At 41.8% G+C, this 144,179-nt stretch overlaps 1 protein-coding gene across 8 annotated transcripts; it reads right to left on the minus strand.

Annotated features, from left to right (window-relative positions):
• Nucleotides 1–738: 738 nt before the first annotated feature.
• Nucleotides 739–70,831, minus strand: IGF1 (insulin like growth factor 1). 8 transcript variants are annotated; one of them, XM_067009994.1, is made up of 5 exons: nt 70,478–70,773; nt 65,745–65,901; nt 16,606–16,787; nt 15,057–15,108; nt 739–967 (listed from the first exon to the last, which is right to left on the minus strand). In XM_067009994.1, exons 1-5 carry the CDS (start codon nt 70,538–70,540, stop codon nt 942–944), a joined length of 480 nt encoding a protein of 159 aa, XP_066866095.1. In that variant the 5' UTR covers nt 70,541–70,773; the 3' UTR covers nt 739–941. The 8 variants fall into 8 exon arrangements, with proteins under 8 accessions (XP_066866095.1, XP_066866092.1, XP_066866096.1 ...); XM_067009991.1 differs by having other exon boundaries at nt 14,944–15,108; XM_067009995.1 differs by lacking the exon at nt 70,478–70,773 and adding an exon at nt 68,673–68,771.
• Between the last annotated feature and the right edge of the window lie 73,348 nt (nt 70,832–144,179).

Genomic DNA, 144,179 nt, shown 5'->3' on the forward strand with positions numbered 1-144,179 from the left:
ACAAACTACAAAATAGCACCATTGTACTAAAAAACAGAGTTTTACATACTGTTTGATACATCCTGTATTATTGACATGCTAAATTTACATAGTGCTTTATATGGAAAAAATAAAAAGAGAGAAGTACTGATTAGGTTGCACACTAACTCATCATTTGAAGGAACCATTCAGAGTTCGAGACTTTCTATGCTTAAAACATATGCCTAAAATGATTGGCCTCAAAGTTGCAACTACTTGCATCATTTTTAGCAAGATGTGGAAATAATAAAGCTTTGTGTCTAAAGTAAATGCATCCAACTTATATTTGGTACAAATGCCACAGATGGAATCTTGTGGGTTAAAAATTGGTGTGCTATTTGACTGCTTGCTGCTGCTATTGAGGAGGCCAAATTTGGCAAATAAAAAGGTGATGAAGGGGAGAGGGGGATAGACGAACAAGATTACCAGACACTGTAAAACAAACAGCCTGTGTTGCGTAGAAAGAAGTGCAAATAAAAAAATTAATAAACCACTTAGATAAGGCTGCTGAATGAATGTCTCTAGCAGCCAAGATTCAGAGACAAATGTAGTGCAACTGGATCTATATAACACCCATGCATTTGTGGCTCTTGAGAGGCAGGGACTAAGATCTATATATATATTTTCTCTATAGAACATTATTGATAAAGGATCAACAGCAATCTACCAACTCCAGGACCATTTTTGCAAGGTGCAAAGCTTTTAACAATCACTCCTAAAGAAATTGTTGGAATGTTTACTTGCGTATTTCATTGGGGGGAATGCCCATCTTTTGAAATGTTATCCAACTTATTTTTTTGGTAGGTCTTCTGGTGTTTAACAGGTAACTCGTGCAGAGCAAAGGATCCTGCCAGTGGCGTGTCATTCTTCACTCTTCAGGAAGGTCTTCCTACATTCTGTAGTTCTTGTTTCCTGCACTCCCTCTACTTGTGTTCTTCAAATGTACTTCCTAAAAATAAGGGAGAAAAAGTGAGATTACTTTGATGAAGTTTTTTGTATCCTACCTATCTATTTCTCACATTGGGTCTCAACCTTTCATATCTATGCCTCACCACTCAATTTAACAGACAGCTTGGGCCAAGTTTTTCTGAGAAAGACATATAAGTAGATGGGCCTGTAGTTTTTAGTTTAGCCAAACCTCACTCAGGCTTCTATTTATCCTTGATGGCATGAGAGCCACAGATTGCTTTATAATTACACAAAAATGTGTTTTTATTCATCAGCTACTATCACAGATTCCTTGACAGGAAGGAGATCCTTTAAAATTCAGTCTTCTGGACTGGAACATCTTTTCCTAGTGAGGAAAAAAAATCACATTTTGGGACCATCCTCTGTTGTTTTATTGCATTTTGTTCTGTTTTAGCTTTTGGAAAAAGGAGCTATTTCTTTTTCATTTTTTCTTTATCTCCTTTGGTGAGAGGCAGAGCTTTAGAAGTAGAAGATTGGGAATTTTTGTAGTTGATTTAGAATCTATAAAGTCACAGACATTCTAAGCTGTGCTCAAATCCAGCTCTTCCATTTCCTAGCTATGTGAACTTGTGCAAGTGACAATCTCTTGTGTCTTAATTTCATCCATAAACTAGTATAATAATAGTTTCTACGTTGTAGGATTAAGGACTAAAGAATTAGAACATAAAAGCACTTATAATAGGCCTGGCACATGGTAAGCACTATGTAAGTATTACCAATTGTTATTTACTCTTATTATTATTATTTCATCTTTATTGGAAAGTAACCATTCTTGGATTAAGAATTCTGGATTCCTTGCTTTGGTGCTACCATTCACCTATCAACAAGCAATTCTGTTATCCAAGGAATATTGAGTTTTGCTTAGAAGCCCTATGATAGTAGGGACTTGTCTCTGTTCACTGTTACAACCCCATGTCTAGAGCAGTGCCCAGAACATTTCAGGTGCTCAATAAATAGCTACAGAATGAACTGAATGAATGAATGAATATAATGGACGCTCTGATAATGTGAAGAATCAAATCATTATACTTTTTCTGTAATTATTATTTTATCCTTGAATATACCTAAATAGCAACATTAATTTAGACAAATAAGATGTAAAATAAAATCTGGGAGGAAATAACATTTGCACGCATAAACATCAGGTGCTGCTTCTATTGATTTCACTTCTAGTCAGGAGGCCCTTAGAGAAGGATGTAATAGATAATTATTGGTACAGAGTGAGGTTCAAGGATTCAGTGTCCTTTCTCCTGGGAACATTTTCCGTCAAGACCAAAACTAAGAATTCTCACTATGGTGACTGGAATCTCCAAATTCTTCCTTCTGGCTAAGGAAATGATCAATCACCCAATCATTGTTAGAAGTTTAGAGATCATTGTAAGGGACCTTGGAGATCACTTAGCCCTGAGAACTGGAGGCGGTAAGAAGGTGGGGCAGTATCAACCAGTCTCTGGAAGTTGTACCTATTGACTAAGACCCATAGGGATTTGATAATTTTTCTTACACATGTTTTTCAGCTCTACCTGGAACATCAGAGTTATCATCAAGACCTTTATAAAAGCAAGTTAGCACTTTGTAAGTTGATGGTCAAAATATCTTGTACTTACTGAATAGAAGGAAGATTATTGTGTAAAAATGTTTATTAAAATATCTAGCTCAGTGGCCACTGAAAAAAACTTTGTGGGGAGAAATTGGGCACTTGTATAGGATAGCTTGAAATGCTATCATTTAAAATCCTGCCACTTTTCCCCCAAATATCGTACAACTTTTACCAAGTTCACTTGACACGCATTTGTTGCTCTGCTGTTAAGCTAACAGTAAAGTATCTGCTGTTAAGCTAACAGTAAAGTTTGTATTCCTTCCTAATCTCACCTTTTAATCTGCTTCCTTAAAGGAGTTCTCCAGAAAATGGAAGAAAGACATATGGGGCTACAGAGTAGAGACACTATTGTCCCAAACTCCTTGAAACATTCCTGTTCAGTTCTCAGTAGACCCTGCTGATTGTATATGGCTCATCAAAACCCCACAATCACTATTATTAAGGACACTATCAGTCTATCAAACTAGTAAGCAAATTGACCAACAGGTCTAAAAATACCCTAACTTGGGTTTTACCTCTTTTTCTGTTTAAGAGGCATGCCAGCTTAGAAAAAGAAGATTTTTAAGAATCTGGATAAAGCCCCAACTAGGAAAATGCTCCAGAATGAGATGGTAACAAGTAAAAAGAAAGCACATGAGGTATTTAATCTCCAGTCTTCCTCTAAATCCAAGTTAATCTCAGATTTCCAGAAGAAAAAATTCAGGTATCTTCTATGCTTCCCTCTTCAAATTCATGAGGGCTGTAGCAAAAAGGATTGGGGTTAGCTTGGCCAACCATATAGATCTTATTCTTTTCCCCAACAGAGAGATTCTTTTTCCCTCAAAGCAGAAGTGTAAAGTGTAAAGTCTGAGTGGAGGGATCTTCTGGCCTATTTCTTCTGGGTCTGTCTCGGCATCGCAGCAAAGTCATGGGCAGAAACTCACTTGATAAAGCTGACACTGCTCCAAGCAGCATGGTTCCCATGCACAAAGGCGTACGGTGGAGGCCATTCAAAACCAGCTGGGATGTCGTCTGGTTTGCATTTGGCTCTCTTCCCGGGCTCTCACATGTGACTTCTTTGTTACAGACAATGACAGTGACAAAACAAAAGCACTCAGGGATTTAGTCTCAGTTGCATCTGTTGCTTTGCTCATTGTCTTAATTTAATGACGCGGGCCACCTGACAATGGGTGGCAGGTGGAGGCATGTTAGAAGCAGCCGCCGGAGCTGGCACCCACCTTCAACGCACTTCTTGAAGGGGTTATGAAACTGTCCCACGTCCAGCCAAGCAAAAACGTTTCACTTCAACAGCTTGTCCAAGACAAACAAACCAGCTGAAACTGTTTCTAGTATGCAACTAGACAGATTTTTGAAAGGAAAACAGTAGTGAGTAAATACTGTTTCCTATTGACACCAGGGAAGGTAAGATTATTTACAAAAAAAATGCTGGTCCTTTTGCTCACTGGGGTTGGTTGAGGAAATTTACCCTCTGAAGGAGGGGTTAACCAATTCACGAGGAAATAGGTTTGATAGGGGTTAATTTGTGATATACTTTATTACACAGTGTATACCGCACACAGGTATTTAGGAAGCTGGAAAATGCCCTGAAGGGGTCCTTCATATTCCCCCGTTATCTCTTAGCACATCCTAGCTCTTGGTTTTTTCCAAAGGAAAGCTATCCACAAACTCTTGGATTAAGATTGCTGAGAGCTCTATTTACAATAGCCAGGACATGGAAGCAACCTAAGTGTCCATCAACAGATGAATGGATAAAGAAGATGTGGCACATATATACAATGGAATATTACTCAGCCATAAAAAGAAATGAAACTGAGTTATTTATAATGAGGTGGATGGACCTGGAGTCTGTCATACAGAGTGAAGTAAGTCAGAAGGAGAAAAACAAATACCGTATGCTAACACACATATATGGACTCTAAGGGAAAAAAATGTCATGAAGAGATTAGTGGTAGGACGGGAATAAAACACAGACTTACTAGAGCATGGACTTGAGGATATGGGGAGGGGGAAGGGTGGGCTGTGACAAAGTGAGAGAGTGGCAGGGACATATACACACTATCAAATGTAAATTAGATAGCTAGTGGGAAGCTGCTGCATAGCACAGGGAGATCACCTCTGTGCTTTGTGACCACCTAGAGGGGTGGGATAGGGAGGGTGGGAGAGAGGGTGATGCAAGAGGGAAGAGATATGGGAACATATGTATATGTATAACTGATTCAGTTTGTTGTAAAGGAAAAACTAACACACTATTGTAAAACAATTATACTCCAATAAAGATGTTAAAAAAAAAAAAAGATTGCTGAGAGCTAATGACAATGGCAATACTAGCAATCTTGATTAAAATTTGCACACACTTTACAGTTTACACAGTAGTCTCAGTGAACCCTCCCAACAACCTTGTGAGATGATGTTGTTTGCATCTGTCTCATTCACAATCTGAGGCTCGCTAAGATTTAGTGACTTGCTTGAGGTCACATAGGAACAAATCAATAGACCTAGAACTAATAGTAAAATAATTTATTATTTTAATAAAAGAATAACAGTTCTATCACTTGAACATTTTTAGGTGCCGGACACTGTATTATAAGGTGCTACTTGTATACATTCTCTTACTTAATTCTCATAGTTATCTTGGAGATGGGTACTAGTGCCTTGCCCATTTTACCTCTTTGGAATATGAAGCTTATAAAAGCTAAACAACTTCCCTAATGTCTTACAGTGAAGACGTGACCACGGTTGGAATTTGTATAAGTCCCTTCTGATTCTGGAGCTCACCAGTTAGCCACTCTGCCATACTGCCTCTCTAAGAGGTAAGACAATATCGGGTCCCTCAAAATCCAAATCTCTTTCCAGTAACAATAACTGATAATGTCATGATCCCAAATGGTGGTAGATGCTGGTTTGGAGGGTAAGGCAAGACTCTAGGGAAGTGGGTGCCCTCCCTTATCACAATGTGAGTTGAGTCCCATTTTTATGGTTAGTGATAGAGGTCTAGTAGCACAGCATTCATTTAAGAAAAGCTAACCCTGTGGATGTTATAAGCCCTTATTTTCTCCCTGCCTATTATCTTTATGAGATTTTGCCCAAGAGACAGAATCTAAAAGAAGGATGATAATAGGCCCTTTACATTTTAGGGAGGGAGCAGTGATATTTTCAATAGACTCTGTTTCCATCTCCACCCACTGCAAACAAGCATTATATGACATAAACTCTAAGAAAAGACTGGCACTCTATAAAAAATGCTAGGCAAATACTGTCCATCATGGAATGTTAGCAGCCTATTGTACAGCATAAAGTTCTAACTGAGCATTGACCTTCTCCTTAACAGGGCAAAATGGAAAAAAGAAAGAGCAGTGGGTGATTGAAGAGATGGCCCAGATGTCAGCTCTTTACCTGTTGAAAAGGATGTGCTCTAGCTATTTTTCTGGCTTGGCCTGGAGACACATGAAATTGTAGAGGATGATTTATATGTCTCAACATCAACTTTGATGTCTCGTTATTTTGGGGGATTACAAGTTCAAATTCCAGGAGAGTGAGGTCAGTCTTTCATCTCTGGGAGCCAAGCAGAGTGAGTGTCATTCAATCAATTCAGTGCTTTGGGATGTGACTTTTAAAAGCAAAGGACAAAGTGCACTTTTCAAGAGATGTATGCTCCTGGTGGAGTAACTGCCTCTTTAACAAAGTGAGAGATGTATAGTCTGGGCACAGTGTTGGTCTGCTCAGCCTCTTATTTACTTACTTTTTCTGGAGAGACCTCATCCTATCTTTTATGTGGTTATAGCGGGAATGCACATTTTTTCCAATATGATTGTCTCCTCTGGCCGTAGTGGATGGGCCTGGCACGCCCCTCCCATAGCTCAAGTAGAGTATGGTGGGGAAACCAAGGCAGACCCAATTTCTGGGAAACACAAGATTCTTTTACTGGCCAGCTTTGGCTCAAGGGCTCCTCAGTGGCTTTGCTGAACTTTGCTTAGACTGTTCAGCAGTCTAGGATGCTTCCACCCAACTGTCTCTCTTCCTCTGCTTCACTGGGGTCAGACTTGCATTGCATTCTGATGGCTTGTTCAGGCTTCCCTGATCCTCTCCTATTGCTTTTCACATGGGCATTTCCCCTAATGAAATCCTGGCTCCATAACCCATTTATGTTTCTCAGAGGTCCTGGGCTTACATACCTAGCTTGGATCCCAGCTCCCAGTACAGAATTGTGTGACCTTTGACAATCACTACATTCTTCTCTCCTTCTGTTTCCTGTTTTGTAAAATGAAAGGGTGGGGTAAGAGCACCCACCTCATAATGTTATGACTGCATGTGATCACCCTTACACATTTACCTGGCAGAGTTGTATGCAAGAGAGCCTACTGTTTCAAGGGCCCTTGGTTTAGATCTATTTTGTGAACTTGATGGCAACACCAGTCTGTTTTGGCTTCTGTGCTGTCAGAATACACTCTGGGTCTACCTTTGTTAGACCATTGATGTGCTGTGGGATAAATTATGTAAGTGTTCACTTCCCCACTAAAAAGTAAGCTCTTGAGGGCAGGTAGCATTATTCCTGCACCTCTGTCTCCCCCCGGATGCATGTTGCTTTGAGCAAAGTGGCAAACCAGGAAATGCTTGTTAAATTGATTTAAATTTCCTGCAGGAGTGGTGGAATAGAGTTCAGGTCATAGCAAGCCTTGCGTGGCTTCCTACTTTCTGCTGTTCACAGAACCCTCTCCGGTCTCAGAACTTACAACTGGCGGGTTGCAGTACAGTAAATATCAGTGAAGAAATGCAGAAGAGAGAGCACAATGCATGATTAACACGCTAGAGTCCGTCTTGAGTTTGGATTCTGGTCTGACCACTTGTTAGGGCAAGATCTTGGCAAGACATTTAGCTGCCCTTAGCCCAAGTTTTCTAATCTGTGCAATGTGGGTAATTATAGCATTTACCCTACAGGCTAACACTGAAGATTGAATGAGGTGGTTTGTGATAGCGCTTTACCACAGGGCATATGCCTAATAAATAACAGCTATTATGATTGCCTTTTAAAAAATAGTTACTGTTGTCAAAGCACACCCCATGCTTGGGTGCTGCCCTTTCTCTGGCTGGTGAAAGAGTAGTTATTTACTGGGTGCCCAGGGCTCCCTTGAGTTCTGGGGTAGCAGATGTCTAGCTCTTTTTTCTAGTGACTGGTACATCCCTAGGAATCCCCAGGTTTAGAGAGTGTATTTATCCCATAATTCTTCACAGATTATCCTGTCTTGGCAACTTTCTTACTTTTCAAAGGACACCACCTGACTCTGTTTCAAGTATTTCTATCTGTGATGTAAGAAATCACTACCAAAATGGTTTAAAAGCCTGAAAAAGAAAAAAAAAAAAGGAAAGGGAGGGACTTCCCTGGTGGCGCAGTGGTTAAGAATCTGCCTGCCAGTGCAGGGGACACGGGTTTGAGCCCTGGTCCGGGAAGATCCCACATGCCGCGGAGCAACTAAGCCCATGCGCCACAACTACAGAGCCTGCACTCTAGAGCCCACGAACCACAACTACTGAGCCCATGTGCCACAACTACCGAAGCCCGCACACCTAGTGCCCATGCTCTGCAGCAAGAGAAGCCACCGCAATGAGAAGCCTGCGCACTGCAATGAAGAGTAGCCCCCACTCGCCACACAGCCAAAAATAAATAAATAAATAAATAAATAAATAAATAAAAATTAAACCAAAAAAAAAAAAAAAAAGGAAAGGGAAAAAAAAAGCTGAAGGGTATTTTCCCTTGCTGGCAATAGTTATTGATGTTGCCTTTAAGAGTCTTGAAGGATGTTGTAAAATACTTCAGGGCTGCTTAGACTGTTGATTATACGGGCAGCCTGTTTAGTTAGCTGTTTGTGTTTGTGTTACATTTTTAAATTAAGAAAAAAACTTTAAGCACCATATCTTTCCCAGGGGGAGTTGATTTTGGAATTGCTGAAAGGTTCAAATGTTGTGGTATTTTAAAAAGTGGAACACCAGATTCTAGCAATTTCACTGTTATGTGCTAAAGATTCAGCACATTTTTACCTAAAAACTGGGTTTGATTATTCTTTTTCTCTTAAGCCTCCAAAATGGCATTGTTTCATCTGACATACAACATATGCTAGAGTACTTAAACTCGTGTATGTGGGGATTTATATTATAATATTCTGGGGAGATGCAAGGCTCAGGGTTGTTACCTTTTAGTGTCATTTCAACGCAATAGTGATGAGTTCAGAGGATTAGTAGGCAAGGGTGTTGTCCTCTTCCACTCATTCTTTGTGTGTGTGACAACTCTGGGCGGAACATTAAAATACTGTGTTCTGAATTTTCCTCCTCACTGAACTGAGAGAAATTTTGCAAGTTTGGAAGGCTCTTCTGAACTTTTAGGACGAACAAAATAACACAATGACAAGTTAAAGTGATTTGCATCTGTTTGAGGTTGGTGGGAGCCTTCAGCATGTAAGAGTAAACATGCATGGTGCCAGCCAGTGATTTTCCAAGACAGAAAATGGCACAAGAATAACTCATGTGTGTATACAGTTTTAAAAACATCAGAATCATTGCATTGTGCCAAAAGTACTTTTACTTCCATACAGGCGTTTTTTGAAGAAGGAAACAAATATCATTATTGACAGAGACAAACCAGAGCCATCCAATCGTGGCCTGGGTCAACCAATACTGACCAAATAATGCTATATATTTATTGATTCCTTTATACTTTTCATTTTTTTCTAGTCCTCCAATGCCTCATGAATGAGTCAAGCTTGCCACACTCATACCATGACATAAAGATCACATGTTCCCAAGTCTACAATCGTCAACTGATTAGGAATCTTTACCCAACCCTCAACCTGCCATGGTCTTACTTGTAATCATTTAGAATTTTTGTCTTTCCATAATTGTTACCTACAGCTGTGAAAATAGCTCATCATATTTACATGGATGGCAGAGCTGGTTGGTCTTTGATTACATGACCTCTTGGAGCTGTCCAGACAGAAAGCTCCATGTGAATGTTTATGTATTTTACACAGAATATTGTAAGAATTTTGGCATGTGAATCCCAGCACGCATGCACACACACACACACACACACGCACAGAGAAAAAGCAAAGAAGAGAATATAATCTCCTTCCCTTCAAAACTATTTGCTGTAGTTAACTACAGATTGTAAATTACCACCTAGGGTATTTAGAATTAAAATTAGTTGGATGGACTTTTAGCATTCTTATTTCTATCAAACCTCTACTTTTTCAAAAGAGTTAGTTTTCTGACCAATGGGTCTTAAAACTGTAACCACATTAGTGAATAAAATATAGACGGAAATTTTGGAAAATGTTTTCTAGCTCTAGTTACTTATCTAGCAATGGCCCATTGAGCTATGACTGAGTTCCTAGTGCGGTGAGAAGTTTCTGCTCTCTAGAAGTACCAGACATGGTAGACCCGTTGTCCCACATCTCTCATAATTTCCCTGCTGTTCTCAATTTCCATTTCTCTCTACTTGAGTTTAAATGTGAGTATATATTTCTAAGCCATCTCTTTTGGTTGCTGGATAAAAATGAGGTAGCACTAAGGCTGTTAAAGGAGTCCCATTAAAGAAGGAGCCCCAAATAGATGGGTATCAGGGAAAGGTAATCAGATTTCCATTAAGCCTCTGAGGATGGAGAAGCTGATTTTGACCTTGCAGGTCTGGAAGTTTAGTGGCCACTGAAGAACCTTTGCTAACCTTGCCTGTTCCTTCTTTAAAAGTGAACTTATCTTGCCTAGGTCAATACATATTGTCACTGATTTTCAAAGGATTCAGTAGCTGGGCTTTTAATCACTGAGGAATTCTGTAGTGGATGTGTCAAACCTCATAAACGGCATTCTGCTTCCTCTAAAATGATTTACCTTTTCCTTGCTACCAAAAGGCTTCCACTTTAATTCTAGACTATCAACTTTGCCCTTGGATTAAAAGTCAGCTTGCTGTTTTCTAGTAAATATTGCCAAAAGCCCTATTCCCTTCACATAGGCAAGCAAAGACAATAGACCTCATCTTCCCCCCATGGATGCAAGTGGACTTGAGAAATTGCAAAGTTTATTACTTAAGAAAACATTGTTTCCTGTTGGTGATTGGTGGGAGGGAGACAGTCAGGAGATGGAGGAGAGAGTAGAGGAGGGGCTCTTTGGGAGCTCATTTCTTTTCCACCCTTACATTCTAACAGCACGCACATTAGAAGCTATATGAGGTTTTGTTTGTTTTCAAGAGATGTTTGAAAGAAGATCAAATGTTTGTGAGAGGCACCAGATCGGCAGCCCTAGAAACTGAAATGTCCCGGAAGCTGTGTGAGCCCGGAAATATCCCACATTTTTATTTATTTTGGCAATTTTACTTTAAACTAGTAAGAGCTGGAGTTCATGCTACAATTAAATTTTCCTCAGGCACCATGAAATGAAAACACATATTACATTTGATTTTAACTGGTTGAGCAAAATGGTGGTTTTCTGAAAGTTCATTCTATGACCTCAAAATAAAAGTTAACGGTTCTTCACGTGGGACAGCCAAGCTTCCACTGAAGTTGGAATAATTCATAGACCTGGGCTTCTCTGGGTTGGAAGGATTCTTAGGTCATCGAGTTCTCTTTTCCTATCATATGCTCGAAACACACTACCATGTCACTAGAAAGTGTTGGTAAGCTTGAGCTTGAAGTTTTTGTTGATAGGAGCCTCGCTTCTACTTGAGGAGACCTGTTTCTTTTTCAGATGGCTCTAACTTTTAAGAACTAAGTAAAATAATATCAACTAAAAATTTAATAGTGCTTACTATATGCCAGGCACCATTTTAAACACTGTAATATATATTTGTACGCACACACACACACAATCTCAATAAATCCTCACAGCTCTATGAGGTAGATTCAATTATTACTCCCATTTGGCAGATGAGGAAACTGAGGCACAAGTAAATTACATGATTTTCCCAAGGCCATCCAGCTATTAAGTGAAATAGCCAGAATTTGAACCTAGGCAGTCTGGTTCTAGATTCTGTACCCTTAACCACTATGTTTTATTGTCTCTCCAATCTTTATAACTTTCCTTCCTGCCTTGTACAGAGGTTTGCTCATCATAGGTACTAAATAAAAATATTTTCAACAATTTAAGGATCATGATTCATTACATATTCCTGTTAGTTTTATACACAATCATCAATCTTCCCTAAAAGAAACATTTGAAACAGTGGACTTTTAAATGGTGATTAATACTCTGACCACTTTAAGAAAGCATCGAGGGGACGAATAGGAACATAACATAGGAATAGGAACATAACATAACATTAACATAAAGTACTCAACCAGTTGCCACCTTTAGCAGTAGGTTCTTGAATGATTTCAATTTTGGCTAGAGTAGGAAATTCCAAATATGCAAGACTTGTGCAAGCACAATTCCTCTGCCTTCCCTTTTTTACGCTGCACTTGCCTCACTGTCTTATGCAAGGACAAAAAGAATTATTTCATCTCAGCAGTGCTACTTACTTCTATGTCTCTAATACTATTCCCCTCCCTATATCACTCACTTGTCCATCCATCCTTTCATCCATCATTATATGCCATGTATCATTAGGTGCTTAGTACTGATTCTAGAAGGGGTAAGATGGAAAGACAACAATAGATTCCTCCTGTTTACTTAATTCATATTCTTGAGAAATCACATGTAGGCATTCAATATGACTGCTTTAGAGTTGATAAAACCCGTGGCAAAAAGCAGTGGGTTTTAACTAATAGTCTGGTAGTTAAAGCATTCTTTAACTAGAAAGTTCTATTCCTTTTTTTTTCTTTTAAAGTCCTTGCCTTACATTTTCTTTTTTTTTTTTTTTTTTTTTGCGGTAGGCGGGCCTCTCACTGTTGTGGCCTCTCCCGTTGCGGAGCACAGGCTCCGGACTCGCAGGCCCAGCGGCCATGGCTCACGGGCTCAGTTGCTCCGCGGCACGCGGGATCCTCCCGGACCAGGGCACGAACCCGCGTCCCCTGCATCGGCAGGCGGACCCCCAACCACTGCGCCACCAGGGAAGCCCCGCCTTACATTTTCTTGAATGAAGTTCATCATTGGGTATAACTATAGTTTACCCAAAGCCCTGTGTTATAACTGACATTGATTCAGTCATCAAGGAAAAAGGGAAGGGATAATCTTCTAAGAAATCTTTCCATAGGACATGAACTGTTAATTCTTCTACCAAACTGTGGTCCCTTGAAAAGCCATCGCTGTTTGCGGGGTTACTCTCAGGTGGTAGAAACAGTAGGTATTGGCTTATGCCCGAGGCTGGTTCCAAAGCATGTATGTATCAGCAGGAGAACTGGGCATCTCCTGGATAAGGTGGCTGGCCAGATGGGCTCAGGCAGCAGCCTGGCTTTTGTAGCTAGGACCTACTTTGCAACCATAACAGCAGTGTCTTGGCTCCCATGTGGCACTTTGACATGCTTGTGATCAGACCTTTTCCTCCTTCCTGGCTTGAGCCTTGGGCATATCCATATATTATATATCCTGGGTTTTCAGTGACCCATGGAGGAGGGATGATCTTGAAGTAGAAAGCATGGCTGGGGCATGAAGGACAGGTAGAATGAATGTTCCTTTATACCATGACATCTTCAAAGTAGGCTACTTCGAAGAAATGCTTCACTTACTGGTTGCCATCCTCTTACCCCAAGTGTCATCGTTTGCTTGGCTGAGCACTTTTCTCTTGCACCCTCTCTCACCTCTTATAATTCACAATTTGAATGATCTTGAGGCTTTTTGCTTTATTATCTGTGAAGACCCTAACCCTACTGTTTAAATCAAGGAAGCTGAAGGAGAAAATCTCTAAGACTCAAATTCTGTGATTCTATTTGACTTTTCTTTACCCTCAGGAAAATCTATGGCTCTTTCTCTCTTTCACCCCCTTCCTTCTGATGGAAAATATTAAATTAGTGGCAGACTTCATGTGGCCATTTCTGCCCTATCTTTTCCTTTTGGAATTCTTTCTTAGTCCCTGTTGATTGTGTGCTGTTCTCTGTTTGGCCAGAGGAGGGTGGCTTAGAACCCAAGCCTCTCTTTACCCATTTCTGGATCTCAGTATCGTTATCTTCAAAATGAAGGGATTGAAGCAAACGATTTGCAGCTCTAACATAACATGGCCTTAGTATTTCCATGGAGCAGAAACTCATAGGACTTCAGGTCTAAAAATCTAGATGTGTGTGTGTGTGTGTGTGTGTGTGTGTGTGTGTGTGTGTGTGTGTGTGTGCATGAGAGAGAGAGAGAGAGGGGGAGGGAGGGAGGGAGGGAGAGAATTTTATAGGTGATGGAATCACAAGGCAGTAGTCAAACATCAGAACTCTTTGGTTTGGGGCTGAATTGTGTCCCCCACCAAATTCATATCTTGAAGTCCTAACCCCTAGTACCTCAGAATGTGATTATATTTGGAGATAGGGTCTTTACACAGATATTTAAGTGAAAATAAGGTCATTATGATGGGTCCTACTCCAATATAACTGGTGTCCTTATGAGAAGAGGAAATCTGGGTACAGAGATTTGTATAGAGGGAAGATAATGTGCAAACACAGGGAAAAGAAGGCCAATTCCAAACCAAGGAAAGAGACTTGAAACAGATCCTTCCCTCCCAGGTCCCAGGAGGAACTGACCCTGCCAACACCTTGATCTTGGACTTCCAGCCTCCAGAAATGTGTGAAAATGAATTTCTGTTGTGTAAGCCACTTAGTCTGTGGCACTTTATTATGGCAGCCCTATCACACTAATACATCTTTTATTTATGATTCCAAAGTGCACACAAAAAAGTTCAGTGACCTCCTCTCATAGGTAAGCTCTCAGGCCTCATGGGCCTTTAGGCAAATACTGGGTGCCCTTTGGCCCGAGCTTGACTAAGAAATGCAGCCTCCAATGACACCGTAGGAAAGGAAATCTGGGAACTTTTGTGACACAATTCAGTCTTGCTGAGAATTTGGGGCTAATATTTAACTTGGAAATTCTTGTAAAATTCACACAAACATTTAAAATGCATATAAAAGCCTTGATTTTTATTTTAATTATTTTACTTGTTTTTTTTGGTGGGGAGGGGAATTGTTTTATTTGCCTCTTTCATAATTTTTGTTCTTTTTTCATTCTTGCCACTATCTTTCTTTGGACTTTCTTGGGCATGACATTTTCCTTTTCCATTTCTCCACGTTTATTAGTTTCTCCACATTTCTCCATTTCTCCTTCTGTCACATGATTTCTGTAGCTCCAGCGGGCCTACTTTTCTTCATTTCCTCTATAGCATCTCCCACTTTTTTCTCGCTGTCTGCTTTTCTCTCATCCTCCTTGCCTCTGTCTTAGTCCTTCTCTCCTCCGTTTTCCTTTCTTGCCTGTGTTCAGTTTCTAGCTCCAGTCTCCCTCTGCTCTTTCTTCTTTCCTTTCATCTGCTGACTTGCTTCCGTCCCCTCCTTCTGTTCCCCTCCTGGATGTTTCTTTGGCCCACCTTTCCTTCTCCTCTGAGACTTCATTTTCTTGGTGGTAGATGGGGTCTGATACTGTAAACATCACAAAAATAATTGCATTGAGAACAGGTGGTTCCCTTGGTGTCCTGGGAGACAGAGCCTTTGAGTCAGCCCAGAATGCCTGGGCTCCATAGATGCAGAAGACATCATTGGTGCTGGAGAGGTGTCTGGACCTCAGTCACTAGACCTGATATTCCAGAACTTTGGGACTCATCTCTGACACCACCCACCCCCTCCCCAAAACTAGAAATTGAGAGGCACTGTGTCGCCTGGAAAGAGAAAGAATTAACCTGCCTTCACCCCCTCAAGCACCCCTTCCAGCCACATTCACCTAAAAGTTATTTCTGTGGTGCTTGCCCCCTGACTCATCCTCTGGCTACCGTGTTCTCTGTGAACCAGGTTGTGCCTAGTCCCTTTGCATCACTCAAGGTGGCTCCCTGGGGTCACATCTCTGCTAAGCCCACTGTTCCAGCCTCAGCTGCAAATTAGGACCAGGAAGCAGCAAAGGTGTTATTATGTGCTTTTTGGTCTCTCATCTTGTGCCTTCTGCATGATGCTAGTTTTGACTCCAAAGATTAAAACCTCAAGTTGTTGTTTTCTTTTTTTGTCAACAGAGTCCCCAAGGAGACCTGAGAGCTTTTTACTTTCCTTATTCATCCTTCCTCATTTTCTTCACCTTCTCTTTAGTTCTCATTCTTTCTATTTAATCACTAAAATGTAGTCACTTATATTCATTTGTTCACTTGTTCATTCACTCATTCAACAAAAATGTATTAAGTTATCAATGTGCATCAGATGATTTACATACTTTTGATGGCATAGATGGTATCTCTAAGGCTTGTTTAAAGTCTAGCTGTTAGTAAGAGACACCTGCAGATTTTGATCATTAGAAATTTTTTGGTGTTCTTAGAGCCAAACAGAAGTTTCTGTTTGTTTTTATGTTCTTTCTATTTTGTTTTTATTTTCTTTTATGTTTGCCACTGGATGTGAATTTCTATTAGTTCCCATTTTAGAGTGTTTTTTTTTTTCTTTGCACCTTTGCAGAATACCAGGACTTGAAAGGTCACATACTTTATTCATGCAGTTACGACAGAAGTTAACACTTGTCCAACAGTTACTTTGTGCAGGCATGTGAAAAGCATTGCATGTGCATTAACGACCTGATGAGGTAGATAGTACCGTTATCCCAACTTTACTGATGAAACTAGGGCTTAAGAGGTTACATTATTTCGCCAAGGGCTCTCCGCTGGTGATTGGTGAACCTAGGATGTCAGTTTTGTCTGATACCAAAGCCCAAGTTTAATCACTCTTCTCCACCATCTTCTGGTGACAAGATGGTCCAGAGCAGTGGAAGGGAGAGTTTACAATGTGGAGTGATGTAAGGGATGGACCTCTCAGGTGAGAATGGAGCTTTTTTGACCTGTGAGCCAGGAGACTACGGGACCTAGTTACTGTTTGGCTCACCCACATGGATAGGATACAGATCTCACAGGGGTGGCCGACCCCCATCCCCACCCCAGGCTGGCTTACCTTCTGAGCCTTGGGCATGTCGGTGTGGCGCTGGGCACGGACAGAGCGGGCCGACTTGGCAGGCTTGAGAGGCGCGCAGTACATCTCCAGCCTCCTCAGATCGCAGCTCCGGAAGCAGCATTCATCCACGATTCCTGTCTGAGGCGCCCTCCGACTGCTCGAGCCATACCCCGTGGGCTTGTCTGTTCCAATCAAACGCAGAGAGGCCGGGCTTTAGAGTGGGATAATATGCTATCTTCACAGTTCCACACAGCCCCTGAAGACTCTCCTCTCCCCACACCTCGTCAACCCACACTTTTGTGAGTAAACCTCTTCTTGAAGCTCCTCCAACAATTCCTGACCCCCTAGATCTTTCTGGACTCCAGCATGTCTCCTGGAGTTGGTGCCACACTCGTTGGCACTACCTCACTCATCGTGCATTTATTTGTGTTAATTCTCCTCAAGTTCTTAGCCACCTGTGGTCAAGGATCTTGTCTATGCCCAATCCTCACCTTTCCTTATATGTTGACTTAATTGGGAGGCTGCTAGGAATATTAATTAAAAGAGCATGTTTTATGTTTTCTTAATCTTGTTAGCAAATCTGCATGGTTTTTGTTTGCAGGATGGCTCAGATGTTTGCTCTTTGGCTTAACTGCTTCTGTTATATCATCCGACTGAGAATTAAAGAGATTTTAAGTCTGGAAAGTTCTCCTCACTTAACTGATGCGGAAACCGAGACTTGGAAACCGAAACTGATGTGGAAACTGAAACTTAGAGTTGGGAATGACTTACTCAGTGTCATTCGTGAGGTAAGTGGTGGAGCCAGGATTCAAACTCACGTCTACTCCTGGCAAAGCCCAAGTGCCTCATAGAGCCTGGGAGACCTGTTGTATGACTCTGGACAAGTCATTTAAGCTTCCTGGGCCTCAGTTTACCCATTTGTAAAGTGGGGTTAATAAGATTTTCCTTGTACTGATTGCTTGAGGATTATATGACATACTGTATGAAAAGTACTTAGTGTATCCCCTGACACCTAGTAGGTCCTAAATAAATGTTGGTTTGTTTCCTCAGAACATTGCTTTCCAGGATCATATAGGGTCTGTGAAGAGACAGGCTCTCTATTGACTGCATCCAGAAGCTTTGGAACTTGGAACCGATGATAATACCAATGTGATAGGGCTCCTTCTCCTATCACCCTAGAGAGACCAGAACCATCATTTCTGTTTTCTTATAGAATAACCACTAGACTGAGACAGAATGAACTAAATGTCCATTTTTCATTCTGATTACCCAGAGGGAACACCAGGAATCAAATTTCTTTTGATATTTGCAAATCAATTAGGCCTCTTTACTTGGCAAGTAGGTTTTAGTTTGATTCTATTTTGTTTTGTTTTGATTTGGACACACTTTTCCTGGCTCTAGAAGTAAAAAGGAGGCAAAACAAGTTTACATGGAACTTAAAATGTACTTGAATTCTTTGTAAACTTTTTGTCATAGTAGAACTTTTGTTACACCAAATCTTGCTTATATACCCATATATAAAATAAACAAAAGTGAAATTGCTGTGGCTTGGGCAAGGGCAGGGGACTGGATCTTGGCTTTCTCTGTCTCCATTACCTCCCTTGGGAAGTGGAGGGCCTGAGTCTTCTCCACTGATGTCCAAGCTTCATGGAAGAAAATTTGTGAACTATTGAGCCAGAAGGATCCAATTAATCAATGTGACATATGTTCAATTTAAATTCCTGACACAGAAGACAGCATTATACATTAAATAAAAAGTCTTACATTCACATAATAGTGATACTGTACTTTAGGATGGAGTTTTGAAAGTCAAAATCTCCATGTATATTTTGAACTCACTAGTTGGGGGAGATCAGACCCATGGTCATGGCCTGCTACCAAACTAGTTTGGCTGCCTTGCGGCTCGAGGGGCCAGCTGTTCATGGCATCCTCTAAGAATCCAAATGTTTTCCTGATGCTTGGCACCGGAACCTGGGGATGCTTCCTCCCTGTAAGGCAGGTTTATTGTCATTCTTAGGGCAGCTGGGGGTAGAAACTTAGCAAGGGTTCAATTGTGGTCTCTTTGGGTGGGGTGTGCTACTTTCGTTCAGGGCGAACCCTGTGGGTTCCTCATGGTTGAGGGATTTGGAAGGGACCGGGCAGCTGGTCCCAGTTGGAGCCTCGATGGTGCTTTCACTTGCCATTGGAGGATCAACCAGTGCAGAAGACTGTCTGCTTCTGCTTGCCAGCTGGGCCCTGGCAAGCCAGGACTTATCTGGTCCCTTGGGCAATGTAAACAATATTTTTTGTTTTTTTGTTTTCATCATCTTTTCCTGGAACTATAAATTAGAATAAAGACACAAATAGGCTTACATGGTTCTCTGTAATCCACAAAGGACTTCTGCATACTTTTTGCTAAGTGGCTATTTCAAGAGGCTGAAGGGGTCAGCCAGTGGAGAGTGGCTGATACACTTTGGTTTTCTCTTGGGGTGGAGAGAGAGGGGAAGGTGACTCAGCCTACGTTGAGGTAAGTGTCCCTGTCATCCACCGCAGGTAATGATTGCTCTTTGCCAAAACGATGCATTTCTTAATGGGACATGATTGAGATTCATTTGTTGAATTTGGAATAGTAATTTGATGTTTGGAGGTAATGTGGCAGGAGTGGTTCCAGAAACCTTCACACTCGGCTAACTTAGAAACAACTAATTTCATCCTTATGGGTTGAAGATGGAGAGGGATAGGCTCTGTGATTCCAGGACCTATTTAGCACCTCTGTTTCAAGCATCTCTAAAGTAATCTTCCTTCTGAGACTCCATAGGCTCTGGAGCTTCTTGCTTTGCCACTGGAGAAAGACACTAACCTTCATCTCAGAACAGCATCAAACATTGTATGTATACATGTTCCCTTCTTGGTGACTGTCAACAGACATGAAACTCACCACAGGACTATTTCCTCTTGAGAGACAGAAAGTAATCATCAGCACAGCAAACAATAATAGCACACACCAGGCATCTGCTTTGTCACCTCTTAGATGAGCTCAGAGTTTGCCATGGTTCAGTCTATAAAATAGCTGTGCTTTTTTAGTCCATAGATCAATGACTTTAGGAACAGAGAAATTTAGGACTCTTCCATAATGCTCTAAAAAGAAAGTTTACCTTATGTCTATATCTGTTTTTTTAATGTTGTCAAAATATTACAGACTTGGATTTTGCCAAAAATGTAACTACCAGTTATTTCTAGCCACCACAATCCTAGAAAGATGTTTTTCTTTGTCTATTCATGATGTCTACAATGGACTAATTGTACTTCATTGAAAATATATGAACATAACAAGTATTTACCTTGCCTTTTAAAGTTTAATTGATCCTTTGAAGTGTCTTATAGACTTGACTTCTGGTTCTACATAAAGATATTTAACAACAAAAAAATCATTTCTCACCAGTTGAGAGGCCAGAGTTGAAGGTCAAAGTTTTTCCCTTTATCTTCAAATGCCTCATATTTCTTATTTTTCCAGAACCACAATAAAGATATTTGTTGCTATGGGCTAAAACTAGGAGCATGATGCAATGTGTTTTACCAGGAAAACAGTAAAATAATTTGCTACAGTATCAATCTTGAGAAAAATAGGGATTTTTAATGACCTCAGAATTGCAGCTATTGTCATTATGAGTAATTTTTAAATGAGATGGAGTGAACTGTTCCATCCTTGCCTTTAAAAACTCCTCATTAAGCACTAGGTAATTATGCTCCAGTGGGCAGAATCGGAGTTGGTAGGTGAAAAAGAAACAAATGTTGGACTAATATAAGAAAAAATTTCTAACAATTTGAACTTAAGAGTGTTAAAAATGGGACTGACTTCTTTTAAATGTAATGAACTTCCCATTGCTGGAAGCAGTTAAGTAAAGGCTATATGAACACCTGTCGGAGATCCTAAGACCATATTCCTGTATTGAACACAGTGTCTGACTGCTATGGTTCTTTCTATTCCAAATATTCTGCAATAAGTAAAGAAATGGAGGAGAAAACTCACCTAGGCCAACCAAATATTCACTATGGTTGGAAACCACTTTTACACTGTCTTCAAGAAAGAAAACCAAATATTTTCTAACTTAGAAGGTTAAAATTTGTTTTCTGTTTATCATTTGAGTTCCCCAAGATGCTCAAAACATTTTTCTGTACTCAATTCTATAACAAAAGACAGGTGACTGGGCTAGTCCTTTCTACAACTAGGTGTAGTCCCAGAGTTCTGTCATACCAATTATGAAGTGTCCATATACTCACTCAACTGTTAGGGTGCACAGGCATGTGTAGAATTTCACAGAATTTTCCTTGCTGACAAAGTCTTGATATTGGAAATTTATATATTTGTGTATTTATTTTTCAGTAGGTTTGCTCCAGAGCATGCAAACCAAAGATTGCTTAGCAGACAAGTTGGCTACCACCTAACCTAGGCCTTGAGTCCTCTATGAGCAGACACATAAAGTGTCATCACAGTGCATGGCTGTATCTTGTAAGTGGGCCAACAGACAGAATTCCAATGATTAAACAGCTGGCTTCTATAATAATAGCACTTCCCTTTAAATAATGCATGGTCAGTGGAGTAATTCAATAATGTTCAGGGCAAACTTGCTAGTTATAAGAGTTTGGGGCAGAATTTTGGCATCATCAAAACCATGCCAATTAGCTGGGTTTCACATTTTGTCATGGATGCAAGCAACTTGCTTCCCTCCATCTCTGAAGGAGAAGGCATAATAATGAGATTTAACTGGGGTCATCACTTCTAGAGCAAAGAGCTCTGGTCATTCATCATTGGTAAATATGTACTACCTTTATTGGTGCTACATAAGCTTGTGTTTCTTTATAGATTTCTGGGAATACAGTCGGGACATTGTACTCAACTTTAATTTCCTTTGAAACTTCCCCTCTTGCTTATTGAGAAAGCTTTCCTTTAATTATTTTAACTCTATTGTTGGAAAAAGGAGACATTGATTTGAAGAATCAGTATTTAAATAATAAAAAATGCTACCATTCTCCAAATAGGGAAATATCCAGTTCTGAAGATATACACTTGTTACTCTTTGCGTTCCAAGGACTAAAGGTTCTCTAGAAATTGCTAACGGGGGAGGTTCTAAAGTTGATCGTGTTTTGAAGGCAAGGAAAAAGAAGTAAGACAGTTCTAGTTGTATTTCCAGGGCTATTTCTAGAAAATTCACAATTATGTGTCTGGTAGAAAATGCAAATGGATTATTAACTAATAAAAAACGAAGTTGCATTTAACTTTGATTAACTTAAGATTGATCACACAATCAAATACCATGGTTAATATCTGTAGAAGCCAGTTAGGTTTCCTACACCAACTATCTATGCATAACTTCCAGACCTGTTGACAATTTAGAATAACTCAGAATGATTAGCTTCTTAGGCAGCAGTGCTCCATGGACCACCTTATCTAATAAAAATTCATTCATTTGACATAATTTTGCATGGGATACTAGTAGGAAAGTTGGGTTAAATGTGAGTAATCTTAAATTTGTGTCCATTTTAGTGAGAATCACTTGTCACTTTCCTTTTTTATGGCTTTATGTGGAAAACTGGACTCCTTTCATGAATTCCTAGTATAAGGAAAATTGTGATAGGACCATTACCTAGACCCCAAATGTAATACATTGAATGGTTATTTCCTGAATTCATAGGATTTGCATTAACTTAAAGCCTTTTGATGAATCGATATTTTACCTTTAAAAAATTCTATGGAAATCAACTTGAATTAAAACAAATATTGAGATATATGTGTTCATGTGCTTAGTAAAGATGTGGAAAGATGCCTTCACTACTGTAAGACCGTCCACATCACTATGCATTTAGAATAACGAGAGTATGTACACACACATACTCGAACACATATCAGGGAATGAAGTGCTTGACTGTCAGTATCAAAACTATTGTCAAAACATTTTAAAAACAGGACTGTTTTTGAGGAAATTTTTCAAAAATATATGCCTATTGCCTGCCTTATATGTTGCTAGTGGACTCTGCACATTTCTGCTTTTCTGCAGAAGATCTTTCCAAGTAGGACTGGCCTCTGGCATTTATAAAAGTGAACACAGAAAATGTCCTCTCTTCTATGAACGGCGTGTCATAAACTTTTCTTGAAAACCTATCAAGTTCGGTCATCAGTTTCACTTCAGCCTGTGTTAAATTTTAATTTCCAGTGTCTGCTGGTCCCACTACTTCGTTGAACAAGGTCATCTTTTCTAGGAATCGTGGCTCTGTTCGACCTGCCACCACCCCCATCACTCGGCAACTCGTTCTCAGCTTCTAAATCCCCATCACCCAAAGACCAAAGTCTTCCTGTTACCCAATCAAGTCAATGTTTGTGTATCTCTGGGCCTAAAAGGAATGAAGCAGCGATCTGTGGGGCTGCCCTTTTCTTCAAATCTGCCTTTTCTTTTTGGAAGTCCCAACTCAAGGGCAGGTGTGAAACTAGTGCTATTCAGTCTGCCTCTGTCCCAAAGGCCAGGGAGCTAAAGCGCAAGGCTTATGAGCAAGAAAACTAGAGATTCAGAGGAGAAACATTACCGTTTTAGGGCTCTTTGGAGAAATGGGCCGACAGAGTGGGAAGCAACGTGATGTATTACTTTAGCCTGATACAATGCCCTGGAGGGCGAGCGTCTTGCCAGGTCAGCACAATTTACTAGTTTAGGTTTGATTCCAGGCCTTGGAGAAGATAGATGTAGCCAACAAAATTATACTTTGGCAAGAGAAATGCTTTGCTGGACAGAAATGTTGTCCTGAGGGAATGGTTTGGTTTATCAACGTCTAAGGTAAAAGATAATCAAATGCCAGGAGGTCATTTTTATGTTTGAATTATTTCAGTTGAGCCTGCTATATAAGTTAGCTACCATTTTCCAGTTATATAGTTTCAATTATTTAGAACATACTGCAGGGTTTGAGTATGATCTGCCTGTGACATCTGTCATACCAGTGAAGGAGGCAATGTGTGGAGTGGCTAAAAGCACACGTTTTGGAGTCAGACAGGTCTGGATTCTGCCACTTATTCACTATTCACCGTGGGCAAAGCACCAACTTTTCTAAGACTCAGAACTTCTTATGTAAAATGGACATGAGAGTATCTCCCGAGACTGTTGTGAAGGTTAAGTGAGAATGTATGTAAAGTGTTTTGCACAATGTCCGGTATGCAATAAACTCTAAATAAATGTTAGCTCTTATAACTGTTATGGAGTTAGTTGGCCAGCAAGGCTAGCTGGGCAGGTCTCCTCCTCTTCCTCTCTCCCTCTTAAAAATGCATCCTTTCCAAAGTTTGGTGGAAAAGATGGCCTTTCTAGATCAAGGAGGACTGTTCTCTATGAAAATGAATGAATATGTGTTCCTTTGAAAGAATATCCAAACTTTATGTTGTGTAGACTGTCCTAAATAATTTTAATCTGGATTAGGAACTCTATGAGAACAGATCCTCCAATCAAGTCACACAAGTGATATGGGCTTATCTTGAACTCTTGTTACCTTTGATTTCTCCCAAATAATCCACTGGCAAAAGTAATTGGCTTTTCAGCATTAGTATCTGTTCACTTATTTCAAAACAATGCTGCAAGGCATGGGATGGGTGTGGGCAAAATACATGGTCAGAGTGGTTCCCCAATCACTTTCCACCAGCACATGTATTTCTCTCCTCTCTCTTTTCTCGTCTTCCCCTATATCTTCTTGTCTCCTGTTATTGACAGCCATTGACATTCTTTTTGCTGACTGATGCACTTTAGGGCAAAAGCTCATATTATGCAGAGTTCATGGTAGGCTAAGAATTAGAGTTTAGTTCCCTCTCTGGAATGACTGAAATCTAAGGCTCCCTTTCCTGCCAACCATGCTTTGGAAATAAACAGCCACCAAGTATACAATGTCACCAGGCCCACTAATCACTACTCCATCTTGGACCCATGCCTGAATGAGATGAAGACAGACAAAACAACAGAGAATAAGAAGGGATGTTGAGGAATCGCACATATGGACCTGAGTTATCTCATTTTTTTGAGAAAGGCTGTGACGGAAATTGTAAGATGAGTCCGGCTCCAATGTGGAGATTGTAGCCATGCCACCAGCATTATCTCCTATACTTACACTGTTACTGTCAGTTTACTCTTTCAGATGTGGGAAGAGAGGCCTTGTAGGCAAAGCATAAGGCATTCATGAATAGGGGGTAACGCCCCTCTTTCTGGTGCCACAGAAAGATGAATCAGCCAAAGGGGTATTAAAACACATTCTCTTTATTTTTAGTTTCACTCTCAAGTCTATCATTTCTCTTTTCTTTGAGACTTGGCACCTGCCCTGTGTTCTCAGGAGCCCCGCTCCCCATCAGTCTCCTCACTCAGGCCTCTGTGTTTTGCTCAGGGTGCATCTGGAGATTTTCCCAGGGGTGGGTGTGACACGGTCAGGATCCAGGTGAAGGGGTGACAGCTGCCAGGGCCGTCTGGCGTGTCTGAAGGGAGAGTATCGGGAGGTGTAGGCCCCATAAGGAGAGGCATCCGGCCCTGCATCAGGGAGTGAGGTGTTGGAGGGCAGCCTCCACAGCGGCAGAGACAGCCCTTGGCATTAGTGCAGAGAAGCAACAGCCAGAGTCAGCGACAGGTTGAACACAGGAGAGGAGGGAGGGAGGGAGAAGGGGGTTAGAGCGCTACATGATATAAATAACTGAAGAGTGTGCAAGTCAGTGCCAGTGGGTTGTGTGTGAGGTACCTTTCATGCTGGTGTGTCAACAGCGTTGTTCCTGAATTGAAAGGTCCTGGGGAGTGTTTCTATAGCACCTAGCACAGTGCCATATGCAGAGAGGAAGTAAAAAAGAAGGCAATATGGTATACTGAAAACAACATTGGATTCCAGCCCAGATCCTTTGTGCAAACTCACAAGTCACCCAAACTCTCTGAGATTCAGTTTTCTCACAGAGACAAAGTACTGGATAACATCAAGCGCTCCTTCTAACAACACGACTCTAAGCATTATCTAAATGGCTATGGGACCCACTTTTTAATCAACAATGCATATATGGCACATCAGTGCTTTTCCTCAATAATAGAGAAAGATACAGTGAAGAGAAGTTTGATGAGAGAACCAGGTCTTTCCTCTTTGTCAGATTTAATTTTATATGAAAACAAATTGATATATCAGATTGAATTTAAGCAAAGCAGGGATCAGCATTGGGTTTGATGGGGGGAAATGACCAGTATGGAGGTGGGTTTGAGTACAGGGAGGGGACAAGACCATTTGTGAGGACTGCAGAAGCCAGATCAAGGCGGGATACAGGTGTGAATTAGGAGGATAAGAAAGATAAGAGAGTCATTTGTTGGAGCTGTTGAAAGAGTAGAAAGAATCCAACTTCATTTTGGAAATGGAGGAAGTGGCCTCATTTGTGTGGGGACCCGGAAATGAGAATAAGTATGAGAAGAGTCTTTCTAGAAACTCCTGGGCATGGTCTTTTTTTTTTTGTTAACGTTTTTATTGGATGCCCCATACATCTCTGAAGCTCTGTTCATTTCTTCTCCATCCTTCTTTATGTTATTTGGATATTTGGATTGCATAATCACTATCAATCTTTAAGTTTGCTGATTCCCTCTTCTTCCAGTTCAAATTTACTACGGAGTCCCTCTGGTGACTTTTTTTTAAAACATCTTTATTGGAGTATAATTGCTTTACAATGGTGTGTTAGTTTCTGCTGTATAACAAAGTTAATCAGCTATACATATACGTATATCCCATATCCCCTCCCTCTTGCGTCTCCCTCCCACCCTCCCTATCCCACCCTCTAGGTGGTCACAAAGCACCAAGCTGATCTCCCTGTGCTATGCGGCTGCTTCCCACTAGCTATCTATTTTATATTTGGTAGTATATATAAGTCCATACTACTCTCTCACTTCGTCCCAGCTTACCCTTCCCCCTCCCCATATCCTCAAGTCCATTCTCTACGTCTGCGTCTTTATTCCTGTCCTGCCCCTAGGTTCTTCAGAACATTTTTTTAAGATTCCATATATATGTGTTAGCATACGGTTTTTGTTTTTCTCTTTCTGACTTACTTCACTCTGTATGACAGACTCTAGGTCCATCCACCTCACTACAAATAACTCAGTTTCGATTCTTTTTATGGTTGAGTAATATTCCATTGTATATATGTGCCACATCTTCTTTATCCATTCATCTGTTGACGGACACTTAGGTTACTTCCATGTCCTGGCTATTGTAAATACAGCTGCAGTGAACATTGTGGTACATGACTCTTTTTGAATTATCATTTTCTCAGGGTATATGCTCAGTAGTGGGATTGCTGGGTCGTATGGTAGTTCTATGTTTAGTTTTGTAAGGAACCTCCATACTGTTCTCCATAGTGGCTGTACCAATTTACATTCCCACCAACAGTGTATGAGGGTTCCCTTTTCTCCACACCCTCTCCAGCATTTATTGTTTGTAGAGTTTTTGATGATGGCCATTCTGGGGGCGTGGTCTTTTAACATTACTCTGCAAAGCCACATCTTTGAAAGATAAGTGACCAGTCCCAGGAGGGTTGTTAACCTTGTTGACCAGAATGCTGAATTTCCTAGTATTCAATGTGGGCAACATTTTATTTCACTAGCTTCCTAAGTGTCTGTCAGTGGTATCTGAATCCTCTGTGTGATATTCAGTTTCTTCCTGGGGGACTGGTACATAGTTTCCCCAGAAAATTCCATCTACAATTACATGTTATCCCATCTCTGATAACATGAATGGGCTTCCAGACAGGTCATCATCTCTACCGTTGGGACCCAACATCTGCCCAAAGGACAAACTTAGAAGACCATTATATACATGTTTTTTCAAATGCTACACCTTTTTTTTTTTGGTAAGATAAACTAATGTTAAGGTCATTAAAATTTTTAAATCTGTACAAGGAATTCTCAAGCAAGTGGTAGTATGATTCATCAAGATATTAAGCAGGTATGCAGACTGAGGCTAAATGGTTCATTTAGAGAGAGATTATATTATCTCAGGAACTTTCAGCTAAAATCTGGACTTGTCTAACCATCCTTTATCTCTTTTCTATAGAATTTTGCTACTATAATTTTCTCCCTTTCCCCTTAATATTTAATTGCTTAAACATGGCCAAGAGACTTTAAGGGCTTTCCTCAACTTATTAAATTTTAGAATTTCATAAAGCTTTGGACCTGAGAGCAAATTCAAGGTCAGCTAAGAAGTCTCTTAGTAATCTGGCAATCACCGAGCCTGTTAGTTTTAGCCACCCCACTCCTCCCACCCCCAAATATTATTTTTCTGAATTGAGCAAGTGAAGTATGAATAAGGAGAGAGAGGTGTGGCTGGGTTGCAGCTCGTCTCCAAGCTAAATTCTGTTTTCATCTTTATTTCATCTGGGACTGATATCATGTCTACATCTCCAAACCTCATTAAATGCTTTTAGCAAAATTATTATCAATCAAGAAAAATCTCAGATTCTTTTATTTATTTTACTAAAGGAAAATATTTTCAGCTTGTGATGTTGGCTGGAGAAATCAAACTCTTTTTTATTTTTATTTTTTGTCACATACTCAAACACTCTGTGAATGAGCACATTGCTCTGCTCTGGGACCCCACTCTGAGGCAATGGTTTCTTGGCCCTTTAGCCAATCACTCACTTCTGTGAATTTTCTTTCTGAGAATTGGAGACAGTTGCCCCAGAAGTTGTTTTCCAATTTATCACGAAACCTGTCCATGGTTTCAGAATTAGTTGGCCTCATTAGAAGCAAGCAACGTGAGGCCTGATGTGTCCTATAGCTGCGGAGGCTCCTTCGTGCAGGGACACTGGACCAGGATAACTGCTTGTGGGATATTTTATTTCTGTCAACACTTACCTTCTGTCTGCTCTCTTTGGCTCAGATCTGGGTTTGGGAAGCCTGCATGAAGGCACTGCTGATGTTAATACTTAGGCATAATTAGCTCTGTCCTAACTCTAGTAGGAAGTCAGGGCCCAAGTTCAGGGGCTAAATGCTCTCTTCTGATGCACAGTTGTTGAACAGGGAAGCCTCCATTCTCTCTTTCCAGCCTTCCAGCAAGTACCTGCTTCCTTGTAACCCCACACCTAGCCTGTCACACCCGCGAGAAAGGAGAATATAAAATCCATTGATCTCTTAATGGGTATGGTCTCCATAATCCCCACTATGTCAGTTAGATGCATATTTATATAAAAACTTCATGTATAAACCTTTAGGTTGATGAGAAGAAATGATTGTCAAGGTGTTGCAGCAGCTTCTGTATAATAGGGATAGGAGAAGTGAAGCTTTTTGACTCGAAGTAAGGGTTCTGATAAGAGAATGTGGAGAGAGCTACAAACATTCTCATTTCTGAGCTGTCAGTTCAAGTCATTGACCATGACTTTTACAAAGAATAGTGACAGGGAAAAGGGGGCTGTTGGTTTAGAAATATTTTAATCTACGTCTAACGACTTGCTAATTTATTTATTTTTCTCCTCAAGCAACTTCTTGTCCTCCTCGTCCTCCTCCTTTGCTTCCAGTTCAGGACGAAACTCTGGTAAAGGTACTTGTGACATCCTAGTCTTCCCATATCTTCTCATTGAACTAGTGCTCCCACGGTCCACTGAGATTTGCCCTCAGCAGGCATTTCCTGCAGTCAGACTATGACCCGTCATAAATTCCTTGCATTCTTCAGAACATCTGTGCCTTCTTTGGCCACATCTTTTTTCCTGGTACTCAACAGGCCACAAATCACCCTGGACTTCTCCTTCCAGGCTGTTGATATCTTAACACTCTCCTTTCAAACCAGATTCTTCTCTTGTCCTTGGCTCTGGCTCTTGGCTTGCCAACCTTCTTATCTCCCCCATCTGGGTTAGTCATCTGTGGCATCACCAACTGTGGCTCTTTCTCCTAGCCTTCTATCTGGCCTGAAATGATGCATTTCTTCAAGTGTCAGAGTTACTATGCAGACCATACTACCTGGTTTGATGCTTAGTTAAGCTCCCTTATGTTGATTTAAACACAATAGTGCAGACAACACCTTCATGCCTCAAGAACATTTGAGAAGACTCAAACCTAGAGGATATTGATTAGCTAGTGAGAAAGAAGGAACTATAATAAGACCTAAAGGTATAATCAAATGAGGTTTGAAACTTTTCCATTAAACACAAGTTTCTCTGGAGATTGAAAGGGGGCATTTCATTCTCCAGTTCATTTTATGTTTAAACTAATTTCTTTGACATTTAGAACAAATGCGTGCCTTTGCAGTAATATACTACCCATAGCTTTCCTTTGTTGAGTGCTTTCTATTAAGCTAGTATAGTAAATACTACTTCTCATGTCATCTCATTTACAGCAACTGCATGGAGTAGGCATTATTACTATATCCATTTTATATATGAGGAAACTGAGGTTTAGCAAGGTTAAGTAACTTGACCCAAATCATATAGCTAGTAGGTTGCCAAGTGAGTTCACTTCAACTGGGGACACCTTGAAAGTGGGAGAATTCTCAGGTGAGGAAAAATTCTGAAGTTGATACCATTACTGGGATTCTTAAAGGCACATAATGCTAAAATCCATGAAGGATATGGGGGAGGTTATCTAAGTCAGCCCACCAACCCCAGGTTTTGAGCGCATTCAGTAGACAGAGTTATAGCCTAGGTATTCCAGAGACTGCCAGAAGGAATGTCCTACATGGCTTTTGCCCTTGTGAGAAAAGTCTGCGCAATCCTGCAGTTTAAGGCATGGCTGGTGTTGGATGTTCACATATCACCCAGTACACTGTGATTCTTTCCATTTGCAAAAGGGTCAGTCAGCTCTGTGGTGCAGCCAGACCATCTCGTTTCCAATCCCTTTGAATTGCACAAAATTATGACAACTTTAGCAGAAATTGAAAAATGAAATTTTACCCATAATCTCGCTATCCCAACAAATCATAATATCGTCATTTTTCTATTTTGTTTCTAGTTCTCACCCAGATGCATGCATCATTTTGACACAGGTACAGTCATAGCCTAAATTTAAGGTAGTATTTTTGTGGGTTTTCACTTAACATTATATTGGGAGCATTTTCCATATTGCTCCATAATTTTTAGAATTATGATTTTAAAGCTGAAGAATATTTTATTGAGTAGATTTGCCACCATTTATTTTTTAAACCATTTTCCTGTTATTAAACGTTTAGTCTAGTTCCAGCTTTATCATTATTTTAACTAATGCACCAATAAGTGTCTTTGTGCACATAACTTTCTACTTCTAGATCATTTGTAAATTCCCAGGAATGGAATGACTGAGTCAAATAATATTATCAGACAATCCTATTTTGGTGAAAGCCTACAATTTTTCATAAGGACCAAAGCAGAGAATTATATCTAGATTTTCTCCCAGGATTAGGAAAGCGAGAGCCAAGGCAGAGCACAAACAGGAATCTTACCTGCATCCCATGAATTAGATAAAAGAACCAATTTCTGTTTTCAATTACTAGTGCAGTTTCCTCTGAAGGAAACATGGGATGTAACCGAGAATTGGACTTGGTGTCCAAAAGTTTACTAAGTAGAAGAAAAACCAGGAAAAATGAAATTGATGACAAGAGACCCTAGTTCTCAATTTTCAAAATCACCAAGTACCTACAAGTTTTCTTCTCCAGGGTGGGGAGATGGGAGCCCCAGGAACATAGCTGCCAACAGCATCACACCTCCTGCAGGGAGATGGGGAGTTTGTGTTCTAAATAGCAAAGGCTCTGCTTTCGTGCTCCTTCTGAACTCAGGACCTCTCTGGAATACCTGCCTCCTGCCCAACCTGGGCTCTCTCAACCTTCTTTCAGGGAGTGATATCCCTGACAACCTACCTCCCCACCTTACCCCAAATTTGGCCACGTCTGCCCTCCTTTTCCACGTTATTCCTTTCCGCTTATAATCATTCAATCACAGATGTTCATTGAGCACCTACTGTATTCTAGATACTGCTCTCAGTACTGAGAATAAGGTGTGAACAAAACAGACAAAAATGGGACAACAGGTCACCATGCCCTCCATGCCCCTGGTTCCTATGACAACCTTATAGGAAACTGTAGTGTGCTGAAATCAACGTTTCAATGACCATTGCCCAGAGAGATTGGAGTCTGAGTCCAGCAAAGGAATTTCCTTCAGGCCCCTGTGAGAATTCTTGTCTGAGGATTTCATTCCCACTAACCTCTCTGAAGGTGCAAAATGATTATCTTGTGCATCACAAACTATCACTTAATCTATATATTAGCCTTTTTTTTTCTGTTTTATGAGGACCAATCCATTTCCCCAACTTGATTTGAAGCATTTTAAGGGTGGAAATGGTGTCTCATATTTCTGTGTCTAGTAGCACAGGCAGTTTATAAATGATCACTGATTAGTGGATTGATGTCGAGTGCACCAACGGTATGCAGAGAGGCACAGTATGAAGAAATTTTTACAATGGAAAGAAGAAACCCCAAATCAGGGCCCATGTCTGTGTCTCTGTTTCCTTTCTTGTTAAAGTGAAATGATGTAGCAATGGTTACCTAACAGTTCCCTCTGTGGGGCTGTGGTGAGTTAAGGCACAGAGAGAGATTGGGACAGTGAGTGACATAGAACAAACATTCATGAAATGTCACCTCACATCACCGTCCTCAGCATCACCATTAATGAATTAATTGTGAGGCTGTACCGCGAACTAGTGAAAACAAAGGCTCCAGAGCCGATTTGCCTGAGTTCAGACGCTGGCTCCATTTCTAATTTTGTGCCTGTGGGTAAGTTGCTTAACCTCTCGGATCTCATCCAAAAGGGGGGTGTGTGAATAGTATCCACCTCACTGGGTACTTGTGACAACGGCACGAGTGAATACTTAGTTCCAAGATTTCAGCAAAGAGTCAGTGAATGGCCACTATGTACCTGGACTCGGGGTTCAGAATACAGATGAGGACAGAGGACATGCAGTCCCTTCCCCAGCCAGGAGACTGCAGTTCGCAATGCATGTTGGTGTTATTGATCCGTAGAGCTAACTCCAGAGCTCACTGCAGACAGCACCTGGCCGTTTCCACATCACTTTCACACACATTCTGTCCTTCAGCCATTTCAACAACCCTGTGAGACAGATGGAATTACCCTCATTTTATAGATGAGAAAACTGAGAGCTTAAGTGACTCACAAATCTGGAAGTTCCTTTGATTTCAAATGGTAAAACTTCTCCACCCACATACCTGCCTCCTAACCCCCATGAAAAGACAAACTTCAGGTTCATAAACCTGTGGGAGCTCCTGAAGCAGTCAGTGCCCAAGGTGACTCACACGTCATGCAGTGGGTGGTTACACAATGATAAGTATCAGTGCTTCTCAAACCTGAGCCTGTATCAGTGTCACCCAGAGGATTGGTTAAAACAACATCATTGGGTCCTGCCCTCAGTTTCTGTATTAGTAAGTCTGAGATGGTGCCTGATAATTTGCAATTCCAAGTTCTCAGATGATGCCCGTGTCTCTGGCCTCTGTGTGATATAGACATCCAACATTTGGATAGAATATATGACTAAGTGGTGGAACACTGGCCAGGAGGAAAGGGCCAATGAGGACAGGCATCCTGGGAAGGACCCCTTACACTTTAAAAACTCCAGAAAGAACTTCCTATCTCTTTTGATAATTGCCTAATAAAGGTAACCGTATGTCAGTCTAGTAGCAGAACCAGTTTTATTTCAAAAAGGAAAAAAAAGAATCATAACCCTCCAACGTAAGAAACTATGCTGAAACGAAAAACACATGTTGACCTTTTTCCCTTCCCTGCCTTTTTCATTTGCACATTCTGTGTGGTTCTGACTTGCAGCTAGCACCTGAAGACAGCAAGCCAGGTCACAGGGAGGGAAATTAGAGCCTCAACAAATTCCCCGGCCAAATGGAAAACTGGAAACACAGAGATGTCCTCTGATATTGAAAGCTGCCTTTTCTAAGTACCAGGTTCAATTTATTTTTAGGCTTTCAAAATTGTCAGGTGGGTATTCAAGCCAGTCTGCTCAGTTGTAAAACTTAGTTCTAGAAGACCGACTTCCCAAGGACCCAAATCTATCTCTTCTATGCCCTCACCCTTTATAACCTCCCAGGCTAACGCAGAGAAGCCAAACAGGCGGGGTGGGTTTGGGGCACACCCTCAGGACCACATCATCAAAACATCTTTTCACAGAGCATTCAAAACTCATGGCAAAGGAGAGTTAAAGGGAAATATGCCACTGATGATTGCTTATAGAACCAGGTGGTTATATAATCTAGAGGACATTCAGTTTTGCAAACAGGAAAATCATAATTTGTTATTTGTCAGTCAGGCTACACATAAGCATCAAAGTTTCTTGAGCAAGTGTCGGGATCAATCGTGCTGAGGAAACAGGGTTAATTAATCCAACTGCTTCCATCAGAAGTGGCAGGAAGAGGGCAAACGCTGTTCTATTTCTTTGCCGAGCCCTTCTCATGAGAAAGTCTGTGAGGCTCCCATAGCTTTAAATCAAATGGTGCCCCGCAGGCAGGAAATCCATATTGGGAGCAGGGGGAGGAAAGCAGGGGCCACTGCTGGCTTGGCAGTTATAACCGTCCTCCAGGTCCCTGTTTCCATTTCCCTTTAAAGAAGAAGTTGGATTTTTAATGATTCCCTTTCTAGTCACTTCCTTCCCGTTGCCTCACTAGGTCATTTCAGTGCACGCCTTCTTCACAGATCTATTTCTGGAAAACATCAGAGGGAAAATGACCTCATTCACTAATTGGGAAGCCAATTGGGTATCCCCAGGGTTGGCTGGCACTTCTGTGTTGAGGGGTCTCCCCACCCTCCCTAGCTGTTACTTATTAGCATCCTTTGTGTACTGAGCACTTCACCAAGGCTGAAGGAGCTTGGGAAGATGTAAAACACTTGGCCTGGTCCCAAGAAACCCATAAGTTAGTAAAAAACACGGACCAAGAGATCAACGTAACCTGAGAGCAGAAACTTAGTAGAACTTTAGCACTGAACAGATCCTTAGAGATCCTGTAGTCCATAGATGAGTTTCTGTAAGAGGCCTGTGACTCCTCTGTGTGGTGTGTAATTATGTGTGTTTGTGGATCAGACACCCAAAAGATTCTCAAAATGTTCCACTATCTGAGGAAAGTAGAGAAGTCCAGGCCCAGGCTTGCAGAGAAGCCAGTTTTGTTCCTATTTTACCTTGCACAAACATCCAGCTGGCCTGTACATCATATCCCAAATGCCACATCCAACGTCAAAAGACACCAAAGGATCCAAGATACCTCCTCAGCCCAGTGTTCAAAGAGTGTTTCTCAAGAGGTTCCATGCAAAAAACTTAGGAAACAGCTGTACATGTTATCCTATTTTAGAGAGTCTGAAAGTTCACCAGCTTATTCAAGTTTGTGAGAAGTTCTATAGTGAAGAAATCTATCTGATGGTACTGAAGTCCACTCTCCCTGTATTTAGTGGGCCACTGGACTCCTGTTACCCAGGAATGTCTATTAACTTCCTAAGGAACTAAGGCAACTGTATCCCGAAATTCCTTCCATTTATCACTTCTTTTGATTAAAGTACATGAAAGAGTCCTTTGGAAATGTCAATAATATACTAAAGAAGAGTGCATTGTTAGCCATCAACATCCCAGTAAAAGTGAAGTCTAGGTCTGGGAGAATAGACTATAAGGAAGTTGGTTCGCTAAAGGGGATTGGTTCAGAATAGCAAGCTGCTAAGCTGTAAGGTCTTCAGAGACCCCTCGTTGGGGAGGTTTCTCCACATCTAAGATAGCCACCATCCTGATACCTATCATTCCATTGTTTCTTTGAAAACATTTATCAAGATAGACTCGGTTCCGTTTATTTATTGGTTGACTTGTACCTTGTCTCCCTCCTCCCCACCCCCATTGGAACGTGAGATCCATGAGATCCTGTTCACTGCTCTAGCCCCAACACCAACCGCAGGTCTGCAAAGAGTAAGAGCTCAATGAATACCTTTTGTGGTCTACATTGTATGGACGTGCTACTGAATGGATAGAGAAATTGTGATTTGTTCACTGTTGTATCCCCAGTGCCTATCATTAGTGCTCAGAAAGATGCTTGTTGAATAAATGAATGGAGAGGGGTGGTCTGCATTGTTTTTCATGCTCAAACCATGCTTGTGGGTATTGGGAGAAATGAGTGGTATTCAGACTCTTATAGGATTGATATAAATTGAGATTCCTTTCTCAGGGACTGAGGTAATAGATTAGAATGTTTTTCAGATTGCAGTAAGGCAGGAAAAGATCTTCAAGCATTAGGAGGTAGGATGAGAATTTAAAGTGACCTTTAACAGTTTAGAAGGGGGTGGTCATTAAAAACAGGAAGATGTTTAAAATGGACAGAAATGGGCTCCAACTGGCAGAGACAAGTATTATAGCAAGATAGCTGTGGGCCCTAAGTGAGTGAGAAAGGGCTACAACAAAATTGTAATATGATGCGGCCGTATGTCGAGAATTATGAAATGAAAGCCTGGAGTACTAGTAATCTTTCCACAAAACTTGGCATTGCTGAGGTTTTAATTAGACTGGGAACTCAGATTTCATCCTCCTATTTTAAGACTCATTTGGAGAAGCTGGAATGGATCCAGATAGGACTAAAAAAATGATGAACTGGGTGGAAAATAGAGTGAAGATTTAGCCCAGAAAAGAAAAAACTAAGAGGTGGCTTAATCTTCACCGCCAGGTATAATAAGTGTTATTATTACGCAGAGTATTCATTCTCATCTCCACTGAGGACTAGACGAGGGTAAACAGACTTGGGCTACATTGAAAGTGTTTCCACTTAAGCCTCAGGAAGAATTCCTTGATTGTAAGGGGGAAACATGCTGACCCAGGGCGCTGTGGGAAGCTGCCCTGGAGATCTTTAAATGTAGGATGACAACCATCTGCCTTGGAAGGCTTAGACAGAGGCAGGGGACTGGACCTAAGGACCTCTTGGCTTTCCTTCCATCTTTGATGCTGTGTTCAGAATCCCGGCTGCTAAGCACCCCATTCTCCACTAATCCTCCGTTCCCGTCACAAGACAGACCCCACACTGTCAAAATCCGAAAGGCTTCCCCTGGGAGGAGCTCGATTGTTCTCTTCTGAATAGGAAGGAAACTGATAGTGTTGCTTCAGCTGCTTCCCTTCTCCAGCCCCCACAGAGAGAGGCCAGCTCTTGTCCTGATGGGCCTCCCCAAATACTGGGATGGGCCTGCTCTCCATCTTGTGTGGGATTGGAAGATGTGCATCCCGTTGGAGACAGTCGATACCTCCAAGAATCAAGGAACATCAGAGCTGCAAGGCATTTCAGAGCTGATCCAGATCAATCCCTTGCTGCTCAAATGAGGAAACTGAGACCTTGAAAGATTCAGTGACTGTCTTCAGGTCGCGCAGCCAGTTCTTTCTGCTTGGGACTAAAATCTATGCCTTCTGGCTCCTTATTCCGCAATGTCTCCTCACTACATGTGTCTGAACTTTAGTTGGAAGGAACATTTTAAATGCAGATAGAATGTCTAAGACCATACCTTCAGTAGCTAAACTGTAGGTGAAAAGATGTGCAAGGAAGAGCAGAAATTCCTCTGGCAGGTTATGGATACCTGGGAACATCATTCAACTTAAGTATGTACAGGTCACCTGTACTCTCTAGTAGGTCAGTTTCCCCTATGTCAGTGAGGCATTTGGACCAGGAACATTTTAAGGCTTATTACAACCACAGTGTGTTATGATTCTGTGATTTTAAATTTTTGTTACAAAAATGATAATGAATAGAAACTCAGTTGCTGGGCTAAAGGAATGAGATTATTTGGGATGTAATTGGATGGTGCTCAGTTTTCTTGAGACTCCAAAATGACAATTTTCTTTTCTTTCTTTTTATTTTAAAATATAACTTAAAGTTTTAATGTTGGAGCTCGGGAGGGTGTTGTACTTCAGCAGTCATCTGTACAAAGAAGCCTCCAAACCTATTGCTCTGGACTGCCCTCTCACAGAGCTTTGGACCACCACCATTCATGAGCCATGGGGGTTATCTTCTGAATGCTCCACTATTATTCAGTATCTCTAAAACCAAAAAGTCATTAGTTAATTAACTAATGCCATTAATTAAAGTCAACTAAAGTCAAATACGCTTCTGGTCTTGCCCATGTCTGCACCATCATCCTCTTGCTTATCTAGACTCAAAATCTTATAATCGTCTTTGACTACTTTCTCCTCCTTTTTCCTTTTATCCAGGCAGGCAACATTTTGTATCAAGTCTTCCTTTATCATAGCTGCCAGGTCTCCCTATTCCTGCCCATTCCCACTGCTCCTGCAAAATTCCAGGCACTCATGACTGTTCTGCTTCCAGCTTTTTCCTACCCTTATTTATCTCTCAAGTGAGCTAGAGCAAAGGAGGCAGGTGAGAGAGGAGAAAAGTTTCAGGAGTCACGAGTGACCACTGGGAGTGGGAAATAATTGGAAAACCGACTATGGAGTGAACTAACCTGGGAGAAGCATGGCACCCCAAATCTTCAGAGCTTTTGGAAAGTACATGGATTTCCCACGGAATGTGGAAAGGGGGTCACAAGACATTTTATATAGATATTGGATAAAACTGTGACCCAAGTGGATTGGAAAACTTGGGGACATCTGGTTTACACATACACTTTATCATTTAATTCTTAAGACAATTCAATGAGATGGACACTATTATCCCCGTCTTACCATTAAAAATATTGAGCATTAGAAAACTTAATTAATGTGCCTCAAGATCACTCACCTATTAAGTGGGCAAGCCAGGATTCAGACTCAGGTCTGCCCAAGCACTAAATCATTCTACCACAGTAATTCTCAACTTGAGTAGAAACTTCCTGCCTAGACAGAAGCCAATGGGAAGAGCTTAGTGCATCTTAGAGCATCTTCAAAGAGGAAGTGAGTATGAAACAATAGAAAATAAAGCCTAGTATACCTTAATCTATTTACTTGATATGGCATGGTAGACAGGACCAAAAGAGATCTATTTTTCTTTACCCTTTTCCAGAGTGACTTCTCACGTTAGTTTGCTTGGCCTGATAAATAAAGCGATGTGAAAATGAATGATCTTTGCACTCTGAAAAATTTACTTCCCCCCTCCATTATTTTGGGCTTCCTTTTTAAGTTCTGCTGATCCTAATTGTCATCTCTTAAGCTGCTGAGAAGTTTGTTAATTGCTTTTGTCTTTGTTTGACATCATCCAACAAAGACAGAAAGGAAAGGGCCACTGAGGATAAAGACATTCTTTTGGGCAGCCATTCATTTGCTCTAATGCAACTGGTTAGTGGAATAGGGTATGAAATTGCTCAAGAAACATGGCCACTGGGAATTTTGTTAATGTTTTTATGCCCACATTTGTCTACAGTCAGGAGCAGAGCCAGCCTCATATGCAGGCAGAATGATAAAAATAATAATAAATGTTAGCTGAGCATCTACTATGTGCCAGGCACTATGTTAGGCACTGCTGGTCATCTCACATCATCTTATAGGAACCAAAGAGGGAGGCACTATACCTGTTTTTGATAGCATCACACAGCTCATCAAGTAATGCTGCCAGGATTGGCATCTGGATCTGGCTGACACTAGATCAAACTTTGATTTTATAGTGCATAGATGAGCACCTAAGTGATATGACTTACATTCTGGGATGGTCCTTCTGGCAGGGATTCCTACTCATTGTTCAATATCCATTTTCCCTCTTTCTGTAATAACAGAAACACTGATTTTCAGCTAACCATGTTTCTCAGCCTCCCTTACAACTATGTGTGACCATTTGCTGAAATTCTAGACAGTGGAATACAAGTGAAAGTGTAACATGACAGCTTCTAGGATCCTTCCTTAAAAGACAACCAGCATACTTCCTTTACTTTTTAAAAATCTTCTTGCTGACTGGAATGTTGTTCCTCGATGCTCCAGCAGCTGTCTTGGGCCATACAGATGAGGGCCAAAATATAAGGATGATGAGGTAGAAAGCTAGAAGAAGCCTGGATCCCTGAGGACTTTGTGGAACAGAACTGATGTTGAGCAGCCCTGATCTATGTATCTTGGGATGTCTACATGAGAGAGAAATAAACTTCCATGTTGTTTAAGCCAATGTAAACCTAGAGCTCTGTTACTTGCAGACTATCTTAATGACAACCACGTCTTGAATGAACAAAGTTCATTGAAGTTTGGTGAATGGTTACTGGTGCCTTGAATGTCCCCATTATAGCTTTTTTCCATTGGATTAGGGTATACTTATACAGAGCTTCTGGGAAGGAAGTAACATAACACCCAGGGTGCGTGAATGGAGCAGGAAGAGGCATAAAGTAGGCAAGCTTAAGGGGCCTATTATTTTGTGGAAGGCCTTGGTAGCTGCTACTGTGGGAGTTGAGGGGCTGAGATGGAAGGGGCAGAGCAGAGTTAGCACCTTCCTCACTCTTGACAACATGGAAGAGGCCCAATTTGTGTTTTGTCTACTTAACAGTTTAGTTCAGGGGCTGTTCTCTTCTAGGAAATTCACCCAGATCTGTGATTACACAGAGCAAAAGTTCAGGTTACATCAATATTGGATAAGCAGTGATGATGACACCATTGTATCAGCAATACTAGACTGAAACAGGATAGTTATGTTCAGACAGTAAAACGTTCTTCCAATACGGCCTTAACTTCACAGGAAAAAAGGGAGAGCACCCTCTACAAGCAGTTGTTCATTGATGTATTCACTCATACATTCATGCAACGAACATATTTACTGGCTACTGTGGGGCAGGCATACTTTCTATGGATTAAATATAAGGAAATATTAAGGAAATTTAAATCTATGGTGACAAAATACTTTCTAATCTGAGTAGTCTTCTGCAGAGCAAAGCTGAAATCCAGTTTAAAAACAAATCACTTTAAAAAGCAAACAAAACTATTGATTACCTGCCATATTTAAGGCACTGTCCTGAGTGTTGTGGAGTATGTGAAAATGGTTGGGTAAGGCAAAGCTCTGGCCTTCAAGGAGTTTATGACCCAGCAGGGGGATGAGATAACCCATACATAACCATAATATAAAGCAGAGTGAGGTCACATGCCTTAGCAGGTACAGATACAATGAAGGTTCAGAGAAGGAACCCTGCTGAGTTACCAAGGGGTGACCTCCACTCATGAAAGAGATGACTATCTCATGGACTCGTATAATAACCCATTGCTATGGTCTTCTGCTTGCAGAATAGGGGAGGCAGTGGAGTTGTTCTACCACTGATGTCCTTATCGTTTGGGGGGATTCAGCAGAGGCCTTCTGTCAGGACATTGAAGAAAGGATTGCCTTATCAGCAGAGAGATTTTCGGAGTTTGAAGGTCTTTTCCAACCCTGTAAGTCCATGGTTCTTCTGTCTCCATTCTTAACAGAAACTCTCCCCTCTGGACTACCTAGGGTTTCTAAGTCTTGTCATATTATATGTACTTGGCAGAGCAAAGCACAAAATGGGTAGGCAGAGAGACCTCCAGGGGACCCTACCTCATGGCTTCTCCTTTTCATCTCTTCCAGCTGAGTAGATAGAGAGGTGTCCAAAAGAAAATGTTCAACCATGTTGAATGTGAGGTCATGAGATGAAGACTTAAAAAGCGTTTTGGTAAAGTGATGGACTCTTCAGAACTGAGAAAATCCATCCAGAGTATATCTGTTTTACAGGCATGGATTTTCACATAGTAGATTCTTTAAAGAGGAAGCACTCTTTTCCAGGGATTTTACATTATTCTCCTATCACTCTTTCCTTCTCTCTCTAAATTTCATGCTTTCCTTGCCCAATTCTCTCATTTGTTGCTCAAAGCTAAAAATCTCCTTGTTTTTACACAACTCTCATAGAAATTGCTCCATTACAAAGAGTAAGAGAGGAGCACAAAGAGCTAAGTGAACCATTTTGGCTGTGACAGGAACCTTATTTGCCTTTTGGCCCTGCTCTCTGACTTTCTTTGTGAAGTTTCCCTTGCTCTGATGGCCCCAGCAGCTTTCTGCCATGAACGGAAACACAGCCACCAGGCAATGCTCCATTTGGAGACAAATGGACTCCTGATAGCTCTAGGACTAAATTAGACCTGATAAAACACTGAGTTTTTTGGACTTCTCAATTTATTTTCACCCTTCATTTGAAGGTCAAGGGTATGCACCATCTAATTTGGAGACTATGGTTATTACTCTGTGTTGGCAAATACAGATAAAGGACACATTTGCTTTCTTTTAAACTCATTTGGTACCCTTAAATTCTCTTGCTATTTTAATTTTCATTTTCTCAAGATCTACGTGCTGTTTGTCAATACTATATTCTTCTATCTGTGGATCTAATTTTGATTCATTCTTTCCAATGAGAATAAGACTCCAATAATAAATTGGGTAGATTTTCAGGAGAAGAGTCTTGGGTCATTTCTCCTAAACCCCTGTTAATTGCAGGATTTGGGATCTAGGGATACAAAACCACAGTGGTTGAGCCATAAGAGAGGCTTCAGATGATCTTGTTATAGAAAGTTAATTTTCTAGCATCAGAGGAAAGCAAGGAAAAGGATTTTGGAAAATCAGAAAGGTTACTGGCAAGAAAATAAGCTAATGTCAAAATATACATTCTAATGCCATATCAAGTCACAGTTTCATATCTGGAATTTGATCAATGGTTCCCCACACATAGTCTAGCTTGTATATTCCCAGAACACTTCCAGGTAGACCAGTTGGCTCCTAGATAGTGGATTGAGTTCATCAACGAAGTTGTATCAAAACCTGTGACTTCCTTATGGATTCGATCTTCAAGGACCAGAGAGACCATCGCTTTCCCTTCTACAGAGCACTCGTGTATTTCTCAAGCAAGTAATCGGAGAACTGCCTTTTTTTTTTTTTTTTTTTTTTAACCATTTTCTATTTTGTTTGTTTACAGAGTGAGTAATAAATTTCTAGGAAGCTGGTGCTTCCAGGAGCTTGAGAGCAAAGTACCAAGATATGGACCCATAGATATTTTATGGTGTCTTTTTTTTTTTTTTTTTTAAACACTTCAGAAATTGTGGGCCTTCCCAAGACAAGAGAATCCGGTGTACCTGGAATTTCTCAATACGTGTAGGAAAACAGAGAGGACCAATGAGTCTGACTCCAGATGGAAACCAACAAGTCACACAATTCAAGTTGCCTCCCTTGGTTGGCTGGATTAAGAGGAAAGATTAAGAGCTCACACTGAACCTAATAGTGAGACTTCCTTGCCAGAAGGAATCTAAAACCAGTGACTCTAACAGTGGCTATGCAACAATGCATGCTGTAGAGAGAAATAAGAAGAAAAGGGGGAAAGAAGATGGGGGATGGCTTAGAAAGATATTCCCACAGTTGGGAAGGAAAGAAAATTGGATAATGTACTGTATAGTCTCCTCCCAGACAAGTCCAGGGCACAAGGGTCTCCCCAACCCTCGTTCTCTCTTAGCACTAGCTGTCTGTAGCTTTCTGGCAAAACACTAAGCACTTAAGGCAGAAGCCCTGTCAGTTTGGTTCAACACTGTATTCCCAGAACCTGCTACAGAGCCTGGTGTGTAATAGATACTCAGGAAATATATACGCACAGACTGATCACATTTTATTTTAGCACTCGAATTTGCAGAAATATAACGCTCAATCTGTGTAACGGTCTTGCCAATTAGAAAATTGTAGACCATTCCACATGCTTGTTTGACACCCTTCCAGAAGGCAGAGTGCTGTGCTTACTGTTGTTATTGACTATCTGAGTTTCAAGGTAACTAAAGACAAACATTAAAAATATACTTAAAAAAAAAAAAAAGAGGTAAGAATTCTCTTCCTATTGGCTAATCTTGCCTATGGGAGAAAGAAATCTTGCAGGCCAGAAAAGAGTTGGGTGAAGGAGGAAGAGCTTGGGCTGGAATCTGCCAGAGCAATTTGGCCCTCAGAGATATCTAAGCAGCAAAGCAATTTAAGGACATGGGCCCTAGAAAGAAAACAGCACCTGCCTTGCTGAACAGTCTAGTCTGGGAATTGCTGGGTTAGCAACACGTTGCACCCTGTGAAAACTTGTGAGTTCAATGTGAAAAAAAAGGAGGTTTTAATTAAATTGGGTGTTTTTGAGTCTCCTGCAGGGATTTGGGATTGGGAGGTCGAGAAGCTCAGAACTTTATTAGGATAGAAGGAGCCTTCTCAGAAATCCTGGAACCTCCAGCCCTTGGTGAGGGACTTCATCCACATGTGGCTGCGTTTTTGCCTTTAGAAGCCCTGTAACTATTAACCTTTTTTTTTTTTTTTTTTTTTTGCAGCCAAGCAGGACTGAACCTGGAATGGTGTTCTTGGTCTGTGGCCTGAGATTGTCCATGTTGTGCTTTTCCAAATGGTTTTTTAATGGGTTGTAGGTTTTCAGGAGTGGGAGAGTTCCCTGTCGGTTCTAAGATTTCTTTGTTTTTTTTTTCTTGTTGTTTTTGTTTTGTTTTCATTTGTTTTGAATTTGGAAAGATGATCTTAAAGAGGTGTAGTGGGATGATTAGGGGACATTCTGTGCCTCAACCAGTGGACTCTGGTATTCAGTTCAATTCAGGCAGTGTGAATTGAGCACTTGATACATGCAAAGCACTGTCCCAGGTTCTGAGGATACAAAAGAGAATACGATGTCAATTCTGGCCTGAAGAAGTTTGCAAATGAATACATAGTGAACTCTAACATAGGTAAGTTTGGAAAAGTTACTGTAGGTAAAATAGAGGAGCCAGGAATAGGGAAAGATAAATTCTTGCTGACAAAGCTAGAAGAGGTCTCACCAAGGAAGGAACATATGAACTTGTCCTTAGAGGTTAGACAGTACTTCCACAGCTAGGGAAAGAGGGAATGAGAAAAGAAAGCAAAGAATAAAGACATGCTGTGGGCAGGAGGCTGTCAGGACAGCCAGGGACCATGGGCACTGGAAATGGCTGCCTGGGTGAGAACCTCGGTTTTGTCCTACTCAAAAGTTCTGTGCCCTTGGGCATGTTATGTACTTCTCTGTGCCTCAGTGGCCTCACTTGTAAAGTGAGGATAATGACAGAACTCACTTCACAGGTTTGTTGTGAGGATTAAAATAGTTAAAACATACCAGTTCTTAGAACAGGACCATGCATGTAATTAGAGCTCAGACAGTGCTAGCTCTTATCACTCCTCAATATAAATGTCGCTCTAACCTATCTTTGGGGGCTTATCTTGCATGACTCTCCACTAGCCTGTGACCCCCAACAACTGGCTGGATGGTGTCTGCTCCTGCAAACATACTCTACATTCTGCTGTCTATGTACTTTTCCACTGAGTTGGTTTCTCTTCCTAGAATTTCTCCATCTATCAAAATCCCACCTATTCAAGGTCTATGTTAAACACTAGATATGACTTGCAGACAAATGGGAGTAGCCTCATTACACTTTACAGGCATTGTGGCCAATTTTTGGAAGCTCCCTTTATGAAACTTGCCATTAACCAAGGCTACTACTGACCCTCTGGAGAGATTCATGGGGTCTAGGGAATGTCAGAGTTTTCCCTCCCTTCTCCCTAGAGGGAATGCACGCGCCAGGGGTAAGGAAGGGTTCATTCTTCTACTATTCCTAGGTTTCCCTGAAAGGTGACAGCCTCACAGAAGGAACAAGATAAAGCTGGCCACCTGCATGTGCAAGGGTTTCACTTAATCCAATCTGAAGGCCATTGCCACCTTTGTGAATAAGCCAGGACTCAGAGCTCTTCATGAAGCTCCCAAGAAGGGAGCTTCTGGGCCAGCCTATTTTAGAATAGAAAAGAGTCTCACCTCCTCAATTTTGGAAATTGTTCCATCGGTTGAATCCAAGAAATAATCCAACTGGTTAAAAGAGTCCCCATCAAGGGGTCAACTGAATCAGAGGTCAACATTAGCTATAGAGTTGGGCTGTTGGACAGAACCCCAAATATTTGTTTGGGAATGCAAGGATACATGGGAAGAAGCCTTTTCTGTTTTCTGTTTACCTATCAGTCTGGGAACAAATTGATGTTCAGGCTCATGTTTCCACATCCCAGTGTGTCAGAGTCCAGCACGATGCAGTGCTCAGCAGAGAGGTTCAGGCCTGAGAGCTTCTTTCCTATTTAGTTCTCTCAAGCCTGAAGAATCTTGGCTGAGGGGGTGGGGGAAGGGAACGAGAGGAAGGGAGAACATGGCCCCAGCCACCCACCGCGCCATTCCTGGGTTTTGATTAAAGAAGAAACGATTGGCTCTGACATTCTTGATTTGCAGATCCAAATGTATTTTGACTTTTTAGAAGAACCGACGGCTCAGGTTTCACAGGAATGATCCTGCTCAGAACTTCTGCCTTAAAACCTAAAGCCGCTTGGCTTCTCAGTAGTGAACGCAGAGCAAGCGCCGTGAGCAAAGTAACATTGCGATGGCTGGGAGTTGCACAACAGCATATGATGTCAGCCTTCTGATGGGAGCTGGGCTGTTGAGCAATGCCACTTGGAAGAGGGCGGTCACACGCAGAAACCTGTCCAACGGTTCTAAGAATTGTATATCTTCAAAAATATTCAATATATTTCTTTACGTGTTGGGGACCAAGCTTTCAAAATCCCTGATTAGTGTTTTTCCAGAAATCTCCCCCTGAATCTTGGGTCAGGCAGTGAATTTCCAGTTGACAAGCTAAGTTCATTTTAAAATATCCCACAATGAAACCAGAATTGGGCATTGAAAGTAGGGGAGGGATTTCCCAGACCGGTCCCTACTGATTGCATCTGCCATTTCCTCCCAGTTACCTCTACCTACAGCCTCTTCCTTAATGCTGAGTCTGGCGTGGCTGAAATCGGGACCTTGCATGAGGCAAGGTGGGTGGACTCAGGTGAGATTTGCCATCGCCTCATCCGAGCAGGCGTGAGACACGCATTCTATTGCATTCCATGTGCCGGGTCCGGGACTGAGGCACCCTGCTGCTCCATCCACAAACCCTTGTCCCAGGATGAACCTAGCAGACAGCTTGGATGGGAAGCTGTCATTTCTCTCCCTGGCCCTGGGAAGAGATGAGTCCTGAACATAAGCAGAGGACAAGGAGTTGGCTAACCAGGCCGACAGAGCTGGGGTCCCCCTGGATAACGTTCCCTCCAGAATGAAAGGGAAAAGGCTGCATATCTGACCACGTGCTCAGTAACCGCAGCCTGTGGGATGTGGCCCTTCATTTACCGATCTTTTACTTTATCCCTTGGGTCACTACGTTCACTGCTAATATGTTAATTGCTAAGGATCTACATGTACATAGTAATTTGGTAAAGAATCACCTTCATGAAGAGGAGAACTGCTGTAATAGGTCATGGTGACCATCTTGGGAGCATCTGAGGGGAAAGTTTGGCCCTTTTTGAATCCCTAACACTGATAGTCAATTTTTCCATTTGAAAAGGGAGTGTGTGTGTTCCAATCTGGAGGGTAAGGAGAGATCTTGAGGAGCTGATAAAGTGTGAACGAATGTACTTCAAAGACTAACAACTAAATCCTAAACTCAAAGGAGAGGAGAGTCTTCATTTAGGGAAAATCAGAGAAAATACCGCAGGGAGGAAGAGATATCAAATTTAACTGTTAGCATGTCGTAATATTTTGTCAGGAGTTTTTCTCTCGTTTCTGTTCAACTACCGGCTTTCAGGTAGCATTAATCTTCTAATCAAAAGGGAACAAATCTATTTATAATTGACATAAATGATAGTCCTATTTATAGTTCTCTTTTGTGTTCCATGTTTCTCTGTGGGAGATTTTCCCTGAAACAAAAGCCTACTTTTTGAAGCAACTGTGTTCCAGGGACAGCCTTGATCATTTCTGTTGCCCAAGAGATGTATTTAATTAACCTCTTATCCTTACTCACGGGACAGTGGATTATGGGAAGCACTGACCAATAATACAGCTACTTCTGCTTTTGCCCTTGTAATTCCAGTCCACAGAAAGCATACACGACCCAAAAAGGAATGGCTCTGGAGGAAGATCTCAAGGAAGACGCAGGAATTGAGTACCATCTTGGCTAACCCACTTGCAACTTCAGAATGTACCCCGCCCTAGCACTCCCTCAATTCAAACAATGCCTCATTCAAATTATCTCTAGAAGTCTGTAGCTGGCCTTGATTCCCTGAGAATTTTGTGATGACTCCCTGCGTATTATCTCACCTGATACTTACAAAAAATCCTTCTGGGAAGCAGGGCAGGGCTGATTGTACCCATTTTACAAGCAAGAGAACTGCCCAAAGGTACCCAGCTTATAATCAACAAAGCCAAGTCCCCTCAGGGTGTTAGGTCTCCTCACCTCATATTCAGAGCTCCTTCTGATACCTAACATCTCTTTGGTAACAAAATAAATAGTTTTCAGATATACCCAGGCACTCATAGTTGGATTTTCGTTTAATTCAGAAAAGTCTCTGTTTTGAGGATTTCTTGTGCTGAAAGAAAAGAAACCAATGATGCCCATGTTCTTTGCATCAGATCCTGTCTGGGCTGGGGGTTACAGAGGATCAGGTGGGAGGGGGACCATGTGATTCCAGGTAGGATTTACATTGAACTTGAACTGGAATTGTCATTGGATTGTCATTGAACTTCAGTTGGAAAGATTGGCCTGGCAACTTCACAAAAGGAAGGATTCTTTCATGAGCTTTCCATCAACTCAAAGTCAAAGTACCTTGTTCATACAGTATTTCTGGCCTCTCTCTGGCAACAGAACCCATCCATACCTCTACCTAGTCAAGGACCCAGGCAAACAGAATGTACATGAAGGTGACAAATTCCACCTAACTTTTAAACATCAGTGGAAAACCTCACAAGATAGTAGATAGGGAGAGGAAAATGAAAATCCCTGGTCTTCATTTGTAAACATGTTTTGAGATCTGCCATGTCCCAGAGGAATAGGAAAAAAGAATGCCATATTTATATATTATCATCTATTTTGTTTCTGTCAGATTGCTTTGATGACAATTCCTACACATGGGTAAGTGTTTGCATTCTTAACCAGATGGAAGGCAACCTTAAGGCAGGTTTGATATCACACTCTGAGAATGTGGTAGGTGCCCATTAATACTAGCTGTCTCCACTGGCTTTCTTATTTCAGTTTTCTCTTGATTTCTAGCACTATTTCTAGCTCTTGATTTCTAGCACTATCCCAGGTACACAGTTGTCCATAAGACATTGCTGAATTAAATTACATTTAATAAGAGTGGCTTCCTTCTTTTTAGTCCATAGTTTACAACTGGTCATTTCGATCAAAATCTAATAAGTTGGATCCATTTCTGAAGTCACTGAGTCTTGGCTCCATAACCTTGTAACTTGTTGACAGCTCTTCAGCCAGGGCAAGAAGGAATGAGAGCTCCTTTCTGGGCATTCGGTAACTTTAGAAATAGACATTTCTGAAAGCAGTGTGCAGAGCTCTTTCTGTTTCATTTTTTTCTGGGGTATTTGTGCTCTACCTGGTGCTGGCTCAATTCAATATTTCAACTGGGCCCCCCGGAATGGACTGACTCCTGTAATTCTGACACAAGATGAGCATACTAAAGGGTTTGCTGATGCTTCTTGTGAGACGTGCGATAATGATTTAATCTGAAGATCACAGCCAGCTTCCAACAAAAAGGATCATGTTCTGTTTACCTAAATTCCCTCAGTAGTTTCCTTTAGATCCAGCATTTCTCACTCCCTACTTGAAAATGCCTGAAAGTCCACGGGAGCCTTCTGACTCAGCCATGTCTGCATTTCAGATGAGGTACTGCCTTCTTATGGGTACACACAACTAATCTAGGCCTGGAAGGCCAAAGGAAAATGGAGAACTTAATTAATTTCATACAAACAGACTGTACCATCTGTGTGCAAGGGAGTGTGTGGGACCTTACAGCCCTCACCTTTGAGGAGCTTCTAGTCAGCCAGATGGTATAAAGCAAGAACACTGAATAAAAAACCACAATATAGGTTAGATGATAAGTGTGATTAGAGGAATATTATTGCTACTCAGAGGAGAGAGAGTTAACATCTGGTAGAAGACTTTACAGAGGAGGTGACATTTGAGAGAAGAACAGAAGGAAAGGCCAGGAAAATAAAGCATGGGGTAGTAAGACATCTAGGTCAGATATTAGAATATGTAGGGGGCATATGAAAACTCGGATGCCTATCAGAGCCAAGCAAGTCATATAAAGGAGTAAAGTGGGCCAGAGTAAGGTAATAGAGAGTGGTGAGGATTTTGGTAAAGCAGAAAGCATGTGCCAATCTAGAGGGAAGGGTCATCTAGTAGATATTGACAAATAATTCGGAGTTTCATGAAAAACATTGTATTCACCAAACAAAATACTTCTGAAGATTGGATATCACTTACAGACTGCCAGTTTGTGAACACTGCTGTAGGGAAACATTAGTTAGACATTAGAAACAAAACATTACAAACAACAATACAGTTGGAAAGTTAGATAGAGGCCTTGTATAAAATGCTTTACTGTCAAATCGGGGAGTTTGGATTCAATTTACTTAGCCACGGATGGTCACTGGAAATTGTTTAGAAGAGGGATAAAGTGATTAGGACTGTGCTTTAGGAAGATTAATCTCATGGGTGGGATGGCTGGTGTCAAGCAGTATTGGACACAGAGCCATCATTGAGGAAGCTGTTGCAATAGTTTTGGTGAGTGATGAGGAGGACCTAAATAATGATGGGAATGGAAGGAGGGACACATGTGTAATCTTCCAGTGAATTGGTAACAGCTGTTCTGGATCTCGGTGCAAAACAAACTACAATGCTACAACTCGCTTTGTCTGAAGAGTTGGTTTGATGGTCTCCACTGTCCTAAACACTCAGAGTGATTGCATAACTTGTCCATTGCTCTGGCTGGGAACCTGGCCTTTCCTGCTTTACAAGGTCACTGGCCAAAATCTTCACTTGCTTTTGAAGAAATATCTCTTTGATAATCTCTAAATTATTGAATTCAGTTCAGTTTTTCAGATTTGGGCTTTTCCTTTACCAGGAGGACTTGGTTGCCTTTTAAATTCTACCTGAACTGTACTCTTGCTATGTTTGAGGAGAGCTGTGGAGTTCCTTAAAGGTAAGATTTGTGTCTTACTCATGTGCATTGGCAGTGGCTGGCCTAGTGCCTGGGTGATAGTACAAAGGCAATAAATGAGTGTTGAACTGAATAAAAGAGGAGGGTGTATGATTATATATCCAAAGAGATCTTGCATATCTGGGACATGAGTGGCCTAGATCAATGTATGCTGAGGCCATATGGGTACATAAATGAATAAAGAAAGCCTGTAAGTCACTGTGGTGAGCTGGAGGGGCACATAAAAGGCTTTAGCCAATAGCTGCCATTCAGGAATGCCAGCCAGCAATGTTAGATCACCCAACTTTTCAAGAGAAGCTGTTAATCTTTGTCTCTTGATTTTTTAAATTTCAAAATTTAAAAAACTCATTGAGTGGGTCATACAAAACATGTTTGTTGGCTAGATTCAGGCGGGGTAGGAGTATGGTCTGGTGCCATTTTGTGACATCTGCCCTAGAGTATTAACTCCATGAGGGTAGGGGCTGTGCTTTACTCATTCCTTTCATCATTAGTGTACTGCTAAGCAGAAGGCACTCAATGCATGGTGTGGACTGGAATAAAATGGAGGAGAATTATTCCTATCTGAGTCAAGCTTGGGGTTGTCTGATTGATATTTAATGTGTCCTTAATTACGATTATGAAACCTCTTTAAAGGCATGGCTACATCCTCCCTTGGGTATTGCTTAGCACAGAGCACATGACTAGCCGATGATGTTACAATTAAATTGGTTAGTCAGTGCTATAATTTTACTTCTGTATATTTTACTAAAGCACTGAACAAAAGTAATGAAAGAAAAATGCTAATAAAGAAACATACATTAAGCTCCACATCCAGTTATATTTCTTAAAGGATTTTAGAGATTTCCATGAAACAACAATAAATGTTAGCTCTGGAAAGGTGTTAGAAATTATCTTGTCAACATTCTATCAATGGGTAGAGTGCCAAAGAGTCAGGGATATTGTATTAAAATGCAGTGGATTAAGTCTAAACAAATTCAATATATAATTGTGAGCTAAGTCCAATACCACCTTATCTTTGAGTTGAATACAATTAAGAGGTGGCAAGTACTTAAAGTTTAAGAAAAATGTATGTGAAAAAAATATGAAAACTCCATCTATGGCTTATTCCCCTCCCCCACCCCTGGAAAATTGTGAAAACAGACCCCAATAATCCCATTTCAGAAGTGGAACATCTTAGTTCATCTTAATACCATTGTTCCAATGGAAACAGGTTTGGAGACCCATGAGACTAATCACCCAGTTTACCAAGTTATTTAGTAGAAGAGCTCTGAGTAAATCTGAGATTCCCTAACTCCCCAGTTCAAATCCCCCCCTTTTTTTTCTAGTGTTATTCAAAGAAGAGGAGTTACATACTGGCCTTCTCTCACTTCTACCTACCCTGCTATGGGATAATGTCTTTCTGAGGAAGACATAAAATCTTTCTGAGGAAGCTATGTCTTTCAGATGACCAGACCTTCTTTAATGGGTTCAGCCTGGGGAAATCACCCAGTTCCAGAGTGGGGTCTAGTGAAGGCTATCAACTGGGGAACCAGATGTCTCTGAAAAGCAGATTTAAAGTTTACCCTTCACATTCCAGTAGGTGACAGAAACCCACTTTTTCTTAGTTTAAAACCATTTCTCTTAAATCCCAATAGGAGTCCTAATGGAACTAATCAACTCAGAGTTATAAGAAATAATACTAGAACCTGGCTGAGGATGACAAAGGAAGCAATTTGATATGAGTAAAATGCTCATTTCTCCGCTCAGTGCAATTAGAAATATTTTTTTTTAAGGACTCTTGCTTGGCTGTTCTTGAAAAATGTAACTATTGAAAAAGAAACTGGCAAGATCTTAAGGCCTGGATCTCAGTTCCTGGCCCCAGTGATGGGTTTGGAAACTGCAGCCACAGCAATTAGGAGTTCCAATTTCCAGTTCACAGAAGGTCAGGCCATGGGGTTATGCTTGGAGCAGTTCTATACTTCCTCTGAGGAAAAACTCCACCAACTTGAGAGAATCAGGATTTGATACTGTCGAATCAGCATATATATTGTTATTGACCACAAGCAGGTTTGGCCCCAACACCATTTTTCAAATCTTTAGTGAAAGTTCAGCTCTGTTTTGTGTTCTCTCTGTTAACAGATGAGAGACACCGATCAGCAGGTACCTGCTATCTCCTGCGATTCCCTAGACCAGGTCTCCTCAAACCCTCATGTGCATACAAATCCCCTGGGTATCTGTTAAAATGCAGGTTTTGTTTTAATTAGTTGGGAGTAGGGCCCCTGATTCTGCATTTCTAACAAGCTCTCAGCTGGCTTTGAGTTACAGGGCTCTAGATCCATCTACACTCACCTGGATTTTTACTATGTGACATTGATGGGTGCCCCTTGTAACGTTTGTTAATCAAATCCAATTTTCTCATTATTAATAAGAGATTATTTCTTGCCACAAAACACTTTCCTGGCCTTCAGTAAAATCTGACTTCTTCTAAGAGATAGACTTCTCTGTTCTTTATTATTGCTATTTTTTTTATGGGGGAGCATTGAAATCATTTTTATTGATTGAAACCAATTACCCACTGAATGACCTTGAAGCTAAATGATCAGTGTCTACTTCAGAACCAGCCAGAAGTAAGTGCTTCTGTGTCTATAACTTACATATGATGGTGTTTTTGTGCAATGTTACTGAATCCTCTGATTTCTCTGGTAAGGGAGCTCTCCGTAATTGCATGCAAAGCACTTAGTAATCTACAGAAATGCCAGCCAGATTTGTGGCATTAATACCTTTTACAAGTCTTACGATTCTTATGTCTCAGGGCCCACAGGCTGTCTATCTTAAAGTAAACCTGAAACAGTGCCTACTGTAGGTGTATGTCATTGATCTTCTCAGGATCTATCCCCGAATATCTGTTCCATAGTGAGAGGCAAGGATCAGAGAAGAGGGAATCTTTGGAGAGCCAGAAACATCTCCTCTATACCAAATTGAGTGGAATTATAAGGTGAATGCAATTAGCTGGCAGTGGCGTCTATGCCGAAAACATAATCATCCCTTTAATAGGGAACATTTGCTGTGCTTGACAAACTCATAGTGAAATGGTTGGATCCATAGGAAAGAACATGCTGAAAATGGTTTCAATATGATCCTGCTTTTTCACTCAATAGCCATTGATTGAGGGTGTCCAGCCAAAAACAATGAGAAAATGAGCCAACAATAGTCTTACCCTTTGACCAAATTTGATATAGTTGCAGCTGAAATTTGTTACATGTTTCAGGAATAACAAAGCATCCATATGGAACAAATATTTGGCAGTATGGCAGCTGACGAAACTAGGAAAAATTAGACAAATTATCAATCGCTCGCTCCCAAATTACCCAAAAAAGAAATTAGATCCATTTTCAGTAGCTTTGCTTTCAAATTTCTTCATTCCATGAGTCACCACTACCTTCTGCCAAACTAAATATGTCTATGAACGGCTGGAAACTTTAATGGAAAGAAACATAAAACTCAAAATACGTAGGAAAATTTAAGCTTCTTCATGGAAGGCCTTCATGGAAGACTAGTAAGTCAGGAATGTTTAGAGACAGAAATAATGCATCGACAATATCTTTTGTTTTGGGTAGCTTCTTGAGTTAACAAAATGCATCAAGCAGTCAACCAGCTGACATGACTTTAAATTAAAATGGCCTCTAAAAGGAATTAGTCCTTTCCTTCTTCGTTTTAAGTCTCCAAACCATCAAACTACTAGAGTCTATGAAGATCCATAGTCCTGCAGTCAGGTTGGTCAGATTTGGGATAAAGAGACTTGATGAAATTATCCAATGGGTGATAAAAATTGGAAAAAGAGTTCTTCTGAACGGTTAAGGGCTTAAATTTTCAAAGACTATTCCAATGCATGACACCAGAAGAATATGACATAGCTGTTCACTTTGAGTTTATGGACTGTGGTTGCTATGCTACCTTCGTATGAGTTTATCAAGGTTAAGTTTAAAATGTCCTGCTATGCAAAGAGCCCTAGGCAGAGGGTGAGGCGACTGAATTACGGTCCTGGCTTTCCCATCAGCATGCTTTGTGACCTCATGCACATCATGTTTTTTTCTGGACTTCACTTCCCTCATCTGGGAAGTGAGAACACTGGATCAGATTGCTCTATATGGTTCTTTCTGGCTCTCCAATTCTTCCATTTTACTTTGGCAATTAGAAACTACTTGTGTTCTCTGAGGGCTGGTGCTCTGGTTGTTATACCTACCTTGGGGCTTATTTACCAGGGATGTACCATTTGTTATGTACCTTCCCTTGCCTACCACTTTTCCTTTTAGTGTGAATGCCTCAGATGAAATAAGAGAGAGGGATTGAGTGGAGGTTCTGTTCTCAAAACCATTTTCATAGGTGGAATCTATTGTGTGGGCTCCTGTAATAGCTCTTGAAGACTCCCTGTTGACTAGAATTAGCTTATTGTTGATCTAGGATAAGTTTTCACTGGGGCCACAGTGAAGGAGTCCCAAGGGATGACACCTCAAATAGACTTTTTTCTTCTATACCTTCAATCTCAGATCCACAACGGTGGCAGTAGCAAATGGATAGTCATGGGGTATACCCTGAGGACCAGTAGAAGGAAATAGCTTTTGGAGTGCCTTTTTTAACATCAAGTCAAGAAGTTTTATTAAGTGCCCAACACTGGATGCTGTGGAGGACAGAAAAAAAACTTTTAAAACTTAGTCTCTGTTTTTCTGAAAGAGCTCAAAAGAGAGAGGATGAAAATTCATGGTGGCAGTAACTGGTATTTGATTGTGGTTTCTATGTCAAATGTATCTCTGGGAGCCATCGGATGTGAAGCCTGTGGGATAGAAGAACCACATGGTCATGGGTCCATATGGTGATGAAACTCACAATTTTGATTTCATCAAGGCCATGCTCAAACAAAAAAATTCAATTCCCCTAAGTCAGGCTGTGATTAAGGAAGCAGTTTAGATGGGCAACCTGAGAGTACAAAGAGTCTTTTCTGATTAGTGAGTACATTCCCTCCGCTGCACTGCTTTTTTGAGGGTAAGCAAAAATCACCAATAGCTGACTTGGGAGAATGGAAATCTTTTGCTTATGTGTGATAACCTCAGTGACTATCTCACCACTGTGTGGAAACTAACTCTTTAAGCAAGCTCATTGTGGTAAAGGGATAGGTCCCATCTTTTTTCTGCTTCCTCCAATGAGGACATAAACAGTAATACTGAGTAAGCATTCTGCAGATCCATTAATAGACTCTTGGGTGGTCTAAATGCAAAATGATAGGGGAATAGAAGATACCAGCATGCTTTTATTTGTAATTAATAAGGTTCAGAAGATACACTGCCAAATTTGCTTTCCTAGATTAAAATTATTGCAGAACCATTGAACTAATGGTTCAATGTCACTAAAAGTTGAAGTCAAACCACTGAACTAATTTGTGGATGGTGATTAGAAGGACAAGGCAGAGTGAGTATTCAATTCAGTCCACTAATAGTAACACATTTGGTTGCCCTTTCAGTTTCCAAGCCCCTCTATAGTTGAGCCTTGACAAACCCTTGAGGTATAATATTTTTATTCCTACTTTACAAATGAGGAATGTAAGACCCAAGGAGATTAAGTGGCTTCTCCAAGGTCATAGAGCTGTTGAGGGAGCTGGGCGAGGCCCAAATGTGGAACCTCTGATTTCCAAACTAATACTTCATTGATCTTCTCTTTCTGCTTTCTGGTGGGGCTGTTTATAGACAATAAAATGACTGTGATGATACTCAGATAGGAAAGACACAAGAAGGGAAAAGAAAAACTGTGGCGCCTTCCTCTGAACCAGGCTTTTTCACTCTGAATTGAGAGCTTATTTATTATATGACCAAGAAGGGAACAGCCGCAAATACTGAGGTCAAAGAGAACCAGCATTTTTTTTGTTTTTTTGTTTTCATTTGTTCCAGGTGGTCACAATCAAACTTCTAAGCACACAGCTTTGCTCTACATCATTTCTGCCTTCCTTCCCTTACTGCTGTTACTAAAATAAATGAGCTCCATAGCTATCAGATGAAAGGCAGGGCCCACAAACACCTTTTTAGGAAGAGCTTTTTACTTTCATAGAGCAGCCTTCAAAACCCTAGTAACTCTTCTCATTGCTTTACTCTGGGCAATGGACCATAGACCCCATTAACCAGTGACTGATAATTAGTTTGTGTGTCACCTTCACTCATGGCTTTCCCATCTCTCTAGTTGCTTTTTGTCTAGAGTCCAGGAGTTCTCAATGAAGCGTGATTTTGCACCCTGCTCCCCAGGGGAATTTGGCAATGTCTGGAGACATTTTTGATTGTCACAGCTGGGAGGAGGGGACTACTGGCATCTAGAGGGTGGAAGCCAAATATTTTACAATGCACAGGAGAGTCCCTCTCCCCCAACAAAAAATTAGCTGGCCTAAAATGTCAGTAGTGCTGAGGTTGAGAAATCCCATCGCCAATGGCACTGCTGGGGGACATGAGGGGGGAATAGGAGAATAAAGTAGAATTTTAAAACATGCCACTTGGTCTCACAAAAGGGCTGGGGCTGGGGGCAGGGAGGAAGGAGGAATGAGGAGGCTGAAATGTACAGTGTCCCCAAATCAGCTGAACCCAGAGTTCCCACCCTTGGCGTTCCTTTCCCCAGTTTCACAGATAATCAGGAGCTGGCTGCATGTGGGTTGGCTCAGTACAGACTTTCTTCATCACTTGCCTCTGATGAAAGACCCATTTCATCAAGGTAAATGGCACAGAGGTAGGACCATCTTCCCAGAAATACTCACAGAATTGACTCCATGACTAACAAATTCTCAAAGGTTAAAAGCGCCTTCCAACAGCCTTTCTACTACCTCAAAAAGACCACAGGTGAAAGAGGAAAATCTGAGGAGATTCACAGAGTATTTGCTTGGAAATCTGCAAAAAAATCAGGTGTAAATTTCTTTTGGCTTAGGGCCGTCAGAGAAATCTCCAGTAAAAAAGCTGATCCAACGACTTCTCAGGCTGTTTCAGATTTTCCAGGAGCACAGCTTTGCTAAGTCATTCCAAAGCAGTTCTACCCAAGTTGACATTGGAGAGAGTGACCAAAGAGTCAGAATAATATAATATACAATAATAGTCTAAATCATGACCTGAAGTGGACTTGCAATGCCCAAAGCATATTGAAAGGCCTAGTGCATTGTATGGGAAGCAGACAGGGAATCCCCTTAGTTTGTACAAATTTCTACAGCAGGGGAACCACGGTGTCAGCTTCAGTCTCAGGTGACTTTGTCGGAATGAGAGCACCACGAAGATCTATGTTCATTTGGATGAGCTTGACTGGAGGCCTCTCTTGATCATTTAAATTTACCAGGTAACTTAGACATAGGCATGGTCCATTGAAGCTAAAGGTGGAACACCTTTAGGAAACAGAAAACAGGAAACAGAATCAAGAGTATCTCCTACTTCTGCCACTAATTAGAAGCATGGCCTTGGACATGTCCCTTCTCTCTGAGTTTCACTCTTGATGTTTGACTAGATTATTTTTCAAGGGCTTCCAAGCTTACAACAATCTTCAACTTTACTTCCTTTAAACAATTAGGTAGTTTTATTAGAGACATCTATACTTAATCAAGAATCAGCTTCTTGGGTGTCTTCCCAGGGGCTTCAGCTTGCCCATTTTTGTTGTTGGTATTGTTGCTGTTTTGGGGGGCATGGAAACTCATCCCCACAGAACGCCTGAGCATTTAATGCAAAAGGTTTTCATTTAAAAGACCGTGTGGTCTCTGCTGGTTGCACAACTTCTCTTTGTGTCCATGCTGTTGCTGATCAAATATTGCAAAGCCATTAATTACCTTAGGACAAATGCAGAGGGCCACGTGCAAAAGTTCTGGCCAATTGCATAAAGCAACATGCCAGATGTAAAGTAAGCGAACGGTTTTTCTTGGTATTTAAGGTTCAGTGAAAAAGTAAGAGGGGCAGCTATGCCAAGAATGAAAAGCCAGAGCTTGCCAAGTGCTTCTTTAAGTGGCTTTAGCCAATGTGAGACTAAACAATGCATTAAATAGGCATACGACTTACTGCAGTTAAGGAATCGCATGTCAAATAACAGCTCTTTGCTATGTTTTAAACATGATCTCGCATATAGATAAAGACAAGTGAAATGCTCTGTTGTCATCTCCTTAGTCTAACAGCTAATAAGGCCTGGGGATTTGAACTTTCCAGGCAACCAAAAGTAATTCTTTGTGATGTAAGAGCTTGCTGATGTTTCATGGAGAGGTGTAGGATGGAACTCTGCCAGGGCAACAGCTCAGTGCAGAAACAATTTTTTTGCTACTCTGGTTGTCAAAGACTCTGGCTGCATAAAAGAGGAAAGGCTTTGTAGCCCATTATTGAGAACAATGAGAAATCTCCTTGGGAGAGATCTCGTGCCTGTTGGCAGTGTGTCCAATTCTTTGGTATGGGCTGTGAAATCAGGAGAAAGTCTGCTAGAGGGATGAGGTCGGCTCTTTACAGAGGTCCTGAGGAATGCTGGCATGCTACATGATGTCTGGACTAGGTATATGGAGGCCCAGAGGGTTTGGAGAACACCAACGCTATCTTCTGGATCCAAAATGGAGATATGCACCTGCCAACCACTGAAGGTCTGAAAACTTCCGATACCGTTGGTCTTCAAGCAACTGGTTGAGGGGCACCCACACAGGTGGGAGCCTCCCATCCAACCCCCTGGCTGCTCCCACAGCTCCTTTCATGGCCAAGTTGGGGAAGACTCTTCCTGCCTGGCTCACTCTCAGGCCCGTGGTGCCTTGCGACCACCTCTCCTTTACCACCTCTCTTATAGCACCCAGAGAACGATCCTTGGTCCAATCAACAGCCTTTCTTCAGTAGGTCTTTGGGAAAAACCAGCAGAACTCATAGATGCTAGAAATAAAGCACTTGAGGTTTGCCGGCAGAGAAAGAAGAAAACTTGAAGTCGGCCAGAGGAGAGGGTCCCACAGCTCATAAACCATTTCCTCCTACTCGCAGGTGAGCTGCGGTGTTCTGTCTGAGGCCATTCCAGTCTGTGAAGGGTCTTGAACAGCAGCAGCCTCTAAGCAAAGAAGCTTTTCTTGTGCACCCTGAAGAAATTCTATTAGTATTTTCTAAGTTTTTCTAGAAGGTAAAATGTAGGGTCATTGCATGGATGTCTCCCTCAAGGCTCCTTTCAAAGAAGTGTTCAGAATTCACACTGAACTGAGGGGTTCCTGCTCTTGATCTCTTAGAGAAGCCTGGGATTTTGGGAAGCATCTTCCTATGCTATAACACTTTGGACCTTTAAACAATGTGCGTGGCCAGATGAACATGCTTCTTGGAGACAAGAGACCTTGACTTTGGTTCTGGATCCATCCAGTGAGGTAAGTCACAAAATCTCAGTGTCTCACATTTCTCATGTGTCCGATTAAGCAATAATTCTTGCCATCTAAGACTGGGGTAAAGACCAAGTGAGAGAGCTGATACAGCTGGATTTTGAAAAAGTGAATATACTAGTCAAACATAAGGCATCCTTTGTGTTACTGAAACTACTACGTAACTGCTACTACTAGCAACAGGTTTTATCAGCTGCCCCTGTAGAGAGAAATGAGTGTATAATGAATTGAGCTGCCCAGATACCTCTACCTCTGCAACAGACTCTGCAAATGATCCCAGAAGAGAGTAAATAAATATAATTGCTAATGTGTTTATGATGGTTACTATGTGCCAGGCAGAATTCTAATTTAATATGTTCTAATATATTAACCAGTTTTATGAGGTAGGCCCCGTGTTATAGATGGGCCAACTGAGGAAAAAAGAGGTTAAGTTACTTGCTTAGTGCCACCCACCAAGTATGTTTCAGAGCTGGGATTCAAACCCTGGATTCTTTGCAACAGAGACCATGCTTGGTCTTGAATCCCTCGGTCTCCTGCTTCTTGTAATTATCCATCAGGGAGAACATGGTCTCAAAGAGCATTACAATGTCAGGAAAATGCAAATTATTTTCTGAATTTGCACAGAAATCATCACTTTCTTAGCAGTCCCTTGGTTGCCCAGACTGGTCCCCTTGGGCATTTTTAAATAGTAGCAAGCCCTTAGGGTCAATAAAAAAACTCATTGTTTTTCTTTAAGAATATCTGTGGCCTATTAGCTTAGTGGTGCTAATGAGGCCAGGGCCAAGGTCAAATCCCACATGTTCCAGTTAGTTTCAAAGAGAAAAGCTTGACCAGCTGTCATACAAATGCACGGCTGGCTGTCTAAGGGGTGCCAAGCCAAGGAATGCAAATGGTACAGCTCAAATCCAGCCCCACTGACCGTAATGCTAATGGTGGGTGAGTGTGTCTTTGGGTGTCCCCAGTGGTGCGGTCTCCTTTAATGGAAAGGCAGTCTCAATAGGCTGGGAAAAGGCTTTTAGTCAAAGTTTAGAAGCCTATAGCTTCTAATTTGCCCCCTCTGATTTAATAAAGGGCAGCTAAAAAATGACCTACTTACCATCCTCACGTCCAGGAGAGTGAGAAAATAGAAAGATGAGAACTGTCAGCTCATCCTTCCTAGTAAGGAAAGATAGCAATCTGTTTTCATGAGGTGTGTGCTCCTTTGGCCAGATGACTTGCATGTATTTGGTCATGTCTGATCTTCTGTTTCATCCCTGAGGGGTTGGAACCCAGCTTAAAACAAAATAAGACAAAGAAGCTGGTTCCTCTTTCTTTAAGTAGGTGGGATCTCCTATCTTTGGGAAGGAAAAGAAACTATGTGGAGAAGATAAAGGAGTCTAAATGTTCTTCGGTCACTATTTCAATCCAAGGTTCTCCTTTCTTGAATAGCACCAAATGCTTGTTAATTACAACCTAGACTATGAGTCTGTTAAAGTTAGAAGAGGTCATTTACTTTAACAAAATCCCCTTGTTTTATAGACAAGGACATTTTGGCTCAGGAAGTTTAAATGCCTGCCAAAGTCATACAGCTAATGAATGACAGGTCTGGGAGTAGTTTTCTGAGCACTATATTTCAAATGAAAGAAGCTTGAGTTAATAATAATAACTTCGATCTAGGAAGGTTGTTGCAATCAATAACAATGAAATTCATTGCAAAGTTTTACTTAAACTCTTTATAAAACAGTATGTTCTAACACATGAAGAATGCCATTCATTTATGCAGACCTGTTCTTAATAACTATGCATTAGAGGTATGTTTTACAAAAGCTATAAATCTGGAATAGCCAAAAGGGCATCCAACTTTCCTTTCTAATTGATTTACTTCTCCTTTTTCCCAGACCACCGAGGTAAAGCATATACAGTTTATTTAAGGGACTGTTTATAGACTCTTAAAACTAAAAAGGACCTCAGAAACTCGCTTTCTTTTGGTTGCTCTTAATTGAAACCATCCAAGGTGGTTGGTTGTCCGTCAATTTTTAAAGTATCTTCAAGGAGAGAAATTCCACAAGCCTCTAAAGCGCATGTTAAAATGGTTAATCACCATGACTGTCAAAAATTATATCTATGGCAAGCTTAGCTTCTCCTATTTCACTTGAAGCTCTTTTCCTCTTGCTTTGTTCCATGCACAGCGAGGTTATAACAAGCTGCTCTCTATGAGGGTTCCATCAATCTGGTAAGATAATAGCTAGCTCTTTCCCAATGTGCCAGCTCCATTATGCCACCATTTTTCTCCCAAGACTATGAAAGTATGAAACTGGTTGATATGCTCTCTTACTATGATACATAGGGAAGAATCAGTAGTTAGCTCTTCTTTGCAAATTTCATTGCATAAAATGTCTGGGGAAGCTGCATTATTATAGAGGAACAATTTCACTTATGCTGGGAAGATGTTCACAAAACAGATAATCCAGAAGGTGACTTCCCCTGTGCTCTACTGGAACTTGGGCTTGTAGAGAAATAGGAACTCATTTACAACACTGGGTCAATCTATGCAAAATAAGCATTACAAAAAAGAATTATTCAGAACAGTTCTGTCTCTAATAGGGTTAAAAACTCTCCTTGTTAAATGTTCCAGCCCAATAAAAAAGATAGATATGGAGGCAATTTTCTTTTAGATGTTTGTGTTTTAAACTAAGATCAGAAACCCCCTTCCACTATGAAAAAATCCATACACTCAAAATGGATATGAAGTGGCTTAAAATGAAACACATAGCCTCAATAAAACTTTGAAAATAAGGGTAAAAAAAATAATAAGAGTCGATTGACAGAGGATAGAGGTATAGGGAAGACTGCTTTCCTCTAAAAAGTATTTCAAAGGCTATAAATGCTTAGAGCTGACTTCTCCACACACAGTAAATCTCAGGGGACAAAAAGGAAACTCAATAAAATTTGTTGACAACAGTTAATGCCTGTAAGAATAATTGGCTCAGACACAAAACAGACCATCAGCATAGCTCGGGGAGGACCAAAATGCCGCCTCTAAGTCATTGTTAGTATACACTGTATTCAGTTGAAAAAAGATAAAATTTTATCAAATAGGCGGGTAAATATGAGGTGAGAATTGTCCAAAGTACCCGACAAACCTAATTCTTGATGATTTTGAAGACTAAGATCCCAAACAAGTCATGCCATTCCATTCAGCTGGATTCTGTTCCATTCAGTCCTGCCAGTTCAACAATCAAATTAGAGCTGCAGCTATATCAGCCAGGCACTGAGCTAGATACTGGGATTCAATGGTAAATAAATATGGCCTTTGGTATCAAGGAGCCCATTGAGAGGGCAGATCCAGGTTAGGTGATTTCAAAAACTGGGGAAAAGTATTCAGGAAAAGCATAAAGGACTATGATCTATTCTTCCATGATTAATTTTCTCTATGACACTTGATAATATTGATACTTATTTTTTTTAACCTCCCAACTAGACCGTGAGTTCCTTGAAGGCAAAGTTAATCTCTCGTTCATTTCGAGGTATCTCACTCATGCCTCGTACTGTGTCTTACACATAGCAAATGCTCCATCAATGTTTTGAATTAAAGAATTTAAAGGGGTTAACTTCTCTTGGGCAAAAAGGCTAGTCCAGTTGACTAGAGAGTTAATAAGAATACTTTGGTGCATGAGGGTTTATGTCAGACAAATAATTTACATTAATTCATGGAGTTCTATAAGGCAGAACTTATGAAACCTAGACTCTCAATAATAATAAGACACAATTTATAAAACCACTTTCTATCCAAAGTCATACTCTAAACATTAAGAGTTGCCATGTAGAACCTTCCCCTTTCAAGTTACTAAAATGGAATTAAAACACATTTGCTAAACTTTGATCCTTGGAGTAACAGAATGCCTTTCAGTGCGTTGAAATCAGTTTCCATCACAGTTGTCCAATACTCTTAACTATCTGTGTGAACATATATAAGTATCATATGGTTACTTGGGGCCAAATTATTCTTTCCATTCTCATTTTCAATCATTTAATGCAAGCATCACAGTCATAGAAAGATCCAGTTTCCATGCACTGTGCATGGAAATCCTGGAGCATGTCACACTGAACATCACAATTCAACCTGGCACATAACACAAGACACTTGGGGGCTTGGCAATCACTTAGTGAACTGGGTAAAAGGAAATGGCACAAATGGATCATCAAGACAGAAAAATCCTCTTGGGCATAATAAGTGAGAAACACTTATCCATCTTTTAAAATGTGGATCAGTAGAGTAGCGAAGTAAAGAATAGTGACAACCCATCGCTGGGTGATGTTGATATGACACATTTGCCTTCCTCAAGATATTCTGAAGGTAAAACAAGCCTGCTATTTGAAAAGCACTCACCCAACGAAGGCTTTCATCTGCATAGCAACAGAGAATGGGATAGAATCGCTTTATTGCCAGAAAAATAAATGAATTCACTCAAAGCATTGGCTGGAAACAGAGAGTGGGAATTTGCCCATTCAAAGAGTAGAAAGCACTTCTCACGTTCTGTCACTAGTTGTTGAAAAGCTATTTGTCACCAAATCTACAATGAGTACAGACCATCAACACGCCTATCAGCCTCTTCCTTCCCGTGCTCCGTACTTAGCCCGGACTGCTACACACAGACCCCTCCTTCCAGTCTCACTCACACACACACGTGCACACACACACACACACACACACACACACACACACACACACACACACCCCTTCCTGGGAAGAAGATGAGAGAGACTTGAAGTTTGTGAGTCATCACAGGAGCTATTCAAAGTCTAGTGGGTAACTGAGGTAAGCTGTCTACACTTAAGTGATATGAACCTCTAAGAATGATTCATGGTCCTGAGGACCTGAGAGTCAGTTTCCTGAAACTCTCTAAACTTCCAGAGAGTTATACAGAATGAGCATCTGGCTTTCCATCAGTGTCCTGTAGTATACAATGAGACAGACGCCTCTGAGGTAGGTTCTTTAAATGATCTGTTCCCTCAAGTAGCCTGGACTCTTGTTTGTGTTTATTATTTATTTGCAAGCGTGGACTTGGCTGTCTACTTTTTATTGACTGTTGACTTTTTAATCACCTGAGACCTACTTATGGGATAAGTGACCTTGCACTTGTCAGAAACCCTTTTCCAGATGGAGACATCACTGGAGAGCCCCAGAGAAGAGCGATGTCAAAGGAAGGCAATAACAAAGACTCAAGGTCAGTTTGAATGGAGGGCAAATTAATTCAGCATTTCAGTTTGCATTGAGTGAGAGCCTGTGTATTTGCAAACGTGCCTTTCAGCAAGGTTCACCTTCTGTGTATTCCTGGTGATTTCATATCGCATGGAGACATCTGGGGAGAGCCCCTCCATTCTTTGCCCAAGTCCACCTTCCTAGTTTCCTCCAAATAACCTAGCACTTAAAACAGCCCTACACGTTCACATATGTTGCTACGTGCACTCACAGATCTCAAAAACCGAAACCTTAATCCTCCAGGGCCATTTTGTCACACCTTTTCACTGGAAGGAATGGAAGAGTGAGGGTAGAGCAGCATAGTTGCAGGAAAGCTCAGTGGGAAATCGTTAAAAGACAAACTGCTAAGGAGGAAAATTCCATCTGAAATCTGCAAAACGTGCCACAGCCCCACTGAAACACTAGGCTCGCTTTAAGGTGAGGAATCTCGGAGGCTGAGGACGGCTGCCAGCCGTGGGCAGTCATTCAGTTCTTCACACACTCCCTGCGGTTGTAAATCCACAGAGCAGTGAGAAGGAGGCTACTTACTGAAATAAAAGCCCCTGTCTCCGCACACGAACTGAAGGGCGTCCACCAACTCAGCCCCACAGAGGGTCTCAGGTCCAGCCGTGGCAGAGCTGGTGAAGGTGAGCAAGAACAGGGCCAAGTAGAAGAGATGCGAGGAGGACGTGATGTGCATCTTTACCTGCCGAAGAAGCAGAAGGAGGGTCATGCTTCCTCCTGGGTCCTTGCCAGGAGATGGGGGTGAGGCAGGGGTGCCTTTACCCTCAGCTCTCCATTCCTGTCATTAATCAAAACTACCCGCTCCAAAGTGCAACAAGGTGTGTGAGTGACCGCAGGGCAGCGAGGGCTGAGCAGGTCTTGGCACCAAGCAACCTGAGTTTAATCCTCTTGCTACTGTGGAACCTTGGGGAAGTCCTTCCTGAACCCCTTCTTTATGGGTTCCTATTACAATTCAGTGAGATAAAATATCTAGAAACATTTACTATGTGAACGTGAAAGATGCTATTTTTACAGTGGGGTCCCACACCGCTCAGAGATCCTGGTAAACCTTTGGAATCATCAAAGGTTAAACTGTGCTCAGTCCAGATTTGGGGCCAAATATGTTTTATTAATTTAACTTCTCTCAAGATTGGCCATCCACAGATAGCACGTGCATTCATTATCGACCAGAATATTAAATTAACCAGAACATCATTCCCCAGCTACTGATTAAAGAGAATTTACTGCAGCTGAAAAAGAACTTGTGAAAATACTATATATCATTACAGTTTTGTTTTTTTTTTTTTCACTTGAGAGAGAGACAGAGACCGAGACAGAGAGAAACACAGGCAGGGAAAGAGAGACTGGGATTTCTTACCTGGGGAAGATCAGCAGTTAATAACTACAAGTAGAAGTTAAAAATCAAGAACGGGAAAAATGTGAGGATTTAGGAATGAAATTGGTTTATGCTAAGTAGACCCTACGCCTTCTTCATTCTAAAGCCCCGCGTGTAAGCTCAATATCAGATCAACACACATGTGGACTGTGCCTTCCATGAACAGGGCACTGGGCTCAAAACCTGCAAAAGCCTTTTTTTTTTTTTTTTTTTTTTTTTTTTTTTAATTCACAGGAATTCTGACTTCATCTCTTGGAGGGACTTATGTGTCACTGTAACCATTTTATAGCAGGAGCCCCTGTTTGGCTTGACTTAGCAAATGATAGACATCCAAATGGCAGCCCTGCCAGAAGCGGGATTCCTGTGGCTCAAGTCTCCATCTCACTCTCAGCAGTAGAAACAATGCGAAGGTGATCATTAAGTTTTTCCATATTGCTACTTGTGGCACCAAGATGTGTCTTCTTCTAGGAAGCCTCCCAAGGTGAGTAGCTTCACCCACCTCAGATGCGTTCACTCTCAGCAGCATCAGCAGAGTCAGTGACTGGATGTTAAGCGAGGGACCCTATCAAAAGGTCATGTAGTTAAGCTGGAAGCTATCACTATGAAAAGAGGCTTTTCTGAACCTCCCAGTGGTGGCAGGTCCATTTAACCCCATCACTTTTGGAGAAACAGACTCAGTCATTTATTTTCCAACCACCTTCCTTGCCCTCCATGGACTCTTAACTTAATGGCTCTCTACATCAGTGGCAAAGTTTGCTCCATCATTGTAATTAAGATTTCCATTTTTGTGGCCAGACTTTCAGCTCAGCAATTGAGAAAAAAAAACCCTAAACCCCTGACTCTCGTTAACACAATGTAAATATTTAGTTAATGCTTGTAAAACTGTGGAAGATGAAAAGCCTCCTCTATTTGCAAATCCTCATAAATAATGGACATAAAATAGAAGAGGAGGTGAAAGCTTGATGGAACATTTCTTCCATTTTCTCCATAGGACCTGTTCATGGAAACCCTCCACCCCCATGTAGCCAAAGCCACGGGGACTGCTAGAAACAAGTCATCCAATCCTCATCTTTCTTAGTTATAAAATAATAATTGGTGGGAGTTTTCCCTTTCAATATTTCCAGTGGAAATCTCAGCCAGTCCAACCCAACTGGACTTCCTTGCCCTTTTCAAAAGAGAAAACTCATAATTGATCTCACTGAACATACCCCACACTCTGGCAACGGGCCAGTTCTAGAATGTATGTTATTTTGCCAATCCTATTTCTCCATCCCTCCTTCTCTGTTTTATTTAATAGTGATGCTTAAGGCCAAGCACCTGCAACTGTAGATGCCTTCAAGTTCTTCAGTTCTCATGAAATCCAGGGGAAAAGGTACTCAGCTTATAGCCTTAGTGAATTGAGAACTTCATTAGAGGTCAAAATTATATTTTAGTAATTATTTATTTTATATGACACATTTAAACCCAGTAATACATATAAATCTCTAGCAATTAAGAATTTAAGATTTATTTTTTTACAGATTTTTCCTTTCTTTTTCTTTCTTTCTTTCTTTTTCTTTTCTTTTTCTTTTTCTTTTTCTTTTTTTTTTTTTTTTTTTGCTGAGTTATGCTCTAAGATAAAGATCAGCACTTATAGTTCTAGGACAAGATAGAACCTCTAGTGCATTTGCCTTTAGTTCAGGGAACAGTCCAGTACACCCACAGAGAACCAGAGAATTTATCACATTATGTTCCCCGGAAGGAAAACAATAAGGAACTTGCTTAGGAGTTAAAAGTTCGAAACAAGTGGCCCCATATGTTCATCATTTCCTGGGCCTTTTATTTTTCCAAACACAAAAGAAATGAAGAGAGAGAAAGGAAAGATCTGAGAGAGAGAAAGGAAGGAAGAACGAGAAAGAGAAGAGAAAAAAGAAAATAATTGCAGAGCACTCTTTCTCAAAAATCATTCACAAATCCAAAATTTAAAAGACCTTTTTTTTTATCTTAAATAAATGGAATATCAATTGATTCCAGATGTTTGGGCTACAATAAAAATGCCCAGCAAAATTTGAGGGCAATAGTCATAAGAAAATACTCACTGTAGGTGTAACCATTTTTGTTTGTTCCAGATCTTTTACAGCAGGTCAGGGTGGGTATTATGAGACTGATGTGAATAAACTGAGGACTTAAAAGCATGTGCTGCTTTGTGGGTGGGGTTTGTGAAAGCATCTAGTTACATTTGGACACCCAGGCAGGTATGCTATGAGCCTGGGTAAACTGCCTTTTGTCCATTCAGACAATGAACAAATTGCACGGCTGGGATTCGAGTCAATCTTTTCCTCCAAATCAAGCCACCAATTTCCACTGTGTGCCTATAGTAGCCGCCCTGGACAGTGACCCAAGCTTCAGTCCTCTCCTGTGCCCTCTTCCTTCTGATTCAAACACTTGGAAATATCTTGAGACTCAGAGTACAATCAGCTTGCTAGTTCTGCCTGGCAGACACCTTTACTCATTGAATTACGTTTGAAAGACCACGTAGCTCCCTCAAACCACTTCCTGCTCCAAGTACAGGAAAAAGCAACAACTTACGGCTAGCTCTACTTCTGAATAGTTCAGCATACACAACATGGAAAGTTCATTTGGAGTTTTCCAAACTTGTAATTAATGTGGAGATAACACTCCACAGCCTCTTTTAAGATCATCTAAGCAGGGAGACAAAGCCCCCAGCTATCAGACCACATAGCATATGTGTATATTGACTTCATTTCTTTAAAAAGCAAGGTAGCCGGCATGCATCTTGGCATCTCAAGTACAGCAGAATCAGGTGCCTGACAAGGATGTATCCTTAACTCCTAAGCCACTTACTTGACTAAGAAAAGTCCTAGTGGTGGAGTATTTGAAAGCAGCAAATGATTACCGTACTTAGTGGTAGGGACGTTTTATGAATTGAGCCCTCAGGCAATTGCATCGGGGAGCCAGTGACAGCGGCTTAAAAGTGCTTGCAAATTGGAAAAACACAAGTCTTGAGAGATATAATTTTGCTGAGAATGGAAACTTGAACTAGGGCCAGTGATTGGAAACGAGAAGTCAGTGCATTGACAACGCCAGCCAAATTTACCTAAAGAGACTTTACAACACCGAGTATAAAATCAGAGTTTTACAACACAAAACCCCAAGTCCAAACTTCGCCCCTGAGAATCCTCTTCAAAAGAAAAAACTTGGAATAGCAGTTGCTAGAAAGTTTCCGCTTTCCATATACAGTATGCATTTGTTTAAATTATACGAATATGCAAGGTCAGCAAGAGTTCTTAAGGAGTTCTTTTTCAGAAGAGCAAAGTAAACTTCACTCTAACTTTGACTCTCTGGGCGTAAGTGCAGAGAGTTCCGGGACCTTCGCTCCAAAGATCACATTTAAAAGCTTTAATATCATTTAAAATGTAACTCTTTATATGTGGCATGCCTTGTAATAAAAGTCCTGACAAGTTACACACACACAGATACATACACACACAGTCCTACATACACACGAACATGGTCTTAAAAATAAAACATCTGCACCTGCAAAAAAAAATCCAAAAGTTCATATCCATGCTCTATAGCCCTTAACCATAGACAGGATTTAAAGGAATCTTCTATAATGACACCACTCAAGCCCTGCAGAAGTGGAGGATTTAGCATAAGTACCTTGCAATAGTTTTTGCTCATACAGATATCTGTGCAAAGGCATTTATCTCCCGGAGCTATTTTTTCAGATCCCACAGAATTGCATATTCAGCAATTTATAAATAACTCCCAGCGCCGAAACAATGAAAATTCTAAAGTGAAGAACATCTCTAAGCAGAAGCAAACAGTACACAGTTTAAAGAAAATTCCCCAATGACTTCAAAGAGTAAGAAATATTTACCTTCAAGAAATCACAAAAGCAGCACTTAAATAATTGGGTTGGAAGACTGCTGATTTTTCCCATTGCTTCTGAAGTGCAAAGTCTGGAAATGAATTGGTTAGCAGGAATAATGAGGCAAAAAGAAATCCAGGGAGATGGGAGATGTTGAGAGCAATGTCACATTTCAATTTTGAGGACTTTATTCCATTGCGCAGGCTCTATCTGCTCTGAATTTAGCAGTGACAGTGAGATTTAGCAAACAGAAGAGGGATTTAGAGAAAATCCTCACATTTATCTACAAAACACAGACACTGTAGACAGGAAACAGCTGGAGGAACGCTTGCCTTCTCTCTCTCTCCCTCTTCTGGCAAAGTTATCGAGTAAGGACTTTTTTGGGCATGGTGACAAATAACATCATACCTTTGCATTTTAAAACTAGAGCACAGAAGCATTTTTTTCCCTTAAAAGAATGCGTGTTAGTGACAGGGTGAGCAGACATTAAAATACCAATGCTATCCTCTGATTAACTTTCTACTGGTCAGGAAGACACACACATCTGCTAATACACCTTACCAGTATGAAAGGAATATACTTGGAGGATGGGCAAGCAATTTTATATTCCAGAGCCAATGCAAAATTAAAAAAAAAAAAAAGAAAAAAAAAAAAACCATCTCAAACATACCCTACAATTTTAACCCTCAAATGACTGGGGTAGTCTAGATTGGAAGACAGCGCTGGGATGACCCCTCGTCCTAGTTGCCAAGTGAGGGGAATGATCTCATTTCCTAGAACCTGGAAAGGGGCGGGCAGCTTTGCAGTTGGCTCCCTTTAGGACACTGTCTAATGCTTTTTGCCCACGACAGGGCAAAGATTTTGCTGAGCTGTAAAGCCAACTGAAATAATAAAACAATCTTTTTCTTCCTTCCTCTACTCTGCTGCTTATCACCCCCACCCTCACCCCAGGGGAAGGGCACCTGAGGGGAAAATGATTTTCCTGTCGTTCGTATTTTTCTGCATAACTTGAACCTGAGCGTGTGTGTGTGTGTGTGTGTGTGTGTGTGTGCGCGCACGCGCGCGTGCGCACGTGAGTGCGTTTTATTTCTCCAGTTTTTGTGTATTCTAAATAACACCAGCTGGCTAGCAATACCCTCTCAAGGGTTATGATGTCATTCAAATCTCTCCACTGGATGAGTGGCCGGGAACATAGTCCAAGCCAGCTGTTTTGCTATTTATAATGTATACTTGCCTTTGCCACTGAGAATCAAGTTCTGATCTTTTGTCGGTATAGTCTGCACCAATTTCTCTTCCGTTTTGTGAAGTAGGAGATAAGAAAGTAGATTATGAAATAAGGTTGCAAAAGCCCAGGTCGGACATCCCATTTTCCCTAGACGTCTGTCGGGGCATGGTTTCCCAGGGATGGTGGAAATAGTCTGGACCTTGCCTCTCTCTCTCTCGTGATTCTCAGGAGACCCAGTGATATTGACGCATCGACTCAAAACAGAGGTCTGCTGGAAACCCTTGTCTGGGTCTTTATGTTGTCCTGTGGCCAGGAAGTTGTTTGCAGAGGTGAGTGCCCTCGAAGGAAAACCCGATTGGTTTTGAAAGGGGGTTGAGTTTGCTCAAGGCTTCTCTGTGATTCATAACTTGTGGCAGTGTTTACCTTCGAGAAAGACAAGTTAGACGTTCGGAGTGATGCCGTTTTAATGGTGCAGTAATACTCAGCATCAGTTAGTGAGGGCCTACTATGTGCCCAATGAACATGCATCACAGTCAAGGCCGCACAGGGGCTGTCAGCTAAGTGGCAGAGACAGAGAGGAAAACACTGCTGTCATGTGGAGGGTATGTGCTCTTTTAAAAATACGAAAAGTGCACACTTTCTCTGGAAAGACAGGGAAGTGAAACCCTGTTGAGAATCCAGGATGGGGGAGGAGGGGTGTGTCATGAGAGGCTTTGAGGTGCAAAGTTGGAAAGTTTCAGGGGATGCGATTTGACCTAAAGAGTCTACAAATATGCATCATCAAGAGGTGGCCGGGGAGGCATCTGTAGGTGTGTGGGCAATTCCTATACTTCGAGAATAATCCAAGACTTCCTTTAATTATCTCCCCCTTCACACATTTAACTTAGGACCCGATTTACCGAAGATCAGTTTTTTTTTTCCCCTGCAGCTTTGGCAGATCACATCCTTCGTGGAAAAAAAAAAAAAAAAAAAGTGCAACTTCCTCTCATGGACGTTGATAATGTAGACTGTCTCACACATAGAAAGATCTGCCATTTCCACGTGTGCAGAGTCAGGTGCCCGCTGAGTCTTGGTGCTGGGTGCCTGGGTCCACCGCTGGGTACCTGCACAGGTAAAGGCCGTGACTTTCCCATTGCAGTTTTCCCTTGTTTTAATCGTTCCAAGATGTCCTAGGAGCTCACTGCCCTCTTCAAGACTGTACCCCAGTTTGATGGGCTCTTTTGGCATGCCGTGTGAACAGATCACCTTATCCCCAACCATTTCATGTAAAAGGCTGCTTTGGCAGACAGAATGCGTACTGTTCCATCCGACAGTGGGCTCCGCACTATCGACACTGATTCACAGTCTCTTGGTTTTATAACCCCAATTACCCTTAAAGGATAATTGGGTTTTAATTTATGTCCCAGTTTTTATGTCACAATCAAAGAAAACTGAAATTTCAGTGAGTCGTAATTATCATCAGCTGTGCTGTGGAAACATTCCGATGTGAGCTCTCAGTTTCCAACGGGGAAAGCAATTTCCTGAAGTGATTATTGTATACTTCAATGTGGAGAATGGTCTAGATTTCTGGGTAGGGTGAGCCAGCAACAGAGCAATAATTCCTAGGGAAATGACCATTTTCTTGGCTAATTCCAGGAGTCAACATGAAAGCCAAAGGGCAATAAATGTGCCACATGATGACTTCTTAATGACTGAATCCTGCACCTGTTTAGGAGAAAAAGAGACGGATGCACCTATTACTAGAGGGTCCAAGGTGGTAGTAAATCTAATCCCTAGGAAAAGTTCAGGTCAAGAAGCCCCATCGGAGAGAAACATACAGAGTCATTCTAAAATTACTGAATGATTATGTAGTCTCTTGCCTGGAACAACCTGACAGTTAGATATGGGAATTGTGTGCCACCAAAATAGCAAGGATGTGCTCATCATGAGAACATCCACTCCTGGAAATGCAGAGATTCACAGTTTCACCTTTTGCATGTGTAATGCCTGAGGGATATAAATAACTCTCCCCTAAAGCCTTCTTCTTGAGTAGCGTATTTGCATAAAGCTGCAGTCTCAGAAGACTTCTGATACCTTTCTTAAAAAAAAAAAAAAAAAGTCGTTCATCTCCTTAAAGAGCAGGCTGATTGAGATTCACAGAAAGGGGTGGGCAAGACCCTGTCCCCCACTCTTTCTGCTTGAGCCACATTCCCAGTCCTCCCCATGTCAACTGCAGAGTTGCTCATTCAAAAGGTCATCTCATATCCATGTGCAGTGGGGCAGACTTACAATTTATTTAATTAATGTCAGTGCTGACTCCTATGAAAAGCTTAGGATGGATATCTGGGGGTAAGAGGACTTTGGAACCAAATAACGGGTGAGGTTTAAGGCTTTGGGGCCACCCACCAGGCAAAGAACTTGGGGTAAACTACTGGGCCTGTCTCTTGGCTCACGGTTTGTGAGGAGGGTTGGTCTGGGAGTGTATTCTCCAATGTCTGAGATCAAGATCTGGTCAATTCAGAACGTAAAACTCAGAGGAAAAGGCTGGGCCTGAAAAATACAACAGGCTGCTTAACAAGGGGACCAATGTCAGCTCCAAAAGATCTGCTCAGAAGCAGCTCTGTTAGCCCTCAGAAAGATCTTTAGCTCAAAGGAACTGTTTTAAATCCTTAGAGGCGCTTTTTCCCCACAGCTAGGGAAAACAGTAATAGGGAGAAGAAATCCTCCCACTAAAGAAATCAATGCTTTCTTTTCAACATCAAACTCGGATCTTATTTCTTCTAAAATGTCAAAAGGGCAAATGCTGAGAACAGTCTGAAGCAAAACTTTTGTGGTTTGGGTAGCAAAAGAATTCTTCGTAATGGCAGATGAGGAGTCACTGCATGGGGCGAGGATGGCTTGGTGGAGTGAGAGAGCCTAAGGGCTCACCACAATTGCCCCAAGTTGAAAAGAAAGTGAGGAAAGGAGACACCAATTCCAAATTTCAGGGGCAAGTACCCAAAGAACGCTTTCTTTCGGAATCGAAAAATGTGCGCGCCCTCTAGTGGTCTGCAGGGAAACTGCCACCGCAATCTTCACCGTTGATGTGTGGAATTTGGGAGGCGTGGGGAGTTTTGCAAAGCTCGGGATTCAAATATAGTTTAAATTGCACTTTTCTTTTGATAAGCTAGGTATTTAATTCACTCTAGTTTTAAAAAAGGGAAGAGTGCTAAGGGGAGAAAGGAAGATGATAAACTTTACGAGAGCAAGGATGACGTCTCCATGGCTCTACTCGCAGTGCGTACTCTTGGTATGGGCTCCAAGCGTTTTGTCGGTTGAATCAAGGTCTGGAAAATAAATGATGATAAAGGTAAACTATTTCACATCAAAAAGATAATAAACTCCCTGAGAGTGAAATGACCAACTTCTTCATTTTATAAATAAGAAAAATGAGGGGTGGGGGAGTGGTGGATAGAAAAGTGACTTGTTTTAATGTAACAAATTCAGGTGCTTGCAAACCAAGCTCAAATCCAGCCCCCCTGTCCGTTCTACGCTCTTTCTTCCACATCAGTGTTCAAAATGTGGGCTTTAACACTGATGGTCAAAGACATGGCATTAAAGAGTCATGTAAGAGTGGAAGGGGTTCCATTTTTAATTCTCTTTAAAGCCAGTGAAGGCTATTCCAGGTAGAGGGAACAGCATGGACAAAATTATATGGGAATGAAGAGGTTCCCAGTGTTGTGGCGTGGGAGATAATGCTGCAGCCATGCTCTCAGACTCCTGCACTGTGGAGGCCCTTTAGTCTCTCCTTTCCCCGTCAGTAGCCTTCGCAGAGCTGTAAGACTGGAAAACAGTCTAATTCCCTCACGATTCTCTTGTAAACAAAGATTTGTATGTAACTGAATCTGTGATTAATTCTGGGAATGGCATAGTGCCTCAAGGTAAATATGCAACAGCAGACCTGGGTTACATTATAACATAGGCCAATCTGAGTAGTGCTGGGTAAGAAGAACGAAGGTGGAGATTGATCACACAATGATCTTGCCAGAGATTCCATTTTGAAAGATTTAATTGTAGTGTTGATACTTCATTAAGTAAATTTTAATGGAAACATGAAATGATTACACTTGATGAAGATTTTCCACAATAAGGGTTGAAGCAAAAAGATCTTCTTTCTGGTGAGCCCTGAACTTTCTGGAAAAACTGGTTCATCAGAACATCCCATGCTTCCTGTGGGTCAACTGAGGCAGTTTCATTGTGCTCTTTGAGAGCAGGGCACATAGCCTCCAGCCTCGATTCTTTACTTGAAGGTGGCGGCTAAGAAACAATTCAGACTGCTTCCTGTAAGGGTTCCCCGCATAAACAGAAGTTTGAGTAATCAATTGAGGAGGAGAAACAGAATCTAGGGGAACCCTTGGTAATGATCCATTTGGGAAGCATATATCCTTGGAGGCTGTACCCCATCCTATGCTCAACATAGTCCCTTGAGAGTGGAATGAAAGTGTGCCACGGAAACACACACTCTGCTCCTTTTTACACCACCTTGGTAAAGTCCTCAGCTTCTCCCAGAGCTCAGAATAAATATTTAAACTCAGTTGTATTAGAGTTCTCCAGAGCAATGGAACAAACAGTATCTATTGCCTATCTGTCTCCTCTCTCTCTTTTTTTTAAATTTAATTTTTATTTAAAAATTAAATAAAAATTTTTAATTTATATTGGAGCAGAGTTGATTTACAATGTTGTGTTAGTTTCAGGTGTACAGCAAAGTGATTCAGTTACACATATACATATATCCATTCTTTTTCAGATTCTTTTCCCATATAGGTTACTGCAGAATACTGAGTAGAGTTCCCTGTGCTATGCAGTAGGTCCTTGTTGATTATGTGTTTTATATATAGTAGTGGGTATACGTTAATCCCTCTCTTGATCAATATACTTTAAGGAGTTGGCCCATGTAATTGTGGAGGTTTAGCAAGTCCAAAATCTGCGGAGTAGGCCAGCAGGCTGGAGACTCAGGAAAGAACTGCACTTTGAGTCCAAAGATGGTCTGCTGGCGGAATTCCCTCTTCTTCCAGGGAGACCAGTCTTTTCCTGTTAAGTGACTCGGCTGACTGGATGAGGCCCACCTCCTTTATGGAGGGAGATCTGCTTTACTCAAAGTCTACTGATTTAAATGTTACTCTCATCTAAAAAATCCCTTCTCAGAAACATCTAGAAAGTTTGACCACATATCTGGGTACTGTGGCATAGCCAAGCTGACACATATAACCACATTAGTGGTTCTCAAAAGGTGCACTCACTGGTCCTCCCTCATGAAAAGAAAGCTTAAGTTAATGGATTACATTTCCCAATTCTAAGTTTTCCTCCCATACATTAAACTTTGGCTCCTGAACTTACTGTTCCTCGGTCGTTGCCAAACGGAAGTCAGAGCACACTTGCCCTGACAATATCATTAATATTTTATGGAAATTCTGTTCATTGGTGACAAGAAGGTAAACAGTGCTTCATTTTTGTTCCTTCCACTAAGGAGAACAAGTGTGCATATGACACACACACAGAGCCACACTCATACCACTCAAATGCACGCACACAATCACACATGTAAACGGCTGTGCTTAATTTCTCCAGATGATAAGTGTGTTCATTCCCTTATTTTAAAAATTGCAGTTTTCATCAATGGGAAGAAGTTTCAGGCATAAGGTAGTGTTCGGGGTAGGGTGATGTCCTGCCCTTTGGCAAAATGGAGAGAGAGATTTCCCATATGCTTCTGTCCCCAGAGACTGACTCTATGCCTGGATTAATGGGGGTCCTATGACCCTTTGGGTAGCAGGATGACAAGTGATTTTAACTTTCTTCTCAATACTTTTCTGCATTTTCTAGATATTATTATTATTATTTATTTTTAGCAGGTATTACTTTTTTTTTTTTTTTCTTCGGTACGCGGGCCTCTCACCGTTGCGGCCTCTCCCGTTGCGGAGCACAGGCTCCGGACGCGCAGGCTCAGTGACCATGGCTCACGGGGCCAGCCGCTCCACGGCATGTGGGATCTTCTCAGACCGGGGCGGGGGGGGGGACACGAACCCGTGTCTCCTGCATCGGCAGGCGGACTCTCAACCACTGCGCCACCAGGGAAGCTCAAGAGTGGTTTTTATTGTTGTTGTTGTCGTTTTTTGCGGTACGCGAGCCCCTCACTGCCGCGGCCCCTCCCGCCGCGGAGCACAGGCTCCGGACGCGCAGGCTCAGTGACCATGGCTCACGGGCCCAGCCTCTCCATGGCATGTGGGATCCTCCCGGACCGGGGCACGAACCCGTGTCTCCTGCATCGGCAGGCGGACTCTCAACCACTGCGCCACCAGGGAAGCCCAAGAGTGGTTTTTTGTTGTTGTTGTTGTTGTTGTTTTGTGGTACGCGAGCCCCTCACTGCTGCGGCCCCTCCCACCGCGGAGCACAGGCTCCGGACGCGCAGGCGCAGTGGCCATGGCTCACGGGCCCAGCCGCTCCGCGGCATGTGGGATCTTCCCGGACCGGGGCACGAACCCGTGTCTCCTGCATTGGCAGGCGGACTCTCAACCACTGCGCCACCAGGGAAGCCCAAGAGTGTTTTTTTTTTGTTGTTGTTGTTGTTTTTTGTGGTACGCGAGCCCCTCACTGCTGCGGCCCCTCCCACCGCGGAGCACAGGCTCCGGACGCGCAGGCTCAGCGGCCACGGCTCACGGGCCCAGCCGCTCCGCGGCACGTGGGTTCCTCTCAGACCGGGGCACGAGCCCGCGTCCCCCGCATCGGCAGGCGGACTCTCAACCACTGCGCCACCAGGGAAGCCCTAGCAGGTATTACTTTTATAGTTAACAGTTGTTAAAAACATCATTGAATAGTGTTATCTGTACTTAGTATTGACTGAAAATGTAGCCTATACATATATGTTTGTTTGGATGTGTATTAGTGACGTAGTTTACCTCTTTATTCTTCAAAGCTTGAGCCTGTATGCTTACTGTCTCAGTCTTGGCTTGTTTATGTGACATTTATATGCACTCACTCATCAAACCTCACCCTCATTTTCCCTTCCTTCCTTTATCATGTCTTTGAAGTTCAGTCTCTTCCTCTCAATTTGCTCAGCGTTGTTCTAGATTGGATTGATGAATTCCTGGATTATTGGATGGGCTTCTAACCAGTTTTCCCTCATGGCAATCTAGCCAACTCTGGTTGCTGGAATCATCTTCTTCAAACGCCATGTTCATGTTACACCTCCTGAGAGTTCCTTGGTCACATCTAAGTCCTCTCCTGTCCTTCAAAACACTCCCTCAGCAGTTTCCTCTCTTGCTAATGCCCATCATGGCTTCTTCATAGCCTGTTACTGGTAACCTGTCCATCCCTGGCCCCCGCCTAGTGCTTGGTTTTTAATAGGTTCTCAATAAATATTTGTTAATTAATAATGATAATAACCACTAACATTATTGAGTATATATTATAGTCAATTCTTTATTTCCTATTATTTTAATTATCTCACTTAATTCTCACATACCTTAATGAAATAGATACTTTACTTCCACTTTTGTTTCAAAGTGTCTGGTGCTGTTTTGGGAACATACCAGACTCTCAAAAATATTTGTTAGGTGAATGAAGAGAAAATCGAGCTAGGAAAAGTTAAATGATGTCCGATGGCTAGTAAATTACAGAGCCAGGATACAAATTCAGGTTGGTCTAATACACACCGCTACATGGTTTACACATCTTTGGTAGATGGATGATCTCTTGCAATATTTTGTTGTACTACCCCTACATTCCCCACAGTACAATGTTGCACTTTTACTGGTACTCAGTAAAGGGATAATTAATTGTAAACATGAGTTTAGAATCATTGTAATAGCCATTTCCAAAATAGCCAGTCTGAAAAGTTCAGAGATGAACACTTAGGGTGGAGTCTGGTTACAGCCATGTTTGGAGCATTTTAGGGGAAACTAACAATGAGAGATTCTGTTTCCTGGTCTTCATTCCCACCACTTCTAGCCTTAGCTACTGCCTCAGAATACACAGAGAGGAAATCAAGTCCCTGCAGATTTTTCTCTATATCATGTTGCTTCTAATAAAACAAAACAAGCAACCAAAGCGGCAGAGACAATTACTCTCCAGAAACAAGATGTACAAGCCAGAAGCTCAGGCAAAGCCTGCCTCGTACTGAAAGCCACTTATACTCTTCTAATTACAGTAAGAACAGAGGATAGATTTTCTGGGGTGTAGTCTTCCTGGAGCTTTCCATGTGGGCAACTGCAGTAAAGCAACTCATACTGGCAAACATTTGTCAACTGAATCCATTATGGAGAACAGTATGGAGATTCCTTAAAAAACTAAAAATAGCACTACCATATGATCCTGCAGTTCCACTCCTGGGCATGTATCCAGAGAAAACCATAAATCAAAAAGATACATGCACCCCGATGTTCATTGCAGCACTATTTACAATAGCCAAGACATGGAAGCAACCTAAGTGTCCACTGACAGATGAATGGGTAAAGAAGATGTAGCACATATATACAATGGAATATTACCCAGCCATAAAAAAGAATGAAATAATGTCATTTGCAGCAACATGAATGGACCTAGAGATTGTCATACTGAGTGAAGCAAGTCAGACAGAGAAAGACCAATATCATATGATATCGCTTATATGTGGAATCGAAAAAAATGGTACAAATTAACTTCTTTACAAAACAGAAATAGAGTCATAGGTGTAGAATACAAACTTATGGTTACCATGGGGGAAGGGAAGGATAAATTGGGAGATTGGGATTGACATATACACACTACTATATATAAAATAGAATAATGACCTACTGTGTAGCACAGGGAACTCTTCTCAGTACTCTGTAATGACCTTTATGGGAAAAGGATTTTTAAAAGAGTGGATATATGTATATGTATAGCTGATTCACTTTGCTGTACAGCAGAAACTAACACAGCATTTTAAGTCAACTATATTCCAATAAAAAATTTTAAAAATAAATAAACTGTTCTGTTGAGACATAAAGAGCTTAACATTTCCCACTCAATGACAATTTATGCTGTACTTCTTAGCGTCCTAGAGGCTAGTGCAAACTCAGTCTTTAGTGTCTATACTTCCTTAGATTAGGGAAGCATCTACAGATTGTTGTGGAATAGACGACATAGCAAGTCCCTCTCAACCTGCCTTAGAATTGGTGCAGCTTGCGGGTTCTCAGAAAGCTATTGCTTTTCCTGTCTGGCAATTCCCAAATGGAGCTTATGATGGATTAGGGACAGTTCCTAAAGTCTTACTGACTTCCCTGCAATTCAAGATAGGATGGTTTGACCAGATTGTAGTCTCACTGACTATATTTTAGCCTTTTGCTCCCAGTTATTCTTTGTGTCTGTGTCTGTGTCTGTGTCTGTGTGTGTGTGTGTGTGTGTGTGTGTGTGTGTGTGCCCCCTTCTTTCCCTGGCTATTGAATCTTAGCTGAACTATTTCCTTTTAATCAACTGCTCTCTGGCTTTACATCCCTGATTCTTCACAAGGAAAACAGTGACTTAAAATTTGGATCTTGTTGGGGCTAGAACACTGTCAATCCAACTGGCAGGCTCCTTCCTAGCTTGGGTTCCCATCAAGGTAGCAATCCCACATCCTGGACTGGCGAGCTTCTCTGCAAGTTTGTTAAACTCACTCCACTGCTTTGGAGAGCAAGAGACACCCAGAGGCAGTTGTAGCATTTGCGAAGTTTGGAGAGAGGTTGGGACTGCTAAGTAAGGACATCTGTTTTTCCCAAGGGGCTATCTAGGTCAAGTCTTCCAATATCTGGACTTTTCTGTCCCAGTAACTTTTGTGGATTTTGCAGATAAAGCAAAGGTTTTCAAACTACAGACAATTAGCCAGATGTTGCCCCTATGGACAGCCTCAGTGGGACAGGGGACTCTTGTGATCCAAACCCAACCAACTCTCAGGACCCAGACACAAAACAGACAAAACATAAACCCCGAAACCCTGGGGAATGAAAGGAATCTTTTCAGTGGGAGAGAAGAACCAAGAACAGACAATAAGTGCAGTCAGGAATAACCAGACAATAGCAATCATCAGCAGTTAGCATCAGTGGTGATAAATCTGCATTTTTACAGTTTATAAATAACAATTCCACAGGATCTTCATTGAGCCCTTTTGAAAAATTTCAGCAGCAACCATGTCCTGAGCATGCCAGACCGAGGGCTGTGTTATCCTACACAAGAGGGGTTTTCTCTGTGGAGGGAAACCATTTCCGAAACACATGGCGAAAAGATGTAACTCATCAGTTGGGGCAGTCCAAGTACCCACACTAAAGCTGGGGTCACCCCGAACCAGAAAAAACATCATTCTCTTGGAACTACTAAACTATGCTGCCTGGAAAGTAAGTTTACACAGCTCAGTGTCAAGCAATTTGGTTAAGTCCAGAAAATGGGCAGGAAATGCCAGGGCTGGGCTGACATGGGTGCCCTGAGCTGCAGCATCACTTTGAATGGGACTGTTATTTACTTTCTTAAGTAAATATCATGTGGCAAAATCATGCCTTATACAAACCAGCTGAAGTGTGTGATGTAACCATGTTAACACATTTTTATAGTCCTGGAAGAATGCGATGGGATTGGCTCTATCAGTAATCATGTAAAGAAGCCGAGTATACATTCCAGATGTTCATTATGTCCCAATCATTTGCTGGGAGCGAAGTGGAGGCTTTCTCCTTGCCCAGGAAGCCTGATTTTAGTAATTGAGACAGAGACACACTTGAAATCTGAAACACTTGGAATTATAATGCTAAATCCTACAGTTGCAGTTAGGTAAGTGTATGTGTGCAAAACAAAACAAACATGTAAAAACGAGTGGGAAGAAAGAAAGAGAAAAAGAAAAAGAGCAAGCCAAGGCAATACTATAGGACCTTTCCATCTGAGGTCTTTCGTTCCTTGTTTAAGCCTCACAGTGCTATGCTCATTTCTACTGTCAAACAGCGTTTGCCGGAAAGGTCTAGGGGCACAGAAAGTAAATGCAGCTGTATATATCAGCTCGAATGGATCAGTGAGTAACTGACCTTTGTAAAATCAGACCGTTCAATTTCCTGCACAATCAGAAAAAGATGCTTTTATTTGTCGACTTGCTTACATTTCATTATCTCCTCCAAAAGGAATTAGTTCCAAGCAACCTCTACTGAGCCCTCTTAAAAACTGTTTAGACTTTTAGACTGTAGCTTTCTGCCTCACAGTGTTCTTTATCCTGGAGGATAGTGTACTGAATCACACCAACTTTTTGGCTGCAGTTATTGCGGAATCAGTACACTTCCCAAGCCCTTTACAATTCAGCTTGAACTGATCTTTTCAAAAAACTGTAGCTCGTCACATAACTTAATCTGCCCCTGTGACCAAATTGGGACTACTAACTACACCCTCGACATGCTTTGCCCCGTTTGACCCTTTAGTTCCTGATGAAGTATCTTCGCCCCCCCCCCCCCACCTCAACCCCAGCTCTTTGGGTTGAAAATTTCTGCACATTTTCCACCTGCCCTTTCTCAGCCTTCCTGCCATCTCTTCATGCCTCCATTCCTGCACAGGCTAGAAGTGATGAGTCATCTCTGTCAACTCACACATCACTTTGTTCATGCCTTCTCCTCTTGTAGGCACTATGTACATATGTAGATTTTTACTCTTTTTTTTTTTTTTTTGTGGTACGCGGGCCTCTCACTGCCGTGGCCTCTCCCGTTGCGGAGCACAGGCTCCGGACGCGCAGACCCAGCGGCCATGGCTCACGGGCCTAGTTGCTCCGCGGCATGCGGGATCCTCCCGGACCAGGGCACGAACCCGTGTCCCCCGCATCGGCAGGTGGACTCTCAACCACTGCGCCACCAGGGAAGCCCTAGATTTTTATTCTTATATTTATTCCTTCATTCATAAAATAGCTGCTGAGCATAGTAGGCAACATGCTAAGAACTAGAAATACAACCTGTGTTCTTCTACCTGCACCTGGGTTAATTAATTGTGGCCTTGACCCACTCTGAAAAAAAGGCTTCCTAGAAACACAAAGGGTAAGAGTATTGTGGGTACTAACCGTGGGCTTTAACTAAACAACATGAGCCCTAAGTAATTTTTTTTTCATGCAGGTTGACTTAAGAGATGGTAGTTAATTTAATGTTGAAATAAGACTAGAAATATAAGAATCTAGAGGTCTTTCTTTAAAAAAAAAATTGAGCATGTAAAAGTTACCTGATATAGCAATCATGGTTTAAAGAAGCAATAATAAAAACTAAAATCTCAAGTTGCTTCAAACCTCTTAGCTGGCAGAATAAGCTTAGTGTTATAAGCTGAATCAAATCTTCTCCACATTGAAATTGTAGTTTCCATAAATTGAAAGCACAGAGGTAGGAAACAAATATCCAAATGTTCTTGAAAAATGAGGAAGCAAATGGATTAAGAATAAATCTCAGTTAACTCATCTAAATGCTACAGATAAAGATTTTACTATAGTTGCCTTGGGCCAGATAAGGTTTCACCATGCCTGCCTGGCAACATTATAATAAACACAAGCAAGTCTTCCAAAGTGACCTCTGTGGTCTTAAGTCTACACAGAGCAGACGACTCTCCAGTGTGGATATTTGTATCTCAGTTGGTGCTCTCCTAGCCTATGACCCGCACCACACACACCCCCACCCTAAGCCAAAATCTCCAAGTTAAAAAGGTCAAGGAGTTCCAAATCAACAGTCCTGAAGCATATTCACTTTCTGTGTTGGTATCAGGCTTGTAAGCTGTACTACACCACGTCAGTTTCTGATTCTAGACAGGTAGCAGATCTGGTTCTAACTGAATGCAGAGAGTATTCACAGAACCTCTGCTATGTTCCCAGCTCCCTTGGGAGTTGCTATAAGGACACAGAGAAATACAAGACATGATCTATGACTTTGAGAAATTTGCTCTCTTGCTTTAGAGACACTAAACACACACACACAAAATCAAAGATGATATAGTCATGAGTGTTAAATTAAACACGTGATCAATTTCCAAATTATATGATTATTGTTACATGTGTATTGCTATGGTGGGCAGAGAGCGGAGAATGATGGGCCCTTGACCTTGCCTGACGATTATACTCCATTTCCCTTGTCTGTTCACTCACCTCCTTTTGTAGATAACTCTTTCAGATCTTCTCTTCTTGCCCCAATTCTCTACCACCCTTACTACCACCCTCAGTCTTAGTTGGAGACCTTACTTCTTGTTTCATCAAAGAGATAGAAACAACCATAAGAGACTTTCTGCAAGCTCTTCCCATAATACTCACCTACTCACTCATTTTTCTTTTTTGTCACATACTGTTTTCTTTCCTATTAGTAGACATAAAGGTCCATGCTCCTAGTTGAGGCCAACCACCACTTGTGTCCCCTCTCGCCTATCAAGGACCTCACTCCAGAAATTCTTCCCCCTCCTGTATTCTCAGCTCTCTCTCTCCTGCATCGTTCTCATCAGCACATAAATGTTCTGGCCCTTCTCCCATTTTGATTCTACTTCCCCATCTAGCTGCTACCTCGTTTCTCTCCCTCCTTTTACCACAAGCATTATTTTGTTGAACTTTTCCCCACTTAACTTAATTTTTTTTAATTATTGTTATGGGGTGGTGGGACGAATGGGGAGATTGGGATTGACGTATACACACTAATATGTATAAAATAGATAAGTAATAAGAACCTGCTGTATAAATAATTAAATAAATAAAAATTATTGTTATGGAGAGCAGGGAAAATCACAGTTTATTAGTACTGAGGATTCCTAAAGGTCTGGTTCCAATTGGACAGAAACGAAATGTTTTCTTTCAGAAAAAAAGAAGGCACTGCTTAAAAGTAGGTACAGTGAAAAGAGAATTGGGATAAAAGTAAAGACTTGTGTACCGTGAGACATCATAGCCAATAGTCTAGCAAGTGGATTAATGTCCCTGAGCCTCAATTTCTTCATGCAGCTCTCATTTCTTGGAGTAGATGAACATTAAGAACACAAGTCATTTGTGAATTAGGTACTGCTATTTATAAAACTGAATTATAACTATGATAATTTTAGTCTATTGGCAGGGAATAATTTATCTTGTAGAACTGCACCAAAATTATGTTAGATGTAGGTGGAGAGCTAGTTGAGAAAAATCATGGAAAGTCAGGAACAACAATAGACAAAGGTCAACTGGTAAATTGCCAAGACAGTTTCCAAAACAGTTGATCTGTAGACATCTAGATAAACATGAACTATCTGATAAATACATATCTATCTTTAGCATCAAAGATAAAGGCAATCAGTGTCACCTTTTCCTCTTACTACTGGTACTTGGAATTTTGGATGGCAAATACAGAAAACCATGACCATCTTCCCTCTTCACGATCAAACCTTGTTACTTGACATCATAGAAGAAGCTACAGAAATGCAAATCCAACATTTAAAATAATCACCGTGTGTATTTTTGCTGGGGGGGATAGGGGACTGCCAGCAAAAATACATATCTGCTACTAGTGCTTAATGTACCATGTTTCAAGACAAGAATCAGAAGTACAGTACTGATAGACTCATGGAATTTTAGAATTGGAAGGGACCTTAGAGGCCATCTCTGGTCCAACTGCCTATTCATTTGATATCTCATTGAAATGGAGAATGGGAGATCTGATGAGGGATAGTATACAGAATAATGGGTACAGTGATCCCAACTGGGCAAGAGAACAAGAAGGAAAAAATGTGTATTTTTGCTACATATGTTCTCTAATGTGGCACTTTGTAGAAAAGGCAAATGGTAAACAGAATGGCTTCGTGGACACACAGATGGGCACCTGCTTGGGAAAAGCATTTCTTCTAGATTTGTGTGCCTCAGAAAAGAGGGGCAACACTAAAAGAAAGGAAGTTTAGAAACAGATTTTTGGATGGATAGTCCAAGCTTCAAGATGGTCCAGATGGGGAAATAGAAGCATCATGTGAGAAAGAGTAAATAACTGTCCCCCAAAGTAAGTGTCACAGAAATTGAGACAAGACCTGGGTTTAAATCCCAGGAGTATCACCAAATAGTTCTATGACTTTGGGCAAGTTACTCATTCTCCCTGAACATCCCTATCTACAATCCTCGGATGTGACAGACTGGGGTGGAAATCCCAGCAGCATCTCTGACTGTGTGTGACCTTGGACAAATTATTCATTCTCTAGGAAACTACTTACCTATAAAATTAGGATATTAATACCTACCTCACAGATTGAGCACACAAAAAGTGCTAATACAGTAGATGTTATTAGTACAAGGATGTTTGTATATATTTAGTATAAACATCTGGCCTATAAAGTTCTTCAATTTGGAACCTATTGTGTGTTATCTGCATACAGAGTTGTCTGATGGCCTCTCCTTAGTAGAAAAGTTGGGTCAAAATTAAGGTGACCTTTTTCAAACTGATTTTAGGTAGTCCTAAATTTAATTTAAGCCTTGAGAAATAATTCAACTAACGTGAATGATTGCAAAGCCCTTAGGAAGTTTCACCTACTATGAAATTTATCACCCCTGTCATCAATCCATAGTGGAAACCAAATCTAAAGGTTCAACCCAGAAGAATTTCTGATTTTAAAATTTTATTCAAACTACAAGTGGTCACATTGATCTTCCTGTCATATTTACCTGCTGTGATTTCGAGAGACATGACATCAAATATTAGTGTTTATCTGACCTTAGTGATTAATGATGGGAAAGTTGCAGCTATCATCTTTGCTCTGCCATGTGAGTGAGCTCTCTAGACAATTAGCTGAGGTGACGTGGGAGCACGCGTAGAGATGGGTCAGAGGAGGCAGGTGTAGAGGCTCAAAGCCCCGATCCTCCATCTGCTAGACCGGAAAACAGCTTCCCTTAAAGATACAAACAGCCCCTGGAAAGGTTCCCGTTTACCCAGAGCTCAATAGGAATTGCTTTGGGGTTCTATATAAGACTAATGGAGGTTCTCATACTTTTTATCAAGGACATGTTGCTTTCCAACACTTCCCAAGTCATCCCTAAAAAATGCTTCAGAGACAAGTCTTAGAAAGGAGGCTACAGTCAGAGCTGGTTACTAACTTTCTTCTTTAAAAAAAAAAAAAAATTATTTATTTATTTTTGGCTGCCTTGGGTCTTCCTTGCTGCGCGCGGGCTTTTCTTTAGTTGCGGTGAGCGGGGGCTACTCTTTTTTGCGCTGCGTGGGCTTCCCATTGCGGTGGCTTCTCTTATTGCAGAGCACAGGCTCTAGGCGCATGGGCTTCAGTAGTGGCGGCAAGCTGGCTCAGTAGTTGTGGCTCGAGGGCTCTAGAGCACAGGTTCAGTAGCTGTGGCACACGGGCTTAGTTGCTCCGAGGCACGTGGGATCTTCCTGGACCAGGGCTCGGACCCGTGTCCCCTGCGTTGTCAGGCAGATTCTTAACCACTGCGCCACCAGGGAAGTCCCTAACTTTCTTCTAAAAGACCACATGGACTAACTTCTTTATGCTTTTGAGCCCTCTTTACAGGTCACGTGTCACCATGGGGACTCTCTATAATGCTCTGCACATCCCTCAATGTGACTTACTCTCTGTACCCCTTCTGCAAACTTTTCTGCTGTGTCCTCTGGAACTCATGACATGTCATCAGCAAAATACCCCATTTCTTCATCTTCTTTGCTTCCCCTTTTTGCTCTAACAGAAACTCATCTGCCTCTCCAGGACAGTGATTTTTCCCAGCCTTCTCTTGTGACATTTTTCTTTTTTCTTGTATTTCATGCACAACTGGGTCTGGAGTTGATGGATGGGTGTCCCTGTGACGACTTTATTATTTTTGCTCTCTCTTCCCTAAGCTACTGCACTTCCAACCTTTGAAGCACAAGCTATTAGACTATGCCACCTTTTTTCCCACCTTTTTGCTGTTACCCATTGTCTTCCTGATCATCCCCTTTCATTTGCTGAAGGTTTATTGCCTATATTATTGACTTTCTTTACACCATTGTTCTTCCACCATTCTTGAGGTCAGCATTCATACAGACAGGCTGTTTGACCATGTGACCTCTGAACTCCTTGACTTCCTTACAGCCAGTCATCTGTTCCTCCACACCAGCTATCACTCCCCACATTCATACCTTAGTCATTGTTAACTGAATGTCTTCTAGCCTGGATAGCTCAGTCCATAGAACATTAGACTTTCAATCTGAGGATCCAGGGTTCAAGTCCTGGTTTGGCAGTCATTTGTGGTTTTTGCCCCTTACTTAGGTTGCTAAATATTATCGCATGAAAAGCCCAGTGCCTAAGTGTGCTTAAACCTTAAACCAAGTTCAGTTCATTTTCCACGGATTTCAGAATATGCTAGATAAACATCTTCTCAGGGAAGAAAAAAAAAGAATTATCTCCAAAATCTTCATTCCATGTACCCCACTCCCTGCAAACCATCTTCTATCTTTCCAGCTCACTTATTTTGGTACTTTTACTCTAACCATTCTTTGCCCCATTGGGATCTCCAGTCCTTTGATTCTACCATATTTTCCTGTCTGTTGTCTCCTCATGCCTTTGCTTCCCTCTTTAGAGATCTCTTTAGAGATCAACTTAGATTCCACGATGCACCACTTTAATCCATCCTCTTGTGTTCATATACCTCATCCATCTATCCTCCCATCGTACTTGTCAGACAAAGCCCCAACTCTGAACCTCTGTCAACTCCAGGCCTGCACCTGGACAGCTGAATGTGGCTGAAGAAAACACATAATCAGGTGAGAGGGCTCACTTAGATTTTTGACCACCAACATAAAGTCAACCTTCAGAACTGCCTGTAAATCCATGACATTTCCAGAAATAATGTGGAGAGTAGTGGGGGAAGGGACAAGACTACAAGCCAGAGGACTGGGTAGAATTTGGATGAGAGATTCAGAAAAGAGATAATTGACTTGTGGGCTAAGGAAGTGGTCATGGGCATGTAGGTCAGAGGATACTCTCCAGAAACATTTAGGAGGCAGAATTGGCATGATCTGGGGAGTGAAACTGAGCTTGGGCAATTGGATAACCAGCTTTGCTTATATCATGAACAACTGGGTAGAAGCTAGAAACAATGGACAAATGAAATCATTTTAAATTTAAGAATTTTACTCAGATGCTTCATTGAGGTGTTGGAGGGGACTTCTTAAGAAGGTCATTCATATCTTTCTACCTTAACTGTCTTTCCACAAGCTTCCTACCTCAGACTTCTCAAAAATGGTCTTTGTAGCTTCTCTCTACTCCTGTTTTTGTGGCTTCTAGCCTACTACGCTTTACTATTTATTATCTCCAATACAAGGGGGTGGAGAGAAGATATTGAACTCTATTAGTTTAAAAAGAAAAATCAATTAAAATACAACTGAGTAGGAAGTTAAAAATAGGGAATAGGCTAATTTCAGTTTGGGACATTTCAATTTCCCTATTGAGTGACAGGGTCAATAGGCAATTGGGTGTAACAGTTAAAGATGTAGACCTAGGTATTGTATCTGTTGGTTTTGCCTGCCTAGAATATGTTAATCCTTCTGTTAACAACATTGTGATATTCTCTGAGAAGTTACCCCTGTCCTGCCCCAGCAGCCTCATCACTCTTCATGTCTTTTATCTTCCTGTGCTTATCTTTGTTTATTGGTTTGTTTTATTTGCTAACTGCCCATATCCACCTCTGGAATATAAACTCCATGAGCCTAGGCGCTTTGACTCTGTTGTTCACTGTAGCATTCCCAGAACCAAGAACAGCACTTGGCAAGTAGTAGGTATTCAATGTATGTTAAATAGATGAGTGTCAACTTGGTTAAGGTTGGCCTGACTTCTCTCTTTAGGGGTGGTGATGTGACGAAAGCTTAAGAAAACCATCGTATTCTACTTTATTGGTGACAACGATTGGTTTAGAATGGGCACATAAACCACCATGGCCCTAGACCTGTGACCATGTACTTTTGGAGCTTCAAGGGGCTTCACAGAAGAAGCTGGACTGGAAACAAAACCAGCTCAGAGGTTTTGTTTCCAGGCTCAATACAGTGCTGAGAGACAAAAAGAATGAGACCAAATCCTGATGACATTATTTAAGATCCTGGATCAAGACACGTATGTAACATTGAGCCAATAAATTCTATCTTTTGTTTAATTTTGTTCAACTTCACCTAAGTTGACTTGCATTTTCTGCCATTTATAACCAAAAGTCCTGACGAATACAGGTTGTAACTGAAGTGTTGTAAATAGATGACATCACATTGACAGAAGAGATAGTGTGAGAATAGAGCACTGAGAATACCATATTTCTGGATGACTGAGAGAAGGAGACTAAAAAGAAACAGCTTAAAATGTAAAAGCAGAACCAGCACTATCAGGTTCACAGAAACCAAATAAAGAAAGAATTTTGAAAAGGAAGAGGAGAGGTTAGCAGTATTGAGCTCAAACCTCAGCATGTACGCGAGAGTCACCTGGAGGGCTTGCTAAAGCACAGATGCCTGAACCCCAACCCAGAGTTTCAATTCAGCAAGTTTAGTGGGGGCTCAAGAGTTTAAGTCTTTAACAAGTTCCTAGGTAATTTTTTTTTTTTGGCCGGTCTAGGGACCACCTTTGAGAAACACTGCTATAGAGGTTTTGAATAAGGCAAGATTTGAAGAGAGGAAAGGAGAACAGTGTCTGTGTCTGTGTTATGGTGGGCACAGGAAGATGCAGGGAATTAGAAATGATTGGGAGAAGTGGAGGCAGTGAGGTAGATAATATTTTCAAGGCATTAAATTATCAAAGAAATGAGAGAAGGAGCCAGCTGGAGGGAGTGACAGGGGAAGCCTTTTTATTTAAAGATGGGAGAGATTTGGGCATGTTTATTTGCTGAAGACAAAAGGTTGTAAAGAAGCCTGGAGAAGCTGAAGATACAGGCGGTAAGCCCTAGAGTAATGAGTTGGAGGGGACCAGAGAAAAGAGTTGAGGTCCTCCGGTGGAGAGGCCAGTAACTGAGAAAAGGGGATGGAAGCAGATGTGGAGAGGTTTGTGGAGGCAGGAGCCCATGTTTGGATTGCCTGCTTTTCCCCTTAAATTAGAAAAGGGGTTAATGTGCTTAGAGCAAGGGGAAAAGTAGAAGAACAGGGGGTTTAAAGAGAAAGGAGAAAGTTTGAAAGAGCTGCTGAGAAGAAAGGGAAAAAGTTGACCATGGATAAGTACAAGTTTTATTCAGAGCATCAAGGGCCCAGCTGTGGTTGGAGTCCATGATTATAGAATAGAGGGAATTCCCAGCAAAGCTTGGCAGCCCTGGTTTAGGAGCAGACAAGGCAGACTGTGGCATTCATCCAGGATAGGGGTGACTTTCCTTGTTGTTCTTTTAAAAACAATAATACCTCCATTAATTTGTGCTCTGGGAATAAAGCTCTTTACTATGAAAACAGGCAGTCTGAAAAACAAAAACATGTCCATAAATCATGAAAGCAGAACATTTGTAGCCTTATGACAAAATTGCTCTGTACATAGCTTCTTTTTGTCCTGGACCAGACCTTCATCTAGATCAACACGTGAAATCTCTGAAAAATATCTTCTGTCCTAGGTCCCCTTGACCTAATTCAAGGGTCTGACATCTCCTGTTCTCTTCAACCCCATCCCCCAGCAAACCTGGAAAGAATTTGCTCATCACTCTTCCTGTTGCCCAGTACAGTTTGTTGGAAGCTTTCATTTCATGTGTTGCTTTAGTCAAGATTATGCATTTTAAATGCCTTTGCTCCAGTTGTGGAAGAATATTGGACCTACATTTAAAAAAAAGATGTTTAGGTGTCAATTTAAAGGAGAAGGTGTGCAGGTGATGGAGATGGTATGTCTGCTCTCCAGGGCTCTATCTTGTATCTAGGGGCGGGCCTGACATAGAAAATGCTCAACAAATATCTACTGAATGAATGAACAGATGAGTAAATGAATGAATAAACAATAAAACTGGTGGTGAGTTGGGGTAGAGATGGAATTGAGATGGGGACAGAGAACAGAATTGTTGGTAGACGTGCAAATTATCCCAACTTTTGTGGAGGGTACCTTTCAACTGAGTTTCCTCAGAAGTCACCCCGAGACAAAGATTTGAGGGAAAGTAGTTTGAGATGTGCGTCCATGTAGTATATATAGTTACCTGTGCATAGAGTATCACTGGGAAGATACAGAAGAAACTGGAACCAGTGATTCCTCTGGCATGGAAATTGGGAATGAGAGAAAAGGCAGAAAAGGTGAAAGGGAAACATACATTTTTTTTTCTACCATAATCTGTTGTACTGTCTAATTTTTAAATATATTCACGTAGAATGTATTTTAAGAAATTAAAATTTAAGTGAATTGTAGTTGTGTTTGTATGTGAGTGTAGATATAGTTAATAAAACAAAATAGAAACTTCTTCTCCTACCTCCATTCCCACCTTCTCATCCCAAGAGAATTGAATCTAAAAGGATTCCAGCAGTTTGCTGGGGCTCTTAGATGCCCTCCCTAGTGTCGGGATGATTCCATTCCAAGACAATCAGGAAAGTGACCTACTCCAGACTTCTTTTTCTTTTGCATTTTCCGCATGTCTCTGCTTTCCCGTGAACCAAAGAAATGGTGGCTGATGAATGTGTTTTAAGACAAACACAAACAACAAGTAAGTTCTGGCACAAACCAGACTAGATGTTCTCGATAATACGTTGCCAGCAGAAATGTTGTCATTCTTGGGGAAAGTCTTTCAAGTGGTCATGACACGCTTGGGCAGGGAAGCCACTCTGTAGGGGCACCCAGAATGCCTCAACATTTGGCTGGGTAGTGGCATGTCACAGAAATGTCTAATTAACATAGATCTTCATTTTGAGGAACTGGTGCTTTTTCTGGAGTGCTGGGGGATAGAGGAACTAATTTGCCCTTATGAAACTGGTGAACTGCTGATGTTTCTTCTGCTTTCTCAGCTTCTCCGTGGAGAAGAGGATTAATCATCTAATTGCTCAGTGTAATCAGTACAGACTGCCCAGATTAGATGGTTTCATCTTTGGCAGGCAGTTGGGGGAGAGGTACAGAATTCCCATTTCTCTTAGTTGGTGCCATTGACTAATAATAGAAAAGATCATAATTTCTCATCAGGATCATTGCAACAGCAAATCCTAAATGTTCTCCCTGTCTCCAGTCTTGCTACTTTTAATACCATCTACCAAGATGTGGCCATAGTGATCTTTCTAGAATGTGGATATAACCTTGATGATGCATTTCTTGAAACCCTTCCGTGTTTCCTATAAGGTAAAATGCATTCCACTAACCAGGGTACTTAGTCTTTCATGGGCCAGGTCTTGCCAGCTTTTCTAGCTATATCACCTACCGTTTCTCATCTGTTTGTATTTTTGGCTGTGCCTGTGGATATTTATATGCTGCTCTTGTTCTATATTTTCAAGCTTAAAGACACCTTTCCCAGCCCTTTGGGTTCCCATGGCCCTGTTAGAATTCTTCTGTATTATAGTAATTATTACACTGTGTTGTAATTTCACATTTCCTTATCTATATCCTTTATTAGATGGTAAACGTTTCTAGATAAAGACAGTCCCTTAAATGTATACTTCCATGCAGTAGGCATTCAGTAAAAGTTGTTTACATAGACTAATTTCTTCTACCCTATTCCCTTCAAGTGCCTATACTTAAATGCTCCGAGCTTACCACCTCTGTAGACATCTCATTCTACTCTTACAATTTTAATGATAGTTAAGAATAGTGTTGCAGGTTGGGTTCCCCAAGAAGATTCTGAAATGGAGATTTGTGTGTAAGAAGTTCTGGGGGAGGTCTCTCGGGATCAGCACCTGTGGAGGAAGTGAAAGAAGGATGGGGAAAAGAGAGAAGTTGGGCTGTGGTACAGCAGCAACAGGGCCTTAGATGACCCCATAGAGAGTTCTGAAGCTGGGGTGGGATTTTGGAGTTGGCCCAAGTTGGGGTGAGGAGGCTGAGGTTTTATATCCCTGTACCAACCAGATGTTGGATGCAGGCTGCCCCTGGATGGAGTCATGACCTTGGAGAAGATGCCTATTTTCAGCCAAGGCCAATTACTGTAGAAGCCTGAGAGCTGAGAGCTGTTGGTGTTGGAAACACTCCCAGCATTGGAGTGAATATGCCTATTAGTCCTGAAGGGGGATCTGGGCAGTGCAGCACTCTGTACCAACTGCGAATCCATATTTGTGTTCAAATGTGAGCTCCACCATTTGCTAAGTGTTCCAATTATCTATTGCTATGTGACAAACAACCCCAAACTCAATGGCTTCAAAAGCAACAATCATTTGTTTATAGCACAAATCTGCAATGTGAATAAGGTTCAGTGGGGACAGCTCATTTCTGCTCTTATATGGCGTTGGCTGGGATGGCTCATCTAAGGTTGGAAGATCCACTTCCAAGATGGCTCACTTACATGACTGGCAATTTCAGCAATGACCTCTCCACCCGTGAGCTTGGACTTCCTTACAGCATGGTGCCTGGATTCCAAGGATAAGCATTTCAGGATAACTAGGCAGAAGCTGTATCACCTTTATGACCTAGCCTCAGAAGTCACAGGTCATCACATTTTGATAGAGGATGTCAGTGCTACATTGTAAAAAAAAAAAAGCATGTGAGATTGGAGCTATTCTTATGGCTATTTTTTGAAAATACAATCTTCCATAATCTACGCTTTGGGCACAATGATTCATATTCATCCTTTATGCAAAATATACTCTTACTCCTTTCCCAGAATCCTAGTTTTATCCCATTATGGCATTTGGGTATAGCCATTTGAGTACCATCCTGAAGATCTATGACCAAAGCAAGTTATTTGCTCTCCTCATACCCAATATATAATTTGGGACAGGCATTGAATAACCTCATAGACATTTCTATTCAAAGAGAGAGAAAAACAAGAAACACAAAACTGTTTGGAGCCATAATAATTCTGTAATCCGGCCAGACACACATATTCTTAGTTCCTTGATTATGGTTCACACTCCCTGGAATGGTTCTCCACAGCACTTGGTTCTACCATCTGACTCTTGGTTCTATCTTCTGAATTATCCTTTATCTTCCATAAACTGTAGCCCATGTTCGTAGCTGAGTAATTTTCTTAGTCCATATCCCAGTCCAAAGGTCTCTTTTAAGTTTGTATAGTTGCTGTCCCTTTTAGCCCAAATCAGCAGTGCTTCTGCCAGAAAACATTACCATAAATACATTGTGGGTTTTCCATGAATCATATTGATGTTTACCCATTAGACAAAAGGTATACCTACAAACCTGTTTTAGACAGGCTCTTAATCTTTGGCCCCCTGTCAGTCTTCTGAAGTACATTGCCCTTTAGATTCTTGGAAGCCCTATCATTTAATGGGGGGATCTGTGATATACGCTGCTCATATCCTTCCTTGGTAGTTCTTTTTTCGGAAAGTGTCTCCAAGGTACCACCTTAAATATTTCTGAAGACAAAGGGATTTATGGCCACACCCTTTATTCAGCTATCTTTGCCTTGAAACCATTTATAGATTTAAAAATCTTGGAAAGGCCAGGAGTGAGAAATGGTTTTATTTTCCAAAGTCTGCCAACCCTGGCTCACTTGTATGCAACAGTTTATTCTGTGGCTCGTCTCTCTCCTTTCAAATTTTATCATAGGTAGTAAGAAGAAGCAAAGGGACTCTTCCACTATTCTTTTGGGAAATCTCCTTAGCTGAATCATCAGATTCACTAGGTACATCTCCTATGGGCCAGGCTAGCCCAGGTGACTGATTTGTCAGATTTTCTGCCACTGCATAACATGGAAACTCTTTCCTCCAGCTTCAGTACAATATTTTATTCACTTTTCCTTCTGATGCCTCCTGAGACCCTTTAGGCTTTAACTAACACTCCCTTCAAGACCCTCTAGGTTTCTGCCCACTGTCCAATCCTAAAGTCAGTGCCATATATACATATGGCACTGACTTTATATATACATATATATGTATATACATATATGTGTGTGGGTATGTATATATGTGTGAATATATATATATATATACACACACACACGCACACATTTTTTTTCCATTCTCAGTACCAAACTTTCTTGATCTATTGATCCATAACATACCATCACACACTTATGTCTTAAAGTAAAACCAATCATTTATTTGATTCATGAATCTTCAGCCTGGTCAATGCTCAGCAGGAACGTTTCATCTCTACTCTTCCCAGTTGGGGTGGCTCATCTAGTACTGATGATTCACTTCCAAGATGGCTTATTCACACAACTTGCAATTCAGTGCTGACTGCCAGTTTCTTTCCATGTGGGCCTCTCCACAGGGTGACTTGGGCTTCCTCACAGCATAGTGTCTAGGTTACAAAGACAAATGTCCCAAGAGAAGCAGGTGGAAGCTGTATCATTTTATTTTATTTTTTTTCTCAAAAATCACGGAGTGTCACTGTGCCACAGTCAAACTTTTGCCCAGAGTTAAAGTTAGGAGACGTGGGCCCCACCTCTTGAAGAGAAGAGCGTCAAAGTCTCATTGTACAAAGGGCGAGTATAATGGGAGACACTGTTATGGCCAATTTGAAAAATATAACCTACCTAAGGCATATTCTGTAACTGCTCTGTGCCTTAGTATTTTCTAAAAGTGTAGTACCTGGAGAAGACACAATACTACAGTTCTGACTAGCACAGACTGCAAGGAACTTACCTGCTCCTTTTATCTGTTACATCAGGATGCTGCAAACTATAGCCCAGGGTCGATCTGGCCCACCGCCTGTTTTTGTTGTTAAAGTTTTATTGGACCTCAGCCACTCTCATCCATTTAGGTATTAACTATGGCTGCTTTCACATTATAAAGGGAGAGTCTAATGCAACAGAGACCATATGGCCTGTAAAGACTAAAATATTCACTCTTTGTTCCATTAGAGAAAAAGTTTGCCAATGCCTGCTTTACATCCTACTCAGTCATAGAGAGTTGGAGCTGAGAGGCACCTTAGAGATGATCTTGGGTTCTCTCCATTCTATGGATGAGGATGCTGAGGCTCACAGAGGATTAAGTGACTAATTAGAAGTAGAGTAATGACCATCTTTTACTATTCACTGTATACCACGTTCCGTGCTTCTAAACGCTTTACATTCTCTCCTCTCATCTGACAGGAAGGGTCTATTTTCCTTCCCAATTTATGCCCAAGGACAGTGAGAACCCAGGTTAAGGAATCTGTATGATTACACAGGGGCAGAGCTGGAATCCCAACGCAGGTCTTCCTGGCTTCGGGCCTGTGCTCTTAACCGTAACAGCAACATTTCCCAACGTGCAGGCTGCATTCCACTTGCCTCAGAACCACCCAGTCTGGGACCCATTGCACCACACATATTCTGTACTCAAGGTTCTTGACCCTGGCTATACATTAGAATTACCTGAGGAAGTAGTTAAATATATAGGTACCTGCTAAAAATAAAACACTTAGTCGGGTCAGGAAAAGAGAAAACTTGGGGGAGAACTTGGCAGCTTCCATGGGGCTAGGGACAGCTTCTAGCCCAAAACTATGATGTTGAGCCTTTACCTGCACCTTTCTTCTGTCTTCAACATTAGCTCATTTGCAGGGGGTCCAAAAATGGAAAAGAAGTGCTCATTTAAACTTCAGTACTTTGAAGTAGTACAACAAACATATCTCCATTTTTACATATGGAAGTTGGGTTTTATTTACAAGAGATGTGATTTCTACATATATCACAGAGGTTTGGTGAGCTGCACAGTTGGCAGGGCAGGAATTTAATCCTTGGTCTTCAGGGAAGAGAGAAGCTTTCTAATGAAGGTTCTCACATTCATAAATAGTTTAAAGCACTGTTACAGCCTAGCAAGTGGCTTTTGAAAATTTATAGATTCTTTGGGTGTGGAAGAGATGTTTTCTTTTCCATTTTGCTCATTTACCCTGTTACAAAACTTGACAATGTTTTGCAAAATTCGACAGTCTCTTGGATTTGTAAAAATGTGTTTTGTAACCTGAAGTCAGATGAGGTCTCCAGCTCCCATAATTGCACATGCTGCCCTTAGGTGATTAAGTACCCTGGTTTGCCCAAGACTGAGGGGTTCCTGGGACAGTGGACCATCACTGCTAAAACTGAGAAAGTCTCAAGCAAACTAGGATGAGTTGGGACAAGTCAGCCTACTGGTTGCCCCAACTTGGATACAGAACTCAGCTATTTCACGGACCTCACAGAAAACCATCTACCCACCATTGCATGACCAACGTTTCTCATCTCTTTCCTGTTTCCCCATCCTTCCCTTTCTAAGGAACAAATACAATTCTCTCTTCTTGTGCAGAAGGGGTTCTGCCTCCCTTCCTGAAGCCTTGGCACCAACCATTTCACGGCCCCAAGGCCTCAGTTTCTAGTCCAAGTAAGCTTTTCATAACGTTCCTTGAAACAAACACTGTGTGAGCGGAACGCTGGCGAGTACAGTTTTCATCTTGTCTTGTTACTGTCTTTCATACCCCACCTTATTCCAAATGGATACTTTTGTGGAGGGTCTTTCTAATCTGTGATAATCTTCCCCCATTCATCGTATGAACCCCAATCTACTTGCTACACAGGGCCATATATAAGGACCTGACTAGCTCTGCAGCCTAAACAAGTCACTGGGCTCCTCTGAGCTTGGATGCCTCATCTAGGAAATGAAGTAAAACAAATTGATTTCTAAGATTGCTTTCTGCCCTGATATTCCATTGTACTCTTCACTGAGTTGAATGCAACTGGTCAAGGCAAGTTTTTCCGTGTAGCCTGGAAAACTCACTACAGCATCCTTTAAGCATGTACTAATACAGAGCATGGAAACCGCAACAAGGCTGGTTCTTAAATTTTTCATAACCGCGATATAACAATGGCCGTTTGTGTCTCCATCATTCTCAGAAGTCCCTGCCCTCCGCTCTGTTCCCCTGTGGTAAAGTGCTATTTAAAGAGGGTTTTTTTGAATTAACTGCTCAGAAACAAAAAGAAGCATCCCTCCCACAACCCTCTAATTTTGAAAGTATTGTAAATACTTTACATAGATTGCAAGAAATTTGGAAAATGTAGAAAAAGCACAGAGAATGACAAAAATCACCAATAATCCTTCCATATAGACGTAACCACTGTTAAACTTCTGGTGTATTTGGTAAAAAAAAGATAAACGCTTTACTGAGTTGTTTTATAATCAGCTTTATTCACTTAGCAATGGATTACACTTTCTCACTTTATCATGAGATTTCTCATGTCCCGATTGCATTCCTAGTCATACTTGATTTAATTAAACCTATGACTGGATATTGAGGGTCCCCCCTCAAGTTTTTATAAACAAACATCTAATGAATTACTTTCTCACAAGATACTCTTAAGGATGAATTTCTAATATACAAGTTATATACATTTCTGGGTTTTTCATGGGACTGTCGAATTGTCTTCCAAAAGGTTTTCTCAATTTCCACTTCCCCAGGCAGGATATGAGAGGGACTCGTTGCAGCTTTGCCAACAGTTCGTCATGATCAGTGATAGCACTGGCCCAGGGCTTTGGGCGGTGGCAAAGTCCAGTGTGACAGCAGAACTCTGACGTTGCTCTTTGATATTGGTGTGTTTACACAGCATCCGAAAATAGAACAAGAAAGCAAACAGAGACATTGATCATTTGGGGTCAGAGTGATCCACCGAGTATTGAAGCATCTAAACATACATCAGGAATTCTTAACCTGGTGTCTATGAACCTTACCCCAGACTTTTATCCTACTCGACATGTGTCTGCTCCAACCTGAACAAACCAGTTTAAACCAGAGGCCATAGCTGCTCCCAGGAAACTTGACAATAAAGAAAGCATTTATGAGACAAGCAGGAGTGAAGGGAACTTGCCCATAGTGAGTGCACTTGCCCTGTGGATCAGATTATTTCATCCTGAAAGTACGGTGTGGGTATTTTTTTAGACCCATTTTATCAATGAGAAAACTAAGTGTACAGTAGGACTAGAATGCATTTGTGCTGACCGAGTGAGCAAATGACCATTATTTCCTTCTTATCCTTGGTTTCAAGTGTCCTAAGCAATAGCAAAGGGACAGGGAAGGCTTTCTCTTCCGTACAGTTTGGTCCCAGACTTCACCCTTTCATTATGGTCCATATTTTCTTCACTCCAGATTAGCTCAAGACAGCTGACGGTAGCTTTGTGTGCATTGCCTGGATGGGAGAAGCAGGCCAGGAGGTGTGTGGCTGAGTGACATAAACCTTCTATTTTTGGTAGGTAGCAAACTGGCGATTTCATGTGATTCAACTTAATAGTTCAGATCTAAAAGGCTGACATTTCTTTCCATTTGAAGTGTTTATGTGAGCAACAGACCCACCTTCCCTTCCTTTTCAAGGTCTTGGGGACGCCCTTCCCTGCTCCCATGGAGGAGGGGCAGACCCATTTTGCTTTTGCTCTCGTTGTAGCAACCTTTAACACAGCCCATCATCTGGGTGTTGGCTGCTTTGGACAAAGCTTGTGGGGAGCGGGATGGGAGAGGCTTCGATGGGGGACACGGTGATAGACCCAGAAGTGATCCTGCTCAGCAGCTCAGCAGCAGCAGCGTGGCCGCAGCGTAGGACCTGGGACAAGGACCAGGGCTCTAACTCCTAAGGTGGCAGGAGAGTGGATAAGAATAAGGCAGACCGAGAAGCAGGGAGAACAAGGCAGAGTCTATGTATGACCTGAGAAATAATATGAATATTTAGGTCCAAGAATAAACCACAACCTTGGGAGTTAGACCTCAGACCCAAGGCGGAGGCAGGCCTAACATGACAGGAATTTGTTGTGAGATCTAAGCAAATCAGGGCTCTTTCCACCTTTCCTAGAGTCTGGGGCCAAGTTGAGCTATAGCGTGTCAAAAGGCTTAGCTGTGACTTGGGGTGATGACCAGGGTAGGGGAGCAGGCAGGCAGATCAAGGATTCAGGCGTTCTGCATTCACAAGCTTTTAACAGTTTACCTTAATTCATTCACCCAAGAGATAGTTATTGAGCTCATCTTCTGATCCAAGCACTGTGCTGGTCGTTGAATAAGATAAGTAAATTCTTTGTCTTCATGGAGCTTCTACTCTAATGGAGAACAGGGATAATAAATGAGGGAACAAATAAACAAAAAAAGATAATTACAGATGGTGACAGTGATATGAAGCAAATACTCAGGTTGATGGAATGGAGTATAACCAGAGGAGGCCGATTTTTATTTTTTTTAAATTAATTAATTAATTTATTTATTGCGGTACGCGGGCCTCTCACTGCCGTGGCCTCTCCCGTTGCGGAGCACTGGCTCCGGACGCACAGGCCCAGCGGCCATGGCTCACGGACCCGGCCGCTCCGCGGCATGTGGGATCCTCCCGGACCGGGGCACGAACCCGCGTCCCCCGCATCGGCAGGCGGACTCGCAACCACTGCGCCACCAGGGAAGCCCTGAGGCCCGTTTTTAAATAGGGTTGTCCCCGGGCGGTTGATCAGAGAGCTGCCACCCTTAGGAAGAGCTGTGAAGGAGCAGGCCAGGCAGAGGAAGAAGCAGGTGCAAGGGCCTTGGGTGGGACTAGGCTGCAGGTTGTGGGGTTAGTGGGATGAAAGGAGGCCAGTGTGGAAGGAGGGAAGCTAAGAGATGAGGCTGGAGAGACGGCCATGAGGTGGGATGGGCAGGACCTTCAGGGTTCCTGCTAAGGAGTTCGGGCTGTATTTTAAGCACCACGGACGAACATTGGAGGGTTTGGGGTGGTGGAATGGCATGATCAGAATTTCACTTGAAAAAGTTCACCCTGGCTGCTGTCTGGAAATAATAGAGGGGCAACAGAGCATCCAGGTAAGAGACTTCAAAGCTTTTTGGGGAAATCAAAGCCATTCCTCAGCTCCTTGTGAGATATCCCAGAAGAGGCACTTGGCAGAATATCACTGTTCTTTACAAATATCTAAGATTCATATTGGGATGGAATCATGCACAGAATCTAAAAAGAACTATTTGGGCATTCTTTTATGAAGATGTATATAGGGAAAGGAGATGGAGAAACATATGTTTGGAAAAGTGCCCCCAAAGTACATGCATCTTCTGATTAGACTAATTAAGCATTCATTTCATTCACTCATTCTTTCTTTCATATAACAAATATTTATCAGCTGCCTGTTCTGTGCCAGGAACTATGCTTTGTCCAGGGAGTTCAGTGGAGAATAAATAGAGAAGATCCCTGCCCTCCTGAGGCTTGTGGTCTGCTCTAGGCAACTTTCATAGCTACCAAGTTCTTGAAAAACTGAGTCATGTGGAAACATGGGGAAGGGGGATGAAATTTTACATGCAAAGAGACTTGGGTTCTCCCAGGAGTGGGAGCTTGATAAATATTTGTTGACAAACAAATGATGTTGAACAAATCATTGAACTTCCTTGGTCCTGTTTCTTCCTTTGAACAAGTGAGGAAAGCTGGATAGGGGTCATAAATTCAGAGTGGCTTCATTCAGTGTTGAAATCCTATCACGCAGCAGTTGGATGGAAGGATCGGGTGACATCAGCTGAGCAACCTTAACATCACCAATAGAAGAACAGTCAGACATTACTGGCCTCATGAATGGCACAATGTGATATGTGTTACACTCCCCATGAAGCCATCTTGCTAAGAAGCTGGACACTAGTCTGGTTAATAAGCTTCTCCATCTACTTACCTGCTTTCATAATGGAATGGAGGAGCATGTTAAATACTCCCCAGGGAACAAGTATATAACCAGCCAAATTGAATGTGGGCATTTCTACAGGACAAAAGACCTGGTTTCTTTAGCTAACGAATGAATGGCACAAAAAAGTGCTAGGTCTTTTAGCTGCCCAGTAAAAACACAACTTTTCCCAGCCTCCCTTGCTAAGTTCACGATGATGAAATGTAAAAGGAAAAAAAAGTGCTAGGTTTTGGGTGAGAGGACACTGTTAGATTAAAGGAAACTTACCATATTAATATCATATTAATTTTGTTAAGGATGAAAATAGTATCGGATTTTGCTACAGGAAAAATTACTCAGGCATTCCGCGCTGCAACATGGATGAACTTTGAAGACATTCTGCTAAGTGAAAGAAGTCAGACACATAAAAGGACAAATGTTGTGTGACTCTGCTTATTCTAGGTACCTAGTATAGTCAAATTCCTGGAGACAGAAAGTAGAATGGAGGTTGCCACAAGCTGGGGTCAGAGCAGTTGAGGAGTTATTGTTAAATGGGTACAGAGTTTCAACTGAGGACGATGAAAAAAGTTCTAGAATGGATGGTGGTGATGGTTGCAAAACAATCTGAATGTACTTAATGCCACTGAACTATACACTTAAGAATGGTTAAAATAGTCAGTGTTAAGTTATTTTTATTTTACCACAACAAAATAAGTCCTCAGGTGTTAGGGACAAATGCTGGAGTAGTTACAGGTGAATAATATGATTGATGACTGAGATTTGCTTTGAAACAATCTAGTAAAACAAAACAAAGAGAAACCCTGGAAGACAGAGAGGAAACAAGACTGAGAAAATGCATATAATTGTTGAAGTTGAGTGATGGGTAATGGGGAGTTCATTATACTGTTCCTTTCCTTTTATGAACACTAAATACTTAATACAAAGTTTAAAATATATCTATCATGTTTTGGTATGTTGAGTTTAATTTTCAGAGATGCGCTGAGCATTATACACGTTTTAGGGAACTCAAAAAAAAAACCCCACAAAACCCCAAATCCCATGCAGCCCCCTGGTATCCTGAGCTGTCATGGTGTGAAACTGAGCATGAAACAGGCCCAAGCTTGAGGAGGCAGTTAATGGAGGCTGCTTTCTAGTGAGCAATCCCCTCGTGTTGTGCAGGATACTCCTGCTGCCCTGGCCAGACTGCTGGGAAGAATAAACACGATTGGATATAACAGTGTTGCTTACTGCTGCCTCAACCTTAGTGTCATTAGGGAGCTTTTAAAAATACTAATGCTCAGCCTCCATCACAAACCCATTGAGCTAGACTCTCCAAGGGTGGGCCCCAGGGAGCAGTCTTTTCAAAAAGGCTCCCTAGGTGATTCGAGCAGTCAAGGTGAAGAAACACTGGTCTGTGAACCACCTGGTACCTAGCTGGTGCTCACAAAATGCTGATGGAAAATGAATCTGGAACTAGTTACCTAGTATGCTGTGTTTCCGTCATTTGAAAAAGCCTTTTATGGAAAAGAATTTACATGCAACCTTTTCTCCCTCCCACCCAGGAGATCCAACTTCCAGAGGCTATAAACTTATTTCTCGAGCGTCTGCGAGAGTAGGCACACTTATACCCAAGAGAGTATTGTGGTGGCTGTTCGCAGGAGCCCGGAAAGATAAGAAGAGTTTCAAAAATGTTTTTGGGGCATCACAAAAACCCCATTGTAACACAATGCTCCTTGGAATAACATTAAAGAAAAGTGAATTCTGCCCATTTATCAAAGGGAAAATGAAAGCCCTTTGGACACAAATTTTATTTTGAAGCTGAAGCCTTTAATCAAATTGACATTAAAGATAGGGTCCTTCTATGAACCAAGGAATGATAAGCAGTCATTTGTGATCTCAGTACATGGCTGCTGGTATTTAACTCTGTGTTTCACCTCTGATGGGTTGAGAATGGACAGATTTTCACTAGAGAGTTATGGAGAGACAAATGGAGTCCTTCCACTGATTCAGTTAACTGCATGTGGAGTATAAACAACTCCTTTCTTCCCTCACCTCTGTGCCTTGGAATTTGGAGAGAATATTCACAGGGCAATCAGTTCAAACAGATGCCAAAAAATCTTTGCTGTAAACTTTCATTGCAGGTTATTCTTACAAGAAGTGATGGAATAAGTGATCCTAAGCCTTAAGTGTGTGTATGTGTTGGGGGTGGGGTCATCTTTTTCTTTTGTCAAAGCCCACCAGAGTAAGTAGTAGAGGAGAAGGGTTGCTACATTCAGCAAATAAAAATGCACAATGCCCACTTAAATTTGAATTTGGATAAATATTTGAAAATATTGCTTGGAATATACTTATGCTTAAAAATTTTTTAAATTTGAAATGCAAGTTAAACTAAGCATCCTGTATTTTATCCTACATCTTTTCAGAGAAGAAAAGAGAGGTCTTCTGAGATATGGAGTCTAAATATCTTATTCAAGGATGCCCAGGATGTTTAGGAGGTGCAGGTAGTCAGGGAATGTCCAAGAAATATGGGCCAGGAGCTGATATTGTCAGTCAGTATAAGGAAGTCAGTGTATCAGTTAGCAATTGCTGCATAACAAATCACTCCAAAATTATGTGGCTTAAAATAATCATTTATAATTGCTAATGCTTTTGCAGGTTGGCTCTGATTTATGCTTCTAGGCTGGACTTGGGTGAGCAGCTCCGTCTCTAAATGAGGGTCTGTGGTTAGGTTGGGTTAGCTCAGCTTTGGGCTATTGCAGATGGGAGGCTGTCACAAGTCTCTCACCCTTCTCTGGGGACCAGTGGGATAATTTCTGATGATAACAAAGCCATGAGAGTGTAAAAGGCCTAAGCTTGGAACTAGCACATTGTTATTTTTGCCCACATGCCATTGGCCAATAAAAGTCATAGGGCCAAACTGAAGGTCAAAAGATAGAGAAGTACATTATACCCATGAAGAAACCGTGGCAAAGCTGTGAATGCAGGAGGAGTGAAGAATTGGGGTTAACAATTCTGTCTACTACATGCAGGCACAAAGAGACTGAGGTTTAGAAGAAAGAGGTGAGGGCTTCCCTGGTGGCGCAGTGGTTGAGAATCCGCCTGCCGATGCAGGAGACACGGGTTCGTGCCCTGGTCCGGGAAGATCCCACATGCCGCGGAGCGACTAAGCCCGTGAGCCATGGCCGCTGGGCCTGCGCGTCCGGAGCCTGTGCTCCGCAACGGGAGAGGCCACAACAGTGAGAGGCCCGCATACCGCAAAAAAAAAAAAAAAAGAAAGAGGTGAAGTCCCTGGCACCTTCAGAGCCAAAAAGGACTCAGACATAAGAGGGGGAGGCAGAGGTCAGTTATTGGGGATCTGGGCTACAGAAGTCAGGGGGACCCAGACTCAAGGCCTATTTGATTCTTGATTTGAGCTCTTCAATCCAACATTTCCATGTTTGCCCAAAAAAGTCCTCATGAACTGAGATGGGGATTTAATGGTCTCAGCTGTGAAAGTTAGAGGACAGGAGTATGGTTTGAAGTTCTATTAAATTTTATCTATGACTCACATGTATTCCTCGCCATCATGCCCACCATTAATTACTTCTTTGGTTGAAGAGGCAAGACATTAAGGCCACTATAAAATGACAATTTTAATTTGCTTCTATCAGCACTGATTCATAGTCAGTATTTTTTCCATTCAAGTAAGGGAAACCCAACTTAAACCAGCTCAAGATGAAAAGGGTAACTACTAACATAACTAAAAAGGCTGGGGAGACTAGCTTCAGGCAGGGTTGGATCCAGGTGCTCAGACTATGTCAATAGGAACTTGTGTTTCTCCATTCCTAGGCTCTGTGCTGGCATCATTCTGAGGCAAGCTGCTGCTTCATGATGCCACAATGGTTGTTGAAAGCTCCAAATTTACTCTATCAACTTCGCAACTCAGGCAGAAAGAGCACACCTCTTTTCCTTTAGTTCAATAAAAATCCTAGAATTGAATTTCAGGCTTAACATGGATCCAATGCTCACCTCTGAACCAATCACTGTGACCAGGGTACTGATTTGCCAGACATGGGTGTTCAAACCTGGATCATGAGGTTTGGTCAGCACCACCTAAGTCAAGAGAGTGCGGGAGGAGTGGGAAAACTAAAGTGTGATGAAAGATGGGAAATATATTGGACAGGCATCAATGCAACAGATGTCTCTATCCAATGGCTCCCCATTTTCCTTAGAGTAGAAGATCCTATAGCATCTTTCCTCCACAATCTCATTACTTCGTCACCCACCACTGGCCCCCATTTCATTCCATTTCAGCTATAGTGGCCACCTTACACATGAGCATTCGAGGGTCACCTGTCTTAAGGATTCTGTGCCACCTGTTTGGTCTCTCACTGAGACCTACCCTCTTTATTTTTTTTTTCAAATTTTTATATTTTTAAACATCTTTATTGGAGTATAATTGCTTTACAATGGTGTGTTAGTATCTGCTGTATAACAAAGTGAATCAGCTATATGTATACATATATCCCCATATCTCCTCCCTCTTGCGTCCCCCTCCCACCCTCCATAACCCACCCCTCTAGGTGATCACAAAGCACCGAGCTGATCCCTCTGTGCTACATGGCTGCTTCTCACTAGCTATCTATTTTACACTGGGTAGTATATATAAGTCCATGCCACTCTCTCACTTCGTCCCAACTTACCCTTCCCCCTCCCTGTGTCCTCAAGTCCATTCTCTACATCTGCATCTTTATTCCTGTCCTGTCCCTAGGTTTCAGAAAAATTATTTTAGATTCCATATATATGTGGTAGCATATGGTATTTGTTTTTCTCTTTCTGACTTACTTCACTCTGTATGACAGACTCTAGGTCCATCCACCTCACTACAATAACTCAATTTCGTTTCTTTTTATGGCTGAGTAGTATTCCGTTGTATATATGTGCCACATCTTCTTTTTCCATTCTTCTGTCGTTAGACACTTAGGTTGCTTCCATGTCCTGGCTATTGTAAATAGAGCTGCATTGAATGTTGTGGTATATAACACTTTTTGAATTATGGTTTTCTCAGGGTATATGCCCAGTAGTGAGATTGCTGGGTTGTGTGGTAGTTCTATTTTTAGTTTTTTAAGGAACCTCCATACTGTTCTCCACAGTGGCTGTATCAATTTACATTCCCACCAACACTGCAAGAGGGTTCCCTTTTCTCCACACCCTCTCCAGCATTTATTGTTTGTAGATATTTTGATGATGGCCATTCTGACTGATGTGAGGTGATACCTCATTGTAGTTTTGATTTGCATCTCTCTAATGATTAGTGATGTTGAGTATTCTTTCATGAGTTTGTTGGCAATCTGTATATCTTCTTTGGAGAAATGTCTGTTTAGGTCTTCTGCCCATTTTTTGGATTGGGTTGTTTGTATTTTTCTTATTGAGCTGCATGAGCTACTTGTAAATTTTGGAGATAAATCCTTTGTCAGTTGCTTCATTTGCAAATATTTTCTCCCATTCTGAGGGTTGTCTTGTTTATGGTTTCCTTTGCTGTGCAAAAGCTTTTAAGTTTCATTAGGTCCCATTTGTTTATTTTTGTTTCCATTTCTCTAGGAGGTGGGTCAAAAAGGATCTTGCTGTGATTTATGTCATAGAGTGTTCTGCCTATGTTTTCCTCTAAGAGTTTTATAGTGTCTTGCCTTACATTTAGGTCTTTAATCCATTTTGAGTTTATTTTTGTGTATGGTGTTAGGGAGTGTTCTAATTTCATTCTTTTACATGTAGCTGTCCAATTTTCCCAGCACCAGTTATTGAAGAGGCTGTCTTTTCTCCATTGTGTATTCCTGCCTCCTTTATCAAAAATAAGGTGACCATATGTGTGTGGGTTTATCTCTGGGCTTTCTATCCTGTTCCATTGATCTATATTTCTGTTTTTGTGTCTGTACCATACTGTCTTGATTACTGTAGCTTTGCAGTATAGCCTGAGGTCCAGGAGCCTGTTTCCTCCAGCTCCATTTTTCTTTCTCAAGATTGCTTTGGCTATTGTGGGTCTTTTGTGTTTCCATGGAAGTTGTGAAACTTTTTGTTCTAGTTCTGTGAAAAATGCCCTTGGTAGTTTGATAGGGATTACATTGAATCTGTAGATTGCTTTTGGTGGTATGGTCATTTTCACAATGTCGATTCTTCCAGTCCAAGAACATGGCATATCTCTCCATCTGTTTGTATCATCTTTAATTTCTTTCATCAGCGTCTTATAGTTTTCTGCATACAGCTCTTTTGTCTCTGTAGGTAGGTTTGTTGCTAGGTATTTTATTCTTTTTGTTGCAGTGGTAAATGGGAGTGTTTCCTTAATTTCTCTTTCAGAGTTGTCATCATTAGGGTATAGGAATGCAAGAGATTTCTGTGCATTAATTTTGTATCCTGCTACTTTACCAAATTCATTGATTAGCTCTAGTAGTTTTCTTGTAGCATCTTTAGGATTCTCTATGTATAGTATTATGTTATCTGAAAACAGTGACAGCTTTACTTCTTCTTTTCCAGTTTAGATTCCTTTTTTTTCTTTTTCTTCTCTGACTGCTGTGGCTAAAACTTCCAAAACTATGTTGAATAATAGTGGTGAGAGTGCACAACCTTGTCTTGTTCCTGGTCTTAGGGGAAATGATTTCAGTTTTTCACCATGGAGAGCAATGTTGGCTGTGGGTTTGTCCTATATGGCCTTTATTATGTTGAGGTAAGTTCCCTCTATGCCTACTTTCTGGAGAGTTTTTATCATATATGGGTGTTGAATTTTGTTCAAAACTTTTTCTCCATCTATTGAGATGATCATATGGTTTTTCTGCTTCAGTTTGTTAATATGGTATATCACATTGACTGATTTGCATATATTGAAGAATTCTTGCATTCCTGGGATAAACCCCAATTGCTCAGGGTGTGTGATCCGTTTAATGTTCTGTTGGAGTCTGTTTGCTAGTATTTTGTTGAGGATTTTTGTATCTATGTTAATCAGTGATATTGGCCTGTAGTTTTATTTCTTTGTGACATTTTTGTCCGGTTTTGGTATCAGGATGATGGTGGCCTTGTAGAATAAGTTTGGGAGCATTCCTTCCTCTGCTATATTTTAGAAGAGTTTGAGAAAGATAGGTCTTAGCTCTTCTCTAAATATTTGATAGAATTTGCCTGTGAAGCCATCTGGTAGTGGGCTTTTGATTGTTGGAGGATTTTTAATCACAGTCTCAATTTCATTAGTTGTGACTGGTCTGTTTATATTTTCTATTTCTTCCTGGTTCAGTCTCAGAAGGTTGTGCTTTTCTAAGAATTTGTCCATTTCTTCCAGGTTGCCAATTTTAATGGCATATAGTTGCTTGTAGTAATCTCTCATGATCCTTTGTATTTCTGCAGTGTCAGTTGTTACTTCTCCTTTATCTTTTCTAATTCTGTTGATTTGAGTCTTCTTTTTTTTCTAGATGAGTCTGGCTAATGGTTTATCAATTTTGTTTATCTTCTCAAAGAACCAGCTTTTAGTTGTATTGATCTTTGCTATTGTTTCCTTCATTTCTTTTTCATTTATTTCTGATCTGATCTTTATGATTTCTTTCCTTCTACTAACTTTGGGTTTTTTCTTCTCCTTTCTCTAATTGCTTTAGGTGTAAGGTTAGGTCGTTTATTTGAGATGTTTCTTGCTTCTTGAGGTAGGATTGTATTGCTATAAACTTCCCTCTTACAACTGCTTTTGCTGCATCCCATAGGTTTTGGGTCATCGTGTTTTCATTGTCATTTGTTTCTAGATATTTTTTATTTCCTATTTGATTTCTTCAGTGATCTCTTGGTTATTAAGTAGTGTATTGTTCAGCCTTCACGTGTTTGTATTTTTTACAGACTTTTTCCTGTAATTGATATCTAGTCTCAAAGCATTGTGTTGGAAAAATACTTGATACGATTTTAATTTTCTTAAATTTACCAAGGCTTGATTTGTGACCCAAGTTATGATCTATCCTGGAGAATGTTCCATGAGCACTTGAGAAGAAAGTGTAATCTGCTGTTTTTGGATAGAATGTCCTTTAAATATCAGTTAAGTCCATCTTGCTTAATGTATCATTTAAAGCTTGTGTTTCCTTATTTGTTTTCATTTTGGATGATCTGTCCATTGGTGAAAGGGGGGTGTTAAAGTCCCCTACTATTATTGTGTTACTGTTGATTTCCCCTTTTATGGCTGTTAGCATTTGCCTCATCTATTGTGGTGCTCCTATGTTGGGTGCATAAATATTTACAATTGTTATATCTTCTTCTTGGATTGATCCCTTGATCATTATGTAGTGTCCTTTTTTGTCTCTTGTAATAGTCTTTATTTTAAAAGTCTATTTTGTCTGATATGAGAATTGCTACTCCAGCTTTCTTTTGATTTCCATTTGCATGGAATATCTTTTTCCATCCATTCACTTTTAGTCTGTATGTGTCACTAGGTCTAAAGTGGGTCTCTTGTAGACAGCATATATACTGGTCTTGTTTTTGTACCCATTCAGCCAGTCTGTGTATTTTGGTTGTAGCATTAATTCATTTACATTTAAGGTAATTATCAATATGTATGTTCCTATTACCATTTTCTGAATTGTTTTGGGTTTGTTATTGTAGGTCTTTTCCTTCTCTTGTGTTTCTTGCCTACAGAAGTTCCTTTAGCATTTGTGGTAAAGCTGGTTTGGTGGTGCTGAATTCTCTTAGCTTTTGCTTGTCTGTAAAGGTTTTAATTTCTCTGTCGAATCTGAATGAGATCCTTTCTGGGTAGAGTAATCTTGGTTGTAGGTTTTTTCCTTTTATGACTTTAAATATGTCCTGCTACTCCCTTCTGGCTAGCAGAGTTTCTGCTGAAAGATCAGCTGTTAACCTTATGGGGATTCCCTTGTATGTTATTTGTTGCTTTTCCCTTGCTGCTTTTAATATTTTCTTTTTGTATTTAATTTTTTTTTTTTTTTTCAGTACGCGTGCCTCTCACTGTTGTGGCCTCTCCTGTTGTGGAGGACAGGCTCTGGACGTGCAGGCTCAGTGGCCATGGCTCATGGGCCCAGCCGCTCCATGGCATGTGGGATCCTCCCGGACCGGGGCACGAACCCGTGTCCCCTGCATCGGCAGGTGTACTCTCAACCACTGGGCCACCAGGGAGGCCCTGTATTTAATTTTTGATAGTTTGATTAATGTGTGTCTTGGCGTGTTTCTCTTGGATTTATCCTATATGGGACTCTGCACTTCCTGGACTTGATTATTTCCTTTCCCATATTAGGGAAGTTTTCAAATATAATCTCTTCAAATATTTTCTCAGTCCCTTTCTTTTTCTCTTCTTCTCCTGCGACCCCTATAATTCAAATGTTGGTGCAGTTAATGTTGTCCAAGAGGTCTCTGAGACTGTCCTCAATTCTTTTCATTCTTTTTTCTTTATTCTGCTCTGCAGTAGTTATTTCCACTATTTTATCTTCCAGGTCACATATCCGTTCTTCTGCTTTAGCTATTCTGCTATTGATTCCTTCTAGAGTGTTTTTAATTTCATTTATTGTGTTGCACATCATTGTTTGTTTGCTCTTTAGTTCTTCTAGGTCCTTATTAAGCATTTCTTGTATTTTCTTCATTCTGTATCCAAGATTTTGTATCATCTTTAGTATAATTACTTGAATTCCTTTTCAGGTACACTGCCTATTTCCTCTTCATTTGTTTGGCCTGGTGGGGTTTTACCTTGCTCCTTCATCTGCTGTGTGTCTCTCTGTCTTCTCATTTTGCTTAACTTACTGTGTTTGGGGTCTCCGTTTCTCAGGCTGCAGGTTTGTAGTTCCCCTTGTTTTTGGTGTCTGCCCCCAATTGGTAAGGTTGGTTCAGTGGGTTATGTAGGCTTCCTGGTGGAGGGGACTGGTGCCTGTGTTCTGGTGGATGAGGCTGGATCTTGTCTTTCTTCTGGGCAGGACTGTGTCCGGTGGTGTGTTTTGGTGTATCTGTGACCTTATTTTGATTTTAGGCAGCCTCTCTGCTAATGGATGAGGTTGTGTTCCTGTCTTGCTAGTTGTTTGGCATGGGGTGTCCAGCAGTGTAGCTTGCTGGTCATTGAGTGGAGCTGGATCTTAGCATTGAGATGGAGGTCTCTGGGAGAGCTTTACCATTTGATATTATGTGGAGCTGGGCGGTCTCTGGTGGAGCAATGTCCTGAACTCAGCTCTCCCACCTCAGAGGCACAGACCTGACACCCTGCCGGAGTGCCAAGACCCTGTCAGCCACATGGCTGGGTTCTGCTGCAGTGCAGCCTCGGCTCAGAGGTGAGCCTGCCATCCTGGTCCTAGGTTAGCAATCTAAACACTTTATTTTAAGAGCAATCTGACATCACTTCTGATTTCCTTTATTCTGATTTACTCTTTTTTTCATTTTTTACAAAGAACTTCTCATACTATGTAATTTAACTTATTTATCATGTTTATTGTTTACTCTGTCTCCACCTTCACTCTTGCCCCCTCTTCCCTCCCCAGTAGAATGTCAGCTGCGTAAGGGCAAAGGTCTTTGTATCATTCACTAAAATATCTCAGATGCCAACAATAGTGTCAAGCACATAGTATGTGCTCAACAAATATGTGTGGAATGAATGAGTGAATGAATGAATCTAATACAGTTCCTGAGAGGTGCTAAATATCAGGTTAACTTGATAGGAGAAGAGGGATTTGCCAGTGGTGCAAGTCCACACAATCCAACTCTCCAACTCCCCAGTTATGTACCCTTGACAGAGACATCAGTGTTTTCTCTTGAATCTGTACAAGACCAACCAGTCACGCACTGTCAATCAATGGAAGGTGTCCGGAGATTAGAAACACACAGGATGGAACTTGGGATATCAGCCCAGGTGTGATATAAATGCAGAGTACCAGATGCCTTGTCTGGTGGTACGGGGGTGGCTGGGGGTTAAGTATGACTAAGGAAGTAGATGGCACCAAGGTGGACGTGATGGACACTGAAAGAGACATAGAGTTTCTGTGTCTAAAACAAGATTAGATCTTAATATTTTATACCTTGTCTTTGAAGGAGCTGCCTTAGTTACTGAATCCAAAATGAAAGTGTGGATTCTGGGCTCACGGCATGTAGATAATCGTGAGGCAGCTTAATTTGTGTTTGTTTTGCACCAGCTGGTCAAGCCTCTTCCTTATGGACTAGAGCACCTGTTTAGTCACCAAAGTCATGGAATGTTCCAGGTGTGGGATCGGAGCTTCTCCTCTACTTATCTGAGCCATGGCTGCACATTTTTCGCAAACGTGAGCATCATTGATTGGGCCCTAGAGAGATCCACTGCCCAACTTCCATTTGATTTTCTAAGGAGTAAATGTCTGTTACGTATGATCACTTAGGCCAATGCTACTGAGAAATGCTGTGGAGAGATGGAGAGTGAGCTAGGATTAGCAGTGGGTGGGGTTATGTGCCATTTCCAGCCAGAGCAAGAGTTTGGAAGTGAGTGCATTTGGAGGGCCCTGTTGGAAAGGTTGCTTCCTAGAGCTTTTCTGAGAGAGCTGCACTTGTATCTCAACAACAACAAAAATATAAACAGCTTGGGGTGAAAGCAGAAAGGGTAGTCCCCCAAACTGGGACTGCCTTCACCAGGGATCTTCAGGAGAGCTTAGATCCTTGGCAGTGTCTTTCTTTGCCAGTGACCTCATGTGTTTATTTAACTGACCACCTGAAGGTTCACCCTGACATTTCAGCAACGAGGCAGAGCGTGTGGATTTAGGGTGACCACTCAGACGGGAGAAAGAGAAAGATGCCCAACAGGGCTGCAGGGAGACTCTTCAGGAAACTTCTGCTTTTTAGGATTTTTCTTTTTGGATCTTTCCTTTTTTCTTCCTCTATCACAAGGTGCTGCTCTCCGAGCTCTCATCCGCTCATTTGTGATTGCGCCTGAGATGACTTGACTGTGTTGAAGTTGACAAGGGGCAGTCCTTGCCCTCAGGGAAGGGGCAAAGAAGCTGGGGGGTGGGGGAGGTGGGAAAGACACAGAAAAAGGCAAAGGATGGTTTGTGTCAAGAGAGTGCTGTCCTGAAAGAGGGGGAAGTAGGAAAAAATGATTTAAGGGAAGAACTGCTTCTTTGCATATGCGAAGGGAATTTTTTTTTTTTTTTTAGTTTCTTTTCTCTTTTTTTAAACATCATTATTGGAGTGTAATTGCTTTACAATGGTGTGTTCGTTTCTGCTGTATAACAAAGTGAATCAGCTATATGTATACATAAATCCCCATATCTCCTCCCTCTTGCGTCTCCCTCCCACCCCTCTAGGTGGTCACAAAGCACCAAGCTGATCTCCCTGTGCTATGCGGCTGCTTCCCACTAGCTAACTGTTTTACATTTGGTAGTGTATATAAGTCCATGCCACTCTCTCACTTCCTCCCAGCTTACCCTTCCCCCGGCCCCGTGTCCTCAAGTGCATTCTCTACGTCTGCGTCTTTATTCCTGTTGCAAAGGGAATTTCTGCAGAAAAATTTCCAGAAACTTTTAGCAGTTGTTAGCCTTGCAGAGCTGGACAGGACATCGAGAAAGGGACAACCAGGCGAGGGAGTCTTCTGCCTTTCATTTTATCATTCTCCACACTGCCTGTACCTACTTTTGTCTTTTTTAACCAAAAAATTTAGAAAAGAATAATTTAATTAAAACAAACTAAACTATAGGGGCTTTTCCCACCCTACCTTGATATTCTGTGATCCAGGAAAAAGGGCTTCAATTACCAGCCGTGTCGACTTGGGCAATTTATTGAGCCTTTCTGTGGCCCATTTCCTCATCTGGAAAAGAGGGTTAATAATAGTGCCTGCATCGAAGAGTGGCTATAAGGGGTTTGGTGCTAGAAGGTGTGTAAAGTGCTAAGCCCTGCGTATGACAAGCACTCAGTCTTCTCAGCTATCACTGGTATTGTTCAAATTCTATCAGCAATCTAGGCTAGTTCGTCCTAAAGAAAGTACCTAATGGTCATGGCAAGTGACTGCAGCATCTGGGGCTGTGATGGACAATGATAGTGCTGATGGGGGACAGATGGTTCCTGAATGTCTAGCACGTCAGAAGGTGGGGGAAGAAGCAGCTGTTTGGAACTGGAGCCATAGGAACAGACAGAAGGCAAGGTTGATGGGGTCACAAACACACCTATCATCATCTCAGTAAAATAAATTGTCTGCCTTTCATGATGTCCTGAATATATCTGAGATAAGTCTGAGGGGAATAGAATTTGTGGAGAGGCCCAAGTGGTAAACAAGAAAAGAAGTATTCTTTAACGTGGTGAAAAGGTACTCTTACACCATCTTCTACCAGCACTCCTTAGAATTCTTTACCTTTCCTCTAAGTATGTCCAGGGCTAGAAGGATCTTAGCCACATCTAGAATCATAAAGTCATTGAACCATAAAGGACCGAAAGGGACCAGACAGATGAATTTGAAAGTCTCAAGTATCAAGTAACAGAAAACACAAGTCAAACTAACATAGAACTAGGGCATTTATTTATCTCATGTAATAAGTTGAGCAGTAAGATGTGTTTCAGGTTTGGTCGATCCAGTAGCTCAGTCATAAAGTTCAGGTTCATTCTCTCTCTCTCTGCTCTACCACCATTGGTGTATGAGTTGTGTTCTTGGACTGCTTTCTTCATGTGCTCATAAGGCCTTGTCAGTGGCATGTGGGGCACCATGCTTTCTGTTGCCAGCCAGCAGCGAGGGAGGGGGTAAAGGAGAAAGAGGCAAAGGGAGAGGCACTCCCCTCCAGCCCTGGAAAGAAAAGTCCACCTCTGCTGTCAGACTGAGCCAATTCAGGATGTATGTACTCACTCCTGAACCTGTAATAGTGGCCAGGAGGACACCGTGTGCTGGGAAGGGGGCTGAAATGATGAGCTTACACTGGGTTTTTCAACATTGGCTCCACTGACGTCTGGGGTTAACTCTTCACTGTGGGCGCTGTCCTGTGTGTTGGAGGATGTTTATCAGCATTCCTCATCTCTACCCACACAGTGTCAAGAGCAAGAGGCAGGGTGGGAGGGGAGGCTGGGAGGAGGGCAGGGACTAGTTGAGGTAGGATCTTGTAGGACATGTTAAGGATTTCAATGTTTACCCTAAAAGCGCCAGGAAGCTACAATAGGGCTTTCAGCAGAGGTTAATTCCAGCTGGGATCTGCCGAAAGAAAAGGAGAAGCCTAGGAGGAAAAACAGTGAGACCCCTTATTTCAGTAGAATAGGTGATAAACGATGGCCATTTCAGCTAGGGTGGTGTGGGTAGAAGCAGAAAGAAATGGATGTATGTGAGCTTTATTTAGGAGCTACACCAAGTGCTACACTACACTGGTGCTGGAGTAGATATGGGGGTGAGGAAAGGATGATACTAGGATGACTCATAGGTTTCTGGTTTGTTCACTTCTATGGACGACATTACCAATCGGGAGGTGGGGAACCACTGGAGATGAATCAGACTGTAGAGGGAAGGTCAGGTTCCAATGTATTGAGTTTGAGGCCTGTGTGAGTTATCCAAGTTGAAATGTCAAATCGGCAGAAAGAGGTACAAGTATAGTGTTCAGAGGAGAATAGTGGGGTGGAGATAATAATTGGAGTCGTGGGTGTGATGAGAATTCACCCTCCCTGAGGGACTCTGACACTTACAGGTAGGATAGAAATCCATGAGTCAGGGTAGGAGGGATTCTAGGCGAGGGCCCTTATCCTTAGCCCACAGGAGGACGTTCTGAGGGGGAGGGCTTGATCAGGAGTGTTGTGTGCTGTCGAGAGAAGATGGAAGATGAGGACCCAAATATTGGCCTTTGGATTTAGTGATATGGAAGCCATTGGTGATCCCAGCAAGAACCATTTTGGAAGTGGTTTGTACTGGGGTCAGAAGTCAAGTTGGAGAGGCCAGAAGAACATACGGGAGAAGACATGGGACAGAGTAGCTCCTCCTAAACAAATTTGGCTACAGAGGGAGGAGGGGATAGCTGGAGAGGGAAATGAGGACCAGGGAGAGTTTTTCTTTGTGATGAAAGACATTTTACTGTGTTTAAATGGTTTATGGGGGGCAGGGAGCAGAGGTTTGGAAATGCAGGAGAGATTGAGGTAGAGGTAGAGAGAGAAAGAAATTAGAAATGGGTAGTGTAAGGTTACTGAAAAGGCAGGAGGGAATGGAACCCAGACCCATGAGCCTCAGAAAGGTGAAGGGGCACCTCAGCTATTGTAACCAGAGAGGAGCAGGAGGAGGGCCATAGGTGTAGGTGACTTGAGGCGTTGTGGAGGAAGTTGATAGCATTCCTGTTTGAACTCTTTTATAGGTACCATAAAGCAGGAAGTTCAGGGTCTGTACAAAGGGTGGGGGAGAGTTTCTGTAGTCAAATGTATTGGGGAAATGCTCTGTGAAGGTTAAGCAATTATCTTCACCAGTGGACTTTTCAGAGCCATTTTCATTGTGAGTGTCCAAGAGGAGAATAAACAGCATTTCCCATTGGACCACAGAACTTTTTATGTGCATGGCACCTCGTGTAATGTTCTGGGAAACACTGACCAGAATCAGCACCTTCATTTTATGGTAGAAGAACTTAAAACCCAAAGATGGGTAGGGATTTGTAGAAAATCTCTTGTTTGGATTAGCAGGCAAGGAGGACGCTTTTGTCGGAGGCGCAGGGAATTCCCTAGGCCTTCACTTTGGTGAGCACAACCCTCTGATTTGTGATGGAACTGTGTGACCCGGACCTCCTGCCATACTGGTACAATCTGGTTCTACTCGGAAATATGAAATGAGACAGAGAGATAGCCATTAAACCTTGATATGTGACATGAAAGAATACGAGGCAGGACATGAATATATTGGCTCTGAGTTCAGCCTGCCAGAGTCCATAACTGAAGTAGCTGTGTGTCCTTGAGAAAGTTACTTGACTTCTCTGTGTCTCAATTGCTTCATCTGTATAAAGGGAGTAATCATGGTATCCTTACTCTAAAGAATTGTAATGATTAAATAAAATAATACTTATAAAGAGCTTAGAATAGTGTCTGATCCAAGTAAGTGAACATTAACTGTTGGCTATTGCTGGGAGCGGAGGGGCAGCTATGTTCCTTCCTGTAAACAGGGCAGCAGAAAAAGCTACTTTGGCAAAGCAAAGAAAGATGAACGGATGTGTCTAGCAAGGTAGAGAAGAATAATAGAGAAAGAATAGTCTTTCCAGAGGCCTGAATCTGCATTTGGGACCCATGAGACACCAATGTCTCTAGGATAAGTTCCCCTATTAACTTGTTAGCTCTGTGACTTGCAAACTAAGAAGCAGAATGAGTACTATGGCTGAGACAGGATTTGAACCCGAGTCTCCTGGCTTCCAGTCCTGTACTCTGATTATTTCCATATATAGTTTGTTTAGGACCTGGGTATAACTCAGCGAGAAATACTTCTCCCAGAGGAAGAAAGCAGATCTTTGCAACCAGCAGCAGATTGTGTCTGGGATTGAATTAAATGTTCCCGGTTTCAAAGGACGCAGACTTTCGACCTTCCAGCTGCTGTAGCCTGCGTCTGATGGAAGAAGTTGAAGGTGTCACAGGGACTCAGGGCATCAAGGGCTTAGAAATCATTTCAGCCCCTCCCTTTAAGATTTTCAACTCAGTGGCTAGTCTATGACATCATCTAGAAATTGATGAAATGGATAATTTTGGTCTGTTGTGGATTCTGAGTTTGCTATGAATGTCCGTAACTCCACACCTTGGCTTGCACACTTCTCCCTGCCAGGAATGTTCTATCTTTCCTTTTTCTGTCTGTGAAGGGTCTACTCTGGTGGATCTCAAACTGCTGGGGGCTGGAGACTCACCTGGGGGAGTTTGTTAAGCTGCCTCTTCTCTGGCCCCTCCTGGGATTCTGACACAGTCAGTCTGGGATGGGACCCAGGAGTCTCCCTGTGGACAAGCACCCTAGATGATTCTGATGTTGGAAATTCAGGCACCACTCTGAAAACACTCCATACTCTTTTATTCAGACTTTCTGGAAAGAATTTCAGAACTGAGGAAAGTATGGAGTGGAACTTCTAAAAAAAATTTTGAAGTGGGGGCTAGTTTTTTTTTTTTTTACCACGGGCTCAGTTTCCTGGTCTGTAAATAGGGTTTAATCATAGAGACACTTCTGTCTTGAGGTTGCCTTGCAGCTCAGATGAGCTCAGTGCAAAAAAGGCAGCTTGTTAGCTGTGACGTCAGTGGCAATAAGTATTTGTATTAACATACAAATCTCTCTTGTAAGCTAACATTTCAGTTTTCAGTGGGAGAGTGCTGGGGCAGGAACATATCTTATTTTCCACCATATCCACGACCTAGCTCAGAGCCCAGTGTGTAACAGCAGGCTTCATTTTTGTTGATAAGGACCCAATATTTTTAAGCTTTTGAATGCAAATGAGTCATCACCCAAGATGCTGATTGGCTGTCACCAGTTCTCTTTGGTCGGATACTGAATAGTGAAGAGGGAAAAACTGGTTATTAATGCAGAGAAGCTAGGAAAAGGCAGTGAATAGCAGCACAAAAATAGCCTCAATAATTATGTCTCACAAAGCCCATTGCGACGCACTTTGTGAGTCAAAAATGAAGTTTGTGTGACATGAAGTGAATCACGAAATGAATGGTGAATAAGAGAAGGAATCTTACTTATTCAATGTGTTTTGTCAGAAGTAATAGCTTTGTTTGTATCTAACATAAAATATGTATCTAACACATGTGTACCTAGCATATATCATATATGTAAAATAAGGCACATATCTAACATAGAAAAGTTACAATTCTTCTTGTAAAAATATCGTGGTAATTCAGTATTAAGTTGGCTCGAGCCTCACTTTAATAATAAAAAAAGCTACAAGACACTTAAGTAAGCTTGCACGTATCAGTGCCTGCTGTTTGGGAATGTGTGGCTAGCATCTTTCTTTGACTTTAGAATTGGATGGGTAGGAATAAGAAGACCATATTTTTCTACCGATCTTCTTCCAAAGCAGTCTCTCAGTATTGCTATATGCTATTCTCATAAGCTGCTTGTCTTATATAGCAAAACGTTCATATTTTCATACTCACATTATCCGTAATTATTTCCAGTGTTTTTATTGGGAGGGAGGATGGAAGATGAAGGATAGAGAAAGGAAAGTCTTTCTTTATCCCCTTTGTCCTTCCTGCTGACTGAAAGGTGGAGGTGATGGATGGAACTCAAGAAGCTATACTGCGCCATTAGTTTCTCACTACATGTTGACAATGATGAAACAGAGAAAAAAAAAGTTTGCTATTTTGATGGTTAATTTTATGTGTCAATTTTACTAGGCCATGGAGTACCCACACATTTGGCTAAACATTATTTCTGGATGTGTCTGTGAGGGTGTTTCCAGATGAGTTTAGCATTTGAATTGATGGACTTAGTGAAGCAGCTTGCTCTCCCAAATATGGGTGGGCATTCTCCAATCTATTGAGAGCCTGAATAGAACAAAAAGGCAGAAGAAAGGAGAATCTGATATCTCTGCCTGACTGATAGAGCTGGAACATCTGTCTTCAGACTCCAGCTGGGACTTCTACCATTGGCTCCCCCAGTTCTCAGGCCTTAGGACTCAATCTGGGACTACATCATTGGCTTTCCTATATCTCCAGCTTGCAGGTGGCAGATCACGAGACTTCTCAGCCACTTTTCTCTCTCTCTCTGGCTCTTTTTCTCTGGAGCCTGACTCATACAGATTTTGGTACTGAGAATGTTCTACAAGGCAAGACTACTGCCCCAGTGGGTCTGGAAGGCAGAGCATCAAGCCGAAGATGATTATTCTTGAACCTTTAAGATCTCATGGATTGTGCCCTGCTAAGTTTTAGACTTGCTTGAGACCCATCATCCCTTCCTTCTTTCCCACTTCTCTTGGAATAGGAATGTGTATCCTCCACCTGTCCCACCACTGAATTTTGGAAGTACATAACTTGTCTGGTTTCACTGGTTCACAGTTGGAGAGCGATTTTGCCTCAGGTTGAAATGTGCCTCAAGTCTCACCCATATCTAATTTCAATGATATTTAGATGAGGCTTTGGACATTAGACTTTGGAGTTGATGCTGGAATAAATTAAGATTATGGGGGCTCTTAGGAGGGAATGAACGTATTTTGCATGTGAGAAAGGCATGAATTTCAGGGGGTCAAGGACTGAATGTTTGAGTCTTCCCAAAATTCACGTGTCAAAGCCCTAATCTCCCACTGCTATGATATTTGGAGATGGGGCCTTTGGGAGGTAATTAGGTGATGAGGGTGGAGCCCCTCACGAATGAGATTTTTGCCCTTGTAAGAAGAGACATGATCTCTCTCCACCATGGAAGAACTTAGCTGGAAGGCAGGCATCTGTAAACCAGGAACGGATCCCCTGCAGACAGATCCCAAAAGAGAACCACTTCAAGGGGGCTGAGTCATCAATATCCTGTTCCTTCTTCCAAACACCAACCATGTTAGTCATCTATCCCAGGGGAGAAATGACCGGAGGCACCAAGAGAGACTGGGAATGTTAACTAAGGAGGCTCCTTCACATGGAAATATGAGACTTGGAGAAGAGAGTTTCTCCTGTACCTGGGAAATATGAATGCATTAAAGATTGCAAATTCTGCAGGTCATGGGGAGAAGTTCAGGAAGAGGGTGGAGGTGGGAGAGGCATTTACACTAGATAACATAAGACAGCATCTTATATGTGCAAAATAAGGAGAAAAGGAGTTTTGAGATGGGAACAGTAACTTTGGCTGAATGGGATTTAAAATCCTAAGCATTATTAAAAGCACCTCTGAGAGAGCATCTGGTTCAATAATCTTCATTTTCCTGATGAGGACCAGAGTGGTTAAGAGAATTTTTTTAAAAATTGGTAACAGGGTGCCATTAGATGAACCAGGACCAGAGCTCCAGTCCCTCTAAGGTCTGCAACTTTCCGCTGGGACTTTGATACATTGGGAGGAGAAGAGGATCAACACAGGTGAGAGAGAAAGATGTGAACAAAGGCTGAAATATAGGATTACCAAAACCTGTGCCACAGACAGTAAAGCAGACTGTTGTGGTGAGCGGGGGCGATTCATGTTGCTAAGGAGTGGGATAAGTAGGGCCATGTGTATGGGTTTTAAAATGCTAGATTGAACTGTTGTGAGTTTATCTTTCGGCAAAGGTGGAGCCATGTAGGATTTTGGAGCTGGTTATTGTTATGTGACCCTTGATCCGGCACCACACAAAGAATGTGTCACAGGATTGTGGACCCTTCAAGGGCAGGAGGACGTGGCGGAAGCATCTTCCCAACAATTTGCAGGACAGAGCTTCAGCACCTGAGCACATTAAGGCTCTGATCTGACTCCCACCCACCTACCAGACATATCCCTTGACATTCTTTTCCTTGATTTCAGGCTCCACAAACACCAAGACGCTTTCAGGCTGATGCAACTAACAATTCCATGTTTTAGTGGATTAAAGCAAAATTCACTTCTCATGAGTGTTACATGTCAGCTGCAAGCCAGCAAAAGGACTCTGATCATCACAGAGGTTCAGCCCTCCGGACTGATCAAGGCTCCATCTCAAAACATGCTCTGTGGTGGCTGAGGCAGGGAAAAGAGAGTAGAGCAAATCATGCACTGACTCTTAAAGCTGCTGCCCAGAGGTACCATGTCACTCATTCACAATTTATTAGCCAAAAAAGTCACATATCCAAGACTGCCTCCATGGAGCAGGCAAGTATAACCTTCCCCAGGGAAAAGTGGGCAACACAGTTTACTACATCCCCCCACATCTCACCCCTGCAAAACTCGTGTTCTGTGCTCTGTTAGTGCTCCGAGCACACTTGTATTCTCCCACTCGTCCTCCTCCTGGTCATGGCTGCATCTGCCAGGAGCTGAGCTGAGTGTTTTCCATCCTCTCATTCAATCCTCAAAGTGACTTTATGCACTCAGTGTGGTTATTAACCCCACTTTACAGAGAAAGACACCGAGATAGAGAGATTATCAGTGAGCTCTTCGGTTCTTCCCTCTGTCCTCTTCTTCTGGCCCTGTTGTGACCTATTCTGATTTCCACCTCCACAGGCTTTCCTGGCATGTTTCCTCTGCAGCTTCTGGTGAGGGATGAGATGGTCACAGCTTTGGGAACGTGCAGCCTCCAGCCAGGGAGGGTGAATTGCAGACAAAGGCAAGGTATTCTGGGAGCACAGAAAACTAAGGCTAACAGGCTAAGTGTGTTGATGTAGAGAGGAAGGAGGGACAGTGGTTTGGGATACACATCAGGTACAAGTTTGGTGGGAAAAGCAAAGAACTACCTGTATTCAGGCCAGTGAAGGGACAGGTGTTCCTTAAGCGCTCTTATATGACAGATGCTTTTTGTCTGCACTTTCTTCTCTGTAACTCAGAATCTGGGCTACGCATATGATGACAATGATGACGATGATGATGATAGCAAACATCTACATGATTTATGGCACTTAATATGGGTCAGATGTTATTTTAGGTTCTATATACATCAACATATTTAATTCTCACAACACTCTTGGGAAGAGAGATTTTGATTATCCCTATTTTACAGGTAATGAAACTGAATCAGAGAGGTTAGGTGACTTGCTCAAGGTCACACAGCTCGTTCATAACAGAGCCTGGGTTTGATCCCAGGCAGTCTGTCTCTGGAGTTTGTGTTCTTTAACGTCCATAACAATTATGAGTGCTTGTTATGGTCCAAGTTCTGTTCTAAGTGTTTTACATGTATTAACTCATTTGTCCTATGCACAAAGAGACTTTAAAAATTTTTTTATTTTATATTAGAGTATAGTTGATTAACAGTGTTGTCTTAGTTTCAGGTGTACAGCAAAGTGATTCAGTTACACATGTACATGTATCTATTCTTTTTCAAATTATTTTCCAATTTAGGTTATTACAGAGTATTGAGCAGAGTTCCCTGTGCTATACAGTAGGTCCTTATTGGTTATTTTAAATATAGCAGTGAGTACATGTCGATCCCAAACTCCCAATCTATCCCTCTCCTCGACCCTTCCACCCCTGGTAACCATAAGTTTGTTCTCTAAATCTGTGAGTCTGTTTCTGTTTTGTAAATAAGGTCATTTGTATCCTTTTTTTCCCCAAGATTCTGCATATGAGACTTTTTAAAAAAATAGATCTTTATTGGAGTATAATTGCTTCACAATACTGTGTTAGTTTCTGTTATACACCAAAGTGAATCAGCCATATGCATAGATATGTCCCCATATCCCCTCCCTCTTGAGCCTCCCTCCCATCCTCCCTATCCCACCCTTCTAAGTCATTGCAAAGCACCGAGCTGATCTCCCTCTGCCATGCTGCTGCTTCCCACTAGCTAACTATTTTACATTCGGTAGTGTATATATGTCGATGCTACCCTCACTTTGCCCCAGATTCCCCCTCCCACCCCGTGTCCTCAAGTCCATTCTCTATGTATACATCTTTATTCCTGCCCTGCAACTAGGTTCATCAGTACCATTTTTTCTTTTTAGATTCCATATATATGTGTTAGCATACGGTATGACTTTTGATGTAGGTATTCTTCTTATTTGCATTGGACACATAGGAAGTTGAGGCACAGGGAGGTTAAGTAATTTGTCCGAGCTCACACAGAGGTAACTGGCAGAGCTGGGGTTTAAACCCAGGGAGTCAGACTGCAGGGCCAGGGCTTTCAGCTACTGTGCAGTATTATCACAGTGTTTCTTCATTTATAACCTACTGGATACAGAGCTCTCTGTGATGGGACCAGATGGGTTAGTCTGGATTTAACAAGGACAACACTGGCTGATCTATTGCATGGAATAATCTCTTTATAGTACAGTGAGTATCTAAGTGTGTGTGTATCTGTGGTTAAGGCTTAAACAGTGCAATTCTGGTGTTATGTCTGGTTCCTCTTTGCTAGGACTTTGGTGAAACTTTAATTTGATAGGGTCACGGAAATTGTCTCTGTTCTGGTTCTAATTCAATGCTATCCTGTGTCCTGTGATGGTCTACATCTCACATTAACCTATGTAGTTTTGTTTGTTCATTTATTCATGCCTTCATTAAACCAGTTAATAAATATTTATTGAACCCTACTAAGTGCCAGGCACTGTTGTAGATACTGAGGATATGGAATTGAGCAAAACAGATTCCTGCCCTGTACAGTCTACATTCTAGTGGGAAGAGTCAGATAATAAACAAATAAACGAGTGATAAGTGCTAGGGAGAAAAATTAAGTAGGGAAGGGAGATACAGAATGCCAAGGGAAAGAGGAGTTGCTTATTTACACTGGGAAGCTAGAGATACATTCTTGAGAGAGTGCTAGAGAAGGTAAGGAGGTTAGCTGTGCAGACATCTGTGACAGAGAATAGCATGTGCAAAGGCCCAGTGGTGGGAACGAGGGTGTTGGGTTTGAGGAGCATCAAGGAAGCCAGTGTGGCTGGAGCAGAGACAGTGAGGCAGAGAATACTGGGACAGAGAGGACGGCGGGGGAGTGAGAGTGGAAGGATCACTTAGGGCCTCAAAGGCCACTATGAGACCTTTGGAATTCATTTTGAGGGAGAGGGCGCCTCTGGGGGGCGTTCAGCAGCCGAGTCACAATCTGTGAGTGGCATTTAGGCTGCCATGTGGTGCACAGGAAAACCAAATGCTCACCAAGAGGGGGTGGTTGAATAAATTATAGCACAGTCAAACCACGGATTAAGCCATTACAAAGATCAACTTAGGCTTGCCGCTTGATTTAGAGGGAATTCCATGAGGAAACTCTGAGTGAAAAGTGAAAATGCAGGAAAGCATGCACAACATCCTATTTTTATAAGGGCTTTCACCACTTTCCATGTGCAATATAAACATGTATTTATTGAAACAATTATGGACGGAGGAAATGATGGGAAGACGCATTCTACTACAGATCTTTCACAGGGGCTATGTAGTTAAGAGGGGGTAATATTTGCAAGGGTTGGGGAGAGAATAAGAAGGGAGATGCCAAGTTAAAAAGATGATTGCTTTAAAAAAAACCAGTATATACGATATATAAAATAAACAACAAGGACCTACTGTATAGCACAGGGAACTATAGTTAATATCTTGTAAAAACCTATAATGGAAAAGAATCTGAAAAAGAATATATATATATATATATATATATATAACCGAATCACTTTGCTGTACATCTGAAACTATTACAACACTGTAAATCAACTATACTTCAATTTAAAAAAATCACAGTGTGTCTGAATTGATCACATTTAAGCATTTATGGAAAAACAATGAGTGTATGCAAATGAATTTGTAGATATATATTGTATAAATGTATATATTGTATATATATAAGAATTTTATTGAAGTATAATTAATTTACAATATTGTGTTAGTTTTAGGTACACAGCAAAGATATTCAGTTATATATATATATTTTTTTTCAGATTATTTTCCATTGTAGGTTATTACAAGATCTTGAATATAGTTTCCTGTGCTATACTGTAAATCCTTCTTGCTTATTTATTTAAATAGATGTTTATTGGAGTATAATTGTTTCACAATACTGTGTTAGTTTCTGTTGCACAACAAAGCACATCAGCCATGTGCATACACACGACCCCATATGCCCTCCCTCTGGAGCCTCCCTCCCATCCTCCTTATCCCACCCCTCTAGGTCATCACAAACCACAGATCCAATCTCCCTGTGTTATGCGGCTGCTTTCCACCAGCTATCTATTTTACATTTGGTAGTGTATATGTCAATGCTACTCTCTCACTTCGTCCCAGCTTAGCCTTCCCCCTCCCTGTGTCCTCAAGTCCATCCTCTATGTCTGCATCTTTATTCCTGTCCTTCCCCTAGGTTATGAGAAATTTTTTTTTCTTTTAGATTCCATATGTATGTGTTAGCATATGGTGTTTTTTCTTTTTCTGACTTACTTCACTCTGTATGACAGACTCTAGGTCCATCCACCTCACTACAAATAACTCAGTTTCGTTTCTTTTTATGGCTGAGTAATATTCCAATGTGTATATGTGCCACATCTTTATTCATTCATCTGTTGATGGATATTTAGGTTGGTTCCATGTCCTGGTTATCATAAATAGTGCTGCAGTGAACATTGTGGTACATGTCTCTTTTTGAATTATGGTTTTCTCAGGGTATATGCCCAGTAGTGGGATTGCTGGGTTATATGGTAGTTCTATTTTTAGTTTTTTAAGGAACCTCCATACTGTTTTCCATAGTGGTTGTATCAATTTACATTCCCACCAACAGTGCAGGAGGGTTCCCTTTTCACCACACCCTTTCCAGCATTTATTGTTTCTAGATTTTTTGATAATGGCCATTCTGACTGGCATGAGGTGATACCTCATTGTAGTTTTTTGTTGTTGTTGTTGTTTTTGTGGTACGCGGGCCTCTCACTGTTGTGGCTTCTCCCGTTGAGGAGCACAGGCTCCGGACGCACAGGCTCAGCGGCCACGGCTCACGGGCCCAGCCGCTCCACGGCATGTGGGATCTTCCCGGACTGGGGCACGAACCCGTATCCCCTGCATTGGCAGGCGGACTCTCAACCACTGCGCCACCAGGGAAGCCCCTCATTGTAGTTTTGATTAGCATTTTTCTAATGATTAGTGATGTTGAGCATCTTTTCATGTGACTCTTGGCCATCTGTATGTCTTCCTTGGTGAAATGTCTATTTAGGTCTTCCACCCATTTTTTAGCTGGATTGTTTGTTTTTTTGATATTAAGCTCCATGAGCTGTTTGTATATTCTGGAGTTTAATCCTTTGTCTGTTGTTTCATTTGCAAATATTTTGTTCCATCCTGAGGGTTGTCTTTTTGTCTTGTTTATGATTCCCTTTGCTGTGCAAAAGCTTTTAAGTTTAACTAAGTCCCATTTGTTATTTTTGTTTTAATTTCCATTACTCTGAGAGTTGGGTCAAAAAAGATCTGGCTGTGGTTTATGTCAAAGAGTGTTTTTCCTATGTTTTCCTCTCAGAGTTTTATAGTGTCTGGCCTTACATTTAAGTCTTTAGTGCATTTGGATTTTATTTTTGTGTATGGTGTTAGGGAGTGTTCTAATTTCATTCTTTTACATGTAGATGGCCAGTTTTCCCAGCACCATTTAGTGAAGAGGCTGTCTTTTCTCCATTGTATGTTCTTTCCTCCTTTGTCATAAATTAGGTGCCCATATGTGTGTGGATTTATCTCTGGGCATTCTATCCTGTACCATGGATCTATATTTCTGTTTCTGTACCAATACCATACTGTCTTGATTACTGTAGCTTTGTGGTATAGTTTGAAGTTGGGGAGCTGATTCCTCCAACTCCGTTTTTTTTCCTCAAGATTGCTTTGGCTATTGGGGGTCTTTTGTGTTTCCATACAAATTGGGAAATTTTTTGTTCTAGTTCTGTGAAAAATGCCATTGGTAGTTTGATAGGGATTGCATTGAATCTATAGTTTGCTTTGGGTAATATAGTCATTGGCACAATATTGATTCTTCCAATCCAAGAACATGTTATATTTCTCCATCTGTTTATGTCATCTTTGATTTCTTTCATCAGTGTTTTATAGTTCTCTGAGTACACATCTTTTGCCTCCTTAGGCAGGTTTATTCCTAGATATTTTATTCTTTTTTGTTGCAGTGGTAAATGGGAGTGTTTCCTTAATTTCTCTTTCTGATTTGTCATTGTTGGTGTATAGGAATGCCAGAGATTTCTGTGCATTACTTTTGTATCCTGCAACCTTACCAAATTCATTAATTAGTTCTAGTAGTTGTCTGGTGGCACCTTTAGGATTTTCTATGTATAGTATCATGTCATTAGCAAACAGTGACAGTTTTACTTCTTCTTTTCCAATTTTTATTCCTTTTATTTCTTTTTCTTCTCTGATTGCTGTTGTTAGGACTTCCAAAACTAAGTTGTATAAGAGTGGCGAGAGTGGACATCCTTGTCTTGTTCCTGATCTCAGTGGAAATGCTTTCAGGTTTTCACCATTGAGTATGATGCTTGCTCTGGGTTTGTCATATATGGCCTTTATTATGTTGAGGTGGGTTCCCTCTATGCCCATTTTCTGGAGAGCTTTTGTCATAAATGGGTGTTGAATTTTGTCAAAAGCTTTTTCTGCATCTATTGAGATGATCATATGGTTTTTTGACTTAATTTGTTAATGTGGTGTATCACATTGATTGATTTGTGTATACTGAAGAATCCTTGCATCCCTGGGATAACTACCACTTGATCATGGTATATGATCTTTTTAATGTCCTCTTGGATTCTGTTTGCTAGTATTTTGTGCAGGATTTTTCATCTAATTTCATCAGTGATATTGGCCTTTAGTTTTCTTTTTTTGTGATATCTCTTTCTGGTTTTGGTATCAGTGTGACGGTGGCTTTGTAGAATGAATTTGGGAGTGTTTCTCTCTCTTCAATTGTTTGGAGGAGTTTGAGAAAGATCGGTGTTAGCTCTTCTCTAAATGGTTGGTAGAATTTGCCTGTGAAGCCATCTGGTCCTGGACTTTCGTTTGTTGGAACATTTTGTAATTACAGTTTCAATTTCATTACTTGTGATAGGTCTGTTTATATTTTCTAATTCTTCCTGGTTCAGTCTTGGAAAATTGTACCTTTCCAAGAATTTGTCCATTTCTTTGTGGTTGTCCATTTTATTGGCATATAGTTATTTGTAGTGTTCTCTTATAATCTTTTGTATTTCTGCAGTGTCAGTAGTGATTTCTCCTTTTCCATTTCTAATTCTATTCATTTGAGTCTTCTCCCTTTTTTTCTTGATGAGTCTGGCTAAGGGTTTATTAATTTTGTTTATCTTCTCAAAGAACAAGCTTTTAGTTTTATTGATCTTTGCTACTGTTTTCTTCATTTCCATTTCATTTATTTCTGCTCTGATCTTTATGATTTCTTCCTTCTACTGACTTTGGGTTTTCTTTGTTCTTCTTTCTCTAGTTGTTTTAAGTGTAGGATTGGATTGTTTATTTGAGATTTTTCTTGCGTCTTGAGGTGAGATTGAATTGCTCTAAACTTCCCTCTTAGAACTGCTTTTGCTGCATCCCATAGGTTTTGGGTTGTCATGTTTTTGTTCTCATTTGTTTCTATGTATTTTAAATTTCTTCTTTGATTTCTTCAGTGATCTCTTGGTTATTTAGTAGCACACTGTTTAGCCTCCATGTGTTTGTGTTTTTTTCAGTTTGTTTCCTGTAATCGATTTCCAATCTCATACATTGTGGTCAGGAAAGATGCTTGATACGATTTCAATTTTCTTCAATTTTCCAAGGCTTGATTTGTGGCCCAAGATGTGATCTATCCTGGAGAATGTTCCATGTGCACTTGAGAAGAAAGTGTATTCTGCCACTTTGGGGTGGAAAGTTCTATAAATATCAATTAAATCTATCTGGTCTATTGTGTCATTTAAAGCTTGTGTTTCCTTATTTATTTTCTGTTTGGATGATCTGTCCATTGGTGTAAATGGGGTGTTAAAGTCCCCTACTATTATTGTGTTACTGTCAATTTCTCCTTTCATTGTTGTTAGCATTTGCCCTATGTATTGATGTGCTCCTATGTTGGGTGCATAAGCATTTATAATTGTTATATCTTCTTCTTGGATTGATCCTTTGGTCATTATGTATTGTTCTTCCTTATCTCTTGTAACATTCTTTATTTTAAAGTCTTTTATCTGATACCACTATTGCTACTCCAGCTTTCTTTTGATTTCCATTTGCATGGAATATCTTTTTCCATCCATTCACTTTCAGTCTGTATGTGTCCCTAGGTCTGAAGTGGGTCTCTTGTAGACAGCGTATATACAGGTCTTGTTTTTGTATCCTTTCAGCCAGTCTGTGTCTTTTGGTTGGGGCATTTAATCCATTTACATTCAAGGTTGTTATCGATATGTATGTTCCTATTACCGTTTTCTTAATTGTTTTGGGTTTGTTTTTGTGGATCTTTTTCTTCTCTTGTGTTTCCCTCCTGGAGAAGTTCCTTTAGCATTTGTTGTAAAGCTGGTTTGGTGGGGCTGAATTCTCTTAGCTTTTGCTTCTCTGAAAAGCTTTTAACTTCTCCATTGAATCTGAATGAGATCCTTTCTGGGTAGAGTAATCTTGGTTGTAGGTTTTTCTTTTTCATCACTTTAAGTATATCCTGCCCCTACCTTCTGGCCTGTAGAGTTTCTGCTAAAAAATCAGCTGATCACCTTATGGGGATTCCTTTGTATGTTATTTTTTATTTTTCCCTTGCTGCTTTTAATATTTTTTCTTTGAATTTAATTTTTTTTTAGTTTGATTAATATGTGTCTTGGTATGTTTTTTCTAGGGTTTATCCTGTATGGGACTGTCTGTGCTTTCTGGACTTGGGTGACTATTTCCATTCCCATGTTAGGGAAGTTTTCAACCATAATCCTTTCTAATATTTTCTCACACCTTTTCTTTTTCTCTTCTTCTTCTGAGACCCCTATAATTTGAATCTTGGTGCATTTAGTGTTGTCCCAGAAGTCTCTGAGATTATCTTCAATTCTTTTCATTGTTTTTTCTTTATTCTGCTCCTCTGCAGTTATTTCCACCACTTTGTCTTCCAGCTCACCTATTCGTTCTTCTACCTCAGTATTCTGTTATTGATTCCCTCTAGTGTAGTTTTCATTTCAGTTATTGTGTTGTTCATCTCTGTTTGTTTGTTCTTTCTTTTTTCTAGATCTTTGTTAAACATTTCTTGTATTTTCTCAATCCGTGCCTCCATTCTATTTCCAAGATTCTGGTTCATCTTTACTATCATTACTCTGACTTCTTTTCAGGTACATTGCCTATTTCCTCTTAATTTATTTGGTCTTGTAGGTTTTTATTTTGCTCCTTCATCTGTGACATAGTTTTGTGCCATCTTATTATTATTATTATTATTTTTTTTAATGAGTGGGATTGTGTTTCTGTCTTACTGCTTGTTTGGCCTGAGGTTTCCAACACTGGAGTTTGTAGGCTATTGGGTAGAGCTGGGTCTTGGTGCTGCAATGAGGAACTCTGTGAGACCTCCCTCTGATGAATATTCCCTGGGGTCTGAGGTTCTCTTTTAGTCCAGTGGTTTGGACTTGGAACTCCCACCACAGGAGCTTTGGCCCGAGCCCCAGCTCATGAACCAAGATCCTGCAAGCTGCATGGGGAGGAAAAAAAAAAAAGAGAGAGAGAGAACAATAACAAAGTAAAAAATAGAATTAGACTAGGAAACTAACAGATACGTTAGAAAGAATATAATAGTAAAAATATAGATGAATCAACAACTGGAAGGTACATCAGTACCACAACAGTAAAAAAGAGGAGGAGGGAAAAGAAATTTTAAAATTGGGGGAAATTGACTTGGCTGTGGAGGGTGGGGCCTAAGCAAGAGTGAGGTTTGGGCAGTAGGTGGGCCTATGCTTAGGACCCACAGGGCTGGAAATGGCCCTGTGGGCTGTGCAGTGTGGGGCTTAGGCTCAAGGAACAGAAGGGGCCCAGACTGTCCCCCACCCTTGGTCTCAGAGGGCAAGGGACCTCACCTCAGAGCCCAGCAGGCTTCCTGGCCTCAAGTGGGTGGGGCAATCACCCTCCGCTCCTGTCCTGCCCCTCCTGGAGCACCCCGCCTGCCTGCCTCTCCTGTTCTCGCCTCAGCCTCCTTCTTATGCTCCCAAGGACCCATGTGACCTGGAGGGGGTTTGGAGGGCAGGGGATTTGCCTGAGAGTTCAGTAGGCTCCCTGGGCCCAAGTGGGCTGTGCAATCACCCTCCACTTCTTTCCCACTCCTCTCGGAGGGCCCCCTGCCTGCTTCTCCTGATCTCCCCAGCCTCAGGGGCACTGATCTTGTCTGGCCTCCACTTCTCCTCCCGCCTCAGTCCTCCTACTTCCTACTGCTTCACTGTGGGGCTCCTCCCATCTCCTTGGGCGTCAGAGTCCCCCACCAGTGGCAGGCAGGTGCCCTAGTTGTGGGGAAGCTCTAACTCTGCATTTTCCCACACCGCCATCTTGGCTGCACCTCCTTGCTTATTTATTTTACATATAATAGTTTGGATCCATTAATCCCATACTCCTAATTTATTCCTTTCCTCCTCTCTTTCCCCTTTGGTAATCATAAGTTTGTTTTCTAAGCCCATGAGTCTGTTTTTGTATATATATTCATTTGTATTATTTTTTAGGTTCCACATATAAGCGATACCATATGTATTTTTCTTTGTCTGACTTCACTTAGTGTGACATTCTCTAGGTCCATCCATGTTGCTGCAAATGATAATATTTTGTTCTTTTTTATGGCTGAGCAATAGTCCATCATATATCTATATCTATATCTACACCTATATCTATACCACACTTTCTTTTTTTTTTTTTCCTTTTTTTTTTTTTAAATTTTTTTTTTTAATTTTTTATTTTTTTTAACATCTTTATTGGAGTATAATTGTTTTACAATAGTGTGTTAGTTTTCCCTCTACAACAAACTAAATCAGTTATACATACACACATGCTCCCACATCTCCTCCCTCTTGCATCACCCTCTCTCCCACCCTCCCTATCCCACCCCCCCAGGCGGTCACAAAGCACAGAGGTGATCTCCCTGTGCTATGCAGCAGCTTCCCACCAGCTATCTAATTTACATTTGATAGTATACCACACTTTCTTAAACCAATTGTCTGTCAATGGACACTTGGGTTGTTTCCATTTCTAGGCTATTATAAATAGTGCTGCTATGAATATTGGGGTGAATGTGTCTTTCTGAATTAGAGTTTTCATCTTTTCCACATATACACCCAGGAGTGGCATTGCTGGATCATATGGCAACTCTATTTTTAGTTTTTTAAGGAACCTCCATACTGTTCTCCATAGTGGCTGCACCAATTTACATTCCTGCCAACAGTGTAGGAGGGTGAGAAGAAATTTTAATGTAAATGTGGCATCAATCCTACAGCACAAGCATGACTATTCACTTTCACACAGGGAAACTGAGGCTCGGTGAGTTTGGTGGCTGTCCAGGGCCACACAGCCATGTATCAAGTGCACAGGAGAAATTCTCAGAGGTCTAACTCTACAGCCTGCATGTCTTCTTCTTCCCCACATTATTCATTCCTGTGATTTATTTCCCTTCTCCTACAAGAGAGTAACTTTCCTTAGCAAAAATGGAAAGAGCAACCACTTGCAGGATTTAAGAGATAACGCATTTTCTGAAAGTTCTGAACTCTGGAAAAGCACTTCAGTCCCAAATTCAGAGCTGCAGGGACTGTGGCATTCACAAAAGGGGTTTCCACACCATTTGGAAAAATATTGTTGGTGAGATAACTGCCCTGCCGTGGGGAATGAAAGGAGATGAACTGGAAGTTCTTCACCCTGGAAAAAATGAATTGCCCATTTGGAAGGAAAACCAAAAGAAAGAAAGCCCTATTATGAAACACAAAATAAAGCAAAACAAAACAGAAAATGACAAGTGTTGGCGAGAATGTGCAGAAATAGGAACACTTGTACCCTGCTGGTGGGAATGTAAAATGGTGCAGCCACAATGCAAAACAATATGGCGGTTCCTCAAGAAACTTAACATAGAATTACCATATGATCCAGCAACTCTGCTGCTGGGTATGTAACCAAAAGAATCTAAAACAGGGTGTCAAAGAGATATTTTCTGCTCTCAGCAGCATTATTCACAGTAGCCAAAAGGTGGAAGCAACCCAAGTGTCTATTATCAGATGAGTGGATAAACAAAATGTGGTATAACAATCTATTGGAATATTACCCAGCGCTAAAAAAGGAAGAAAATTCTGACATATGGTATACCATGGATGAACTTTGAAGACATCCTGCTCAGTGAAATAATCTGGATACACAAGGGACAAATACTGTGTGATTCCACTTGTATGAGGTCCTTAGAGGAGTCAAATTCATAGAGACAGAAGGTAGAATGGTGTTTGCCAGGGGCTGGGCCAAGGGAGTATGGGCGATTAGTCTTTAACGGGCATGGAATTTCAGTTTAGGATGATGAAAAAGTCTAGAGATGGACGGAAGTGAGGAATGCATAACAACGTGAAAGTACATAGTGTCATTAAGCTGTATACACTTAGACATGGTTAAAGTGGTGAATTTCATGTTATGTAAATTTTACCGCAATTAAAAGAAAGAAAAGCAAGAAAGGAAGCCCTGTGTGACTGAAAATCCACTATTCAGAGTGGTCGGGGTCCCGTGAAGACTATCTGGGAGAACTTGCCCGAGCTTATGGCTGCCTCCTCTTGGAACCATTTATACAGTGTGGTCCAGCCTCTCACAGCATCAGTTACCCTGGTGTTCCTGCCCCCATTCCAGTCTCACAACCTAATTAAGTGTGCCCAGATCTGGAAGCTCCCAGGGAAAGATGGATGACGGTGGCCGTCGGTCACAGAGACCAGGACGTGAAGATGGCCTCACTGTGAAGCATCACCTTCAGAGGGAACTTGGTAGAACCAGGAAAATGCCACAAGCACACTCTGGCAGAAGGAGGGGTATGGAACTCAGATGGAAACAGGGGTAATCATCACACTGGAGTTTCCAAAGTTATCCAAGACTCCGCTTCAATGCCAGTTGTATTTAACCTTCTTTTAAACTTTTTGCCGCCCCCTCTTAAGCCTGTTGGAGATAAACCCGTCTCCCCAAGGAAGAGAGAAAATCATTTCGCTTGACTGAAAGCAGCAAGATGTCACCAAAGCACCTGAGCTGTAGCTGTCTGCCAGCCTGGTTTAAGACTGTGATCTTCAGTTAGGAGAAAGAGCCATCAGCATCTTTCAGCATTTCATTTCAAGTGCTGTGTTTGGTAAGGGGCATTCGCTTTCTTATCCTTTCTCCTTAAGCAGCTTCTTACATCATGTCCCTTAAAAGAAGAGGATGTTCCATGTCCGGCATGTGTGAGCACCTGGCAGACACCTGTCAGCGCTGACTGTACTTTGCAAACGGGACATCACCTGCCGAGGCAGAACACGTCTCCACAGGGAACTTGCCTTCTGTCAGGGCAGCCAATGGAAGAGAGGGGTTGGCGCTGAAGATCCAGGACACTTTGGCTGATGGGAGGAGGGGAGGAACAGTAGCAAATCCAGAACTCGGTTGTGTTCCCCCTGGGGAAGCGTGTGGCTGGACAGAAGCTACTGCTTCACTGGTAGGGACAAAGACTTACCTGTGGGCAAGGGCGGGTGGAAAAAGAGCCACTTCTACGTGTGATGGAGCATTCAGAGCACAGGTGTTCTGTTCCTTGGCTGTGCACAGTCTCCCAGCCCTAACTCTAGCTGGACCGTGACGAAGAACTGTGGGGCTTTTGATTGTCCTCCTGGCCTGGCTCCCTTGTACTGCTGCCCTGAGAATGTGAAGCTGAGGTCTGAGCCTGCTCCTCCCATGAGGTCGTGACTCTGCCTTGCTCACTCTTACTCTTTCTCGCTGCCATCAATTCGTTAGTCAGGAGCCAGACCACCTGGGTTCAAATCCCACATCCCTAGGCCTGAGGGTTGACCAAAGAGCAACTCCTGGGGGCGAGGGCAGGCTGGGTGTGCTCAGAGGCCCCCGCGGTGCTGGGCAGAGGTGGGCCCACCCCACTCCATCGTCTGGGAACTGACCCAAGTCCGCCTGCTGTTGATTTCCCTGGTTGGCTTCGTTAATTCATCCCACATGTTTCCTCACTGGCTGGTGATAGGAAACTCCAGTGTCAGGTTGCGCCTGAGACGGAGTCAGAGCGGCTTCCCCTGACATCTCTGTGATCCTGGGCAGATGTGCGTCCAGGGCAGGGCAGCATGACCACCGGGCCACGGAAAGCCTGCGCCAGCATGAAGCGCATGCGTGGGCTGAAGGGCTCGCCAGGCACCTTTGGAAGGGCACTCCGTGTGTTAAACCTTCTAGCATTTGAGGACGGAGCAGCCCAGGCCATGTCGTCCACCTGTGGCAGCACAGACCTTTGTTCCTGGTTGCTGCCTTGCTGTTGTGAGTACAGATTTTTACAAGTCCCATCAAGTGCAAGCGCAGCTTTACACGCACTGCCATCTTCTATCTACTATGCTCACAGAATCTTGCAAAGTGGGTCAGTAATAGCCTTGCTCTCATTTTACCAAGGAAGAAACTGGGATCCCAAGAAGCCAGGTAGCTTGCTTCCAGTCACCCAGCCAGGAAGCAGCAAAGCCTTGAACTTGGAGACAGTGCACTTTCCTCGTGCTGCAGAGATGTGGGTCGATTTTGCAGAGCCGAGAGAGAGGGTGAGAGGGAGACAGACAGAGACAGAGAGAGCGCTGAGGGATCCAGGAGGATCCAATAGAGGATCTCCGCCTGGCTCTTGCCTCTGTCCAGCTGGCCTGTCCTCATTTGGTCATGCACCAACTCCCATGGAAAATTCCAAGTCCAGTGTAGCTGTCACCACCACTGAGAAGCCTTCCTAACTACAACCCTGTGTCCTAGCTGCCCTTAAATAAAATTCATCATGCTGCTAATGTAGTTTGAACCTGCTGCTGCAGTTGTGATGTTTTGTGCTCATTGCTTGTTTAAGGATTTGCCTTGTCTACAGATATGTGGGCCTCCTGAGTGCAGGGACTAGGTCTATCACCTTTGATTTAATAGTACTTAGTAAAATACTGGTGTAGAGCAGAAAATCAAGATTAGGGGAAGGAAGGAAAGGAGTAAGAGAGGGAAGGAAGGGGGAGAGAGGAAGAAATAAAGGAAGGAGGGAAGGAAGGAACCCAACCTAGTTGGCTTTTTCTGTAGTTACAAACTTAAAAGAAATCTTCAAAGTGCATGAGCCACTCAGCAGGACTGCACCACGTCCGAGGAGGTTTTTCTGGTCTTAACGGTCTGCTCTCTCGCCGGGCCCCCACCTCCTTCCACACACGCTCACACACACACACTCACACACACTCACACTGCCACAGCTTCAACTGTGAGGAACACAATTTTAATAGGCCTCATTTCCCTTCCCCTCAAAACTTAGAGAAATTTAATGAAATTCCCTTTAATTTCTCTTTAGCGAAACTTGTGGGTGACATTTCAATTATTCAGGCCCGTTTAAAGGTCTATAACCATCATTCCTCTCTTTTTGTTTCCTCCTCTGGGAAGCATTGCTATTTATGCATAAAAGTGTGTGTGTCTGTGTGTGTAGCATCAAGAAGTAATTATTTTTTTTCAAAACTGGTTTCTTAAAGCATCTTTGAAACTTTTCCCCTGTTACTTCTTTTCTAAAATAGAAGCTGTGGTCAGAACCTGCAAGAGAAATAAAATCCTTGGGATTAGAAATAGAGTTAGTTGTAAGCACATACTGTCATTTCTATAAGTCGTGTCTCAAGACAAGCTCAGATGGGTTCAAACGTTTATCGTGGTTCTCATGCTGGCATTCGAATCCATGTATCTGTAAGTGAGCAGAAAATATTGCCTAGTTCATGATCATACAGTTTAAACATTCTATGTTCTGGGCATTACTCTAAATTCTAATGCTGTGATGAGGTAGACATGATCATTGGCTTCATGATACTTTCATTCTGTGATGAGAAAAAATTTTGTGAAAGCAGAAATAAGCAAAGAAACAGATACATGCAATAATTAGGAAGTGCAATAAGTGCTGTTAAGAAATAATCTTTGGACCAAGACAGAAAATCGTGGATGTGGGTGACCTCTCTCAAATTAGGTGGACAGGAAGGCTGCTGTGAGCTGAGGCCAGAAGAACAAGGAAAGGAGAGATCAAGACCCAGGAACAACATGTGCAAAGGGCCTGGGGTATAAAAGAGCTTAGTATGTTCTAGAACTTGGCAGAAAGCCAGTAAGCTGTAACCAAATGACTAAAGCAGAGGTGGCATAGGTGAGATGGGAGAAGGATGCAGTGGCCAGACCATGACCTTGAGGGCTGGGGCAAAGCAACTGAATTTCATCCAAAGTTCAGTGGAACACCATTGAGTGCTCTAAACCAAGGAGTGACATGGGCCATTTTATATGTTAAGAAGCTCTGTGGTGAGTGGGGGGGGGTGCAAAATGGAAGTTAGGGGTCCTGCTAGGAGGCTGAAAGGAGAATCCAGAGGAGTGTTAACAAGGAAACAGGAAGACTAATGATGATGACTACAGCCCATAGCTCCACGGCACTTGCTCTGTGCCCTGTGCTGAGTGCTCTGTAGACACTGATTTAATCCTCCTAACACTCCTGTGAGATCAGTTCTACTTACTACCTCCATTTTAAAGATTAGGAAACTGGGGCACAGACAAGTTAAATAACTTGCCAAGGTCATGCACCACCTAGTAAGTGTAGAGCAGGGATACGCATGCTGGCAGCCTGGCTGACAGCTAAGAGATGATGCTTGGAGGGAGAAGTGGCCCCGCGTGGCGACTTAGTGGGCAGGTGGGTAAAGGAGAGAGAGGCACCAGGGAGGCGGTGACTTGGACACTGGGGTAGATGGTGCTGGAGAGAGCATGAGTCCATCTTTCGTCTGTGCTACAGACAGAACAGCAACCCAGAAGGGCCCGCCCTACCACTTGCGTGGCACTGAGAGAACCCCTTGGAATTCCGTTTCCCAGTTTGATCTGTGCAGACCGGGGTTTCCCAGCCAGGGCTGGCGCGCGTATGTGTCACATGAAAATTTCACTGGAATGTCACCTTGATTACAACCCTGCCCTTCTGACCTCCCAGGGATATCGTGAACATCAAATGAGAGGCAGCCTGGAGGAGTGAGAAGCCAGAAGGCTTGAGTTGAAGTTCCCTCCCTGTCTTTGTACCCTTGTGGGAAGTTAGCTAATGTCACTGTACCTCAGTTTCCCCATGGTGAACTAGGGACTAAAATACCCTATCCAAGAAACAAAAAGGCTGGTGTCTCTGAAATGCTGTGGTTGAGGGGAAGAGTGGTAATAAATGAGGCTGAAGTAACCGTATCATATAAGACGCGTAGAGTTTGACTTTGTTTTAGGTGCAAAGAAACCATTGGAGGATTTGAAGCGGGAGATGACATCATTTGAATGAACTTCTTGAAGACCCTTCTTGCTACTGGCTGGAGATAGGGACTGACGTGGGGCAAGCTTGGGGAGGGCAACACTAGTTAGGAGCCATTCATCCAGACCAGAGGTGCAGAGGGGGTGGAGAGAGTTTGGGCTACACTTTGAGGACAAAGGCAAAAGGACCATTGATGGAGTAGATGTGGGTAATGAGAGAAAGCAAGGAGCTGAGAAAGACACGTACGTTCTGACTACATATAAGGAAGCTCTCGAATTAAATAAACTCTTTGCTTCAGATTCTCATAAATCTGCGTCGTCTTGTGAAGCTGCAATCAACGGGGACCTTTTGTCTGTCCACCTCCAGGGTAGTTCAGCCATCGATGTCAGCAAGACCTACTCAGAACAAGAATTTGGGGAGCGAGAGATGGACCAAAGAAATAAGAAAAGTTGTGGAGTGGAAGCGGGAAGGCTGTTCCAGCTTCTTTTCCTCTTGTCTTTTTGTTGAGATGAGTACTAACGTCTCTTCATATCTGTGGGCAAAGCCAGAAGTAAAGAAAAAGGCCCTGAAATATGGATCCTTACATCTATCTCAGTTTCCCTTCCCCTGTCATTTCCGGGAGCATCCCACCGTGTGGGGGGCATGCAGGAGCAGAGAACGGAAGACGGTGGAGAAACAGTAGGGCAGGCGGGAAAGGAAGCCAGAATTTACACTCAGGAGGGAGCAGAGGCACGAAGGAGTTCACGTCTTCAGGCCCCTCTTCCAGCCTCACATACCTGGCTTGGGGTTACTCTCACATCCACAATGGATGACCGAATTGAAAGACGTACACCGAGAGGAAATGCTGACATAGAAAGGCTCCAGAACTTCATTCCTCCAGCCTTGCTACTCTGCCCCAAGTTAACCCTGAAACAAGAAAACAGGCTTTAGTGGAGCACTTATTACAAGGTTTCATAATCTCCTATTTGACAGCAGCTGGTGGTAAAAAGTGTGGAGTCTACCGGATCTGATTATTCAACAGATGGTTCTGTTTTCAAATTTACTCCAAATGTTCAGATGCTTTTTCATTAAATTCATATTTCCCATCTGATACTACCCCTGGGGCTGAGCTTTAATCTGGGTTGTAGTTTGTCAGTTTTTAAAGTTTTCTTTGAATCTCCCAATAGAAAGAGAATTCCCAAACACTAGAGGCATCCCAGGGGCCAGACGACGATTGCACATGAATACAGGAGGATTGTTCCCCGAGGCAAGTCTTGCCTCAGTCAAAGCTCCTGCCAGAGGTGGACTCCAATATGCCCTATTTGGAGAAGCCTCAAAACCCAGTTCAAATGACCTTGAAATTTGAACAGTGTGTTCGTTTCCTGGGGCAGCACATGTTAGCGCATCAAAATTCTTAGTAGCAAATTAAAACTCCTTTAGCAGAGAAGAAAGGTACTAAGTTAACTGTGTTCCTGGCCCATTGTGTGTCTCTAATTGTGTCACCTCACTCCTCAGTGGGGTTTTATGTTCATTATTTCCAGGTCCTTTACACACTACTGCACAGTAATGGTCTTCCTATTCTTTCCCTCCACTCCAGCTGCCTACAGCTGTCAGCCACCCACTCCGGCTTTGCCTTTCTAGTGTTTTTTATCTTCCTGCCAGCATTAGGAAATTTAATTCAGAACAAAAACTTGTTCCCCGAGCCTCCTTTGCTTTATGAATTTCTGGTTTCTTTCATCATTTAGAATCCTCCCCGGTTCTTCGAGTACCTCTTCCTAGAGATGTCCAATATGGCATCTGCTCTGCCCAAGTGCACGTTCCTCGTGGACACAGGAAAGAGAACAAAAGCTTCAGAAGGTGGTATGTGCTCCAGAGCTAGGGCGGTGCTAGGGAGAGAGAGAGAGAGCTGGTTTGCAGACCTGGTTCTGAGTCTCTGTGTGGCACATCTCTAGGGGCCACTATTCACAGAGAAGATAAGGTGGCTGGTGACTTCTGCAGCTATAAGGTAATGAAGCTGAGGGCCCCTGGAGATGTACAAAGCAATGGCCCTCCCACCAATGAGCTCTGGGAATTGGACCATTTACTCCCCATCTCCAGGGTTCCATTTTCTCATCTGACGAAGACGCTTTGTATGTCGTGACTACCAAGGTCATTTCTGCTGTTGTTTTTAAGGCCGCTGTAAGGAGAAGACCCGCCCCCCTGTTCCCTGTGTGTGCGCCTCTTATATAAAATATTGGGCAGGAACAGCTGCATAATTTGCGGGGCCCAGTGCAAAATGACAATGTTCACTGACTATCAAGAAGTTGAAGACAGTGACTGCAGAACATTAAACGAAGCGTGGTGCCCTCTGAGCGGCGGGCCTTGTGTGACTGCCCAGGTCACATGCCTATGAAGCTGGCCCTGATGCTGCCACTACCACGGTACCATGTATAGTTTACTGGGGCAAGTCATGCCCACTTGAGAAGGCGCGGTTTTCTCAGAAAGGAGGGATTTCCTGAGTCAATCAAGTGAATACAGATGGACCCTCAGACAGAAAGCCAGATACTAAAAGATACCTCCTAAGTTTCTTCGTTCTGGTTGTAGGTCCCTGGGTTGAGATGTCAAGGAACTTGTGCCACGGGAGGGTGGTGGCTTCCACGTGATGCCCCCCACATAAAGGCAGCCCTGAGACTTGGATAGGATCGGGTCTATGACCGTTGAGGGCAATTAATATTTGCAAAGTGGATTCTCTAATTTTATATCATTTTCTGGGTTTATTTCCATACAAATGCAGGGAAAGTGTTATTCAGCAGAAGTATCCTTAGAAATACACACTGTACCACGTGGAAGAAATTCTCTGATAAATTTCTAGAGGTGGAGGATGAGATCCCAAGGGTATGTGCGAATAGCAGAAGATGGTCGCTAAACTGCTATGCGTGCGACAAGGAAAGGAGCTCGTGTGGCTCCTGGGGGGATGAGGGGTTAAGAGACCACAAGGAGTGGGAAATGAGAGATGAGCAGAGCAGCATGGGCATTTGCTCCGGGGCAGGATGGTGAGATACCTCCTGGCCCCAAAGGAGAACTTGGGGATAAAAAATGTTCAAGAAGGGATTTTTTCACTTACTTGAAAATGCAATATAAGCCCTCACTTCCCCCGGGCTCCTGTATAGAATCTTCAGGAGTCT

This window comes from Kogia breviceps, chromosome 12 (assembly GCF_026419965.1).
Source record: "Kogia breviceps isolate mKogBre1 chromosome 12, mKogBre1 haplotype 1, whole genome shotgun sequence".
Lineage (NCBI taxonomy): Eukaryota > Metazoa > Chordata > Mammalia > Artiodactyla > Physeteridae > Kogia > Kogia breviceps.

What these genes read in the sequence shown, in the direction of transcription:
- IGF1 (XM_067009991.1), bottom strand. Translation starts at nt 70,540, where the DNA reads ATGGGAAAAATCAGCAGTCTTCCAACCCAATTATTTAAGTGCTGCTTT. An exon ending in GCTTTTGTGATTTCTTGAAG is followed by an intron (nt 65,902 to 70,477) that starts GTAAATATTTCT and finishes CTTCTTCGGCAG; the next exon opens with GTAAAGATGCACATCACGTC. An exon ending in ACATGCCCAAGGCTCAGAAG is followed by an intron (nt 15,109 to 16,605) that starts GTAAGCCAGCCT and finishes TGATGTTTACAG; the next exon opens with TATCAGACCCCATCTACCAC.